This window comes from Pelodiscus sinensis, chromosome 8 (genome assembly GCF_049634645.1).
Source record: "Pelodiscus sinensis isolate JC-2024 chromosome 8, ASM4963464v1, whole genome shotgun sequence".
NCBI lineage: Eukaryota > Metazoa > Chordata > Testudines > Trionychidae > Pelodiscus > Pelodiscus sinensis.
This window is the reverse complement of record NC_134718.1, coordinates 31,364,443-31,508,621: the sequence shown is the minus strand read 5'-3', so window position 1 is coordinate 31,508,621 and position 144,179 is coordinate 31,364,443. Positions and strand designations below refer to the sequence as shown.

At 43.5% G+C, this 144,179-nt stretch overlaps 3 protein-coding genes and 1 long non-coding RNA gene across 8 annotated transcripts; 2 read left to right on the top strand and 2 right to left on the bottom strand.

Annotated features, from left to right (window-relative positions):
* Positions 1-29,583: 29,583 nt before the first annotated feature.
* Positions 29,584-75,621, top strand: SGPL1 (sphingosine-1-phosphate lyase 1). Its single transcript, XM_075934965.1, has 14 exons — positions 29,584-29,741; positions 38,860-39,025; positions 41,286-41,353; positions 43,253-43,400; positions 47,603-47,682; positions 48,847-48,975; positions 62,453-62,541; positions 63,753-63,858; positions 64,504-64,602; positions 65,935-66,084; positions 69,332-69,570; positions 70,067-70,213; positions 72,153-72,273; positions 72,397-75,621. The coding sequence occupies exons 1-14, from the start codon at positions 29,718-29,720 to the stop codon at positions 72,535-72,537; spliced, it is 1,707 nt and encodes a 568-aa protein (XP_075791080.1). The 5' UTR covers positions 29,584-29,717; the 3' UTR covers positions 72,538-75,621.
* PCBD1 (pterin-4 alpha-carbinolamine dehydratase 1) lies at positions 74,387-83,202 on the bottom strand. Of its 2 annotated transcripts, none has more exons than XM_075934966.1 (4): positions 83,064-83,202; positions 78,126-78,257; positions 77,580-77,660; positions 74,387-74,756 (listed from the first exon to the last, which is right to left on the bottom strand). In XM_075934966.1, the coding sequence occupies exons 1-4, from the start codon at positions 83,064-83,066 to the stop codon at positions 74,715-74,717; spliced, it is 258 nt and encodes an 85-aa protein (XP_075791081.1). In that variant the 5' UTR covers positions 83,067-83,202; the 3' UTR covers positions 74,387-74,714. The 2 variants fall into 2 exon arrangements, with proteins under 2 accessions (XP_075791081.1, XP_006111945.1); XM_006111883.4 differs by lacking the exon at positions 74,387-74,756 and adding an exon at positions 76,632-77,343.
* Positions 83,203-102,262: 19,060 nt separating this feature from the next.
* LOC142830399 (uncharacterized) lies at positions 102,263-111,745 on the top strand. Of its 3 annotated transcripts, XR_012905604.1 has the most exons (4): positions 102,263-105,611; positions 105,713-105,933; positions 110,104-110,183; positions 110,288-111,745. XR_012905604.1 is itself a non-coding variant. In XM_075934964.1 (2 exons), exon 1 carries the CDS (start codon positions 105,990-105,992, stop codon positions 107,214-107,216), a length of 1,227 nt encoding a protein of 408 aa, XP_075791079.1. In that variant the 5' UTR covers positions 105,951-105,989; the 3' UTR covers positions 107,217-110,183; positions 110,288-111,745. The 3 variants fall into 3 exon arrangements, 1 of the variants encoding a protein (XP_075791079.1); XR_012905603.1 differs by having other exon boundaries at positions 102,263-105,933; XM_075934964.1 differs by lacking the exons at positions 102,263-105,611; positions 105,713-105,933 and having other exon boundaries at positions 105,951-110,183.
* A 12,393-nt stretch (positions 111,746-124,138) lies between these two features.
* Positions 124,139-134,430, bottom strand: LOC106732339 (uncharacterized). Of its 2 annotated transcripts, none has more exons than XR_001368615.3 (4): positions 133,946-134,430; positions 129,964-130,094; positions 126,353-126,488; positions 124,139-124,264 (listed from the first exon to the last, which is right to left on the bottom strand). It is a non-coding gene; the product is annotated as an uncharacterized LOC106732339 (long non-coding RNA). The 2 variants fall into 2 exon arrangements; XR_012905602.1 differs by having other exon boundaries at positions 126,353-126,483.
* Between the last annotated feature and the right edge of the window lie 9,749 nt (positions 134,431-144,179).

Here is a 144,179-nt window from a genome sequence, read left to right as displayed (position 1 = left end):
CAATCTAAGCATATATTTCTAATCACAGTGTTTGTCTCCAGAATCCTGTGCTTTCATGTCAGTGATATTAATGTCTCCAATACCATCAAGAAGAGAATGTGCTTTTATCAGCAGAAAAAGTTGAAAACTTGGAGTACAACGTAAAGGCTCAAAAATCAGAAGGTAAATAAGAAGATCCCCAACTCTATTATTTGAAAAAAAACTTTGTGATTTTTTGAGGGCTTTACTCATGAATTTTGAATGCTTGGGGTTGACAGTGGTAATATTCTCATCAACTGTATAGCAATATAGTGGAAAAAAACAATGGCAAAGAGACAAGTAAATCTAAACCCAATTCTCTTTCTCCATCATCAATCTACTGCAATTTTCATGGCTCATCAAGGCCTGACATTTCATTAAACAATGCTTGCTGCTGAGCACCATGGACATCTTAAGGTTTTGAACCCTTTTTTCTTCTTCTACCTTCATCTCCGCACTTAATCATTTTGCAAATTTTTAATGTGTGTATTTTAAAATGCTTTGTCAGTGTTTTTCTCCTGTTGTATATTTGCACTTGTCAGATTGTTAAAACCAAAGCCAGAAAACTTCTCTTGAGTAGAGTTATATGTGGCTCTGGGAAACTGAGCAGAGTTTTTTTTTTTAAATCAGGAACTAGACTTATACCTATTTTGTCTTTTTCTGGTACATGGTTATAATCTGTAACCCAACTCAGATCTTAAATTCTGAGGAAATATTAAAATTTATTATGACCTTTTTAATTTCTGGGGACTTTAAATATAAATATTTGATTTAGCTGAATGTTGTATTTCTTTTTCATACATTTTTGGATGAGAGCACTTTGATTGCCTCTTGAGTCCAGAAGGGTGGCAAATGGAGGAAAGCATCAACCTTTTAAAAAACCCATCTGTTGCTGTTTTAATCACTCACCAGATAATGTTACTGAAATAGGTGGAACACAAAGTGTGCTACTACAGAAAATAACTATAATAGTCTGTTTGTTTATTTATAAATCAACCACCAATCAGTTGGAAGATTGTAGTTAAACAGGTTAGGGTAGTGGTGTTAGTCTCTAATTCAGGGTTTCCCAACCTATGGGTCGGGACCCAAATATGGGTCTCCATTACATTTCAAATGGGTCACCAAGTGTCTCCCCAGGTGACTCCTCCCCCTGTTTTTGAATTGCATTGGGTCACAAAGTCTTCCTGACTTGTCAAAATGAGTCCCCATGTGGAAAAGGTTGGGAACCACTGCTCTAACTGAAAAAACTTAAAAAACAACAAATAGTCTTGCAGCACCTTAAAGACTAACAAAAATGTAGATGGTATCTTGAACTTTTGTGGGCTTTTGAAAGTCACCATATTATTTCAAACCAATTTCAAAAGCTGTGACGGGGAAGCTACAGAACTTAATTTCATTTACAGGTTTGATTCCTACAACAGGGCTGTGTCTACACTGCACCCCTTTTCCGGAAAAGGGATGCAGATGAGACAAGTCGAATTTAATATCCTCCGCTTCATTTGTATAAACATGGCTGCCACTTTTTTCCGGCTCGGGGCTTTGCCGGAGAAAAGCGCCAGTCTAGACGGGATCTTTCGGAAAATAAACCCTTTTCCGAAAGATCCCTTATTCCTGATTTTAAGAGGAATAAGGGATCTTTCGGAAAAGGGTTTATTTTCCGAAAGATCCCGTCTAGACTGGCGCTTTTCTCCGGCAAAGCCCCGAGCCGGAAAAAAGCGGCAGCCATGTTTATACAAATGAAGTGGGGGATATTTAAATCCCCCGCTTCATTTGCAATTCCAACTTGTCTCATCTGCATCCCTTTTCCGGAAGAGGGGTGCAGTGTAGACACAGCCCAGAAGTCTGAACAAAGATGTTGGCTGGATGGCCTGATACATTCCACATCCTAATGGCATAAAAAACACCAAAGGGTACTTACAGTGAGTACTAAGTGCTCTTTTCAGTTTCATTTAGCATGGACTTTCTATTGACAATTTCTTTCCCCCTTTTTCCTTCTCTCCCCTAAGCCTCTCTCTGCTACTTATTTGAAAACTGGGTCTCTTAAATTCCATTCATCTGAAGAAGTGGATTGTGCCCACAAAAGCTCATGATACTATCTACATTTTTGTTAGTCTCTAAGGGTACGTCTACACTACAGCGCTAGTTCGAACTAACTTAGTTCGAATTAGTTAATTCGAACTAAGCTAGTTCGAACTAACGCATCTAGAACTAAAAACTAGTTCGAACTAGCGTTTTGCTAGTTCGAACTAGTAAGTCCACATTGAGTGGACTCTGAACAGGGCTTAAGGATGGCCGGAAGCAGTGCCGGCAGGGCATAAAAGGAGGACTTAGAGCATGGAGATGCTGTCTCAGGCTAGCCGAGGGCTGCGCTTAAAGGGTCCCGACCCCCACCCCGGACACACAGTTCTAAGGGGTGCCCCGCTTGCAAAGAAGTTCTGGCTTGGAGTGCCCTGAGTGCCCACACTGGGCACATCACACCACTCGGCCATCAGCCCGGCTGCACTTGCCGCAGGCTGCCATCTGCGGAGAGGGAGTAATTGGGGGGCTGCAGGAGAGCTTCCACCCCCAGAAGCCCGCAGAGCCAGCCCAGTCCTCCCCATCGGGGGCTCGTACCCCATTCCTCCCTCACCTCCTTCCACTTACCCTTCCTTAGCCCCCCTTCTTATTGATGTACAAAATAAAGATAACGTTTCTTCCAACATTGACTCTGTCTTTATTGAAAAAAAACTGGGGGAGACTGGGAAAAGGAGGTGGGAGAGGGGAAGAGAAAGGCTGGGAGAGGGGAGGGCAACTAACATGATCAGGGGTTGGGAACAGGTCCCATATGAAGAGAGGCTACAGAGACTGGGACTTCTCAGCTTAGAAAAGAGGAGACGGAGGGGGGACAGGATAGAGGGCTCTAAAAGCAGGAGTTGGGTGGAGAGGGTGCATACAGAAAAGCTCTTCATTAGTTCCCATAAAGAAGGACTAGAGGACACCAAAGGAAAGGAATGGGTAGCAGGCTTGAAACTAGTAAGAGAAAGTTGTTCTTCTTCAGAAAGCAAATAGTTAACCTGTGGAACTCCTTGCTGCAGGAGGCTGTGAAGGCTACAACTAGAACAGAGTTTAAAGGGAAGTGAGATAAAGTGATGGAGGTTGGGTCCATGGAGTCCTATTAGCCAGAGGGTAGGAGTGGTGTCCCTGCCCAAAGTTTGTGGAAGGCTGGAGAGGGATGGCACGAGACAAATGGCTTGGTCATTGTCTTCGGTCCATCCCCTCCAGGGTCCCTAGGGTTGGCCGCTGTTGGCAGACAGGCTACTGGGCTAGATGGACCTTTGGTCTGACCCAGTACGGCCATTGTAAGCTCAGGGCTCAGGGTCGGGGGTCTCAGTGGACCCCCTTGATTTTCATGCACACCTGGTCCTGGGTGGCCAGGCTGGCAGCTCTCCTGCCCTAGACGGCCACTTTCCTGTGCCTAGTGAGGAGATCGTGGACGAGGTCCACGATGTCCGCACTAGCCCAGGAAGGTGCCCGCCTCTTGCGGTCCAGGGCAAGCTCCCGGGAGCCACCAGCCTGGTCCCGGCAAGAGGGGGTGGGCTGGGGGGCATCGGGTGGGTGGCTCTGTGCCGTGCCAGGTGCAGGGTCTGCTAGCTGGGTGCTGGCAGGCTTGCACCTGGCACGGGCACCGTAGCCAGCCCGTGCCCCTTTAAGGGGTCCGGGGCCGGGAGGGGGGCATAGAGTTTCCCTGGTGTTGGCCAGAGTGGCCACCAGGGAAACCTGGGGAGGGCTAGCCTCCCACTAGTTCGAACTAAAGGGCTACACAGCCCTTAGTTCGAACTAGCTAGTTCGAACTAGGCGTTAGTCCTCGTAAAATGAGGTTTTCCTAGTTCGAACTAAGCGCTCCGCTAGTTCGATTCAAATTCGAACTAGCGGAGCGCTAGTGTAGCGCCTATTAAAGTTAGTTCGAACTAACGTCCGTTAGTTCGAACTAACTTTGTAGTGTAGACATACCCTAAGGTGTTGCAAGTCTATTCATTGTAGTTAAACAGAAGTGCTAGTTGCATTTTTGTGTTAATCCACCACAGAGTTTCATGAGAAACCTTAAGTCATCTTAAATATTTTATTTCTCCAATTAAGAGTTAGTCCTATCTAAACTATGGCCAGGCGTATGCAAAGATTTACACATTTACTTAACTTTATGTACTGCAAGTAATCACTTTTACTTGGCAATACATACAGTTAGGCACAGGCATAATTGTTTGCAAGATCAGGAACTACATTTCCTTGATCTGGGTGTATAACAATTATGTATGTAAGTATTGTTCTTATAACCAATGACTGCTACCTTCTGTCCTCCTCAAAATCACATAATTGCACTAATAAAACAAATAAAATAAATAACAGGAGAACTGCAGTATTTTTTGTGTTAGGTTAGTTGGATTGACTTGATATGGTGAACATTCTATTCTAGATCTTCAGAAACCATTTGCAGTGAACAATTCATTCAATGAGTTATATTCCTTTATTTTTCCTGAATTTGTCACTTTAAATTTAATCTATAACTTGAAAGTATTCAAATGTATGTGAATAATTTTCAGCCTATGAATTATTTACTGACATTATCTACCCAGGTTTTCATTAGTGCTTTGACATAGGCATGGGTAGTAGGTGTGCAGGGGTGCCACAGTGTAGCCAGACAGACTAACCCCATATCATCCATCTTATTTGCCTCTCTGAAGCACAGGGCAGAGAAGGAGCAATAATATCAGCATAGTCTATGCTGGCTCATCTAATCCTGAGGAGCAAAAAAAAAAAAAACAGATATGTGGATAGAGAGCAGTTAAGTCAATAAGCTGGCCTCGAGGCTGCGGCTGGCACCTATGTTGATTCGAACACATACACAGTCCCTGGGAGAGGAATTTCCCACTGAGAAAACAATGTCCCGTACTTCCAATTTAATCATCTCAATTCTCTCTTACAAGTGTAAATTAAGTTCACAACTCCCTTGTAAGAACTGGTCTCACAGCAGACAGACCAGCATCAATTGGCATTACAGACAAGAAAGAGAAATACGTGACCCCATGGGTATATAAGATGGGCCCAGCACACACTCACTTTGAGTGTCATTCTACCCTCTACCTGCTGGTCGGGTTAGGTGTTTGACCTCCCGAGGTTCTATGGGGACGCCCACCTCGTATTTTCGTCTTTCCTAGGAATTGAGGGACCGGCCCTGGCCTGACATGCTGGAGTCGAGAGGCACAGAAGGGGGTAAAAATTGTACCTGGATGTGGTCCTCTGTCTTAAGTGTACACATAGAAAGAGTAAGCTGTTACTTGGTACCATTATTTCTATTTTTCTATCTTTATCTTTTTTGTAACCATTTTTAAGATCTATATTTTGCTAGTAGTTAAGAAATAGAACAATAGCCATTGCAACCATATGATTTATAAGCTTCTTTAATAAACCTGTAACTGTTTAAGTTTTAACCTGACTCCTTCAGTTGCTGTAACAGAACCAGGCACAATTTAAAAGAACTTCAGCCGGTCTTAAGGGACAGATATAGGGAGCCCTGACCGTCGGCTGGCACACAGCATCCCCAGGATTTGGACCAGATGTCTCCACCGCTGGCCCCTCGCCTGGGGGTCCTGGTCACCAGCCTCTCTGCTACCCAGGATCCCTGCTGCCAGCCCTGGGGCTTTGCTGCTGGTCCTACCCATGGGCCTCAGCTGTGACCACAGCCTTGAGATTGAGGGATGCATAGAGGAGTAAAGGGGGAGGCAAAGCTTAACATTCCCACCCTAAAAATTGTTCCAGCGCCACTACATTTTGGTCACATTATATTGTTTTTGTTCCGAATAAGTGAAAATGTTATAAAGGGTATATGTTAGTATCTTAGTATGAGATCTAGGACTTCGATTTTCTCAGGAAAATTAGTGAATGAGGTTTGGAATACCTACAAGCCTCGCCTGAAACAACACTACTAGACAATATATTTTAATACTGGCTCAGGGTAAACTTAAAATTAATGTTTTTTTTGTGGTAATCCAACAAAATAATTGTACGTGGTGTCAATTGTAAAGAGGATGCATGAACTATTTAATTGCATCTGTGCCAGGGTTTTAGCATGATCATAGTTCTGAAGGATGTAATTACATACTCTTGCCTTCTCCTTTAAATATTAGTGTAAGAGAGTTAGCCAACACAGGGACTCCTTGGAGTCTGCAATTTTACAGCTTCTTTGTGCTACCAGAGAAGCTCACAGAAGCTGTAGCTGGGTGGATCAGGCCCACAGCCACAAACACTATAATTTTAGTCAATCAGTATGGAGTAAATTAAAAGGAAATGACATCACTGTGATATACAACACATATATAAGGTATTTTTAACAGCCAACATATTAAAGGTTGCAATTCCTGTTTGTAGTCACATTGTGGAGCTATGTTTTACATTGGAAACACAGGCTTAGGGAGTATGCATTATGTTTTGAGAATTGTGCTTGGATTTTGTTTATTGAGGCTTAATTGTTGGTTCCCATTTTAATGAGTTGGTATTAGGCTTAGGTTAGTAAACTTAACTTTGTGCAGTCCTGTTTTTTGACTTTGACCAACATTTGTTTCTACTTGTAGCCTGAATCATTTGATGTATGACTGATGTATTTCTAATAGGGATTTAAAATCCTGTTTAATTGGTTCACTGGTCAATCAGAGAAGCCCTGTCTGCAATGTGGCCTGTCCTGCTGCAGACAGAGACTGCTCTGGATGACCAGAGCAGCTCCTGTCTGCGGTGGGCTCCGTGATGCTGGAGCAGCACCCTGCCTGCTCCAGTCCCCACTGGTTAACTGGAACTGGTAAGCATCAGCCATTAAGGGTGATGCTTACCAGTTAACCTTTCACCTCCCTAATTTTCAGTAGCCTTGTTGTGACACCTGTTGCCTTGCTGCAAAGAGCTTTCAATCCATAGAGATGAGACGTCGAAAAGGTAGTGGAGAATCAGACACAGAGAAATGAAGTGATCTGCTCAAAGTCAGTGGCAGAGCCAGGAACAGAACTGGGATCTCCTGATTCCCAGTCCAGAGCTCTTTCTACTCCACAGCGTCTTTTTTTTTTGAAGATCCATCCTACATTGAACTTCTGGTTGACATTTCCACTTCCTTTTTTTCTCTTATAAATTTATTAGAGTGAACAGGTTACCTCTGATATGGGACCTTGATGTCATCTTTATGATGTTCTTCAGCAAACTAAGCCCTACATACAGTCTTCAGCTAGGTAGCACTAAAGTTTTGAACACTCTTATTACCGGCTTTGTGTTGAAGAGATTGCCGACAAAATAACAGGCAAGAGGCTGGCTTACTCTTTTTAGTTTACCGAAAGTATTTTTATGTAGGTGTTGCAACCCTGAACAGCCATTTTTCTCACTGGTTTAGAAATTGCAAAGAAAATACATTAACCAAGAGATGGTAGAAAGATCAAGTGCTACTGACATTTCCACTTTCAAAATCTTTCTTCTAAACATTTCTTCTTACAACAGCATGTTAAAAAGGGGGGGGGGGGTATTGTGATCTAGGAACATGTTGATGCCAACTGGCAGGAGGCCCAGAGGGCACAAGGTTTTTAGAAGGCTCTTTTGGGTTAGATATATGCATAATAGTTCACCAAAGATTAGCAGGTGGGGTCTCTGACAGTCAAGAGCCCATTGGTTGTCATTATCATAATTGGTTGTCATAATCATAGTATGTTTGAGTAATACTTAAGGAGTTATATATCTAAACTAAAAATTACATTCTTAAGGTTAGGAGTTAAGACAGTTCACCAAGAAGTGACACACTTTGGGCAAGTTCCTTTCAGACAGGAAGCAACAGATCCTTATCTCTGTGCCTGGTCATGAGAGTACTATGTATTGTCTGCCTCACAATGGATGCTTATTTGCATATTGACCCAAATACCAGTTGAAAGATTGCAAAATCCACAAATGAAAATTTACATGAAAACACAATCAGAAGGGACGTGTTCTATTTATGACTAAAATTAAAGGATTCGTCTGGAGTATCAGGGAATGTAAAGAAATGCAGGATCCTTCACCCAAGAAGGCACATAGACAGCATGTTGTTTCTCATGAAATTGGGGTCACAGCCAAACCTGGCTGTATAGTGCTTGTGAGGAAAACTGTATGAGTCATGAGAGTATCTTGTTAGCATGCATTCTGAGCCTAGACTTAATTATGATTTTATTATACACGTAGCCATTTGTTTCGATAAATTTACTTGCTATTGCTTTGAATATCTGTTTTGTTAAAGAAACCTATTTTTGATTTCACTATTGTCATAATCAGGAGTGCTGACCAGCACCCGATGACTAAGGGGTTAACTTATGTACCTAGCCAATCACAATGCATGTAGGAAATTCAAACCGGAAAAGAGGGGTTTTTCTCTCTTTCTTCTTTGTTTGAGATTCAGAGCAGTTTCTCCCAGGGATTGAGGGAGATGGGAAACACTTCTCTCTCCAAGAACAGACTTCTTAAAATGTGTAAGCAGGGAAAAGTTTTAGATAGTCCATCAGGGTTTATTGTTTTCCTTGTTTGGAGTTTTGGAAATAATGTCTGAGCTTGCTAATTGTTTTTTTTCTCTTTTGTAACTAAGCCCTCAGCCCAGGGCCGTTCCCTGAGCATCTATATCAATGGTGGCTCTTTCCATCTAGCCAAATTACTATGCTTGCAACTGTAGTTTTGTTTTGATAATAAAATATTGTTTTGGTTTTTTAATGAACTGGTATTGGTGGATTGTTGTGTCCTTACGACTTAATGCCTAGATACAATGGCAGAGTCCATTGTTGTCTGTGGATTCCCTCTGGTTTTTCCCACTCCAAGCAAAACAGATGTTGGGGCAGGGTGGAGAGCTTTACCTTAGGGAGGGGATTTCCTAAGTGATCTCTTCCCTGATGCTCTTGGAATTACTTGGGTGGTGACAGAGGGTCCTCCAAAATCTGAGTATTAGGATTTTGTGGGGGGAAGTTTTTATACCAGAGCCTCTAGAGGCAAGGTTTTGGAGTGCTCTTGTGGGCCCCCAACTTCTGCATTCGCCGTACCAGAGTGGGGAACAGCTTTGACAACCATAAGCATCTGAGTTGGAATTTGTAAGCTGGGATGTGCTGTTTCTTTGGAAGCAGTAGATCTATGAACAGTGTAAGTGTCCAATGAAACAGAGAATGGAAACTCCAGAGAGATGTTCAGGTCTTGGAGGTTGGAATGTGCCTATTGTTAACTTGAAGAGAGATGGCAGAGCTTCTGCAGGCCTAATCAGGAGTGCTTATGCTGCCTGTGTCCAGTGGAGTTGGGGAGCTGATCCATCAAAGGCATAGACAAGGCTGTATTGCCAGATGGGCAGGTGGTAATAAGAATCCTAAACCCTGGAGTCCTCCTGGAATTGTCCCAGATCAGGCCCCTGGAATTGTCCCAGATCAGGCCCGCACACAGGAATTTCTGTGGGGGTGTATGCTTTTTTTGTAAATGTGGACCACAAGGATGTGAATGCACCCTCCATGGTCCCTCAAGTAAACAGGAAAATCAGCCCCAGTCTTTCCCTGGCTGGTCAGAGCATGGCGGAGGGAGGCTCGGGCAGTGCGCTGCTCCCACCTTCCCATTGCCGACAGAGCATGCTTACTTGAGGGACCATAGAGGTGCTTTCGCACCCTCCCCCTGAGTATGGGCCTGCAGATATAATAGGGCAAGCACATAACAAGAGTGTTATAGTTCAAGCCATCCAATTCCTTGCTGCGGCTGGGATAACATGATCTCCTAATAGTAGTTCTAGCTACATGAATTGGTGAAGGAACATGCTGGTGGTGTAATTTTCTTTCAGTGGTTGAGCAACGGAGATAAAATAAAGTAGAGATGAAAGGACGAATCAATTTAGGTCACATAAGAACTGCATCATTCCAACCCCCCTCCTAAACCTAAATGTGTGGTTTTTCTCCCCTTTTTGAAGGTGAGGGTGAAATCCTTTGTACTTTTAAGGCCTATCCATGACTAGAATTAAAGTGCTGAAATACCACCCAAGACCCTCATCCTGCAATCAGATTAATGTGGGTTCAGATTCATTTATGCAGAACTCATAGCAGGCTCTGGGCCCAAGTGTCTCTGCTTTGCCCCATCTCAAATCTCTTTCTTCCTGTTAGCTCTGCAGGGGTGTGGAAACAGACAGGAAAGGGCTAAAAGGTGTGGAACATGTGCATGTTCTACCAGACTCAAGTGCTTGGCACAAAAGAAGGAAGTAAGCCGTGGAAGTCTGGGTGGGGATTGACTACTAGGCTAATATAAAGAAAGAGAGAAGACTGGCCTCCCACTTGCACCCTAAAAAGAACAACTTTTATTTGAAGGATGGCGGATAAAGTTTGAGGAGGATACTAGGGTATGTCTACACAACAGCGCTAATTCGAACTAACGCATCCAGACTAAAAAACTAGTTCGAATTAGCGTTTTGCTAATTCGAACTAGCATGTCCACATTAAGTGGACCCTGAACCGGGGTTAAGGATGGCCGGAAGCAATGCCGGCAGGGCATCAGATGAGGACTTAGAGTGTGGAGCTGCTGTCTCAGACTAGCCGAGGGCTGTGCTTAAAGGGACCCGACCCCCACCCCGGACAGACAGTTCTCAGGGGTGCCCTGCTTGCAAAGCAGTCCTGGCTTGGAGTGCTCTGAGTGCCCACACTCGGCACATCACAGCACTCGGCCATCAGCCCGGCTGCACTTGCCGCAGGCTGCCATCTGGGGAGAGAGGGCAATTGGGGGGCTGCAGGAGAGGTTCCACCCCCAGAAGCACGCAGAGCCAGCCCAGTCCTCCCCATCGGGGGCTCGTACCCCATTCCTCCCTCACCTCCTTCCACTTACCACTCCATAGCCCCCCTTCCTGATGTACAAAATAAAGGACAATTGTGTTCAAAAATAGAATCTCTCTTTATTGAACAAAACTGGGGGAGACTGGGAAAAGGAGGTGGGAGAGGGGAAGAGAGAGGATGGGAGAGGGGAGGGCAACTACAATGATCAGAGGTTTGGAACAGGTCCCATATGAAGAGAGGCTAAAGAGACTGGGACTTCTCAGTTTAGAAAAGAGGAGACTGAGGGGGGACACGATAGAGGTCTATAAAAGCATGAATGAGGTGGAGAGGGTGCATACAGAAAAGTTCTTCATTAGTTCCCATAATAGAAGGGCTAGAGGACACCAAAGGAAAGGAATGGGTAGCAGGCTTCAAACTAGTAACAGAAAGTTGTTCTTCACAAAGCAAAGAGTCAACCTGTGGAACTCCTTGCTGCAGGAGGCTGTGAAGGCTAGAACTAGAACAGAGTTTAAAGAGAAGTGAGATAATGTGATGCAGGTTGGGTCCATGGAGTGCTATTAGCCAGGGGGTAAGAGTGGTGTCCCTGCCCAAAGTTTGTGGAAGGCTGGAGAGGGATGGCACGAGACAAATGGCTTGGTCACTGTCTTCGGTCCATCCCCTCCAGGGTCCCTAGGGTTGGCCGCTGTCGGCAGACAGGCTACTGGGCTAGATGGACCTTTGGTCTGACCCAGGACGGCCATTGTAAGCTCAGGGCTCAGGGTCGGGGGTCTCAGTGGACCCCCTTGATTTTCATGCACACCTGCTCCTGGGTGGCCAGGCTGGCAGCTCTCATGCCCTAGACGGCCACTTTCCTGTGCCTAGTGCGGAGGTCGTGGACGAGGTCCATGATGTCCGCACTAGACCAGGCGGGTGCCCGCCTTTTGCGGTCCCGGACAAGCTCCCGGGAGCCACCAGCCTGGTCCTGGGAAGAGGGGGAGGGCTGGGGGGCATTGGGTGGCTGGCTCGAGCCGTTCCAGGTGCAGGGTCTGCTAGCTGGGTGCTGGCAGGCTTTCACCTGGCACGGGCACCGTAGCCAGTCCGTGCCCCTTTAAGGGGCCCGGGGCCGGGAGGAGGGCATACGAGTTTCCCTGGTGTTGGACAGAGTGGCCACCAGGGAAAGCTGGGGAGGGCTAGCCTCCCACTAGTTCGAATTAAGGGGCTACACACCCCTTAATTCGAACTAGTAAGTTCGAACTAGGCTTAGTCCTCGTAGAATGAGGTTTACCTAGTTCGAACTAAGCACTCCGCTAGTTCGAATTAAATTCGAACTAGTGGAGCGCTTGTGTAGTGCCTATCAAAGTTAATTCGAACTAACGTCCGTTAGTTCGAATTAACTTTTTAGTGTAGACATACCCCTATAGTTATCTCATATCATAAGCCCCTGCTGACGGTATGGCTGTTTCTTTGTCAGGCTAGTCTATTGCAAACAACTGAGGGCTAGTTTGTTTTCATTTGGGCGTAGTCTGCTCACACCTTGTCAGCCAAAATGGTCAGGGCAGTTTGTGCGTGTGTGTTACACCCAAGTCTTCAACTGCTGAGACGCAAAGTCTCGTTGCAGTGGGCAGCCTAGGAAAATAGTTTAACGTCTGTGACTTTACTGCTAGGACTGGGGTCCCATCGCAGAGGGCAGCCAACAAGCTATCAGATGCCCCGAGTTTATAGGAAGAGCTTATTACACCTCAGATTTTAGCTGCTAGGATACAGAAATCCCTTCGCAGCGGGCAGCCTGGGGAGGCTGAGAGGTGCCCCAACGGATCTGTCCCCGGAAGCAACACGATCCAAAATGCCCAAGCTCTTCCTATACCTGTCCCTTTTGACCGGCTGAAGTTCTTTTGTTTGTGTTCGGTTTGGGTACAGCAGCACGGGTTCAAGTCAGAAGCTTGACACGCACTGGCTTGTTTATAGGAGAAAGAAAGAGAAAAGACATAAAGAAACTTGGTTCAGTATATATATATTTATAAGTGAATGAGGGCACCCCACTTATTCCCAAAGTTTATAGCTAAATCACCTTAACAAAGGCAGTTTACAATAGAAATGAAGCAGCTTGACTTAAGAAAACTATAATAAAGTAACTAAACTTACAACAGAGTGACAATTAAAGTGTACACATAAAGAAAACACATTGCAGGTACAATTCTCACCCCTGCGTTCCAGACTTGGCGTGGCCAGTGTCTTTCTCTCAATCCCTCGGGAAGAAGTAGGGCGAGGTTGGGCGTCCCACGGACCTTGGGAGACAATCAATACCTGCCAGCAGGTGTAGGTGATTGGAGCTCAAAGGGGGTGGGCTACTAAACCCCTCTTTATACCCCTTGGGTCACGTAGGCTTCTTCCTGGTCTCAAGTGGCCAATTAGGAAAAATGGCTTTGAATGCCAAGTTTCCCACGAAAGGTGCAAAGCATAATTCACACCTGGGAAAATGCAGACAATGGACACCTCTGGTATGTGATGGGCGAAGATTCCTCTCCTGAGACAGTGCAGGCGTGTCAATTACTGATACTAGCCATCATGGTGATGGGAGGCCTCCCAGTCGTCAGCTAGCCCATTTACTGTCTGGTTTCTGTTTATAGTAGAGTCAGGGACAGGCACCACACCTGCGTTCCCAGGGCATCGAAGGCTGACTGCCTTTCTCTTGCTCTCTGGGGGGGGGGGGGAGGGAAACAAGATGGGGTTCATGTCTGGCTACACACCTCCAACATGTCTAGTGTCCACCCAGATACCTGCTCAGTTAAAACACTCTCACCTCACCTTCCACTCATGTATTTTGTTTTAATACACCCACTCTAAGAACATTCCTAACCCAGTCTCCTAATTCTAAATAGAAGATGGAATTTTTCTGCAGCAATGTCATCCCTAACGAACTATTCCATGGTGCCATACAGCATGGGGTCAGAATGGAGGAACTTTATTTTTGAAACATAATTTAATGAATATGTATAAAGGGTTTTGAGGTTCATTTCCTGTTTCACAGCTCTGCCATTATTACAACACTACACTTTTAGGTCACTGTCGACATGCCGGTCTTCAGGCTGGTGTAATCCTGTAGCTTCTTTTTGTGCCATGAAATGATGTCTGAAAAAGGTAATGAAAAGATAATGTCATTAGAGGAGGCTTTGGAAAAAATTGATAAATTAACAGCAATAAGTCACCAGGACCAGGTGATATCTGAAGGAACTCAAATATTAGGGATGTTAGCTATCATGTATTTGAATAGTTGTGTAACCATATGAAATTTTATCAATTACATGACTATTTGATAGACCCCAGGGGCAGGGCTCTACTCCTGGGGAGCCCCCTGCCACCCTGTATTGCTGCGCCTCTATCAGAGGCAGCAGCATAGGGTGGCAGGCAGGAGCCAGTCTGTGAAGGGAGCCAATTCAAAAACCAGCTCCCCACACAGACCGGCTGCCTGCCACCCTGCACTGCTGCCTCTTATATAGAGGCAGCAGTGCGGGTGGCAGCAGCACCTGTCTGTAGGGTGCAAACAGAGAACAACATTCTTCGCTCTCAAGAACCTAAATTTTTAAAAAGGACACCATAGGTGATCTTGGTAATTATAGGCCAGTAAGCGTGACTTCAAACTAGCTACAGGCATAAAGGGAAACAAGAAGACCTTTTATAAATACATTAGAAGCAAGAGGAAGACCAAGGACAGGGTAGGCCCACTGCTCAGTGAGGAGGGAGAAGCAGTAACAGGAAACTTGGAAATGGCGGAGATGCTCAATGACTTCTTTGTTTCGGTCTTCACCGAGAAGTCTGGAGGTGTGCCTAACGTAGTGAATACAAGCAGAGAGAGGGTAAGTTTAGAAGATAGGATACACAAAGAACAAGTTAAAAATCACTTAGGAAAGTTAGATGTCAGCAAGTCACCAGGTCCTGATGAAATGCATCCCAGGATACTCAAGGAGCTGATAGAGGAGGCATCTGAGCCTTTAGCTATGATCTTTGAAAAATCATGGAAGACAGGGGAGATTCCAGAAGACTGGAAAAGGGCAAATATTGTGCCCATCTATACAAAGGGGAATAAGAACAACCCAGGAAACTACAGACCGGTCAGTTTAACGTCTGTCCCAGGGAAGATAATGGAGCAGGTAATTAAGGAAATCATATGCAAACACTTGGAAGGTAATAAAGTGATAGGGAATAGCCAGCATGGGTTTGTGAAGAACAAGTCATGCCAAACTAATCTGATAGCTTTCTTTGATAGGATAACGAGCCTTGTGGATAAGGGAGAAGCGGTGGATGTCATATACCTAGACTTTAGTAAGGCATTTGATACAGTCTCGCATGATATTCTTATTGACAAACTAGGCAAATATAACTTAGATAGGGTCACGGTAAGGTGGGTGCATAATTGGCTGGATAACCGTAGTCAGAGAGTTGTTGTTAACGCTGCTAAATCCTGCTGGAAAGGGATAACAAGTGGAGTTCCGCAAGGGTCTGTTTTGGGACCCATACTGTTCAATATCTTCATCAATGATGTAGATATTGGGATAGAGAGTACGCTTATTAAGTTTGCAAATGATACGAAACTGGGTGGGGTTGCAACTTCTTGGAGGATAGGGACATAATTCAAAATGACCTTAGCAAGTTAGAGAAATGGTCAGAGGTAAACAGGATGAAGTTTAATAAAGAGAAATGCAAAGTGCTCCACCTAGGAAGGAAAAATCAGTTCCATACATACAAGATGGGAAGCGACTGTCTAGGAAGGAGCATGGCGGAAAGGGATCTAGGGGTCATAGTGGACCACAAGTTGAATATGAGTCAACAGTGTGATGCTGTTGCAAAAAAAGCAAATATGATTCTAGGTTGTATCAACAGGTGTGTTGTAAGCAAAACTCGTGAAGTCATTCTGCCGCTCTACTCTGCACTAGTTAGGCCTCAGCTGGAGTACTGTATCCAGTTCTGGGCGCCACATTTCAAGAAAGATGTGGAGAAATTGGAAAGGTTACAGAGAAGAGCAACAAGAATGATTAAAGGTCTAGAGAACATGACCTATGAAGCCAGGCTTCATGAACTGGGCTTGTTTAGTTTGGAAAAAAGAAGATTAAGGGGGGACATGATAGCGGTTTTCAAATATCTAAAAGGGTGTCACAAGGAGGAAGGAGAAAATTTGTTCCTCTTGGTTTCTGAGGACAGGACAAGGAGTAATGGGCTTAAAGTGCAGCAAGGGAGGTTTAGATTGGACATTAGGAAAAAATTCCTAACTGTCAGGGTGGTCAAATATTGGAATAAATTGCCAAGGGAGGTGGTGGAATCTCCCTCTCTGGAGATATTTAAGAAAAGGTTAGATAGACATCTGTCAGGGATGGTGTAGACGGAGCTTGGTCCTGCCTTGAGGGCGGGGGGGCTGGACTCAATGACCTCTCAAGGTCCCTTCCAGTCCTATGATTCTATGAGCACTAGGCAAACTGGTTGAAATTATAGTAAAGAACGATGTTAGCAGACACATAGATGATCATAATTAGTTTGGAAGAGTCAACATGGCTTTGTAAAGGGCAATCATACCTCGCCAGTTTACTAAAATTCTTTGAGGAGGTCAACATACATGTGGGCAAGGGGAATCCAGTGGATATGGTATACTTAGATTTTCAGAAAGCCTTAGACAAGGTTCCTCATCAAAGGCTCAGCAAAGTAAGCTGTCATGGATTAACAGGGAAAGTCCTCTCATAAACTAATTACTGGTTAAGATAGGAAACAAAGAGTATAAATGAAGTCAAAATGGAGAGAAATAAATAATTGTGTCTCCCAGGGGTAAGTTCTGGGACCAGTCCTATTCAACATTCACAAATGATCTGAAAAAAGGGCTGTGGCAAAATTTACAGTTGATACAAAACTACTCAAAATAGTTAAGTCCCAGGCAAAGAACTAAAAAAGGATCTCTCAGAACTGGGTAATGGAAAGCAAAATGGTAGATGAAATTTAATGTTGATAAATGCAAAGCAATGCACATTGGACAACATCCCAACTCTACATATAAAATAATGAGGTCTAAATTGGCTGTTACATCTCAGGAGAGAGATCTTGGAGTCATTGTGTATAGTTCTCTGAAAACAACCACTCAATGTGTAGCAGCACTCAAAAAAGTGAACAGAATGTTGGCAATCATTAAGAAAGGAATAGATAATAAGACAGACAATTGCATATTGCCTTTACATAAATAATGCATAGTACACCCACATCTTGAATACTGCAGGCAGAAGTCGTTGCTCCATTTAAAAAAAAAATTTGGAATTGGAAAAGATTCAGAAAAGGGCAACAAAAATGATTAGGAGTAGGAATGGCTTCCATATGAGGCGAGATTAATAAGACTTGGTCTTTTCAACTTGGAAAAGAGATAACTAAGGGTATGTCTACACTACCCTCCTAATTCGAAGTAGCAGGGTAATGTAGGCATACCGCACTTGCAAATGAAGCCCGGGATTTGAATTTCCCGGGCTTCATTTGCATGAAGCCGGCCGGCACCATTTTTAAATGCCGGCAGTTCGAACCCCGTGCCGCGCGGCTACACGCGGCACGGAGTAGCTGGTTCGGATTAGGCTTTCTAATCCGAACTAGCTGTACTCCTCATTCCATGAGGAGTACAGCTAGTTTGGATTAGGAAGCCTAATCTGAACCAGCTACTCCGAGCCACGTGTAGCCCCGCGGCACGGGGTTCGAACTGCCGGCATTTAAAAATGGCGCCGGCCGGCTTCATGCAAATGAAGCCCGGGAAATTCAAATCCCGGGCTTCATTTGCAAGTGCGGTATGCCTACATTACCCTCCGACTTCGAATTAGGAGGGTAGTGTAGACATACCCTAAGTGGGGATATGATTGAGGTTGATTCATTCATGACTGGTGTAAATAAAGTAAATAAAGAAAGAAGAGTTATTTATTCCTCATAACACAAGAATTAGGGGTCACTGAATGAAATAGGCAGTAGATCTAAACACAAACATACGGAAGTATTTCTTTGTACAGTCAACCTATGGAACTCTTTTCCAGAGGATGCTATGAAGGCTAAGACTATAACAGGGATCAAAAAGGAAGTAGATAAATTCATGGAGGATAGTTCCAACAGTGGCTGTTAACCAGGAAGAGCGAGGATGATGTTCCTAGCCTCTTTTTGTCAGAAGCTGGAAATGAGAGACGGGGGATGGATCACCTGATGATAGCCTGTTCTGTTTATTCTCCAGGAGGCAGCTGGCACTGGCCACCGTTGGAAGACAGGATACTACTGGGCTAGATTGACCTTTGGTCTGACCCTATATGGTCATTCTTACGTAAATGATTTGAGTGAAAAGCTCACTGTAGGCACTGGCTGCAGTGACTACTGACACAGCCTCGCAGAAGAATGAGTGCTGAGAATGACTTCATGATTCTGAATGCTAACGCTGACTATTTCCCTCCCCCCCCCCGATAGTGAAGCAATAATATCCAGAGAAAGGAAATTGCTTTTGTAATGGGTTAACCAGTTGAGATCCTTATTCCATCCTGAGTTGATAGTGTTGAATTTGCAAATGAATTCCAGTTCAGCTGTCTCCTTTTGTAACCAGTTTTTAAAATTCATTTATAAATTCTTTGTAAAAGGATCCTAAAGATTTAAAATGCTGTGAATGATCCACTTCTACCGTGACTTGATTAGCTTCATTAACACAAGCAACTTCTCCCTTATATATACTCCTGTTTCTGTAACTTCCACTCTGATTCATCTGATGAAATGGGTCTTACCCATGAAAGCTTATGCCCTAATAAATCTGTTAGTCTCTAAGGTGCCACAGGACTCCTTGTTGTTTTTGCAGATAGAAACTAACACAGACGTCCCTCTGAGGCTTAGCATCATTACATTAGCTTGCTGTGTCTTAGACTTCACTGGGTTGGGACTCTGCCATCTTCCTCATCTTCCTCTCTCTCCAAGGATTTTACTTCCACGGCCTTTCCCCATCTAGACCATTAATACAGAGAAAGCCGATCTTTTCCATCCATTGTTCCACGTTTGCCCCATCCCTCCACTAGTGAATATAAAGGTGAAACTGATCTTTCTGAAGATTGGTTTCTCTCTACTTCAGACACACCTTTATCTCCTTCATATTCTGGTTTTATTAACTGTTCAGACAGTACGCTGTCATTTATCAATGTCATGTGTTGTTCATTTTTGTAGCTTGTGTGTTTTGTGTACATAATTATTTTAGAAGTGTAATTTGGAATATTCCCTTACTGTATGCTCCATCAAGCTTACTGTCTTGGGGCTGTGCTCTGCTGCTATAAACACGAACTTTTCCTACAGCAGCAGGCAAAAGGGTTGTAGTGTGTGATAGCCTGGGGACTGTCAGATGAAATAGTATCCAGAGGAGATTAAACAGGGCTAATATTTGGGGATTGGAGCTGAAGAATGAGCATGTAGGCTAGTTATAAGCCTGATTGCCAGTACATGTATTCTAAAACTGAAAATCCAGTCTTTCTGAAGGCAGCCATTAGTAGTTGAATGTTGTTCTGTTGTCCTCAAGAGTATGTGAAAGTAAGTTAATGCCTTCTTCCATATTTAAGGTAAATCTAGCAGTTAGCACACTTGTTTGACATTGAATGGGATGGCTGGTTAATTTACTGCCCCTTAACTGCAAGTTTTACAATGTTCTAGAAAGAGTGTTTCTGACAGTGAAAATGCTCTGCCTTTAGTACAGTGACTCCCTGAGGTAGAGTGGGGATGGAGCACTGTATGCAGAAAATAAAGCGCTCAGAGTTATGTGTGTACGCATGCAAAAGCACTTGCAAGAAGTTTGTACAGCATTTAGAGCAGGTTGAAGGTTGTGGAAAAGGGATGTCTGAGAGGGAGTGTGTGACTTTCAAATACCTAAATGATTTAGGAGTACATGGCACTTAGGAATGTTGGAAAATCTGATCCACTCTCAAAAATGCATTGATCAGCAGCTGTTCTGCTTATACTGAACATATATCAGAGTATTTTGTGGTAGCAATGTTCTGGGTGTGCATTGAAATAACTAGCTACATGACCAAACGTCATCTTGAACAGGTTACTATACTCTTATTCTATAGGACCTTTTTCGGAAGGTCCAGAGAAGGTGGAACAAAAAATGTTACAGTGGCCCTACATGTTTGTTGTCTTTTCATTCCCTCTCTTTGTCTTGTGATCTGGTGGCTGGATCTTCACGGCTACCTACAAGGGGAACATGAGCTGTGATTTCTATTTACTATTAGAATTTCAGAGAAGTAATGTCTGGTGTTGCCTATATATCCATGTGTAGTATATGGGCTATCTCACATTACATTGAGGAAACTTTGCAATAGCCAGGGCTGATGCACAAGTCTGTCATGTGCAAGAGGTCAGCTGACAAACAGAATCTAGTTTTCCTTTAGCCACAAGTGAGGAAGCAAGTAACTTCACCAGTTAGGCTGCATTTGAATTGGGATAACTTGCTATGTGCAGCATATTAATTATAGGTTGACACACGGTCTGATTTTCTTCAAGCTTGTAATACATGGACTTTCTTCCACAGAAATGCAGAACAGAATTTACCTGTCAAATGTTATTTTTTTATGAATGACGTAAACACTCCACAGTATGGTCACGGTGTCCTTGTGTTCCAGAAGCCATACTTTATGATTGATGCCTGCTTTGATCTTAGTCTTTTTCTCAAAGACTGCCTTGAGAGTATCTTGTCTTGCTCTTGATGACCTAAGGAAGCAGCATAGGTCCTTTCTATACTACATAATAGAGATGTTAGCAAGTAGCTATTTACATGAGTAACCCGTAAGCCTGGGCACACTGGTTAATCGTGAGGGTTATATGGTATCAGTGGCAGCAAGTGGGGGTGGGGTAGGGAAGGCAGGAGTTGGTGCTGGTGCTGGTGCTGGTAGGGAGCTGACTTTTAAGTTAGTTCCCCACGTGTGCTAGCTCCTGCAGAGCTGCCTGCCCCCACCTCCCACAGAAGTTAAGCTGACTCCCTGTGAGCACTGACTCTCACTTGCCCACCACCCCTGCATGGTTTTTAAAGGTGTAATCGCTAAAAAAATCCGGTGGTTACACGTTTAATACACAGCTTTTGTTGATAAAACAGTGGAGGTGTACAGTGCTCCTTTTGTTTATGAAACTTTCCTGCTTGGCTGACAAAATAAAGCCATTTCAACAGGAGGCATAAAGCTTTTTTGTGGCTGCCTTTTATCTACAAAGTGCCGGTGTAGATGCTATACTTGGTTTTGTTGCTGAAAACGGTCTCCACAGAGTGTCCCACAATGCGTATCCTGACCACTCTTGTTAGCAATTTGAACTGCCCTGCAGCTATAACCATCCACCTCTCCCTCTTTAAAGGCCTGGGGATTTTTGAAATGTTGCTTGTGTGGAGAGCTCAAATTGCATTTTCCCAGGTCTCCTGCTTAGACCACTGTGGAGCTTTTGAATCTGAGAATACAGGACAAGAAGCTTTCCAGTTCCAGCTCCGCTTCAGCCATAGGAATTTTGATATTTATGAATACCCCTGCAGCACATTAGAGACTGCCTAACAAAAAATGTAGATGGTATCATGAGCTTTCATGGGCACAACCCATTTCTTTAGATTGCAAAATAAATAGCAGAGAAAGAGAGGAATGGGGAGAGAACGAGAAGGGGAAAAAATGGGGGAAAATGGTCAGTGTCCATGCTAAATGAAACTGATATAAACTACTTTTTATTTGATTCTTGTGTCCTGGAAGGTAAGAAGAAGTCTGTATGTAACAGAAGCTTTGTGTGTGTCTGCCTAGCCTTGGAGATCAGCTGTCAGAGATACAGTTTGTTTTCCTGTGCTTTTTGCTGCTTTTTTCAAGCTCTCTTGTAGCAAAAGAGCTTGGGGTACTACGGAGAAGGAATTTAAGAGTTCCTTCCTGTTTTTTTCAGGGTTAAATCACTTGATGGTGGTAGCTTCCCCCCAAAGTTGGTAAATCTATGACTCTGGGTTTTTTTTTTTAAATAGAGCCTATAGAGGCAAGGTATTTAAGATACCTTGCAGGCCCCTATCTTCTGCACTTGGCGTGCCAGAGTGGGTATCAGTCCTGACACAGCACAGGTCTCATCCTTTTCACACAGGGATGGCAGGTGCACAGTAAACAGGACCATTGACAAAATGCTGCAAAAAAAGAGTGTAGTGTGAACATGCAATAGTGATGTAATTGTGACACTTTGATAGTCAACCTAAATTTTCTTGAGAAATCTCTGTAGTGCAGAAAAGGCCTTGTCATCTCAGCTATTACAGGGTGAAAACAGGGATTCTCACAGAATTATTTTGTTCCTTACCTTGTCCTGGAACTAAAATTAATTACCTTGTTTTGGAAAACTTTTAGAATGTAATTTCTTTGAATTCTAATCTGAGTTGTTCCCATCTCTTTGTAAATAATAGTGTGTTCAAACTATTTTAATTCTTCTCCCTTCTTTTAAGAGATTAAAGAAACTAAAAATGGCAGCTCTTTGTGTAGACTAAATGCTTGAATGGTCTTTCTATTGCTTTTGTATTAAATAGGCTCCTTCAAAGAACTATGAGCAACACTTTTATGCTTTCTTCAGATTCATAATGAAGTCTGTGGAGCAGGAATGCCTCAATTTCAGTTCTTCAAAATTGGCTGGCTTTTTTGAGAGCAGCATTTGGCCTGGCCTGGTGTTGGCAGCTAACATCAGGTGGCAAGGTGGGGTGTTTCCTTAAAAAAATGAAATCCTTATTTCATAAAATGTGCACACAAATATAAACCAAAACTTTGGCCTTTTGAGCCTGTGCCCCTTCAAGCTGACCAAGAAAGATCCATGTATACAAGATGTCAATAAAAGCATATGCTCTATTTTGAGAGCTATTGCAAAACCTTTTGTTGTTATTACAGTGTTGGTATTTAGAGATTGGAAGTCTTCTGTTATGATTGTAGCAGAGAAGGTGGATCCCTGATGTGTAATAGTTTCATTCAATTAGTGAGTAAACAAATGGTCTTGTGAAATGATTGCATGACTCTACCATAGAACCTTAGAGTTACAAACACCAGAGTTGCAAAGTAATTAGTCAACCACACACCTCATTTAAAACCAGAAGTATACAATCAGGCAGCAGCAGACTAAAGCTAGTGCAGTACTTCGTTAAATGTAAATTACTGAAAAAATCAAGGGAAGCAACATTTTTATGCATAGTAAATTTCAAAGCTGTCTTACATCAACATTCAGTTATGAAAGAATAATCATGTTTTGTTCAGTTACAACCTCCATTTCTGAGGTTTGTAACTCTGAGAGTCTTCTACATGGGTAAATTGTGCCAGGCATTGTGTTAGAATTAATCAAAAAAGCACAATTACTGTACTCTAGTCTGCTTAATAAAATTGCCTACTACTAGATGTCAAATATCTGTAGTGCTGCTGATACCTTGGCATGGTGCTGCAGTAATGGTAGAATTTGTGCTTTCGAGAGGCATGGGAAAGTCTGTTATTTACAACACAGCAAGCAAACTATATCAGTCAACTAATTTCTATAGAAAAGTCATAGAAAACAAAACTGAATGTATTGGTATTTTGTATCCAAAGAGCTTTCAAGTCTTTGCTCTTCTATGAATTGGGAGAATGGGTTCACTTTAGGAATCTAGAGCAGGAATCGGCAACCTATGGTTAGTGAGCCAAATGTAGCTCGCTAGGGAGGCAGATGTGGCTCTTCTGGAGCCCCAACTCAGCCCCCCCAACAAGGAACCCATGTGGGTGCTACAGCCTTACAGCCCCTCCCCCCCCCCCGCAATATTGGAACATGAGTGCCGGCATGGGACTGCAGGGGGACTAGGGAGAGAAAGGCCTGAGCCACCCCGCTGGATCAAGTGTGCAGGGAACAAGTGGAACTAAAATTGATTCCATGTACTCTGCCATTTTCCCTCTCCTGGGACTCTTCTTCCGGGACACACTTCCTGGAGGCTTCCCCTGTGAATCCTCCCTGGAGGCTTCCTCCCGGTGACTGGGAGCAGGGGGATGCTGTAATGCAGCGTGAAAACAAGTAAGTGCTCCCCCACCCCCTCATGCCCAGACCCCACACCTTAACTTCCTCAATCACCCTCCCTCCCTCCCCCGGCCAGACAGCCTGCCCCTCCCCTGCATCCAGACACCTTACTCCCAGCCTGCTCCTGCACCCTACCTCCCATCCTGAGCTGAGGGGGACTTACAGAATCCACTAACCTTGGAACCTCTGAAAAGGAAATCTGGCCTGAGGCCTTGAACCTCAGTCCTCCCTGTATCTCCCACCATGGGGCTGGAGCACCTGGGAAGTGAGGTGTTTCAGTTGGGGGGGCCACATCAGTGAGGGTTGTGGGTTTGGGGTTACCCCCTCACTTGTATGGTTCCTGACTGATTTTTTGTTCTGTGGGTCAATGACCCCTGACTCAAAAAAGGTTCCCCGCTTCTGCCATAAAGACAATGTTGAAATCTTTTGTGTTGAACATAATATTTTACTTTATTTAAAAATGAAGCCTGGCCAACAAGTCCCCATCTGGCTGTAGCATCATAACACTCCTGAACCCTCCTCCCCACACCAACTATGAGCCCATCATACACTTGAACCCCCTGCCCTTAGTCCCTAATACCCGCCAAATCCTCAAACTCCTGCATCCTCACATCCAGTGCCTTTTTTGTGACGGTACTGCCTGGTACGCAGTACCAGCACCTTCAGTCAGAGCTCAACAATTTTTCCCCTGGAGTACTGGCATCTTTTTTTTTTAAACAAAAAAAGCACTGCTCACATCCCCAGTCCCCTACCATAACACTCCTGCACCCCCTACACACTCCAAATCCCATCACAGTTTCCTGCATCCTCACATCCCTGGGCCCCTACCATAAGATTGACAGAAGACAGCCTGAATGCCTGCATGAAGCTGGATTTGACCAGTTATAATGTAAACATCAAAGAAATGTGTGAAAAGATGCAGTAACTGAAGTCCCATTAAATAAAGTCTGTATGTTTCATTTATGCTATTATTAATCATTGTGTCAATTATCAATAATATTAAGTTGTATGTTTTCAGTTTTCAGTCATGCAAATGGGCATTGTTATACTGGCGCTTTGTTGACCACTTATTCTGAATTTTGATGTAGTTTGGCTCTTTGTTTTGTAAAGGTTGCCAACCCCTGATCTAGAGGTAAAATCAATAGCTCTTAAGTCAGTCAAGAGGGTTAGTTTCATATTGGTAAGATCTGCTGCCTAGAAACACATTAATTTTTTTTAAAGACTTGGGATAAAATTTTCATAACTGCACAATGGATGCTGCTCCCTTGTCCCATTTCCCAAAGTTAATTAGGAGTTATTAAAATGCTACCAAGTCTTTTGAATGAAGATGTGGAATAACTGGTCTATTTTAAGAATGGAGAGAGGTGAAGAGTAGTGTCTCATCAGTGTCTGTACTGGGACCAGTCTTGTTCAAGATATTCACATGATCTGGAGAAAGGGGTAAACAAAACTTGCAAGTGATCCAAAACTGATCAAGATAGTTAAGTCCACAGCAGACTGCAAAGAACTTCATAAGGATCTCACAAAACTGCGTGAGTGGGGAAAATGGCAGATGGAATTCAGTATTGATAAATGCAAAGTAATGAAGATTGGAAACCATAATCTCATCATTTTACAATTGAGATCTAAATTAGCTGTTACTGCTGAATATAGAGAACTTGGAGTCATTGTGGATAGTTTTCTGAAAACATCCACTCAATGTGTAGCAGCAGTTAAAAAAGCGAGCAGAATATTGGGAATGATTAAGAAAGCGATACAGAAGACAGAAAGTATCATATTGCCTCTGTACAAATGCATGGTGTGCCCACATCTTAAATACTGCATGCAGATGAGGTTGCCTCATCTAAAAAAAAAGATGTACTGGAACTAGAAAAGGTTAAAAAAAGGGCAACAAAAGTGATTAGGGGTATGGAAAGGCTGCCATATGAGGAGAGCTTAATAAGATTGGGACTTTCCATCTTGGCAACAGTGTTCCCTCTAATCTTTTCCATCCACGTGCAGATTTTTTCCATCATTGTGCAGAATAAATTTTGTGTGTACTGAGGCATGTGTAAATGTTCACCACCCAGAGAAACACAAACTTAGCTGTGGGAACTCTGCTAATCAGCTGGGCGGCACTAGAATCTTTCCTGAGCAGTTACACAAGCAGCCAGCTTACAGGGAACTCTGCTTGGGAAAGAGATCATTTAGGAGGGTAATGTAAGAGAGGTCTATAAAATCATGACTAGTGAGGAGAAGGTAAATAAGAAAGTCTTGTTTACTTTTCATAACACAAAAGTTAGGTGTCACCAAATGAAATTAATAAGCAGCTATTTTAAAACAATTAAAAGGAAGTATTTCTTCACACAGTGCAGTCAACCTGTGGAATTCTTTGCCAGAAGATGTTGTGAAGGTCAAGATTATAAAAGGGTTCAAAAAAAGAGCTAGATAAATTCATGGAGTATAGGTCCATCAATGGCTATTAGCCAGGATGGATAAGTATGGTGTCCCTAGCCTGTTTGTCAGGGATGGAAATGGGCCAGGATGGGTAGGAATGGTGCTCAGAGCCTGTCTGTCAGAAGCTGGGAATGGGTGACAGGGGAGGGATCACTTGATAATTACCTTTTCTATTAATTCTCTCAGAAGCATCTTGTATTAGCCACTGACTGAAAGAATACTGGTCTAGATGGACCTTTAGTCTGACCCAGTCTGGCTGTTCTTGTGTGCCACCTAGAAACTCACCTATTAACATAAAGCTGAATCATATTTTCACAAGTGACTTGGTCTTTGTCTCTTGGGTACCTTTGAAAACTTTACCTCTGAGAAATGTATGTATTTGTAAATGGAGTTTAGTAAATTTGGCATATGCAGCATTTTGCCTGCAATTCAGAGTAAATGGTGTTGCTTTGCAATTGGAGAGCATTTGTTTATCACTGGCAATCAGTATTTAACTTTCTAGCTGGGACAACTGTTAAGGGCAGGCAGCTTTCTGGAGTTTGACTTCGTGATCAAAATCTTTGGTTTGCATGTGAAGTCTTGATCCGATCTTTATTTTGCCCTTGGGTTCCCTTGGGCACTTCATATAATTACATTCTTTAGGACTTGCTTAACATAGGCCCGTCTGTCTCACTTTTAATGTTTTTTCCCCTTTGTAAAGGAGAACTTGGAATTCTTCTGTTTTATTCTTACTGCTCTGTTTATTCAACCTCCAATATATTTTTATGCTAGACCTATAATAAGCCTTTGCATAGCTAGTCATCCTGATTTGTTGGAGCTCTTGGTATTTATGGGTAGTCTATCAGTTTCTGTCCTTATCTCCACTTCATATATAATCTTTGTGGCTGGGAAACTTTCTTTCTAAATGATAACTTTTTATACTCATTTCACTGTAGTTTAATTTATTCCCAAAAGTACACATTCACATAAGTGAATAAGTGTCAGTCATACAATTTAAAATCAGAAGGGACCACCAGATCTCCTAGGCTGATTTGTGTATCACAAAAATACCAATGCCACCCAGCATCTACACACTAAATCCAACAATGAAAATAAGACTAAAGTCTTACAACACATAAGAGGAGAGAACAGTCAGAGGCAGAGAACAAGAGAGACTAAGGTGCACCATTGCTTCAGTCTCCCACAATAGCAGGGAAATGAGTGAGAGAGACACCCAGGTAATTCTGCCAAGTAACCTGCACTAACATACTTTAGAGCAGAGGTCAGCAACCCCTGGCATATGTGCCACAAGCTGCATGTGAGCTGATTTCCCATGACACACGGGACGGGAGCTCAGCTCTGCCCCTCCCCTCGGGGCAGCCAGGAGCTCATGCTGAGGCTCTAGCCTCAGCCATGTAGCTGCAGACTGGAACACTAGCTCCAGCTTCCTGCTGGGAGGGAGGGATGGGAGAGGCACATGTGTGTGTCCTCCTGGGGTTGCCCCTGTCCAGCCTGGGTGTGCAGCTCCTGGGAGTTCAGGGATTAACCCCTGCTCCTGCGTTACAGGCTTCCTGCTTCGGGAAGGAGCGGGGCTGGGCAGCCACCCACATGTTGTGCATGGGGGCCTGGGCTGCTCCCCGCAGTCAGTGTGCTGGGGCAGGAAGCCCCTTCCCCAGTGATCTGCTGCCCGTGGCTGGGCTAAGGCCAGCCCAGGCCAGCCCTGGAGCTGCAGGCAAAGGGCTGTTTTGGGCAGAAGAGATTGTGCTCCCCCACCTCTCTGCGCCCCAGTGCTGCTGCCCTGCTGAGTGCGCTGGGGACACAAGGATGTGGGGGTAGGGTTGCTAGATGGTTTCAACAAAAATACCGGACACACTTGACATTACATCACAATCTACATTACATCTTATTAGAAAATACCGGACATTTATATTTTCTTGATTTGTTTCCTGAACAGAAAGCTCAAATACTGGACTGTCTGGTTCAAAATCAGACACCTGGCAACCCTATGTGGGGGCGGGAGAGGGGTGAAGGATGATGTGGGGGCAGGTTAGGAGGGGTTGCAACTGAAGAGGATGGGCAATGCAGGGGATCAGATTGGAGGCATCATGGGGCTGAGGGGAATGAGGCTAGAGCAGAGAGATGTGAGGGGGATACAATTTTACTTTGCAGAAGCTGCACTTTTCTTTATTCTCCTCTTCTTTGCCTCCCTCCCCAACTAGCTATTTTGGCTGCATTCTCACCCTCTCACCTTTTCTGCATTACTCCCCCAGCCCCCTTCCGCTCCCAAACTTCCTCTCATACCCACACCCTCTTCTGCCGCCAAACTCCCTTCTAGACTCTGTCCTGCACCCCACCTCCCACCCAGATCCTACATCTCTATTCTACTCACTGGCAGCCTTGTCCCACACATTGAACCCCTCATTTTAGTTCCCACCTCAGAGGCTAAGATGGTTTACAAAATCCACTAACTCTGGAACCCCAGAAAAGTAAATCTGGCCTATGAGATGACCAGAACCTAAGTCCTTCCTGTCCCTTCCCCTCACCCTGCGTGGCTGGAACGCAGAGGAGTGAGGTGTTTCAGTTGGGAGGCCACATCAGTGAAGGTTGGGGTTTTTTGGAGATTTTCACATCTCACTTGTGTGATCCCCAGCTGATTTCTCTGTGGGTCAGTGACCCCCAACCCAAAAAAGGTTTCCCACCCCCTGCCATAAAGAAAACTTTGAAACCTTTTGTACTGGGCATATTTTACTTATGTTTATTTAAAATGAAGTTTGATAAACTGAGAAAGTTAAAATGCTTGATCTGTTTAATAATTTAAATTAAACAGTTCTCCCTAACTGCAGCCCTAGCAAAATGGCTCAAGTGTAATTATGTAATTAACAGTGAGTTTCCATTAGCAAGTGGTAAGTCAGCTCAAAGATTTGCATTGAGCCAGGGTGTTCACAGGGGGCCAGGTGGAGAGAGCTCTTCCCCGGAGAGCAGCACCACCGAGGCAGAAGAGTTAAATCTTAGCAAGCTTCTTCGGAAAGGCTGCTGATCCCTGCTTTAGAGGAAGGTGAACTATTTCTCAAGGTCACTCAGGTTGACCTGGGGACAATTCCTTCCCCACACCAGGCAGAGGGATGAGTGAGCAGGAACCAGCCTAGCAAGCCCTAGAGCAGGCATGCGAACTGGCGTTTGGCGCGCCGCCAGCGCATTTTTATACAGGAATAAAGCGCGGCCCCATGGCCGCTCGGAGCACGTGCCGACTGCAAATCACAGTCGGCCGGGCCGCGCTCCGCCCAGTGTCTGCTCACGTTCGGATGGGCCGCTGGGCGCTCTGCGCACGCGCTCACAGCCGGCCGGGCCGCTCAGCGCTGGGCGTTCTGCGCACGCGCTCACATCCAGCCCGGCCACTCTGAGCACAGCGCTCACAGCTGCTTGCTGAGCTCGCGCCGCCCCAGCGCGCCTGAGGAGGAAATGAGCGGCGACTCCGGGACCCAGGTACTAGGTGTGGGGTGGGGGTGCCTGGCTCTGGGGGAGGGGGGAGGTATTGGGGTGGGGGTGCCTGGCTCTGGGGGAGGTATTGGGGTGGGGGTGCCTGGCTCTGGGGGAGGGGGAGGTATTGGGGTGGGGGTGCCTGGCTCTGGGGGAGGGGGGAGGTATTGGGGTGGGGGTGCCTGGCTCTGGGGGAGGGGGGAGGTATTGGGGTGGGGGTGCCTGGCTCTGGGGGAGGGGGAGGTATTGGGGTGGGGGTGCCTGGCTCTGGGGGAGGGGGCAGGTATTGGGGTGGGGGTGCCTGGCTCTGGGGGAGGGGGCAGGTATTGGGGTGGGGGTGCCTGGCTCTGGGGGAGGTATTGGGGTGGGGGTGCCTGGCTCTGGGGGAGGGGGCAGGTATTGGGGTGGGGGTGCCTGGCTCTGGGGGAGGGGGGAGGTATTGGGGTGGGGGTGCCTGGCTCTGGCCAGCATCTGGTCCCCTCACCTTTGCCCGGTATCACCAATCTAGTCCCTTGGTGCAAGCTTCATGTTGGGGGGAGGGGAGCACTGTCCTCCCCAATTGCCTACTATGGGCACAGCCACTGGGGCTGGCAATTGGAGGAGGGCTGGAGCTGGGCTCTGACAGGCCACTCTCTGCCAAACCTGCAGTGACAAGGGCAGCTGGAGATGGGAGGTACCACAGTGGAGGGAGGATAGGATAGTGGGAGACCCTCAGTAGGGAGAGGTGTGTATATATACTCACAATTGTGAGGAGTAAGGGAAACCAATGGGAGCGTTTGCTCCCATTGGCCTTTTGCTATGAGGATGGAGCCAAGCTTGGTGTAAGATAAGTTGACTCCTGCTACGAACTTTACATAACTGGAGTTGTATACCTTAACCCAACCTTCCGGCTCTAGTGTAGACCTGGCCTTAATCGACCATAGTAATCTGATCGACCCACACAACCAGAGGAGACAGGTCGGGGGGAGGAGGAGGAGGATCCTGTGGGCTACTGGTTATGTGACACTCTCCACCCCAAGGAAGGACTGAGACATACCTGTCTGTTCCCTGCCCTTGCTCTGTCCCCATTCCACTTCTTCCCCAAACCCAGGCTAGTGGAGCTGGCAGCAGGGGTCTGTCTGCCCCACCCCACAGTGGCAGAGGAAGTGGAGCAAAGCTCTTACTCCCTGCTCCCCCCTTGCTGCCTCTGACACAGTAGTAGATTAAATAAGGCTAGGCTTGTCGGTTAATCAACTAATGATTACTTGTTCACATCCCTAGTCTGGACCATGGATATTGCTGGATCAGAGTGCTCTGGTGGTTGGGAACATGGCTTTGACCTCCTCGGGTCTGGCAGACTCCCTGGTTTGGGACTGCTCAGGTCCCAAGGATACTGGACCAGGGAAGTCCAACCTGTACTTCACTGGCAAAGCATTCCTACTATGGATGCTGCTTATACAATACAACTTGAATCAATTTGGAGTGCAATGTTTAACAAGCATACAACATTCACTAGATAAAAATGAGTGCAGGCTAAGTAAAGTTTGTGTTAGCCATAATGTCTATTGACACATTGAAAAATGGAACTGAGTATTTGAACACTTTCTTCAATATTTTGAGGTATTGAATTATAAATGGGTGCTAAGATGAGACAACTGAAGTATTTTGTATACACCAATCCAGAAAATGTGCTGAAATGGTCATTCTAACAATCTCCTTGTGCTGTCACGTGCTTTTAGATGTAGATAGCTGTATACAATTTGGTCTCTAGAAATAGATCTAAACATACCCTTAATTACATAATGAGCATAAGATTTCTTTTGGTACTTAAAAAAAATCTATACTGCCATTAAAACGTCGTCTTAGTCTTCACATGATTTTGTGATCCTCCTGGGGGAATTCTTTTTCCTTAAGAGATCTTATTTTTAGCTCTTCCTATAAGTCAATTTAATGCTAGTGAATGTTGCCGTTTTGATCATGGAGACTTGCATTTTAGTTATGCACTCTGGCAGCAAATCAAGATTCTTCATATTAGCAATTGTATGGTCTGTTAATTTGCTGTGCAGGGACCCACTAAAGTTTTAAACTTCATTGCCAGGATAGTAATTTTCTGGCATAACAACCATGTCCACTTTGGTTAGTGTGTGTGTGTGTGTGTGTGTGTGTGTGTGTGTGTGTGTGTGTGTGTGTGTGTGTGTGTGTGTGTATATATATATATATAAATATGGTGATGGACTTTTGCTGTGTCTCACTGTAAGATGGTAACAATTGTTCCATGTTTGTAAAGGTAGGACTGCTATACCTAGAACGAATTAAATCAACTAATGGATTTAAAATATAAAGTCATCAGGAGATTGTCCCAGTTTTTATTGATAAAAGCACTGCAGTTGCCCAGGCTTCTGAATAAATACATAAATAAAAATAATGCAAGTACTGAAGATGTAAATATTTGAATGTTTATTTCCAATATTTGTGTCATTCTTAGCATAGTACTTTGCGAATTTGTCATCCTGCCCCACCTCTCAGCCAACCAGCACTAGACAGGGGCAGAGATTCCTCCAGAGTGGAGGAGCTGTTTGCTATGCAGTGGGAGGGCCACATGGAGCTCTGCACTGCAGCCTTAGAGCAGCCATGACCTGGACAGCAGAGCTCAGCTGGTGGCTGGGAGGCAACGCAGGGCTAGATGAGGAAGGCGGAGCAGGCACTGGGGGACTCTGGGAGTGGGACTATCAATGGGGAGCGCTAAGGTGCGGGGAACTCTTAGAGGCAGGGGGTTGACAATAAAATGTTACTGGTCTGCCAGAAGTTTGTGAATGGGCTTGCTGGACTGCAGTATAAAAAAGGTTGGGAACCACTGGCTTAGGGAATTGTTTCAATCAATTAGAAACATGAGCACACTGATAAGGTCTTAGGAGTTTTTTTGCCTTAAGTCAAAGTCCCTCAATCACAGAAGCTGATTCATGCCATCTTGTGTTTCTCCCATAACATACAAATCAGGGTGAAATAGGTTTGTATTTTTTTCCACAAGGTTTTGTAGGTACATAAATGTTGATTTAATTTCTCTTCAGGCCACTGAGCTTGCCCCTCCTTTAAAGTGAGTGATGGAGGAGAAGAAAAGAAGGTCGATTGACTTCTGTAATGCTAAAAATATCTTCCCTTTAAGCATGTGTGGTCAATAGTTCCATTGCTGAGTCTTGCTGAAAGAAGCAGCAGAAATAAAATAAATGCGACCTGTCTGAAAAAGATTACAATGGAGAAAGGATGTTAAATATCGATTAATTGAATAGTCGAGTAACCTCATGAATATTGGTTAGTCGACTATTCTGTAGTTTCCGGGGACGGGACCAGCAGCCAGTGTACTCTGACCTCGCTCCTGAGGAGACCCCTGTCACCCTGCACTGTTGCCTCTGCATCAGAGGCAGCAGCTCAGGGGGGCAGCAGCCACTGTCTGGGGGAGGGGTGTCTGAGCTCCTTGACCTGGCACAAGCTAGTACTGAGCGGGGCTGCCTGTCCACCCGGCTCCTAATACACTTTAAATGCAGAGCTGCAGTAAGGGTAGGTCCTGGACCCATCGCAAGCCAAGACTGAGCCAGGCTGCTGGCCATCCTGCTAAAAATTTACTGGGGGCAGGGAGGGAGGGAAATGCATGTAGTCTAGAGCATTAACCTATAAGGTTTCGCTTATCGGTTAATTGACTACACTATTACATCCCTACAATGGAGAGGATTGTTATCTCTTGTATTTGGGCAGAGGACTGTGGTTTGTAGGATTTAATCAGTGCATCTCTGTGCTAGTGTCCTGAAAATAGCAAATGGTGCAGTTGTATCTGAAGTATGAGCCTGAATAAAATTAGAATTCGACTTACGGGCAAGGATACGATTTAGTCATGTATTCCATAACTTTACCAGACCTTTGTGACTTCTTTTGGCATCTGCTGTGAGCAGCTGGAGCTGTGCACACCTTGCACTCTGCTCTTTGGCTTTGGTAGAGGCCTTGCACACTCTCCTACTCCCCCTTGTGGCTGAGGCTGGTGGAGAAAGGGCTGTGGCCGTCCCCTTCCTCTCATGACTGTGGAGCTCTAGCTATCAGCCTCTTTCCCCCTCCTCCCACGTTATATTTAGTGAAGTCTTAGACAGGTCAGCAGCTTCTGTGAATTTTTATCTGTTGCTGGTGACCTGTCTATGATGTGTGCTAAAAATAACCATGACAAAATGTTAATCTTAGTTTTTTGTGTACGATGGAATGAAAAACACACAGAATCATTGTTCAGGACTTGTGCCAACTGCCTCCTTGATATAGCTCTATTCAGAAGAAAGTGAGAAGTGTGTGTGACTCATTAAGTGCTGCAGACTGCAAAGAGTTAAATGAGCTGTATGGATCAAGCTATTCAGATTTGTTAGGAAAGGGTGTAGAACTATGGTAAGCTTGAAAACAGTATCGTTATACTGATTCAAACAATCCATTCCAATTGGAATGAATTAGTATGGACTCTCTTTTTTATATTGTTTTGGTTTTATCCTATTAAACTCTAAAATGAGAGATGCATTCTAATTTACTGATTACTTTTGAGCAGGGAAATTCAATCTTTGTGTATATTTTAAAAAGCTTGTGTCTGCCCAGCCATCTATGGGTCTGTTTGTTCGAGAACTCCTTCTAAATGGTAAGAGCTAGGACCACCAAATGTGATATGCAGCTTTCTCTTCTTTTAGCTTAAAGCAAGGTCAGGATTTGATTGTGCCAGGAGTATGGGATGTACCTGGACTGGGATTGTTTTCCATAACATGGAAAGGGAGGGTCTGATAGAAGGGACAGTTATATTGCAGTGACCCCAGGGGGTGGCCGATGGAAGAGAGCAGCCAGCTGGGGCCAGGACTCTCCTTGTTGCTGGCAACTGGCCTAAGTAAGTGGGCCCCCTGTCCTAATTGCCTCCCCACCCAAACTCTGGGCCACAGCACCAGGAGAGGGAGCCCTGCTAGCCAGCAACACCATCATCCTAGAGAAGCTGCGGGCCAGGACCAGGCAATGGAATATCCCTGTCCCCAGACAAGCTGGAGGCCAGAGCCAGCCAGTGCAGACTCCCTGCCCCCTCCCAAAGGAGTTCCATTGGGGGTGAGCTGCATAGTCCCTCCCCCCAAGCACTGCTTGGGCTAGGGCCAAGTGATGCAACCCTCCCCTTGCCCACCCCGAGGATCATGGCCATGGCCAGCTCATGTAGCTCCAGTCCCCTTTCCAGATGAACACTATCCACTTCTCATCCCCACCCCCTTGGAGAAGCACTGCGGAGGCTGGACACTGCAGCCTCCCTCCTCCAGAGGAGCTGGGGAGGGGGCGGCTGCTCCAACACTGTTCTCATGGCCAGTGGGCAGCCCTGATGAGCCTCCCAGCCCTCTGCCCTGATTCCTGCACCTCCACCCCCTACGCAGAAGGAGCCAAGTAACACCAGGTACATTTTCTAGTGTACTGTCAATTGACATGTTTAAAATGCCCAACACTTTACCATCCAAGAAACTCCAAATTAATAAATAAGGCATGAATTACTGTTTTACTCCATTCCCTCCCTCCCTCCCCATCCTGATTTCCATCTGTCTTGGTTTTGGTCTCCTTTCACAGTTCCCCTGACTAAACCAGCATTTCCTTCCTGAACTGAAATCACTTTTTAAAAATAGTAAACCCAAGGGCTACGTCTAGACTGGCATGATTTTCCGCAAATGCTTTTAACGGAAAAGTTTTCCATTAAAAGAATTGTGGAAAAGAGCATCTAGATTGGCACGGACGCTTTTCCGCAAAAGCATTTTTTGCAGAAAAGCATCCATGCCAATCACAACGCGCTTTTCCACAAAAAAGCCCCGATTGCCATTTTCGCGATCGGGGCTTTTTTGCGCAAAACAAATCTGAGCTGTCTACACTGGCCCTTTTGTGCAAAAGCTTTTGCCCGAATGGGAGCAGCATAGTATTTCTGCAAGAAGCACTGATTTCAGACAGTAGGAAGTCAGTGTTCTTGCGGAAATTCAAGCAGCCAGTGTAGACAGCTGGCAAGTTTTTCCGCAAAAGCAGCTGATTTTGCGGAAAAACTTACCAGTCTAGACACAGCCAAGGAAAATGGCTGAGGAGTAGGGGAAAATCCTTTTCCACCCTATTCCTTCTGCCCTCCTCTGCTGCTGAATCCTTGCTATCTCACTGTTTTCTGTGCAGAGTGTTTTTGGGCCACTAGTTCTAGAAATGGAAGCAAATCTTGTGTGTGTGAGGATTAATAGCATCAATATTTATTAAGTATTAATAGTTGATAAAAGTAGAACTGGAAGTGTAGCTCTGTAAACACGGTCTTGTAACTACACAGTGGAGTTTCTGCAGCGAAGTACCACACTAGGCATTCAGTTGTTTATAAATTATGTGAAGTACATGGAGAGTTAAACAGTAAGTCAGAGCATGGACATGGCTATGGTAAAGTGGACCAGAGGCCTTTGTAGCATTTGTGTGTATGCTGTAGCTATGCTACCACTGAGAGTGAACTCATTGGTATAGTACCCTTTCAATGCTTAGGGCATATCTTCACTACAGCCGTATGCAACAACCCCTCTAATATTTACCAGGCATGTGCACCACCAATAGAAACACATCCTAGCTATGTGAGGTCTGCTAATCAGCTGGGCAGCATATGAATTTTTCCTGAGTGGCTGCACAAGTACACAATTCACAGGGAACACTGGCCCTAAGTAGATCTTTTATTAAGTTAACTTACAGCCAATGACTGACGTGTGTGGGGAAGATGGTTCTGAGAACCTGGGCTTTAGCTCCTTGCCGGAGCCCACCTGGGTTCCTTGTCTCCCTGAGTGGGAAGCCTTGGAGCAGCAGCCTGTCTGGAGCTGGGGAGCTGGGCTGTAGCTGTTCTGCCTTACCAATTTCATGCTGGAGCCATGAAATTGACAATACAGTTGATGTAAGTGAGTGCCTGTACAAACACTGCATTGCGTTGTTGAAATGAGCCCTATGAAGAAATGGATTGTTGCACTGTTGAAATGAGCCCTACGCTGAAGTGAGCCCTACAACTCTTATGGAGCTAGGAGTTATGATGCTGATGTGGTAGGACACTTACAACTGTGGACTAAGGCTGTAGTATGTACACTGACATAATTAGGTCAACATAAGGCATCTGTGTAACTTGGACTTATTGGTTAATCTTAATGATAGAGAGGCAGCAGTATGGAGGGGAGCAGGTATGTGCAGGAAGCCGGCTTTCAAGATCTATTGGCTCTCGCAGAGTCACTTGGCCCCCGTCAGTGCTTGTGGGGACCTGGCTTAAAAACTGGCTTCTGCCTGCGCCCCACCCCCCCATTGTAAACATGAACTGTTAAAAATATTTAGCGGTTCCATGTTTACAAAATACCATTTGATTAATGTTTTGTTAGTCTATAAAGTGCTACCAGACCATTTGTTGTTTTTTCCCTAATTAACCGTTACCCAGGAACAGCTCCCCCTCCCATTTAATCCGTTAACTGGTTAAACTTAATATTTAACCACTTAACTAATTAAACAGGATTTTATATCCCTAACCTGCACTGGGGCTGCGGTGCTCCGCTTCTTGCTGCCGTGGTGAGGCAGAGTGACTGGGCTGGCCTGGGAGATGGTGGCAGAGCAGAGGCTGCTGCATTGCTCTACATTGCCACAGCTTCTGCTACTGCAGTGACTGGGGGGTAAACTGACTCCCGCTGCCAACCTATTTCACCCTGGTAATCCCCATGGTCATATCCCTTGTGGGAGGAGACTTGAGGGAAGGGGTGGGATGGGGTAGAGCAGGTTCTGAACTTGGGGGAAGGGTACAGATACCCCCACCTTCCCAAGGGCTGCAGGCCAAAGTGTAGGACTGCTTGGGCTACTGATGGCCCACTGGCTGTGAATTTGACACCCCTATTCTAGCACTTGCTTCTCCTGCGCTAATCAGGAGCACAATTGATGGCAACTGACGGCCTGTCCTAATTGTGGGACACATGTAGCTGCATTGCTAACCTCAAATGTTAAACAATCATGAGATGGACTTAAGGGATGTAAAAGCCACTCAGAATAATTAACCAATTAAACAATGTATTTAACCAGTTAAACACAGGCTGCAGGCTGGCAGGGGGCCTTCCGGTTAAGGAGCTAGCTGGCAAGCATGCTGGTAAGGTGTATGCTTGGACTTCAATATCACAAGAGTATGGAAAAATAATAATTTGGTTTTTTTTATTTGCCTTGATTTTGAGCCTTAGGGTGCATTGGGGTCATGTTTTGAAGCTTTCTCTACAGACAGAAGGCTAAAAACTTCCTTTTTCTTTAAGAATGAAGGCTGAAGTCAGAGGCAACTAATGAAGGAGAATGGGGGAGGATCATTGGCCACACCTCCCCCTCCTGCCCAGGGAAGGCCCAGAACAACCCCTCTCCATACCTCAACCCTGTCTTTTCCCCCACTTGAGGCAGACTGGGGGGAATAATAGGGCTGGTGCTAGCAGCAGGAGTCCGCCCTACCCTCCCACCACCTGCACTCACCAGCAGCTCCAGGGAAAGTGGACCAAGGTGGTGCCAGTTCACTTTGCTCCCTTCCTGCTAGTGAGTGCGCAGGTGGTCCCACCCAGCCCCCAGGAGAGACATGGCTGGAGAGTGGTATGAGCAAGGGCCTCCTAGTTCTGCTTCCCGTGCTGCTGCTGTGTGTGTGTAAGAGAACCCCTGCTGCCAGCCCTCCAGCTCCATTAGTCCCACTGCTGGCCTGTTGGCTGGCCCCTCCCACTCCCAACACTTGAATATTTTAAATAGAAAGGTGGGGTAAAAATATTTAAATAAACAAACACTTGAGGTGGGGCGCACAGCCTCTCGTGTCTCCCATTCTTGGCCTTGGCTGAAATAATCATGTATCTCATTGGCCCCAGAAGTTGGGGCTTTAAGGAAAATCATAATTATTGTGAGTTTTATAATAAAATTATGACAGTTGGCAACACTGATTTTAGCTGCAATATACTGGGCTCCTTTCCAATAGGAGCACAGACTAGCTGGCAGTCAGTTTAATGTCTGCTTTAGGCAAGCTCTTTTTGAATGCCCATATTTGCAGTAATTTGAAGAGGTGTGGCTGACCTTTTGTAATGTGATGTTTTTTCTTTCTTTCCCCCTCCTCCCCCAGGATACCTTTGTTCCCTTTAAAGAAATCGTGCTGATGTATTTAGAAAAAGCCAGGAACATCGTGAATGGACAGTTTGCTGGGATTGAACCTTGGCAACTGATTGGCTCAACATTTGCTTCTACTCTGGTGGTGGTGTGGCTGCATGGTATCCTCTTCCAATCAGAGAGTGAGTACCTTGGTGCACATGTCTGGAGTTGGGGTTTTGTGACGGCTGGGCTTTTTTTCATATAAATATTTTTCTGTTTATAAACAGGCTTCTGGCATAAACCAGTGTGTGTCAGTAAAGTATTTGGCTATTATATTTAAGGTCAAGATTTGGCAAAGTTTTAGTAGCTAAACCATTTCATATCATGGAGTGGTGGGACGCCATCTAGAACAGGGATGGACAATAATTTTTGATGGGGGACCACTTCAAGAATTTGGTATGCACTCTTCCATCATTAAAAGAGGAGGTGCAGGGTCTGTGTTGGAGATTGGGTGCAGAAGGGAGCTTGGGGTAGGAGATTAGGGTGCAGGAGGGGCTTGTAATCTGGGACAGGGAATTAGGGTACAGGGTCTGGGATATGGATGCAGAAGAGGAAGGTGGAGGAGGGGGTGCAGAGTCTGTAAGGAGGTTGTGACTTGGGGCAGGGTATTGGGGTGCAGAAGCTGGGCTGAGATGTGTGCATGAATGATGGTGCAGATGATTGGGGATGAGGGGATAAGGTACCTGGTACAGGATCTGGCTGGGAGACGCTTACCTTAGGCAGCTCCTGGCCAGCAGGACAGTCAGTCAGGTAGGTTCCTTGCCTACCATGTCTCCATGTGCTGCTTAAGGTGGTCAACTGCAGGGGCCATATGCTTCTCTGTGCATCGCATGCCTGGGGGGCAGGGAAACTAGGGATGTAAGTGACTAGTTGACTATCCGATAAGCATATCGGATAGTCGACTAGTGATGAGACTAGTCGCTTCACCACCCCCTTCTCCCTCCTGCTTTGCTGCTTCTATCAGACAGAGACAACAAGGGGGGAGCAGGAGCCGGTGCTGGGGGAGCCAGCTTAAAAGCTGGTTTCCCCCCAGCACCGTCTCTGGGGGAGGGTAGGGGAGGTAGAGGCGCAGCAGGAAACAGCACGAATGGGGACTGAAGCAGTCTCTGCTTGTGCAAAAAGAGCCACAGTGGGACTCTTGTACATTTCAGAAGCAGAAGCCCGGCAGCCACCACACAGTCTGTCTGGGCTGTGGTTCTAGAAATAACACTGTAGCCTGGCTCCAGTTCCAGCACACAGGGCAGCTGCCTGCTGCATGGCCCAGCACCTGGGAGCAGCTGGGGTAGCTGCTGGGGCTGGGACTGTGTTACTAAAAATAGCACTGCTGTCCTGGCACATAGAGCATACTGCCCCATGTGCTGGGCCTGGAGCTGGGTCACGGTGCATCTGTTTCCTGGGAGAAAGAGAGCAAGGGGGCAGGTGTTGGGAGGGCAGGGACAGTGAGGGAAGGGGGAGGTACCAGGGCTGTGCAGGGGGTAAGGGAAGGTGTAGATGTCAAGGAGATTGTGAGGGTGAAGCAGAGGGCAGACACGGGAAGGGGAGTAAAGGAGAAGGATGGGCACTAGAGGAGAGAGGCAGTGCAGGTGTGTAGAGGGAAGTGTTAGGGAAGGGGAGGTTGAGGAGGGTGGGCACAGGGGGCAAGGGCAGGTGCAGGGGTCAGAGAGGATGGGGAGGTGCGGTAAGACCCAGGAGGGCTGAGGGAAGTGAGAAGGGTAGGAGCCAGGATAGCAGAGGAGGGTGGGGGGCAGCACTAGGCACCAGAGTAGTAGATGAGGGGAGAGTGGGAGACATGGCAGCAGAGGGGGAAAGGGAGAGGCTTATAACTTGGGTGGCACAACATCTGAACAAGCGCACGTGATCTCAGTATTGGTGCACAAGACAAAACTCACTTCACTGATGGATGGAAAATCTTAGAGGGACAGCTGCCCTCCAGTATTTAGAACTTTACAAACAGCTGCAAACTGGTGCTATTCATGTATGTTCTCCTCCTGTCTCACTTAAGACATAATGGATGCTTGAGATGAAATTATTCCTCCACTGAAGTCAAGAGGGAAACTCCCATTAACTTCAATAGAACCAGAATTTCACCTCTGGTATTCCTCTTACAGCTTTCCTGTCCAGAATGTCAAATAATGAAAAACTATATGTACATGATGAGTTAGACACATACCTACTAATGACTGACTAAACCATATTCTTAAATCGCTTTTGCTGGTAATCTGGGGCAGATTGAAATTTCATTCTTCAGTGTGTTAAATCTCTGCACATCAATCTCTTCTTCATTGTTTCTTTTAGCCAAGAATTCCTGCCATATACCAGCAGTACTAATCTTTAGGAGTTTTTTGGCTTATTAGATCAGAGCAGGCTGTTTAATTTTGTTTTTTGTTTCTTGTTTCTCAGGTTTAACATCACGAAGCAAAAAATGGTTCTTCAAAGCTCTAAGAAAAATGCCTTTTGTTGGTACAATAGTAAGTATTTGAACAGCTTTCCTTAATATTCAGCCAGCACTGTCTCTCCTATTTGTATTGCAGTAACACCCAGGAGACTTTTGTGCTAGGTGCTGGCAAACCTGTTCTAGATGCTTACAGCCCAAGTAACTTTTCTGTAGCAGTATTGACTTCAGAAAAGGGAGATGACATTTTTGTTACCAGTAATCCCAAGTACCTGAGTTTCTGCAACTCCTTTGTGTATTATCAGACTTTCCCAAAATAGCTTTAGCTGGTGGATAAAGGCCATAGAGTTTACTGTGGGTTATTTTTCTGAGCTAAGTTATCATTCTACTTGTGTTATCCACATCTGGTTATTGGTCTGCAGAAATGTGATAACTGAACCTCGCGTTAAGCAAGATGCAGAGGTTATTCTCCTTGTCTTTGATTGGTTTAGAGTCTGCATTAGGATGGTTTGGACTCTTTAGAGAACAGAAGTGATGTAATAATTAAAACAAGAAATACAATAGAGGTTTGTTTTTTGGTGGGTTTTTTTATTGAAACTTAAACCTGCATATTACAAGATTCAGCAATTCTACTGCCATTCCTTGTAATTATATGTCAGGAATTCTTGGCATCAACAAGGATAGAGCTGCTTTTAAATGTATTTGGTAAATGACAGTACTGTATTTGGTGGCTATGAAATACAGTCTTTGTCCTGAAAACATCAATCACAATAGACAGACTACATAAAATGGGGTATTCAGGTGCCAGGTTGTTTCTATATGTAACAGATGAAAAACAGTAGTTTTCAACCTTTTTCATTTGCAGCCCCCTAAACATTTTTGAATGTTGGTGTGGAGACTTTTAAAAATCTTTAAACATAGTCTGTGACACTCCCTCTTCCCCCATAGGTTGAAAACCACTGGTTTAGCATGATAGAGTGCTTTCTCTCTCAGATCTTCCCTTAGCATTATTACTGATGTATGGAACTAGTTTAAAAACACTATCCAGTTCAGATAAGCTACAAATACCTCCCTTTTTAAAGGGGTTGATGTCCTGACCAATACATTCTACCATCGTTTGACGTGGTAATCATAGCCAGTGAGTTTAGCAGCTGAATTCATAACTCCATATTATATTCCACTTGTCTGTTCTTTGCTTACTGTTAGAGCGCACACACAGTAGTTCTGGACTCTCTACAACTGTTTCTTATTTTTACATGACCCATATTTTCAGGATAGTGCTACTGAGATGTTGGCCCATTTCAGAAGAACAGTTTAGTTTCTCATTTGCTTAGAGCTTCCACTGATGAGTAGAGTCTGACACATAAGCCTGTCATATTGCTTACAAGAGGCCTTGACTCCCAGGCATTCCAATGTTCAAAAGTCTCTGGTACTGATCAATATCTCAACAGCTATTGTAGATAATGCTTCTGGAAGCATTATCTGTGCTGCTATGAGAGCACTGTCTGTGCTGCTATGAGGGCAAATCTGGGCCTTCAAACTGGGGGAGGAGTGAAAGTGTCATAATCTTATCTGTATGTTCAGATATGTTTCATTTGGTATCTCATTGTGCAACAGTGATATTTTTCAGGGTTTCTAAAAGTACAGCTGATTTCTGAAGCAAGATGGTCCAAAAGTTAATCCATTTTGAAACTATATCTGATATAAAATTAGTGATTGTATTATCATGGTCTTGAACACCATAAAAAGCCTGGGGGGACCCCGGGAACTTGTTTTACTACATTTGACAATATTATTTTCAAGGTTACAAATAGGCATTAAGGGATTAAATTAATATACACAGCATTTGACAGTATCTGTTCAAGGAGGTAACACACTTCAGTGTTGAGCTCAGTGTTCCAGTGACTAGCACTGAGTGTTCTGTGCTACATAAAATGTATGGACCCTATTGTTGAAGGCATTTTTTTCTTTGTAGATACAAAAGCAGTTTAACAAGGCCTTGGATGACGTAGCCTCTGGTTTGCCATTCCTGAAGGAAGGAAAAGGTTATATCAAAGCATTGCCAGCACAAGGCCTGAGCCAACCGGCCGTACTCGAGAAGATGAAAGAGTACAGCTCTATGGGTATGGCAGTGAGCTTATACTGGTATATTGCAAGCAGAGACATCATGTTTGTGAATTCCTGGAGGGTGCTTAACCCCCACTCTGCCCCAGACCCTGTGCCTTCCTGGTCTGCTTTTTCCCTCCTCTGATCATGCCCTGCTCTCTCTCTTTGCTTTCTCACTAGGGCCTCCTGCATGCTGTTGAACAGCTGATCTGTGATGGATAGGAGGTGCTAGAAAGGCAGGGAAGAGCTGCTGGGTTTTTTCCCCAGGATGCTCCAGCCCCAGTGTATGCAGGTCTCTGTATGGCACCTGTGTATGCAGGTCTACTTCATAGGCCTAATATTAGAATTATGCTATATGTTTACACACCTATAAAAATAAAATTGACTCTGGTGACTGCTATGAATAGTTTAATTGAATACATGTCTTAGTATTCATCAACTGTTAGTCATTTACAGGACAGTATAAATTAATACCAATCCACATGTTTCTAATTAACTAATACTCAGACATCCCATAAACTCAGGTGGCCAGTATTAACTGGAGGTAATAGAAAAGTAATTTAGTTCCATTTTGTTCACATCGTGGTAGTGAAATATAATCCAGACCATTTGTGTTTGAGGGTAATGTTTTCAAAGGTAATTGGCAAGTTTTTATTGTGTTTCACTGACCTGTTGGAACAGTAACGAGGAAAGGATAAGGAAAGGTTACCTGGGGTGGCAGTGGGCAAATTTGACCAATTCTTGTCTTGGGAACCTTTTTCTAAAACAGATGCATCAATCTTCCCTCCTCTTCCACCTCCAGTTCTAAGGGAAATAAATCAATGGCAGCAGTGTAGCTCTCACAAGCATCCCTGTAGTAACAAATCAGTGAGCATTCAGTGGGAGGGTGGAGCACTAATTGCCATTATTGAAAGAAGGAGATCTCTTTGTAGTTGGGGTGAGGGTTTGAATAGGGGCTCCAGGCTGGGGCAAGTAATTGGGGTGAGGGCTCTGGCAGGAGTTGTGGGCTCTGGAGTGAGGCTGGGAATGAAGGGTTTCAGGTGGAGGAGGGGGCTCCAGGTTGGTGGGTGGGGCCGAGTTATTTGGAATACAGGAGGGGATTATGCGTGGGGTCTAGGAAGGGATGAGGTCTCTGGAGTGTGCCTGGGGATTCAAGGGGGAGTCTAGGGATTCTGGGCTGGGGAGCAGGAGGGGATGTAGGTTCTGGACTGGGAGTGTAGGCTTTGGGACAGGACAGGGGATGAGGGCTTTTGAGTGTAGGAGGTGGCTCTGAGTTGCAGGGGCTCAGAGTGGAGTGGGGCTTGGGTTTAACTGGGTAGTGGTGCTAAGACAAGCTGCTTGCCTATACTTGAGCATAGTGCTGTGCCCTGGAAGTGACCAGCAGGTCCAGCTCCTGGAGCAGGAAGGGGCTTGAGGCACTTGACTCTCGCCTGCAAGTACCACCCCCTGAGTTTCTGTTGGCTTGAAGCTGTCCAATAGGAGAGAGGGTGTGCAGAACTGGTGCTCAGGCCTGGGGCACTCTGCCTATGAGTTTGACCTTCTGCTGGTTACTTCCCTGCTGGTCTGAGCACAGAGCTGTCTTGGCTATGGCAGCTCCATGCTCAGGTGGGGCAGAAGGGCTCCTCTTCTCCAACTGCAGCACTTTGGATCTTGGGTAGAGGCATCTTTCCCAGCTGCATCCCTGAGCCCCCTGTAGGACTTAATGGCCAGTGTGCAGGGATTAATAAGAAGCTGCATGGCCACATAGATGAGGGCAGTTGCAGACTCCTGATACTTTTTGTCCCAGAAAAGCAAGACAAATTTCCTTTTGATTGACACCTGTAACTTGGAAAATATTTGAGTCAGGTCTCATGCTTCAGAACTACTATCCCAGTGTTAGACTCTTGCCAGAAGCATGGTTTGTTTTGTTTTTGTACAGCAAAGTACAAAACACATTGTTTACAGGGATTTCTTGCTTATCTCAGTCACTGACACTTGCAGTGTGCTAGGTGCTAGAGTGTTTCCTTGGCTTAGATCCACATAGACAGCCTCTGAAACGTCACTGCTGAGTTGCTTTTGTAGTCTGAAATTTCTTCTCCAGTTAATTTACCTTCCACATTCTAATAAGAAAATTTAGGAGGATTTACAGCTTCCAAAAGAAGCTGATTAAGAGGACTGATTTAATATTTTTTGACATTGGGACTTTCTTGAAACAGTTTAGCTATCACTAAATCTGAAAAACAATATTGCATGTAGGAAAACTTCTACTGTTTTCTATTCTCCACAATTCTTCTGGAGCTTACTGTGTCCTCTTTTTCTACATCTGTTTTCCCTTACACTAACTTTCTGGTTTCAAAATGCTCTTTCTCCTAGACTCCCTCAAAGGTATTTCTCTCCTCCCTCCCTCCTCCTCCCCCCCATGCCCTGGTCAGTTGTTCACTGCTCCTTTCTCCAAAAGCTATTTGGGAGGGAGGCTGGGACCTGAGTCTTGTATCTGTAAGTGAAGTTGATACCCCTGAATTATGAAAGCTGCTTCTTCCGAATGGACGAAAAGGAACTCTTTTTGAGAGTTTAAGAGGAGGAGGATGGTAAAACAGATAACTGAATCCCATTGAAAAGATTCTCTGAAATGATGCATTTGTTACAGCTTTTCTCTTATTGGTGGAAGATTACCCAGTTAAAATGCTTGGATGATAACATGTTGAGATGCTTCTTGATTATTATTCACCCTAGCACTATCAGACATACGTGCTATGTTCGGAAGCTGCAGTAATTTACATGCACTTTTAGATGCAAACAGTTACTGGAGTTTGCACTGCATATTTTTAACAGTACAGTTTGGTTTGAGCTGTTTTTCAGATACTTTGTAAGATAGTTGAATGTTGTTGGTATAGATTGAACCTCCGAAATCTGTGATTCTCTGGTCCAGCAACATCAGTTGCTGGATCAGAGAGCCCCGGCGCCTGGGGATGCAAACCCTGTCCCTGGGGAGTCCCGGGTAGCTGGGAGAAGTGGAGCTGTGGCAGCAGAGGCGCTCCACCCTGTGGAGCCCTTGCCAGGTGGGGCAGCAGCAGGACTGGCAAGCCTCATCCCCGGAGATTCCAGGCCAGGCTGGGGAGAAGGGGGGCTGTAGAGGCTGGGGAGCTCTCTCCCTGGGAAGCCCCATCTGGGTGGGTAGCAGTGGGACCAGTGAGCCCTGTCCCTGGGGGACCCCTGGCTGGGCGGAGCAGCAAAAACAGGGCAGCTGGCACACTCCGTCCCCAGGGATCCCCGGTTGGGTAGGGGAGAAGCAGGGCCATGGCAGCTGAGGAGCTCTGTCCTGGGGAACCCCAGCAGGCTGGATCCCAGTGGGAGTGGGGCTGGAGCAGAGCCAACTGCAAGGAGGGGGTGCAACCTGGGAGTCCAGTGGCAGGAGACCACTCCATATCTGGCAAATTCCCTCATTTGGGATGGGCCTGGTCCTGAGAGTGCTGGACAAGGAAGATTCAGCCTGTACAGTTACCACCTTCAATGAACAGGATCCGACAGTGTGGCCAGGTTTTGGAATCTTCAGTGGGAATTACTGCACAATTGTTGGTTTGTTGTATGTACTTTGCTGTAGGTACACATTGCTCGACTACTCCATCTGTTCTAGCCATTGCATTTGGTAAAATGTGATGGAGTACTTACGGTTTCTAATTTTTTCTTGTGAAATTTTGTTTATGCTAATCATCCTGATACCAGGGAAGCGGGAAATGTACTGTAGGGAAGAGTTTAGCATTTTACATTATTGAATGCTCTCACCCCAAGTATAGTCTGGAAGTAACACACTAACCATAGTGTTTTTTTCTCTCCAAAGCTCTTTATAATTGACTTACAATGAAGATAACCAAAAGTGTATGGGCGGGGAGGGGGCGGCGGTGGCAACAAAAACGCTTGACCTAACCATCTTCAGAATCTGGGCAAACCTGTTTAGGACTTGTCGGTGCTTAGAAGTTGCAAGTCCATCAGGCACTCCATTTAAGTTTCTTTCTTTGCTCTGATTTTATAAAGTAGAGTTTCTTCATGTAATTCTCAGCTTTATTAATGCTAGAATGGAGAAAATAGTCAGTGCTAATCAGTAACTGAGAAGATCATGCTTGTGGTATGTATTCTTACTAGCATTGATGCCATTTTTTTGTGTGTGCAGTTTTGAGTAGCTTTCATAACAGGATGGCTGGCTATGCGAACTTTTGTTGTTTATGCTTTTTTTATTTTTCAGCTGACGTACATTGGGAGGATGGGAAAGTTTCTGGGACAGTATACAGTGGGGAAGAGAAGCTCACTCACTTGCTAGTGAAGGTAGGTAACTGTTCAAAATTCATCCCATAAAGGTATTTGTATGAATTCCCATAAACGCTTCAATTCCTTATTTATAATTCCTATTTATCTTATCTTGGAATATGGTAGAACAAAGCATTGGTCTGAAGCCAAAGGAAAAGTTTGAGATGGATATGGCTGAGGAAGGAAGAGAGAGCAAACCATTTGCACCATGGAATATCAGTGGTCCCCAACGCGGTGCCCACGGGCGCCATGGCGCCCGCTGGGGCATTTATGTGCACCTGCCTAGTGACCAGGGCCAGCCCAATCCATTCTTGCACCCCAGGCACCCAGCGCATGCACGGTGCCGTCCCCGGGTGCATGGCGCGTGCGCAGCGCATGTGCTGCTCTGCCCCTGCTCACCCGGCAGCCCCAAAAGGTTGGGGACCACTAGAATAGATGCTCAAAGGCTGTGGTTGTCAAAGCTCCATTGCTGTAGATATTCAAGAACATATTAGGTAAAACATTTGGCATGGTAAAGCGAGTTAAACTATAAGAGAATGGGTAAACTGACATTGGTTTTCAGCAGCTTTACCACCACTGGTTCTGTGAAAGCGAGGCACTGATTGGACTACACTGAATCTAGCAAAGCTGCATGACAATAGTGACTGACTACACCTTGAATCTGGCCTGCAGCTACCCATTCCAGGACTAGGCTTTTGTGGAAGTTGTAACTGGGACAGCCTTTTAACCTGGGCTGCTTAGCCAAGGGTAACAAATGGTACAATGTAGCCAAGATTCATACAGTAGTAAAAATCAGATGGCTGTTTTGCTGATATGTCATAGCTAGGAACTTTTCTCCTTAGAAGGATTAAAGTTATAAACAGTCCAAACAAGCAGCCATTTGTTCTCAGCTTACCTCTATTAAAAGAAAACAGGTGTATTTGCATCTTATAACTTATTTAAACAACATATGTTACTGAATGAGGCCAGTCCTTGTGTCATGGTTTATTTTTGTTTTGTTTTGTATTTTTGTTGGTGCCTAGGGGTAATGGGCAACTAAGTCCAGCTGCTTCTCCTTGCCACTGTGGCTGAAAATAGCTATGTTACCACATTTGTTACCCATTACTAATTTGTTAAATCATAATCCAGACCTTTTTCTGCAATATGTCATTGAGAGACAGACATGCTGTTTTCTTTCTGAAGGTTTATGAGGAGTTTGCATGGAGTAATCCTCTTCATCCAGATATATTCCCAGGCTTGAGGAAGATGGAAGCAGAGGTGGTGAGGATTGCCTGCACGCTCTTTAATGGGGGACCTGATTCCTGTGGTGCAGTAAGTAATGTAGAACCTAAATTTGAGTTCCTGCCCCCTTAAACATATGTACTTCCTTAATATTGACTCTGCCTACTTCCTTTTCTACTGACTGTGCTAATTATCCCTGTATGTAGTCTTAGGCTTTTTCTGCAATAGAAAGAATTTGCGGGATACCGCTCCACTGGTAAAGGTTGGTACTGGAGATTCAGTTTATACTGGCAGAATTCTTTTGTCAGTATAGTTTTAGTACAATTCCCTGAAAGAGATATGTTACTCTGGCAAAAGTCTTTTTGCCAATATAGCTACATCTGCACTAGGACTTTGCCTGCATAACTGTATGTGCATGTCCTAACTGGCATAGTCGCATAGCCATGTCTTAATGAACAATTGTCTTCTGATATTGCTATATTGGCAAAATATTGTAAGCATAGACTAGGCCTTAGGTGGAGGAAAGGGGGACTACCTACTATAAAATGTAACTAGGGTTGCCAGGTGTCCAGTATTCGTGCCCTCTGTCTGGTAAAAAAAAAATTCAGAAAATACCAGACACGTGCAATGTCTGGTATTTTCTGTTCTTCCTGCTGGGCGCCAGACGGAAGTCTGACAGGGGCAGGGGAGTGGCTGGGAGGCAGGGCCACGATTGGCGCTGGGAGCCTGTGGTAGTGTGCAAAAGCCTGGCGGGGGCGGGGGGAGTGGCTGGGTGTTCCAGCCACTCCTCCTGCCCCCGCCAGGCTTCTGCATGCAACCAGAGGGAGTCCCAAGCTGGGAGGCAGGGCTGCAGTCTGCGCTGGGAGGCTCTGGTTGTGTACAGAAACGGGGCGGGGGGAGTGGCTGGGAGGCAAGGCGCAATCGGTGCTGGGAGCCCTCAGCTGATTGCGTCTGAGGAGGAGTGACGCCTTGGGGAGGAGGAGAAGCCCTGTCCCTGCTGCTGAGTGCTGGTCAAGCGCGTTGTGGCGCCGTAGTCCAGGAGAGAAGCCCACAGGTGCTTTGTAGTTGCGTTTAGGCGCCTTCCATGGGCTTTCAGCCAAAACTGACTGGAATGGAATTTCTGCTTCTTCCCACTGGGATACCCAAAGACCTGGCTATGGGGGAGTGACCTTCCTACCCATGGGTCACCCTCCCCTGCCCTGCCATTGTGTTGCCCCGGGGTCTGCCTCTCAGCTTTGGGTAGCAGGCAACTGCTTTGCAGAGCAGGCTCTGCTGCTTCCCCCTTTGTTCCCAGCTTGGTGGCTCTTAGTAATAGATGTGTGTTCAGTTTGGGTGGTGGTGTGTGGTGTGTGTGGGTTTTTTTGTTTGTTTGTTTTGCTCATGTGTTCAGTATTTTGGGAGACCATCTGGCAACCCTAAATGTAACTGGCTTGGGATGGTGTGTGTTTATGTGGATGGGGGAGGTAAGCTGTGTTTAGTTTTGCTCTAATCTAGAAATCTATCAGCTTGCCAAAACTAGGATTGCAAACCATTCTGGCTGGTTGGCTTGGTGACTACTGAGAAGCAGTTGCGGGTATTATATGTCTTTGATCACAAGGGTGTGGTACATATTGTTCTTGTCCAACTTCAAAGCTGTCTGAACTAATTTGCTTGCATGGTTTTAAAGCTCACAGGACCTGAAATTAACAATTTGAAATCATTGAATTAGTTACTTGCAAAATGAGTTTTAGTCCATGTCACTGGTCTCATACTTTTCAAAGGTTTATGCTCTTTGTTGTACTATCAAATGGACCCTTCCCATAAGAAAATACATGCTATATTTTTGTGTTTCTCTTGTCTCGGTTGGATTGTTAAGCTTCTCAGCTGGGGCTTTTTTTTTTTTTAGTTTGTGCAATGCTGAGCACAGTGGCACCTTAGTCACTAAGGGTATGTCTACACTACCCTCCACTACTACTAGGAGGGTAATGTAGGCATACCGCACTTGCAAATGAAGCCCGGGATTTGAATTTCCCGGGCTTCATTTGCATAAGCGGGGAGCTGCCATTTTTAAAACCCCGCTGGTTCGAACCCCGTGCAGCGTGGCTACATGGGGCTCGAACTAGGTAGTTCGGACTAGGATTCCTATTCCGAACTACCGGTACACCTCGTTCCACTAGGAATCCTAGTCCGAACTACCTAGTTCGAGCCCCGTGTAGCTGCGCTGCACGGGGTTCGAACCAGCGGGGATTTAAAAATGGCGGCTCCCCGCTTATGCAAATGAAGCCCGGGAAATTCAAATCCCGGGCTTCATTTGCAAGTGCAGTATGCCTACATTACCCCGCTAGTTCGAACTAGCAGGGTAGTGTAGACATACCCTAACTGATGTGTCTCAGGGCTTCTGCAATGTAAGTAAGAAGTATGCTGTGTTTGTAAGTTATGGCAAACTAATTATGTTGTGGACAAATAAGTACTGGTAGTAAATATGAATTTAGTTTTCAGAATCTGCCATGCAGTTGCTATTGGTGATGTGCAGCCCATGTGCTGGTGTACTGTATGGCCAGTTGAAGGGTTTTAAAAAAAAATCTTTATCTCAAAGACACTTATTCTGGTCTCTTCTCCCATACTGACTTGCAATTGCATAGAACTTTTAAGTCATCTGGGCAGGGTAGGCTTGATCAGTGTTTCTCAATTAGGAGTACTCAAGAGAAGTCTGGGGGTACATCAACACAAATTAAATTTGGAGAAAACTGAATTTGTTTCAAGTTTTACAATGCTTTATTATATTTGTACACCCAAAAATTTCATTGCCCGCCAGCTATGATTAAGTTGTTAAACAAAAGTGTTGCAATGGTTGAAAAAATTTGTGTGTCTGAAAACTGGGGGTACTTATAAATTTTTTTAAAGGGGCACTTTATAAACAATAGTTGAGAAACTGGACTAGATCACACCAGTCTCTGTCTACAATTGTGATTCTAATTAGTCTCTAATTTAGTAGTTATTCTGTACTTAGCAGAGTTTTGCAACACTCTTGCACGTTTGGAGAACTTTACTCTCAAACTTTCAACACCTCAAACTGTTATTTTCTTTTAATTGTTCATGATAGCTTTAAAAAGTGTCTAGCCTTGGGCCAAATGTTCTTGCCTAAATTTAAAATAAAATGACATGAAGGTTAATGCAAGATTCACTAGTTGCTTCTCTCTTCAGAACTAGAAAATAAATGACATTAACCCTCCCCAAATATCCTTGATTAAAAGTGCCAGCACTTGTTCTCCCCCCTTTCCTAAAGCCTACATAGTTAAATGGGCCTTGCTTCATGCACGAAAGCATGTGGGTTGGATTATAAGGCATAAGGCCTGCTGAGATTCAAGTAGAAGCCTAAGCAAAATAATCAGGGTAGTGTTACATTTGGTGTAGAAGCTACATACTGCCTTGTTGAACAATTACCCAATATGCAAGGCCAGGGGGACAGTTGAAGTGGTTAATCAGAAACTTCTAAAAATGACCTACCCATGTAACTAACATCTTGAAACTAGTCTTGCAGATATTTGAGTTCCTGCAGTGTACAAGTTGGGTGCTTTGAAACCGCAAATATCAAAAATGGAATTAGCAGTTTGTGACCTAAGGACTTCTTAGTGCCTCCGAATGCGGTGGAAGTGTCAGAGAGCTAAAGCAAGGCATTGTCGAGGAGATGTAGAGATGGTAGTGTTTTGAGCACAAAAGTGTGACATGATCTCTAAAGGTCAGAGGTGGGCCTTGATTTCAAAATAATAACTTCTAGGAACAGGGCTGGCCTTACCATGAGGCGAACTGAGGCGGCTGCCTCAGTTGCCAGACTGTGTGGGGGGAGCGCCACTAGGACACAGAGTATAGAAAATTGTGTCTGCTGCTGGTGCATATGTATTCTCTCTGCTCCAGATGCACAGACGGTGGAGTGCCATGAGAGGAGTAGAACAGGAAGAAGGCAGAACTGAGACCTTTCAAAGTTTTGGCCCAAGCAACGGGATATGGGGGCCTCATTTGAACTCCCCACCTCAGGTGCCAAAATGTTGTGGGTCGGCCCTGTCTAGGAAAGATTTTGATCTTAAATATTTCATCAAAATTTCTGATAGCTCAAATAGTCATTCCAGAGAGTTGTGCCAAACAATAAAATAATATTTATTTATAAACTTTTCAGACTTAAATGTGTCCCCCCCCCCTTCTGTTTTTCAAATTAATATGTAAGATCACTGTCTCTCAAGGGGTGGGGGGGGAGGAGGGGGAGAAAAACATTTCTGTTTGTCATGTGGTGAGGTCACAGAAGACCCTTTTGGGAGTGCCTTCCAGAGGGCTGACAAGGCCACAGCCACTGCTACTCACCTTCCTGCTTTCTGGGGCTTTTCACCGCCCTGTCATGCTGTATCAGCTCCCTGGTCTCCCCCAGCCAAGGCTCAAAGCTGAGGTCAGTGCCTCCCTGAGAAGTAGTACAGACACTGAATCTCTTCAGGTCCAAGGAAAATGTAATTTTGGAACCAGCTTCTTGTGATACCACTCACCAAATGGGATCAGAACCCCAAATGAATTATTTAGGAAAGCCCCCTTTAACATGAGTGGGGTAATATATACACTGATTGCTCCCCCAGGTAACAATTATTTACACTGGGCTTGATAGTAAATAAAAGTGATTTTATTAAGTATAAGTAGTAGGATAAGTGGTAATGAGTGAAAATAGGCAAAGCAAAGTAGATTACAAACTCAAAATAACAGAAAACGCTTAGCTAATTCTAACACTAAAACCTCATTATAACTCATTACAAACTCACCCTAAAACTGTTCCTTTTCTAGCTAATCCTTCAAACCAGAGCAGCTCCTTACCCTGGGGTCTTTGGATCACTTTCATGGGAATGCCCCAGCCAAAAAAAAAGACCTGCTAGTTTCCATGGCTAGGTCTACAATAAGAGTTTTCTCGGAAAAAATATGCAAATGAGGGACTCATTTGCATGAGTCACGATCTCATTTGCATATTTTCTGCTGCTCTGTTTTTGCTCTGGCATACTGCAAGATCGGTAAACCTCCTTTTTTGGGGCATAAGGATCTTGCGGGAAAAGGGGGTTTTGCGCAAAAAGAAAACATCCACACTGCTTGTTTTTGCACAAAAATGCAAGAGCAAAAACGGATCGGCAGAAAATATGCAAAAAAGATTGCGACTCATGCAAATGTGTACCTCATTTGCATATTTTTTGAGAGAACTCATTGTGTAGATGTAGCCCTATTGTTTTAAAGATTCCCACTTTTGCATGAGAAGTGATCTGGCCAGTCCCTACCAGTTAGGGAAGTCATATGACTTCCTAAGACCAACTACAGCTAAGACTTCAGGACAAAAAGCAATTTACATATGATTTCCCAGACATTGAGGCATCCCAGCATTGGAAACAGCCTTGATGGCTTTCCTTTGCAAGTTTAATACCATAAACCATTCCATACTCCATACGTCTAATTTTACACACAAGAATGATACGTTCAGCAAAATAAGCTAAATAGATCTAGTGGATTATGACATGAAGATGGATAGGTTACATGAGGCAATTTCTCCAAAGCAGGTTTGAATTATGCATATTTGTGTCTGTAAGTCCATGTCACAAAGCATGGGGAGTACAGGACCTGTCACAATGTTGACCTTGTATGAGGCAATTAGCCTTCTCTCTCTCTCTCTCTCTCTCTCTCATTCTTTCAGACTTCAAAAGTCAAGCATTTTGGTGGGGACAGGGTGAAGTCACAAAATGAGGCTGATCATAGGCAGCTGTAGTGTTTGAATCTACAGTAAACTTCCGATAATCCAGCACCTTTAGGACAAAGGGGGTGCTGGATTATCAGATATGCCGAACGGTCGGAAGGGGGGGCTATGAGGGGTCTGAGGTAGAGTGGGTGGAATGTGCCCCTCGGTGCTGCGGGACCAACTCGGCAGCACCCCAGCTGCTGTGCCCCGGGCTTCCCGGAGTCAGCCGCTGGTCAGTTTCAGCAGTGGCTGACTTGGGGAAGTCTGGGGCAGAGCAGCTGGGGTACTGCCAGGTTAATCCTGCAGCGCCGAGGGGCGGCGCTACGGGACCAACCTGGCAGCACCCCAGCTGCTCTGCCCCAGGCATCCCCAAGTCAGCCGCTGCTGAAACTGACCAGCGGCTGACTTGGGGAAGCCGGAGGCAGAGCAGCTCCAATTGTCTTGCTGCCCGGAGCACTTCCGGGTTCCAGATGGTGCTGGACCATCAGAAGTGCCGGACCATTGGATGCTGGACCACTGGAGTTTTACTGTACTTCAATCTGCTATCCTTTTAAAAAAATCGAGTAGTCTGAAAGTTGTTCCTTTTTAATGCATATAGTTTTATTCCACCTATAGTTTTGTAGTTTAAAATACTCAATGTCTCCGGGAATTGTTGGTCAGAACTGCTGTTTTTGAGACATCTAGGCTGCCCACATCTGGAGACATTACTGTCTGGTTTCTTTTGTTTTGGATCAGGAGTCTGCTGTTACTAATCTGAATTAAGGAATTTGAACTTTTAATACAATTTCAGTGTTGCCCCGTCTGTGGCCTGTTAAGGCCTGTGCACTCTACTGTTTTTGTTTTGTTGCGAGAACTGGTATCCCACAATGCCTGCTGTGATGGCTGTGCTTAGTGATTTGTGATCTCTGCTGCTCTGCATGCATGCGCCCCTCCCCTTTCAAAGCTTCGGGAAGAATCTGACAGCTGAGCGAGCTACTTCATTTGGGAACAAAGAGCAAATCATTGGTATGTTTCTGCCCTGAACTAGCAATACAGTGGCAGGCAGACTGCTGCTCCAGGGGGAGGGCTGGAGAGACCTCTGTGAGGCTTTGACAGCACGGACTGCTCACAGACCTACCAGGAAATCCCAAGAAACGCAAGGATCAGCTCTGTCTTCCCACAACACTGCACAGTGGGATGCTTAACCATGTTGCTTTGCTTTGCTTTGCTAGCAACTCTTACATGTCAACAGCACCTTTGTGGCCAAAACTTCCCAATGTAGACATAGAACTCATGAGAGAAATTCAGGTCTACTCGTGTATGACTGTTTTGAATGATACTGATGCCTTGGATTACTATTTTGTTTTTACACTCAATCATCACTGTTAACTGCTACTGGTTAGCTTTCTTTGATAGGATAACAAACCTTGAGGATAAGGGGAAAGTGGTAGATGTGGTATACCTAGACTTTAGTAAAGCGTTTAGTATACTCACATGACCGTCTTATAAATAAGCTAGGGAAATACAACCTAGGCAGGGTTACCATAAGTTACCTGGATAACTGGCTGGATCAGTGTTTCCCAATTTTATTTGGCCACGGGACCCTTTTAAACTTGAAATAATATTGGAGAACCCCTAATAAGTCTTATATATGAAGCTGAAAAGGTAGACCACAAATAAGTAAGGAGAATAATAAACAAATGGTAAACAAAGTCATGAGATCAACATTTAGTTTAATTACACATATTTAAAAACAAAAATCACATTTAATGTGTACAAAAAATAAAGTTCAAAAACTAATATGCATTATATTGGCAGTTTTTCAGTGCGAAGAATGGTTTTTCTTCTTTTCTTGTCAAATTCTTTTTATATTTGCTTTAATACTGGAAAGTTGAATTCCCATATCTGGTGCAGCATTGTCGATTTCCGTATTTTGTTTTTGTTGCTGTGTAATTTGAGAACCCAGTTTCGCAGAAGTATATGCTGGCGAAGGGTAACAACTCACGAATTGCACATCTTGATAAAGCTGAATATTTTTGACATAAGCTGCCCCAAAATGTATTGAGAGAAACTTCTATAAAATTTTTGTATTAATTGGCTGTCTGAAGCGATTTCGATCAGCTTCAAATTTGTCCGACGTGGCTCTAATATATTTTTATTCAGTCACTCACATGATCCACACTCTCTGAGAGTATGGGAATTTACGATGATATATAACAGGTGTTATATAACAGCACCACTAACTGTGCATGCAGCGCTGAGTAGTGACATCATCATCCCCACACTCTGGCTAAGCTGGCATTACACAGGGACACTTGTCATGGCAAACACAAATGAAAATTGTTTTCAATAAAATTCATAAATGCTTAAATATATTTTTTAAGCCATAAAATGTTATTGTAATGGAATTTTCTCACTGAACCCTTATTTTCACTTTGCTGAACTCCGGGGTTCTGTGGAAAACCATTTGGGAAACACTGGGCTGGATAATTGTTCCCAGAGTAGTTATCAGTGGTTTGCAGACATACTGGAAAGGCATAACATACTGGTTCTGCTTGGATCAGTTTTGAGACCAATTTTGTTCAATATCTTCATCAAGGATTTAGATAATGACATATAAAGTACATTTTATAAAGTTTGCAGATGATACCAAGTTGGTGGCAAAGTGCTTTGGAGGATAAGATTAAAATTCAAAATGACCTGGACAATCTGCAGAAATGTGTCGTGAGAATCACAGGTCCGATGATGCATACCCAAGGGGGGGAAGGACAGAACCAGGTAGACTGTTTTAGCAAATAAAATATATTTATTTATAACAGTGATGAATTTATAGTATTTATTCTAAGATTTTTTAATAGACCGTGTTAATAATGAATTTACAGTATTATATTTATTCTGCGATTTCTAGTTAAACATGTCAGAATTATAAGGATGGGAATGGCAAGGGGAATAGTCTCTATTCTAAAGATATCCAGCTACACTAATTAATAAGAATAATAACTACAAACTATGTGTACTACCAGAAACAACTACAACACTAAGCTTATACAACAAAGAAAATCAAATCATACATACCAACTTACACAGCACACGGAACATTTCAAAAATATCGGTTCGGTTGCGAAGGCCTTGGTTACGCCCGAGAGTTGGGGGAGGTGGCTGGTCGGTTGATCAGGTCGGCAGTGCTTTGGAGTATACAGGAAGGCACACGCATGGTGGTACGTGTGTTGCAAAGACCTCCTCAAGCGAACTGTGCGATGGGTATTTAGCCCCAAATCTGCACATTGCTTTCCCACGCTTGCATATTACCATATACGGCCCAACGGTCACCAAGTGGGGGGGGGGGGGTCTGTGTCCCAGGGGTTGGGCTGAAACTGTGCAGGTTTCATGCGAGCAGGTAAGCCCCACAGTTCTCCTGCCAAGGTGACAGGTGGGAGCGTCTGAGGCTATTTTCCCCTTTTCACACCTTCCCTTTTTCTAAAGGCAATGATACGCAGGAAGGGTGTGGCCAGTTTCTCCCAAGGAGTACTGCAGCCCACTATAGCAAGAGCGGTCTTGCCAAACTTTTTACTGCGGGGCAGGGTTTTTTTCCCCTAACAAAATGGTATAAGGTAAATAGGATGAAATTTGATAAGGACAAATACAAAGTGCTCACAATCAGTTTCACACATACAAAATGGGAAATGGTGGTCTAGGGAGGAGTACAGCAGAAAGAGATTGAGAGGGTCATAGTGGACCATAAGCTAAAAATGAGTCAACAGTGTGACATCGCAAAAAAGGTAATTATCATTTTGGGATGTATTAGCAGGAGTGTTATAAGCAAGATATGAGGAGTAATTCTTCTGCTCTGGTCTGTGCTGATTAGGCCTCAGCTGGTGAAATGTGTCCAGTTCTGGGTGCAACATTTCAGGAAAGATGTGGAAAAATTGGAAAAAGTGTAGAGAGGAGCAACAAAAATGCCTAAAGGCCTACAAAACATGATCTATGAGGGAAGAGTGAAAGAATTAGGTTTGTTTCTTCTGGGAAAGAGAAGACTGAGAGGGGACATGATAACTTTCAAGTACTTTTATAAGTGGTTACAAAGAGGAAGGACAAGGAGTTCTGTGGCACCTTATAGACTAACAGATTTATTGGAGCATAAGCTTTTGTGGGCAAAGACCCTCTTTGTCAGATGCATGTAGTGGAAATTCCAGAGGCAGGTATAAATAAAGAGAAGGGAGGAGAAATTATTCTCCTTAACCTTGGAGGGTAAGACAAGAAGCAATTGTCTTAAATTTGAGTAAGAGAGGTTTAGGTTGGACTATAGGAAAAACTTCCTAGTTGTCAGGGTGATTAAACACTGGAATAAATTGTGTACAAAGGTTATAGAATCTCAATCATTGGAGATTTTTAAGAGCAGGTTACACAAACTCATGTCATGGATGATCTGGATGGTGCTTGAGGACTGGACTCAATGACCTCTTGAGGTTCTTTCTGGTTCTCATATTCGTTCTAGACATGCTCTCGAAATTTCTGGTTTTCACCCCCCCCTTCTTCCCCCCCCCACACATTTTTCAAGATAATGCTCAGCTTTCTGGAAATATTTTCAGCTAGTCTTTTCCAAGAGGAAAATGTTTCAATTTTTTCTTAATTCTCTTTATTGTAGCACTTAATTTTAGGAGGCAGTAATAAGAGAGTCAGGGAATCAGTTTTGAATCCTTTCATGTTCACTTCATAGTCTGGGAGTTTCTTTCTCTTGTGATCTGGGGTTGGAGTCTCAAAGGCAAGCTTTCTCTCTTTGTAGAAGTCCTTCTGAGAGTGCTTGTGGATTTCCCCTATAATTCATGAGAAGAGGGGCTTTTTCCATGTAACTTCGGTTAATGATTTTCCTTTTTTCCTGTTAGGCAGCAAAATCCATGACACATTAAAGACTAACACCAGGTTTCAGTGCTGTGCCAGACAAGAAGGGAGCACTAAAAAAAAAAAAAAACCAGCAGCATTTCCTTCAGTCCGATTTCCCCTCATGCCCACCCTGTCCTCAGCTAGAGATGAGCTGTCAATGTGGAGCTCTTTCACCGACTTCTGTGTGCATATGTTTTTGCTACCATAGAGGCCTGGTGTTTTCTCTTTAAAGCTTTGTGTCTTAAGTTATTTGCCTAAAATTTTTACATGATGCAGAAAGAAGAGAGAAAGATGAGTCACCCATGTGAGGTAGCTAGTTTCACATTGGAAATCAGCTTTTAAAAGTGAAATGTGAGCACTGATCTTGTGGACTTACCTAGGACTTGCCCTTCTGCAGGTCTGTAAAGTTTTATCTACCAGTAGTGAAACTGGAACACATTGGGATGTGTAAATAGGGGGATTGGTGAGAGATTGGCTTGTAGCGGCCTTGTGTGATGCTGTGACCATGGAATAGCTGTGTGCTGATCCGGGTGTACATGCTTTCCCAGCAAACTACAATTTGTTAATATCATTCATAGGGCTAGTACAACCCAGAAAACCTTGAAGACATTTTGTCAGCTTTGCCTCCTGTCTCTAAAGGTTTTGTTTCCTAGTCAACAATTAAGCAAACTCCAGAACTCAGTTTTGCAAAAGGCCTTACGGTAGGAGTCGGATGTATTTCCTTTTAATGAAGGGGTAAATGAAAAAGGATGAACCACCACCTTAAAACCATATTAAGTTGTAAGGACCAATAAGTTTTCCTTTTCTTGATAATGAGACAAAGATAGTCTAACTTTGGTTAAACATCACTTTTACTTTTAAATGCTAACTTCATATGAATAAAGAGGTACTGTACTTGCTTTTGAAGTTCAAAGGGAATGTATAAAGTTACAAATGGCAAACTTTAGAAATGGTAAAGGGATCCTGTTCTTCCTTTACCCTCCGTGTCCCAAAACATTCTCCCGTTCAAGATAGTTTTTGTTTTTGCATGCACTTGGGAAAAACACAAGTGGTATCTGATTTTAGTCTTTTCATACTGGGCAACTTCTGTTGTTGTAGACTTTTTTTTTCTTTTGAAGGGAGCAGAAGGAAATATCTAACAAGGCTGTGGGCTGGTGCTGATTCAGCCTGCATTGGCCAATTGCCTAGCTCACCACAGACGCTACAGGAAGAGAGGTCGTGTGACAGTGATTCAGGTCTTATGTACACGAGAAACCGTCTGCCAGTATAGCTATACTAGCAGAAGTACCCAGCGTTGCTCAGGTCTTTAATGGAAGTAAAAAAAAATGTTTAAATAAATGAAAAATGTACAGGCTTTCTTCAATTACTATTTTTCTACAGTAAAAGCTGTAATGAGTTCAGAGTGAGGAGGGGTAGGGGATTGGTGACTTAGGGCAGAGGGAGAGAGGTGGGGAAGCTCAGGGCAGGGGGGAAGGGCAGGGGCTCAGGCCAGGGGTTGGGAGTGCTTACTAGGGCTGCCCATGGTAGTGAAGGACCACAGATGTTCCTGGATCAGAGAACCCTGGCAGTCTAGCGGCAAGAGGGCAATCCAGGAGGGGCTGGGCTGAAGCAGTGGGACAGGGCACTGGGACTGGGTTGAGGCAGCCCCCAGCAGCACAGGGCTGGGGCCAGAGCCTGCAGCGGAGCAGAAGTGCAAGCCCACAACAGGGAACTGTAGGCTGCAGGCTGGAACTGGAGCCAGAGCCCTCGGCAGCCCAGGGGGATGGAGCTTGTGGCAGACCATGGCACTGCAGGGGGATGGAGCCTGTGCTAGGCCACAGCAGCGCAGCAGCAGTGGGACCAACAAGCAGCTTGACCAGGGCTGGAAGTAGTGGGGGGCTCCCCTGGAGCTAGCAGAGTAAGCTTCTGGAGGCCATGGCAGGGCACTGTTATATACTGTATCACTCTTTCCACTGGGAGGATTTGCCAATATCTTCTTTTTATTATATTATAGTCAGAGTCTATCTGTGTGTCTACAAGTCTGTTTAAGAACTCCTTCTAAACCTTAAGAACTAGGACCACTGTATTTGGCATGCAGCTTCCTCTCACCCTACCTTAAACAAAAGTCAGGGTTTGGTCGTGCCCAGAAAACACGAAGCACCAAGAATAGGACTTTTTTCTATAGCACAGAAAGGTAGGGCAAAAAGGAAGGATTTGCTACTGCGAGTGGGCACTGAGGCAGCTGCAGCACCAACAACAGGGCTGGGCAAAATATTGTCCACAGGCTGGATTCGGCCCACAGAAGCCTCAGTCTGTTCCCTGCCCCCCTCAACGCTCAAAAAAGCCGGCTGTGGGGCCAGAGAATTCCAGATTTGGGAGGTGCAACCTGTACTTCAATAAATAAGTCATATATTTCATTTAAATACCACCAATTATTAATAAAGGGAAACCGTTCTCTCAGTATTATATTACATTTAAGTAAGGAGGTCTCCGAATGTATCAGCAATTTTTTTTAAAATAGGTAAGGAGCTTGCAGAAGAATTTGGGAATAATTGGTATGACTTACAAACAGCATGTTTATAATTTTTCTGCCACCACCTGCTTGCTTAACAGTAAACACAGCTGTTTTTCCCCCTTCCTCTCTGCCAGTTTGAAGCTCTGTTACCTCAAGCCTTTCAGTTGATGCTTTTTCAAACTATGAAGATCACAATTTGTTTTCAGATCCATGGTGTGGATACTGCCTGAAGCAGCTGTTGCTGCTTGGCACAGAGAGCAGCAGGAATAAATACAGTGGCATTTTTTGTTTCTGTGACCTTTATTCTTGAGATCTGTGTGTTTTTAGTCACTGTTACGCTTTCACACTTAGTTTTGCAGATGAAGCTTTCTATAGGCATAGCAGACCAGCAATACATCTTAAAGCATGAAAATATTGACTATTACCATCCTCCTTTCTGCAAATGTACTTAATGTTTGATTTGTTTTTCCTTTTCACAATAGATGACCTCTGGTGGGACTGAGAGCATTCTGATGGCCTGTAAAGCCTACAGGGATCTGGCCTACGAGAGAGGAATCAAGCATCCAGAAATGTATGTAGCTACCTCCATGGCTTGTGCTTTTTTTTTTTTTTTCTTCCAAAAAAATGTGTGATTTTTATTGCTCCCAAAAAATGATAATCCCTCTGCTCTGGTTTGGGGCAAGCTGTATGTTTACAATAAGAGATAACATTGACATTAACAACATTGTTCGTGATTAATTTTTTCTTTTTTGAATTTGAGCGAATATGTTTGGGGCATAAGTATACTTGACTCTAAAATGGGTGAGAAGCATTTCCATTTCTATCCCCCAAAAGCTTTCCCAACACCTAAATGTTCACTTACAAAACCCAGAACATTTCAGCTTTGGATCTTTCTAGAGCAGAGTTTTTCTCCACTCTGAAGAGTGTTGGAACTTAGGTTTGTTCAAATAAACCTACCAAAATACCTCTTGCATATGACTTAAGGTAGAATTTGAAATGCTGTTGTATTGAACACTACATCATCAAGCCCCAGTGATTTCTTCATGCAGTGCATGTTTTCTTAAAGCTTGTGAAGCAAAGAGTATGCATAAATTGCTTTTGGAGGAAGTATTGTGGATAAGAACAGCATTCCAAATTTCTAAGCCTGGAGGAAGGATCCCTTTTCCTGTATAACAAACTGTTGCCAACTACTAAACAGTTGAAAAGTCTCATGAATTCAAGTGTAGCATCTTGGGTTAATCTTTTTCAGCCTTCGTCACTGCCATCTATTGGGCTTATTATAGGTTGCATGTTACTTTTGTTTGGCTTACTTGCTTCTCCACTCCTTTTGTATTTTGATGTATGTTTGCAGAGCAAACCTCAGTGATATTGCATAATTTTCAACACTTTTTATGACAGGAAGTCATTTTGGAAGACATAAGAGAACTTTATTTGAAAGAACTGGAGAATTATGAGTTTTGTTTTTACTACTTCTAAATCCATATAAACAAAAATAGTCCCCTTGAAGCAGTTTCCTCTAAATGTGTCTTTACAATTTGAGCTGAATGGTGGAATAGTGTGTATTTTTTAATTCAGAAAAGCACAAGCCCTATGTGGTCAAAATAGTCTTTGGCCCATAATTCCTGATTTTTTTTTCTTTAAATCATGCCATTAGGCTGACAATCCTGCCTGCCAGGAATAAGGTTTTAAAATGCCTGATGTATGAATTTTGATGTATACCTGTATAGATATTCAGATGCAACCTAAACATTCCATGGTTGAAGTATGGCCTTTCCTTTTCAGACTGGTTCCAGTGAGTGTTCATGCAGCATTTGATAAAGCAGCTCATTATTTTGGGTTGAAGATTGTGCACATACCATTGACCAAGACTATGCAAGTGGATGTTCAGGTATAGCTCTTGGCACTAAACACCTCTTCTGTGGAAAACTTTCAGTAATGTTCCTGAAATCAGTTTTTTGCTTCAGAGATGGGTTGATAGGTAGGGATAGTAGTGATGAACACTGATTATCATAAAGACCAAATAAAACTGCAGCAAAAATAATTGTTTTTGCAGTTTACATTAGGCCATGCTGTCAGCAATTTAGATCTAAACTGTTCCTTTGATTTCACATATTAATTGAGAATTGAATATATCTTTGAGTCTAGGCAGAAGCACACTTAACTGGGTTTCAGACAAAATACTAGAAAACCTGGGATATGCTCTTACATTTGCTGGGTGTGGGTTAAATGACTTAATTGATCTCTTATGCCTGTAAACAGCACTCCTTCAATAAGTGAGGAGTGTGCTACTTCATTACAACAGCTATAAAAGGGAAGACACAGAATACAGACTGCTATGGTAACAGAGTTACAGTAATTTATAGTTCTTCAGAAGGCAGACCACTTACCTATTGCCTAGGCACAAAGGCCCTCCTATACACTTTATAAGCTCTGTTCATGGGTTTATCTTAAATCTAATAGCATCTAATAGCATTTTGGGGAGGGTGGAAATTAGAAAATGGCATATTTTTATCTTCTCTCTTTAAATCTTCAGGCAATGAGAAGGGCTATTTCTAAGAACACTGCAATGCTGGTCTGTTCGGCTCCCCAGTTCCCCCATGGAGTTATAGACCCAATTGAGGAAGTGGCAAAGGTAGTGTTCCCTTGAAATGTAAGGTTGCAAGGGAAGATGAATTAAATAACATTTGAATATCCTGGGCAACTGCTTTCTTTGTAGAAAATGATGTGAATGCAGAATTGAGGCGTTGCTGAATGAAGAAGGAAGAACAAGCTAGTGGAAACATAGCTGCTCTTTTGAAGCAGATACAGCTGCTAATCAGCAATGAGGTTGGAAAGCAGTTGGGGAGGGTGGGTAGTATAGCATTGTCAGATTTGGGTATAATTTATTACATATTAATTTAAAAGTTGTCTGAAGAATGCAGCATTTAAGCATTTGAAATGACAACTGGATATTGTTGTAGAATCAGCTATTTAAAATGTGAGCTGTTTCATACAATGATATGTCGTGCTGATGAGGATTCTTGCAAAATAGCAAATTTTAAATGCATGCTTCTGTCCTCAAAAGCAGAATAGACTTCCAGTCTCTTATCTTCCGTCTTCTATTGCTGAAGATGCTTTTTGTAATAGTCTGTTTCGTAATTATCAGGCACTAGACTTCACTGCAGGGTCAAGTCTGGGGAGAGCTGGAGTGGAGTGGGGTGTTGGAGGAGAAATGGTTTCATTTAAACAAGCATGGTTAGAAAACTACTTGAGAGAATATCAGGGGTTTAGAAATTCCTTTCAAGTAGGTTCATAAGTAGGGTGGTGGGAAGAAAGACCATTAGATACTTTTTTTTTTATGCAACAAATCATGGGGACTCAGACTTTTAAGATGCGATCTACTGTAGGAGATAGTGTATCAAGGGCACTTATTCCCATTCAAGTCATGCTATGTCCCAGGACAGTAATACATTTTAAACAGTGTCTTAATGCATTTTTTTTATGCCTAGAAGCAAGAAGAGACTACATCAGGAGTGGGCAAAAGGGCCTCTGCGGGCCGGATTCGGCCTGCCAAGTGGGTTGATCCAGCCCACAGAGGTCCTGCCGTTCTCCTCCCCCCAGACCAATCAGAGTTTATGGTCACAAAGTTTATGGTCCGAGGGTGGGGAAGCCCGGAAGCAGCCTGGACCCACTCCTTCCGTTTGAGGCCCTGCCCCTTCCTGTGCAGCCCGGGGCCACTTCAAAAATTTTTGAAAATAAATTATTGCCTTTCCCTGGACTACATCATATAATCAGCCAGGTCTTCTGGATCCCCACCAAGTACTCCAGAATTGACGCAGTGATGCTTTTTAGACCTCTTTGGAGTTCCCAAACACTGTCTTAAATGTGAAATGCAAAATTAATGTGGATCTCCCAAGAACGCTATTAAATGTACCTCTGGTTTAGTTACTTGAGTAACTAACTAAAACTTCTTGTCTGGGTTCAGCTGGCACTGAAGTATAGAATCCCCTTCCATGTGGATGCCTGTCTGGGTGGCTTCCTCATTGCTTTCATGGAGAAGGCAGGATTTCCGCTACAGTGTCCATTTGACTTCCGTGTGGAAGGTGTGACTAGCATTTCTGCAGATACCCACAAGGTGAGAAAGGGAAGCAGTTGGGAGCATCTGTCTAAGTAAATGACATTGCAGAACATTGTAAGAGACTGTCTTTGTTTCAAGTGGAGTAGATATACCTGTCATAATGGACTTTCAAGGAAGAGTTCTAATGTCATACTGTCTTTAGCGTCCCTAATTTACTTTGTATTACTTCCATTGCACTCCACTGGACTTGAGCTGCTAAGTGCAAGATTTGACAGATACACAACAGAAATAGAATTGCATGTGGCTATGAGAACTGCCAGTGCACAGAATGAGCACTTTCGTATGCTCAGATTTTATATTCTTGCTGGCATTATTGGGGGTTGGTGGGCTTTTTTAGGTGTCTGGAGTAACATTTTTCTGCCTGGGAGTGGCTCAATTGTACTGTATTGCAACAATAGGTATTTAAATGTCTCCTTTTTGTTATAAACCTAGGTTCCAAACAAGAAGAACATTGCAGATTCACTGCTGCTGTTCAGAAAAGATGTGCTTCATAATGGGTACAAGAAGTGTGGTTTAGCTCCCTTTTTCAGCCCTGTTTTTAATACAAAAAGAAACCTTTAATGAAAATAAAGGGCAGTCCAATTTGGGGAGAGGTGGGGGGGGGAGAAAATAAACTCTGCTTTATATCGTATTTTATCATTCTGTGCATTTTGTAAAAACTTAAAAAACAACAAATAGATGAGTAGAACCTTTAAGACTAACAAAACATGTAGATGATGGTATGAGCTTTCGTGGCGCAACCTACCTCTTCAAATGAATGGAGTATTAGAAGTTCAGATCCAGGAATAAATAAGGGGGGCGAGGGGAAGGGAAAGGAGAAAAAAATAGAGACAGATAAGTAGATGGTTCAAATAGTTACAACAGGCTCCATTGTTTGGTTGGTTGGTTAAGTCATCAAAAGGTGTAAGATAGTGTGCGAGCCATCCTATTTCCTGGTTCAGACCATTTGCATAAGAATTAAACTTGTAAATGAAGTTAAGTTCAAATCCTTCTCTGTGTGTGTATTTGGCTTGTGAAATTGGCCTGAAACAAAACAGCGACTTAGAGATCCATTAATGAGTGTCCAGGTATATTAAAGTGTTCTCCAACAGGTTTTTGGGTATTGTCTTTTTGGATATCTGATTTGTGTCCATTAAGTCTTTCCCGTAGAGACGGTCCAGTTTGGCCAGTATACATGTCCGTGGTGCATTGTTGTCATTTAAGGGCATCAATCACATTAGTGGATGTGCAGTTAAATGAGCCTCTGATTTGGTGGCTGATGTGGTTGGGTCCAGTGATGAAATCGTTTGTTTAGATGTGTAGGCAGAGTTGGCACTGGGGCTTATTGCAGAGGTGGGTTTCTGGATGATTATGATGGAGGTGTGTGGCTTGGTTATTGGAAAGAATTTGTTTGAAGTGAGGGGGTTGTCTGTAAGTGAGGACTGGCCTTTCCCCCAAAGCCTCTGAGAGTGAGGGGTCATTTTCCAGGATAGATTGTAAATTGTTGATAATGCATTGGAAGGGTTTAAGTTGTGGACTGTAGATAAGTGGAATTCTGTTGTTTTCTCTTTTTCTCCTGTCTTGAAGTAATTCATGTCTGGCTACTTTTTTGGCTCTATCGATCTGTTTTTTCACTTCTCCGAGTGGGTATTTCAGTTTTATGAATGCTCTGTATAGATCCGGTAGGTGTTTGTCTCTCTGTGTGGGATTAGAGCAAATCCATTTGTATCTTGGGACTTGGCTGTATACAATAGATTGAGAAATATGTCTGGGATGGAAGCATGAAGGTAAGTGTAGCAGTCGGTAAGTTTCCAGTATAGGGTGGTAGAAATTTGTCCGTCGTTTTGTACTGTAGTGTCAAAGAAGTGGCTCTCTCGTGTGGACTGATCCAGGTGGAGATTGATGCTGGGGCGGAAGTTGTTGAAGTCCCTGTGAAATTCTTCAAGGGTCTCTTTCCCATGGGTCCATATGATGATGTCATCAGTGTAGTGCAAGTAGAGTAAAGATGCTAGGGGGCGAGAGCTGAGGAAGCATTCAAGGTCAGCCATAAAAACGTTGGCATGTTGTGGTGCCATGTGAGTGCCCATGACTGTGCCACTGACTTGAAGATACAAATTGTTTCTGAATCAGAAGTAGTTGTGGGTGAGGACAAAGTCACAAAGCTCTGTAACCAGGTGTGCAGTGGTGTCATTGGGGATGGTGTTCCTGATAGCCTGTAATCTGGTTTCATGTGGAATGTTGGTATAAAGAGCTTCTACATCCATGGTGGCCAGGATGGTGTTTTCAAGAAGATTACTGATGTTTTGTAGTTTCCTCAGGAAATCAGTGGTGTCTCGAAGATAGCTAGGAGTGCTGTGGTAGCATGGGGTCTGAGGAGAGAGTCAATATAGCCAGATAATCCTGTTGTAAGTGTGCCAATGCTTGAGATGATGGGTCATCTGGGATTTCCAGGTTTGTGTATCTTAGGTAGCAGATAGAAAACTCCTGGTTGGGAATGGGGGGAGATTAGTGTAAATTTGGTCCTGAGCAGCATTAGGGAGCTTCATGAGTAGTTTCAGGTTTTTATAGTACTCTTTAGTGGGATCACAGGAGAGAGGCTTGTAGAATCTGGTGTTGGTGAGTGGTCTGGTCGCCTCCTGTTCATAATCTGATCTGTTCTTGATGACTACAGTGTTCCCTTTGTCAGCCTCTTTGATTATGATGTTAGAATTGTTTTTGAGGCTGTGTATAGCGTTATGTTCTGTGCATTTTGTATTGAAGCTGGATTTTTGAACTCTGTCCTCTCAAATACACTAATTATAGGTACTAGATATATGTATTTTTGTATATTTATCTTCTCATCTTATAAGTTGAACACGTAGAATTAGAATGGACAATTTTATGACCCCATAATAGTACAGCTGTGTACTAAATAAGGGGAAAATACAACATCATGCTTCGGAATATAAGTTGCTTCCTTCCTGCTATAATTGGGCATTTCTGCCCAAGCAGCCTAAGTGATTAGATAATGGCCAAAGCTTGGCAAAATCTTTCTGGTGCCCCCTCTGTACCATAAAGTAGCATTGATGTCCTGAAAGGCATGGGGGAAGCAGTTTTAAAATGAATGATTTCTGTATTTGGATACTTCAGGACATGAGAGAGTAAATGTGAATGTAAACAATGCTTATTTAATGTGACCTTCAATTTGTCTTTTGCCTGTGTACATGCTCATGCATATCCTTTGTCAATTTAATGCTTGGCCTGTCATTGTGTGTGTCTCTTGCAGTATGGCTATGCACCAAAAGGCTCTTCAGTGATATTGTACAGTGACAAGAAGTACAGACACTATCAGTTCTTTGTTGCACCTGATTGGCAAGGGGGCATCTATGCCTCCCCCACCATGGCTGGCTCCAGGCCTGGTGGCATCATCGCAGCTTGCTGGGCAACCATGATGTACATGGGAGAAGACGGTTATGTTGAGGCTACTAAGAGGATCATTAGTACAGCGCGGTTCATTGAATCAGAGTATGTTTTTGGCCTTATTTTTGTCTTTCCTTTTGACCCCTTCTGGACCTTGCACATAGAACCTATCGCAAATTCCCTTAACTTTTGGCAAGTAGTTAAGGGCCACGTTTCTACCGAGGGGGTTTGGGTCTGGGACAGAAGCTTGGTGCAGAAGGGAGTTTGGGATAGGAGACTGGGGTGCAGGAGGCAGTGTGGGGTCTAAGAGGGAGTTTGGGTGAAGGAGGGGGTTGTGATCTGGGGCAGAGGCTTGGGGTGTAGAGTCCAGGAGGGAGCATGGGTGCAGGAGAGGATTCTGGCCTGAGGGGAGGGGCTCTAGTTACATACTGACTCTCTGAACTGACACCCATTCCCAAGGGATTGTGGTGCCAAGGGGACTGTCTGTATCTTTCACTCAATGGCTCTAGAGCTGTGGAATTTCCCTCCTTTTGGACCTGAGGAGGCCCACAACACAGTTGTCTTTCTGTTGAAAAAATAAATCGCTTCTACCTGTTTCAAGGTTGCGGAAAATTGATAACATCCTAATCTTTGGGAAACCTGAGGTGTCTGTCATCTCTATCGGATCAGACATGTTTGACATCTATCGGCTGTCCAATTTGTTAAGCATGAGAGGATGGAACTTAAATATCCTGCAGTTCCCATCAAGGTAAGTTGACTGCCAAAAGGGAATTATTAATTTAGATGAGAGGTTCTCAAGCCTTATTGCCATACAACCCCCTACTGACAGTAAAATTTGTATAGGATGCTGGGGATAGAGGGTCAAAGCATGAGCCCTGCTACCCCTGGTGTGAGGGAGAGGGGGCCAGAGCCCTTTCATGCTGGGTGGGGATGGAGCATGGGCTTTAGCTTCAGCCCTGGATTTCAGGAAGTCTAATGCTGCTCCTGCTGACCCCATTACAATGGGGCCATGACCCACTTTGGGGTTCCGACCAATATTCTCTGGAAGCTATGCATTCCTAAGGCTGCTCAGGAAAGATTCCATTGGCACTCAGCTGATTAGCAGACCGTCCACACAGCTAGGTTTGTGTTTCTCCTGATATATGCACTGAAGCATGTGCACTAACAAAATTTATACTGTGTATGAATGGAAAAGATTAGCGGGAACACTCGTCCTCCCAACATTCCTATGCAGGAAATAGGTAAGTAGCATCCTCGCTTTACAGATGGAGGGTTATATGACTCCCAAGGCTACTGTGTCAATAGCTGTCTGAATTAGAATTTCAGAGTTCCTGAAATCGGTCACTTGTATGTATGTCTATACCCGTGGACTGTCTCTCTCTAGATCTCTGATTTTCAGGAGATTGTAGTTGTCTGTGGTCCTTAGCCAAGCATCTCTGAAAACTGATTTCTAAAATGTGTTAAGAAAAAAACAGGCACAACCATGTCACCCACACAACACTGGGAGAGGGGGGAACATTGCAGTGCAAAACTAGAAGGTAATCTAAATTATGCTGGCATCCCAGAGTTTTCTTGGAAGCCCAGAAAGTTGCAAGCTTTGTAAATTTCTATAATACTCTCATTTAGTTTACTGTATTTGGCCTATTTGCATATCTCGACTTTAAAAAAAAAATTACTTTGTGTGGCCTGTTTACTCTTTCTTTATCAAGAATTGGTTATGCACGTCTGTTAACGACATGTATTTGGCCTTTGTCTTCACTGATCATCAAAGCATGGCAATTAAAATCCTAAGAAAGACAAGGCAGTTCATAGCTCGAACATGAGTTAGATAAAGGTAAACTTTAACTCTTTACTTCTGCCTGCTAATGTGTGAAAACCACAAACTTCTTTCTTTGCTAGTATTCTATCTCATGTTAGCTAATATGTTAGCTTAACACAAGGTTAGTGAAAATGCACACTAATTACAGAGCATTTGAGGGAGCTTGTTAGGAGTAGATCACATACAACAATCTGCTAGAACTAGGTATTTCCCAAAGGGTGGGGCATGTGAAGTGGCACCTGTGGGGGAGGTGAGGACGGAGCTCTCATATGTTCTTCAGAGTCTCATTTTGCAATTTTTAAAAGAATGTGCAGTGGTGGCAAAGAAAACCTTCAAAACGTGAGGGTAAAGTAAAGGGAGTTCATAGAGCTGCTTAAACAATAGCTTTAAGGTGGGAACTGCCCTAATTCGTTTCAAGAGATGCTAATTCAGAGGGGGGAGTATGTGTGTGCGTTGAGGGGGAGGATGTGAAAGAAAGGTGGGATGTCATGTATTAAGTTATGTGCGTCTTTAACATGTGGTGAAGCTGCAGAGGGAGTGTGACTGTCATTTCTGTGGCGGAAGAAAGTCCCGGCCTTCAAAAGTTTGGGAAACACTGCTGTGAATTTGTATTTTCCCTGGATTTATTGTATTTAAATGGGTGAGAGCAGTGCGTGAGATGCTTTCACTTTTTGAAAATCAACCTGATTATTCCTTAGAACGCCTGGTTGAATCCAACACATTCCTTAAGTTTTCAAAGGGGTCTCAACTCCTCAATCGGAAGAACGGTGTGACTTAAACCCTCATCCTTAGGTTTTCAGAGTAACAAATAGTTTTCTGCCCTTTCTATTGTGAAATAGCTTATCTTTCCTCTCACCTTTGCCTGCAGCATTCATCTCTGCATTACGCTGTTGCACACACAAGCTGGGATTGCAGAACAATTCTTGACGGATGTCCGAGACTGTGTCTCAGAGATCATGAAGGACCCTAAAGCCAAGACTACTGGCATGGTAAGGAGACCGTGGACAACAAGTGTGATTTAAATCTCTAAATTCACACATCCCTGTTGGGATGAAGTTCTCCTGTGTAATACGTTTTTCTTCTTCTTCTTCTTTTTTTTTTTTAAATCATAGGGTGCCATCTATGGAATGGCGCAATCCATCCCAGACAGGAACATGGTAGCAGAGATTTCTCATGCATATTTGGACTGCCTCTATTGCACAGACATCCCTTCTAGTGACAAACACATGAATGGTTCTCCTGGACACCCTTGAATGTAGTAACTGGTACTTAACCAGACAGCTCTGGGGGTGGTGTTCCTGGAGAGAAGAGATTACACTAAGCGACTGTCTTGATCCTGCAAATGCAGGTCTAGTGGCAGTTTTGTCTACAGAGCTTTCCTCCCCTCTCTTTCTTATCCCTCTACTTCCTGAAATCAACTTTTGAGTAATTTCCACTGTCTTTGCCATTCTCAATTGTTGGTTTCGTTTTAATTGTTCTATTTTATCACCTTAGCTGCTAAGACTAGTCCTAAAAGTCTTGGATGGAATGGCATTTTTCTGGCAATTGAGTGCCCGTTCCACAACCTCCTAACTCCTCAGGTATTTTGCCTCTGTTTATTCTGTACTATTTCTTTTTCTGGGAGAAAAGCTGTGGATCCTTTATTTAGTGAATGCTCCACTAGGATCTGGATTCTCTGTAGTTATCTGAAACAGAGGCACTGTAGCAGCCTCAGAATTTGGAGACAGAAGTGAACTGAACACAGTGTAGTATTTAGAGACTCCAACTGTACTGCTAACTACTCTAGGAAACTGCATTTAACAAGTTGTTTAATGGGATTATACAATGCTAACTCTGTACATGATTATCTTTCTTTTATTGATTTACCAGTCCAGTCTTTGAATTGTCTACATGTGGAGATCCAGTTAGGTACAGTTCTCAGTTTATAGTTAGCGATTTCTTTGGATGGAATTGTTAATGTAAGCAATTCTTCCTGGGCTTTGCAAAAATTGCAATATAAAAACAAAATGTGTTTTAAACCAAATTGTTAGAATAGGGGAAAAAGTCTGAAGGTACTCCTCAAGAACCTCTCTTATACAGTCTCATTGCTTTCCTGCCTCTTTTTCTAGAACTTTTACATTACCACCCATAATGCTATTGTATCTTGCACAACTCTGGAGGAGAGAGAACTGATTATTTCATTGTATGTAACTTGAAGATTTTGCACTATCCTAAAATGCTGCAGTGAAGTCAGTTGAGCCCTGCTCTGTGTAATGGCTGGGGATTTATGTGCAAACATATGGCACCAAAGTTAACTTTTTTTACACCATCTTTAGTATGAAGTGGTGACTTTTGTAAAAGAAAGAAATGGTTTCTATCTGCTCTTTGCACTGTCTCTTTTAAGGCACATTTTCAAAGGGCATTCACCATTGTGCCTTGACCCCGCTCCAGCTTTTCCTTAGACTTTAGGAAGTGTCTGATGGATCAGCTACTGACTGTGATGTTGCTATGGTCATTTCATTATGGTACTCTATTGAAAATAAGCACCGTGGCAAATTGGACTCAGGTACAGTACACTCCACCCTCAATGTAATAGTCCTATTGAGCCTAGTGTTTTCATTGTTTATAAAGGTGTTGATACAGTGCTGAGGGTGAGGTGGTATGATGGCATCTAATTAATATTAAAGGTAAGGTTCTATGGAGGAAGAAGAAAGGAAGGAGTCTCTTAAAAATGAGTTCCACCGTGCCTACTTTTTTGGCATAATTTTGTCTGTTATGCATTGAGTAGGCTTGTAAAATGGTTGCAGTCCCCTAAACAAACAAGAAAAGTTTTTTATGCTAATCAGTGCTGGGGTTACCCCTGCAGAGCTTTATAATTAGGGTGGAATGCATTTTCTACTACTCATTCTTTTGATCCGTTTCTGCATACTACTAGCTACTTCAAATGCAAATAGCTCTCACAAGAGTTGGTTGCACTATGCAGTGCTTTCTGGGGGTAGAGGTGCTGAAAATCTTAAAGGAGGCCCCCTCAACCTCAGTACTAGATTTGCTTGCATACAAAATGCTCCAGAGTGGCTCAACATGTCTGAAGTGCACACTTGTGTGGTAGCTGTGCAAATGAAAGTGACTTACTAGGCATTGCTAACACAAATTTAATGTTGGGTTCAAAGTCTGTGGGCAAGGATACCTTTTTTAATATACATCTACCATTCTGTACTCTGAATCTATTCAGATTACGCTACTTATAGATATCAGTAAGATATGGCAGGCATGTGCCTAGTCAGAATTCTTTTAGGCCCTCTTCTTGAAACATTTCATTCAAATTGCTGGATACTTCATTTTTATCTTGCTGACTTAGTCAATATGTATTGGACCTAATATGTCTATTAGCATCCTTCCATCTGAGGATCACTCCATTTCATAGTATATTGTGCTTTGGAAAGAGGGTCATCTAAGTAGCCAGCAGTTTTGATGTCTGACTTCCAACCCAGACCTAAAAAAACAGAAACATGGTTTTAAAAAAAATCCTTCCCAATTCTCCTCGTTCTCTTTCCCAGGAATTACATGGGACTAACAGATCAGTGTTGCAATTCACACTTTTTAAATGTATTTGAAGAGGTATTTCTTTCTCTCTCTCTCTCTCTCTCTCTCTCTCTACTCCATTCTGTGTTTCACATACTGTTAATGACTGTGACTCTTTTTGATTGTTTTATGTACATTTGATCAATATTGTAAATGTAGTCTGTTCTGGATACTGTATTTTACTAATAGGCAGTCTTTATTTGCCTTTGTCATTTAATATAGAATCTGTATCTGATTCATCATGCATACTGTTTTTAGAAAAATGGGGGACTTAATACATTATGTACTGGGTTTTAAAATCTTCTGAGTTGGTTATAATCTGAAACTTGATGGTACTTTTTAGGGACAAGGAGGTTCCCAAAATATCAAATTCTACCTTTCTGTAAGAGTTTTTCAAACCAAGTTTTAAACATGGGCATTCTTTCAGTGTAGAGAGGAATTAATGTACATATGAAGTGCTCACAAGGAAAGTAGCTGCTCGCAGATGTTAGTCTTCCATTTGATAAATAAAGGTCACTCTCCTGTGTACAGTGAGAGGGTGCAGTGGATACTGAGCCATTGAATCCATCTGTGCTTTGATGCTTTCAAAAAGATTAAAATGCATATAATGAGACTATTGCACACATTAAAAATATACCCATTGCTTTTAAGGGGCTTGAAGGGCAGGATTTGCTCTGGTGGTGATATTCTGTAACATTCATTCTAGCTTATTACTGTTTAAAAATGCTGTAGTGGAGGGCTCATTTTGTATTAAAGTGGTTCACTTAATTATCCAAGCCCACTGTGTTTGTGTTTTATTTAAGAAAGGTTTTCTGAACTACTAGCCTGCATCCTTGATGATCCAGCTCTGCTTTTGTAAGGAATGGTATCTTTTCAGTGTTGATGCACAAGTCAGGAGTAGTGATCTAGACTATATATTAGTGTGGTTTCCTGTTAATTAATGTGAATTACAGCTTTTCATCTGCTTTTCTTTCTGCTGCCCAGATTAGGGCACCAACTGACTCTTTTTTTTTTTTTTTTTTTTTTTAAATGTGGTATTAAGGGGAGATTGTAATAAGGAGCTGTTGAATTCTGAGGTTAGACAAATATTCAGCGGCTGAATCTGGAGCCAGTTCCGACTTACATACAGATTCAACTTAAGAACAAACCTACAGTCCCTATCTTGTACGTAACCCGGGGACTGCCTGTACAAACTAAAATTTCATACAGTGATTTGTTTATATCCATATACTCTATATTGAAATGTATTTATTCCAATTTATGTATTTTATAATTGTATGGTACAAATGAGAAAGTAAGCACTTTTTCAATAATAGTGTGCTGTGACACTTCTGTATTTCTATGTCTGATTTAGTGAGCAAGTAGTTTTTAAGTGAGGTGAAACTTGGGGGTCCAGTAGCCCAGAAAAATTGAGATCCACTGGCCTGCCACACCTCCAGTATAATCTTGAATACTGACTCTTCAATCCCTCTTACCCAAGGACACCTTTCCCTGTTAAGAATTATTTGGTGTTTTTTACTACTGGTTTTATCAGCTCCATTTCGCTGGAGATATCCTCCTTCTAGACCTTGTTATTTCTTGGTTTGTTTGTTTTTGTAGTGCCATTCCACCTTGAGGTACTAATGTGTAAAAGCATATGCAGTTTCTCCAGAAGGTATTTATGCAATGACATGGAGATTTGTGGAGTAGATAGGGGAATGGGAAGAGAAAATAAATTGAAAAAACTACGCAAAGTCATTCATAGTTCAATCAAAACTACACAATGAATGATCCCTTCAAATTGACAACTTGTATATTATGAGAACTTTATTGTAAACATTAGATATTTTCAGCAGACTTTCTTGGCTCCCATCTCTGTATTATGGCCAGTTACAACACAGGTAACCCCACAAACCTGATATAATACTATTTGAACAAAGCTTACAAATGTAACCAAACTGCACATCACAGATACTGGTCTGCTAACAGAAGAGACCAGGCAACATAAGCTTTGCCATGGACAAAACAGCATAATTGTAAAGTTGGAAGCAAGTAAAAATAAACTCCAACTGCATGCACAGACAGTTAAGCAATACTGTTCTCTTCTGCTAAATGCCATATATGCCAAAAGTGCTAGAGGTCAAGTAATTTTACACGGTGGTCACTGTACCAAAAGTGGAAGCAAACCATTTAAAAGAGGCAGCTTTCCTCCTGGTGACTGGTAAGTAGAAAGTATATTTACGCTAACATAGCTCATTCCCGTGGAAACTTTGAGCTGTGGTGGAAGTAGAGCTGGGCATAGTATCATCTTCTGCTGGATCAGTAACTGCTTTGGAACTAGCAAATGTGTTAAGTTTTAAGAATGAAAGAGGAGATGGTAGCTGTTCAGTCAATTCAGGCTTATGTACTTCCAGCCTTGTTCAAGCCAGAGAAGCTGCAACTTGCTCTATGAAACTGGCCAAATTGATATCCCGCTCAGATAAGCCAGCACACTCATGTGTGCTCAGGATAATGTGAACCTAAGAAAATAAAAAAAAACAACCTGCAGTTGGTGGAAGGAACAGCCATATTCTAAGCTTCTCCCAACATTATAAATGGTTGTCTATCTGAAGTAGTGAAAGTATTTCCATTACTTTTTCCTCAATAATACCCATAAAAACTCTAATAGGTAGGACAGCAGAAACAAGACTTCATGTTGTTAAACCTGAAGTACCATCTATGTTATGAGATCTAATTGCTTGCTTCCATCCTTTACCTTGCTGTAAACGTTGAACCATTCGGGGTGGTGGTCCAGTTTTTCTGCCTGCAAAGCTACTCTGGTCATGAACCCAAATGCCTTTCCAGGATGAAAAAAATACAAGTTAGCTGTGAGTTAGCTAGTGGTGGCTCATAATTTCATCAAGAATGTGTCAACCATAAATAATTAACTTCCTTTCCTTTTTGGGAATCCAGGCAAACACAAAACTTGCCTATGCTTAGGATTTCCACAATTGACCACCTGTTTGTGTGGAAATTTCTGCAAAAACCAATCATTGCCTGGTTGATCAGTTGAATGCTTCAATAATCGATGCTATAGCTCAATCAGAAGAAGCTTATGAATGGGGTGCAGGAATTACTGGGGGAGATTCTATGGCCTGTTATGCAAGCATTCAGAGCAGAGGAGAAGGATCCCTCCCAGTCTAAACCATCTATGAATAGAGGGAAACAATTTAAATAAAATAAACACAAACTTCCTTGTTGGGATGCCTGAACTGAAATGCAGACCACTTGCAGTATGGGATGAAAGAGTCCATGTCTGTACCCGATTGAAGTCCTTGAAATGGAATTCTTTGAAGATGGCATCTCTCCCTTCCACCTCATTCCACCCTACCGCTTTCAGGTTTGGCAACAGCTGCTCCCTCTCCTCAGTGCTTAGCTGGTGGGCTTTTCCTGCCTAGGAGAGGAAAAAGGAGAAGACTAGACCAAGACGACCAAGGCTGTTGACATTTGCTTGAGCAGAGGTAACTCCCCTCTGTCCTCCTTAATCGTTGGGTAGTTACACTAGTATTTATTTTGTGAATCATCTGTACAAAGAAATAGAATGATGGTTTTCTCTGGCTCCAATAGTTTGAGGGGATGCAGAGCCCCAAAGGCACTGAGCAGCTACTGTTTCTCTAGTGTGGGTTTCTGTTTTTGTGTGCTCCATAAGTATGAAAACTACTTGTATGCCCACTTTTAAGCTCGCTGGGCTATAATTATGCAAGAAAAACTTAAACAACAAATAGTCTTTAAGGTGCTATTAGACTAACAAAACATGTAGATGGTGGTATGAGCTTTCATGGATAAAACCCACTTCTTCAGATAACCAGAGTATAATACGTCCAGATTCAAGAATAAATAAGGGAAGAAGGCAGGGGGAGGAAAAAGGGGAGAAGACGAAAAAGGGAGACAGCGAGTAGATAGTTCAAATAGTTACAAGAGGCTGGAAGAACCCTTAGCACAGGGGTGTCCAAACTTTTTTCAAAGAGGGCCAGATTTGATGAAGTGAACATGCGTGAGGGCCGACCATTTTGCCTGACATTCTTTGAACCATTAAAATTAAACGCAAATTAACTATTTTATGCAAAGTTTATTGCAAACGGCATACTTTTCATTTCGTCACATGGATGACAAATCTAAACAGGTGTTAAATCACTCTGCCTTTCATATCTGAAGGCCAGATGAAAAAAAAACAAAACAGGAAGCTGAAATATATGTCAGGAACATTGTAAAGTACATTACATATTATTGGTAATAAAGGTTGTCTGTCAACTTTTAAGTTCAAAAAATATGAACAGGAACATAACACCAAGTATACATGTTGTGTCCAAATATATTTATAACTGATTTAGACCAACTGACATTAACTGAGATTTTACAATGTATTCATCTCAATACATATGGATTCGTTGGGGGCCATAAAAGATAGATATTGCCAAATTACCTGTGGGGCCGTATTAAACCGGAACACGGGCCGCAATTGGCCCGCGGGCCGGACTTTGGACATGCCTGCCTTAGCACCTCCATTGTTTGGTTCATTGGTTAAGTCATTAAAAGGTGGAAGATAGTGTGTGAGCCATCCTATATCCTGGTTCAGACCATTTGCATAAGAATTAAATTTATGAATGAAGTTAAGTTCCAATCGTTCTCTGTGTATGTGGCTTGTGGAATTGCTCTGAAACAAAACAGCAACTTGGAATCCATTAATAAGTGTCCAGGAAGATTAAAATGTTCTCCAACAGGTTTTTGTATGTTGTCTTTTCAGATATCTGATTTGTGTCCATTAATTCTTTCTCATAGAGATTGTCCAGTTTGGCCAATATACATTGCAGTGGGGCATTGCTGGCATTTGATGGTGTAGATTACATTTGTGGATGTGCAGTTAAATGAGCCTTTGATTTGGTGGCTGATGTCATTGGGTCTCGTGTTAAAATCGCTGGTATAGATGTGTGGGCAGAGTTGGCACCGGGGCTCATTGCAGGGGTGGATTCCTGGATGATTATGATGGAGGTGTGTTATGCATGTAGACAAAGGCACACTATGTTTTTCTGCTACATCAGGATTTCTCATAAATGTACCTAGTAATTCAGTAATGATGATATACAGGTAAGTGTGCCTATGCTGTCGCTAGTAACACCCAATGGGCTACAGAGAAACTGTACTGGAGAAAGTGTAAGATGAAACAATAGGTTAAATGTGACACTATTGAATTTATTTCAGAACTTCAGGTATATAATATGCGAGATTCATTAAAAGTGCATTTTGAGAAAAGATTCCTTGTGCCGGCCTGCCAGCAACCTAATTATAAGCACCATTCTCTGCCCAGCCTGCCACTTCCCTTGCAGAAGCATTACTTTTAATGGTATCCCTGTTTCTATTACTGACTTCAGTCCTGTCCCCCATCCAGCTGCTTTGTTGTGTGATCCGAGGCAGAGATTTTTTATTTATTGAAAATGCAGCGTAAACACTGCTCAGCACAGCAAAACCTCAGCCATTGCCCTTTGTGTGATCTCTAGATAAGCTTATTCTACGTATCTTAGCAACCAGAATAAAGTGGGGATGGAAGCTGACTTACCATAACGCCATCAGAACCAGACACTTTCTCCTGTGCTGCAGAGACACTAGCTAGAAGGGAATAGCTGTTACAAACATACAGCATATGGTATGTGTTGTGTGTGTGTGAGGCAGGGGCTGGGTGTGCAGGGGAGAATCACTTAACATTTCAGTGTTGAAATAACCTTTCTGGCTGCCTGGTAATCTAGAGGTTAGTGCTCCAGGCTCAATCTGCCTTGCAAGAGCAGAGGAAGAGAAGTCTGGCTGGAGTCTGGCTCTGCTATTTCTATTGCTTTGCTCTTTGTTTGCTATAAAATGGCCAGAAATGCCTGAACAGCTGCGAACTGGTTAATAGTCTAGCCACACTGTCACTGTGGAAGTGCGTCAGACTTCTGTGCAAGCATTACAGTGGGGAGGGACTGTGATGAAAGCAAGATAAGCTAGTGATGACTAAGCAGAGGACAGGTGTACTTTCCCCTTTAATAGGAGAACATAACAGCTATGGTCTCCTCACCTGTACTCCGCCCCTCCCCCCCCTGCAACTGTCTCTTACAAAACGGCAGCTGTTGTAACACACTGCATGGCTATAAAATACACTGTGGGTGTCTCTAGGATGACAGGTCCTCAGTGCTGCACATATGTTCAAGCTGACTGCTGAAATCAACAACGTTCCAACCGGATGGCTGATTTTCCCATGGTCTACTAGACCCGGTCTGCACTGGGGAAAAAATTGATACATGTGACTCAACTCCAACTATAAGAATTGTGTAGCTGGAGTCAGCATAACTTGAATTGAATTTCTGGGACAGCCCCACTGTGAGAGGTCAGGAGAAACTCTCCCATTGACTTCCCTTACTCCTTGTGACCCTGTGGAGTACTGGGGTCGACGGGGCTGCCCTCAGCATTCATTTTAGTGGGTCCTTAATAGACATGCTAAATCGAACCCTGGAAGATCAATCTCTGCATAAGTATAGACAAGGCATGCCAGCCTGACAGTTCTTTGTATGGTATTCCCTCCATCTTCCACCTGTGACCTTGGGCCCAGCTGCTTCTGCACTAAGCTTTACTTGCCTATTGAATTGAGGGTATGATGATGCTATGAGATTTTCTAAATCCTAACTTTGCAGTTGGGCTACTGCAAACACAAATATATGTTTGAGTTGCTCAAAGTCAGGATGAGGTGCCATGGCACGGTTGAGTAAAGGGGCAAAATGGTAAAGCCAGACTCTCTCATCAAGGCTAGAACATGCTATAAGAAGGTAGAGGCTTTTGTAGGCCCTAGTCATCTTTAGCTTCTCAAGCCTCTGGCTCTCTCTTCTCCTGACAGGTGAGCAAACTTGCCCTCCTCCCAATTACCAAAGCTGCCTGAGTTCTCTAAACCCAAATGCTTCTATGCAAGCTCCTCTGCTCTCTTCACAGTATTAGAAGTGTCCTAGTTTTTCTGTCCTGAATTCTGGCCACAGTGGACTGCTGCTTCGTCACAATTGCCAGCTAATGCCTTCCACATGCTCTTGTTTGTTAAAACATGTTTCCCATTACAGCAAATTTAATAAATCTTAAAATGTTTTGCTGGAGTTCCCAGCAGCCATATTGTTTGTTCCTGTCTGAAACGCAGCAGATTTGCACACAATATATTTAGCCTGGACACTCTAATTGACAATATTTTCCCCCATTTTTTCCTTCTCTTTCCCTCCCCATCCCCTCTCTTGCTCTGCTGTTTTTGTATCCTGGACCCCTTAACTCTGTTCATCTAAAGAAGAGGGTTGTGCCCACAAAAGCTCACAATACCATCTACCTTATTGTTAGTCTCTAAGATGCCACATAGTCTCTAAGATGCCATTCATTGTTTTTTTTAATTTTTTTCAGTTACAGACTAACCCAGTTACAGACTGAAACTATCAGTCTTTGTAACTTTAACCTTAACAAAAGTTCCAGTAATTTCCTTTTAGAGTTTGCTTGGTGATTATGAAGTGAGAAGCCAATATTACTGGCTAGAGGTAGATATACTGCAAGCAGGACTGCAAATGACCAAGCAGTGCATCTCAAACCTGACATACAGCATCTTCTGCTCTTATAGTGCTGGGCCCCCAACACATATCTGCCCATTCACCTTAGCTCTGATCAGCAATTTCTGTTGTTCTAACCCTAGGATCCCTTGAAGCTGTTAATAAGATACAAGTCCAACTTGTAGCATCCTTGCTTTAGCTGTACCAGAGCTCTGGCCCTAAGCATCTGTGGAGGGGGGGAGGGGGGAAGCAAAGGTTTTCTATGCAAAAGTTAATGGAACCGTATATAAGAGAACCAAACAGTGTTGCAAATCTGTACCGATGTGATTCACAAGATAAAGTGATTGCAGTGGAAGTTGTATCTTTGGAGTGTTAGTGGGGACTAGTCATATTTGTAACTCCTTTTTGCAGAAAGGGAAAGCCTAACAAGCCCCCCTCCCACCAGTCCCTGAAAAGAGACTCCCACTGGTGAATACCCACTACGTACTGGAGTAGCTGCCTATAGGTTTGCCTGGGCTAGTCATTACTGAATAATAAAGCTTTGTTCTTTCTTTTCTCCCTACTCTTTTACAATAGAGCAGCTGGTTTAAACTTTCTGCCTTTCCAAATTAGCATAGCTGTCACTTACAAAGCAAAGGCTGGCTGTCGAAGCCATGACTTACCATGGTTGTTGATTGCCTGGGGACTCAGTGACTGGTATTCAGATGCAGCAAATGCATGTGTATGTGAAAGACTAGATGAGCAACAGGCAAAGGCACAGCTTGTGTCAGAGCGCTCCTTGCAGATAGTAAGGGAGGGAGGAGAGGAGGCGTGGCAAGTGTGTTTAATCCACCCACTACAAACAGCTGCATCTGCTGCCCAGGTCCTAATGATTTACCAATTGCAGAATCAAAGGGCAAAGCTTATCTGTTTCCTGTAGTGCTCTTTCATGTACATAGCAGGACTGGTTGGCTATCTTTTGAGACATACTAAAATTGCCCTGTGTGTTCATTTGTTTTATGTAGTGACACAAGCTGTGTGCATCCATCTTTCCTTTCTCAGATGGAGACCAACCATTTCTGCTATCACAGGTGCCTTGTTGAAACAAGAACAGGATAATGATTAAAACAAAAAGGTTTTCTGTACAGTTGATGGTGGAAATACATTTGATTACATAATCAGGTTGTTTGACTAATCCTGAGAGGTTGTGATAATCTTATTTACCCTTCACTCATTAGATTGCACAATACGGTTTCTGAAAAATAATGCAAATGAAAATTTTAGTGGGGACTATTCAGATTAGCATTTCGATGTTATCTACCCAAAGTCTTTAGATGCATGTAAATAAGTTAGGGGAAGAGATGCAGTGTCAATAACCCCTCTGTAAGTCATTCACTTCTATCACTAGAAGAGACTGAAATTACATGCACTCAAGTTCATCCAGCTCATGATCTCAACAGATCCTTCATGACAACATAAAATACTCTTGTTTCAGCAGATCCACCACACACAGGATTCTCAGTCTGTTCAATTGGAAAGTTATTCTGACTCTGTATTACTGAAATAATTGAGACTCTAGTGCAATACAAATAACACACCAAGACTTATTTTTATGATGTACAGCTCTGTGTGTACACGCTGTGCAGTTTCTTAAACAAAATGCTTGGACAACTTAAAGCTTCTCCCATAAACTGTAAACTTTGTGTGTGCACGTGCTGAAAAAAATAGAGCTAAATTAATCATTACTTTGCCACTACTGAAATTGTCATTTCTGATGTATAATGCTGCAAGTATTTGATGGAACAAAGTGGTGTTGTATGATGTAGGCAGAAAGTAAAGAATACAATATCCTGTTGAAATGGTAGATGGAATGTAGAAAAGCAGAATGGAATTGTTCACACTTAAATTTGCCCTTGGCTAAAATCTGGCTCTTGTGAAAAATGCAAAGGAATTTCTGACACAGACCAGTTGGGGCCTGTGTGGATGTGTCAGGGTTAGTGAGACTCAAGTCTGCCGACTGATTTTTTTTTTTTTTTTTTTTTAAGTCCAGAGCTGGAGCATCTGCATTCATTAATGACCAAAGGTTTACAGTTTTGCAGCTGGGTCTAGAAACTTGGGCTCCAGCATTCACACAGCAGTTCACAGCCAAATCAAACCACCATATCCCAGGCTTCCTAATGCTCTTCCCAACTGCAGACATAGGAGTCCTTGGCTTGTGGTGCAGACATCACTTCCCTCAGCTCCCATTGGCCAGGAACAGCAATCTGGCTAACGGGAACTGCAAGTGGCTGTACCTGCGGATCTGCATGTAAATAAAGCATCTGGCAGGCTGCCAGACAATAACCCTGAAGAACCATGTCTGGGCTGCTTATTCCCCACCCCAATCTGCCTGGAGGCTACATGCAAATATAATATAGACTGTCAAGGAACACACAGTTGTTCCCCCTCCCCTAGCACGTTTCTAGACTACATACTTCCTACAGCCTTCCTACAGCCAATAATTCTGGCCTACGTTTAATGTTCTTCTCTTCCAATCCCCACCATATCTCTACACAATTTATTGTTTAAAGGAGGCTCATTAATTTGTGACCTTGCCAATTTGTACTGCATGGTGCACTAAAAGAGAAGACCGTATAAAGTTCTTACTTTTTACACCCTGGTGCATCTTTTTAACATTGAACAAGTTTCTTGTTTAAAAAAGAAAATTTTGTTTCAGCGGTGTTTACATGTCTTGGCCTCCACTTTGAATTCCTGGAGGAGAGGGGGGGATGCTAAGATACTGGACAGCAAATTCATGCCGCTTTCTATGAGTTGTAATACAATTTGTAGTGGGCCATCCATTAGAAATCCTTCCTATATGAATAGCCAGTGTGGAACCAGAGACTTATAAAGAATAAGGTTCACTCTGCTTGTATCTCAGTGGTCAGAATAAAATGGAAGGGTGAAAGTCAGACAGCAGCTGCCCTTGAGTCAGTGAACTACTTTCTTTTCTTGGGAATCACTTGGCCAGCGTAGGAGGAGAAAGGCCACTGTCCCATGGGATTGAGAGAGAGTGCTGACGGACACTCAGAATCAGGCCTAGTGATCCTGGCCCTAGCCATGTCCATACTGCAAAATGATGAAATTTGGGTCTGAGATATGCAGGATTCAGCTTCAGCCTCCACCCTGCAGAGTCCTGCAGCACAGGCCCAGAAGGCTTGGTGGCCTAAGCCAGATGGTCTTGAGTCTAAGCCTGTGTTACACTGCTGTGTGGATGTGCCCTGTACCACATCTTGCCCAAATGACAGCACGTCTGCTACCAACAGCACTCTACAGATGGGAGATCTGGGAAATATACTTAATCAAATATACCACTTCCTGCTCTACTCTAGGCTTTCCTTGAGGGTTTCTTGGCCAGCACTGGATAGGGATGATCCTGCTTACCCTGTCGAAGCTATTAGGAAATAGGGAAACCTAATTCACATATATCACAGCTCGTTAAGGTGAACTTTTTGTCGGCTGAGCAGTTATTCCCAAGTAGAGCAATGTGAACACAGCAAGTCATTATGTTACGTCTAGTGCTTTCAGTTAATGATGGTTTCCTTCTAATGCCACTTTCCCTTCATTACTGCTTTGTTATAATTTAACACTTTTCCATTTATCCGTTGGTGGTTGACAAGCATGTCTCAAATCACAGTGTTTACATGTATATAAAATCACAACACGAATGACTGCTCAGGCACAAGAGTGGGTTTTTTTTATACTTTTTTTAATAGATTTCAAAGTACAAGGATACATTTGTATTTAAAAAGTGTCAGTGATGGAGTGATCACTGTGACCCTAAAGAAGTTATTCTGATGGGGTGCATCTACACAGCAGGGCTTACCTCGAAATAAGCTATGCAAATTGAGCTACGTCAATTGCGTAGCTTATTTCAAAATAGGGAGTGTCTACACAGCACTTATTTCGAAATAGAGCACTCTTCCTCTGACTTCCCTTACTCCTCGTAAAATGAGGGTTAAAGGAGTCAGAGTAAGAAGTCCTCCAGTTTGACAGTATTTTGACATTATTTTGAAATAACTGCCTGCTGTGTAGATGTGGACTAAGTTATTTCAGAATAACGCTAGTTATTTTGAAATAATGCTGCTGTGTAGATGTACCCATGGTTCATTACCTTCACTGTTTTTTTTTTTTTTTAAAGGAATGTATGCCTTATTTGTATTCTGAATTTGTCTAGCTTTGACTTCCAGGTAGTGGATCTCATTGTACTATTTCTGCTATACAGTAATTACGCGTTTAACACATTTTTGCAATAGCACGATTTTTGGGGGGGGGACATTTTTCAAATAACATGACCGTCCCCAAAATAACACGAAAATAATCAAGTGGCGGACTACTTTGTGAGGCAGTATAAGTTGGTGAAAACAGTGGTAATACGCATGAGCGGATGAATACACGTGGTCACAGCGCTCCACTCACTCACTCACTCACTCACTCACTCACTCACTCACGTGTTTATCTTTGTGTTTTAACAAACTGCAGTGACTTGTGTTGCTAGATATCTAATGTTGATGCTGACGACCCAGCACCAACAAAAAATTGACTTTGCCACCACCACCTGAAACACAACCCCCTCCTTTTCCATGATTTTTAATGGGAAAATTGACCCCGTATAGCACATTTTTGCTTAGTACGAACGTTTTCAGAAACGTATCTATAGTGCTAAATGAGGAATTACTGTACTGAAGAACCAAATTTCTGGCCTCTATATAACTGTGTAGACTGAGAGCAATTCACTCTTACCCTTCCTTTGTAAAGCTACAGTTATTGAGCTCCTAGAGTTGATTGCTATAAGGCATGTTTCCCCAACATCTTTAGCCATTCTGGTGCTATGACTCTGAACCCTCTTCAATTTTATCAACATCATTCTCAAATGTTGGGTACTAGAACTGGATGCAGGAGCACTGGAAGTTCCTAGCAGTGGGAGCCATGCCCAAAGTGGGGCCTGGCTGCACCACTCTGCCCCTTCCTCCTAAGGTCTTATCCCTGCTGTACCCTTTCCCATAGGTCCTGAGCCCACTCCACTGCTTCCCCCTGAGGTCCTGTCCCCACCACTCCTCTCTATACCCTTCCTCCCATTGCTGGCTGTTAAGGCAAGTAAAAAGTGCCTGAGCCATGGCTCCCTGCCTCCACCCCACCCAGTCCAGCATGCCTGACTGGACACAGCTATATTCCAGTAGTGACCACAGTTGTGATAAATACTGAGCTTAAAATAACCTTCCAATGCAAAGTTCCCCTGCTCATACACCCAGGCTCATAGTATCATGTTGAGAAGCTAAGTTGGCAAGACTTATTTACTATAAACCCATATTATAATTAATTCTGAATGGCATTAATTAGCCACCTTTAATTATTGAGCCTGTGATGAGGTGTCCAGACCGACACTAAAAGGGTTAAGGGGAGCTAGAGTGCTCAGGGTGGTTGGTGGTAACTACAGGGCACGTCAGGCTTAACTAAGAATGAGGCCCAACTGGAGAAGAGCCAGGCAGCTAAGATAAAGAGCTTCAAGGCAGAAAGGAGGAGGAAGCTTGGGGATAATAGGGTTCAAGGTGCTCTCCCAAGAGCAGAGCTTTGGTAAAAGTTTAGAAGACACACTAAGCTACAGGGGTAGAGTAAGGTCCTGGAGTGAACATTGATAGAAAGTCAAGAACTGGCTCTCCAGGGAAAAAATCTGGGCCAATAGTGTCTACAAAGGGTCTGAGGAAAAGGGCCAGGAGATAAGGCTAGGTAGGGAATAGACCAGCAAAGAGTCTCAGGAAACAGATCTTAGCTACTTGCTACAGGTCCCTGGGCTGGGAACTTGAGCATAGGGAAGGCTTGGCTTTCTCTAATGACCACTGAGGAAGGTGGTGTAGTATGTCATGATACAAAGCGTAAGGACTATTGAAAGCCCAGAGACAAAGCATGTCAGGATGATTGGGCCAAGAGGTAGGAGGCTAATGACCCGGTGTAAGATCACTGGATCATGATTTAGGGGACTCTCGCCTCAGAAGGATGGGAATGAATGTGACCTGGATGGAGGGCTGTGTCATGAGACCACTAGAGGGGTGTAATGTAACAGGTCATCTGGGTGCACCGTTGTAAGGGTCAAATCAGAGCAAACTGCTTAGAACTAGGGCTACTTACAGCCCAAGACTGAGGGTCTTTTTCTATAAGGCACCACACAAGAGACAAAGAACATGTCAGCTGCTCATCTGGCCAGCAAGAAGTCTTCTAAACAATTCCCTTAAACACTCCAGCTTTACTTGTGCCACAACCAGCACCACTCTTTACACAGGTGAGAGGTTCTCAAAATCAATCCCACCAACTCCAAACAGGTTCTACTGATCCCAAAGGACCAGCCGTATTTTCAGGTCAATTTATACCTTAGATCTTACCCAAAAGAGCACACTGTGCCAGTCCTTTAGAATAAAAAAAACTAAAGGTTTATTAATAAAAAGAAGAAAAGGTCAAGAGTAGAACTGTTAAAGAAAGCACATTATGTACATCAATCACCAAGTTTTTGGTGCAGGATCTTAGCAGACATGTAATAAACTGCTAGCTTAAAAGTTTCTGGAGTACATCCTTGTTAGGATGGGTCAATGCTCCTTCCCAGCTCTCTGTTTACCCCAAAGATGCTTCTGAAATGAAGAGCAGGAGTGAAGACAAAAATGGAGGAACCCCTAGGCTCCTTTTATAATCTTGCTCATGGGGAGGGAAATCCATTGTCCTCCAGTGTGGTGGTACCAGTGTGGAGCTGATCGCATGATTAAGTAACTTCTCCGTGTTCTTATTAGGCAAGACATACCTGCTAGTCTGCAGGTTCCCAGCAGAATTCCTCAGGTGTTTATTTGCAACACTTAAGGGTGAGCCATTGTCCATGCAGCATAGCTATTCACTGAGTAACCACCCCCCACAATAGGTGGTTGACACCTGTGGCTGTCTCGCAGACAGAAAACATTTAAAATACAAGTACAGAGCCTATATTCATAACTTCACATGCAAACATACATGTATATGAGCAGTATAAATAGAATCAGCAAAGAACAAGTTTTCAACAGATACTTCACTTGGTCCACTTTGCAATGGGCATACACACACCACTATGTGCAATAATGATCTGCATGCAAACATTAAAATCCAATGTCACAAGGGGCTGCTCGCATCACAGGGGGTCTTGGAAGACCATCTGCTATGCCATTCCCAGCAATGAATGGTTGCACTCGGAGGTAAGCCACGCTCCTATGTACAGAATCTAATATCAGGTCTTCTGTCATCATGCCTGGGGTTGATGTCAGGCTGACAAGTCTATAATTATGTGGGTCAATGCTGCTGTCTTAACCTTTTAAAATACTGGTACAACATTAGCTTTCATCCAGTCCTCTGGAACATCACTGAATTTGTCCAGAGAGCGTCTTGACTAGATTGTTTAAAACTTGTAGAGGAAAGTTATCTGGATTTGCTGTCTCACTCTGGGACTTCTTGCTACTGTTTAAGATCTAAGAGAGTTACTGTTGGACTGGAAAGTATTTAGTCATGTGAGTGGAATACATGTGTCTTTTTCCTGAATACAGAACAGAGATATTTGCCGAGCATGTATGCCTCTCTGGCATTATTACTGACCATTCCACCGTTTCCACCTAGTATCTATCAGTACCTTTATGGCTGGAAAGCCAAAGGACACATTGAGGCACAGAGCCTCCCGGAGCGCCTCCTTGCATCCAACAGGCCTTCCCCTGTCTGACATAACATAGTCCTGAGTGCTGATCACAACAGCAATTTACACTAGTGTCAGCCGACGGTCAGGGCAGTGTGTGTGTGTATGCTTCCGAGAAAAGGTTTAACGTCCGTGTCTTTACTGCTAGGACCGGGGTCCCGTCGCAGAGGGTGGCCAGCAGGCCAACAGACGCCCCGTTATATAGGAAGAGCTTATTACACCTTAGATTTTAACTGCTAGAACACAAAGTTCCTTCACAGCGGGCAGCCTGGGAAAGGCTGGAAAGGTGCCCCAACAGATCTTGTCACCTGGGAGTGACACAGATCCAAACGCCCAAGCTCTCCCTATGTCTGTCCCTTTATGACCGGCTGAAGTTCTTTTAAATTGTGCTTGGTTCTGTTACAGCAACTGGAGGAGTCAGGTTAAAGCTTAAACAGTTACAGGTTTATTAAAAGACTTATAAAAGCATATGGTTACAATGGCTATTGCTCTATTTCTTAAATGCTAGCAAATATATATATGTCTTAAAAATGATCACAGGAAAAAGGTAAAGATAGAAAATAGAAATAATGGTACCAAGTGACAGCTTAATCTTTAAAGAGCTCTAACACTATGTATATATATACTTAAACAAAGGACCACATCCAGGTACAATTTTTACCCCTTTCTGTGCGCCTCAACTCCAGCGTGTCAGGCCAGGGCCGGTCTCTCAATTCCCAGGAAAGACGAATACGAGGTGGGCGTCCCCTTGGAACCTCGGGAGATCAAACACCAAACCCGACCAGCAGATAGATGGTAGATTGACACTCAGAGAAAATGCGCTGCTGGACCTATATTTATACCCCTGGGGGCCCGTATTCTCTTTCTTATCTAAGATGCCGAATTGTACTGGTCCATTTTGTGGCGCCAGTTCTTACAAGCAAGTTTCAAGTTAATTTACACTTGCAAGAGAGATAACTAAATTGTGAATACTAGACATTTTTTTTACTGGGCGAGAGATTCCTCCCCCCGCGGATGGATGTGTGTTCGTATCAATATGGGTTTGAGTCAAGGGCACTCCTTGGCAGCCTCTTGGTCAGCAATTGGCGTATCTCTGTTTACAGCCATTCACGGTCACACAGCCTGGGCCTTCTGCTCTGTGTGCCCTGTATGCTCCAGGCAAGCAAAAATGGATGTTAGAGGGGGGTTCCTGTCTGGCTACAACTAGTTCATATGTAAGTATATACAATTGGTGCTGCTGTTGCTATGTTATAAGGATAGAACTTGTTGCCAGTTTTCCTTGTGATCTCCTCCTCTTATGTTCAAGCATGGTCCATAATCACTGATAATGGCATCTGCTAGACCTGGAGGGATGAGGTGTGAATGAGTTGTTGTGAATGTCAGTATGCCTGAATATTTCACACTGCATTTCAATGCAGCTCTGAACAGAGGAAGGACTGTAGGTTATACTAGTTCAGATCAGCTTCCCATTGTGAAAGCTCCCGAGATAAAGTGTCGTGCACTTTTCACTGTGGGTAAACTGTAAATTGTATTTGAAATCAAATACTTTATAAAAATCGGCATGCCTGGCTCACCTCTTTAGGGTGACCATATTTTTCCAAATAAAAATGGGACAACCCTGGGCTGGCCTGAGATCTCCATCCTCACCCTGCTAATTGTCCCACCCAAGGTTTTTTTTAATTAAAGTAGGTCTATACTCAATTTGCTTTTGTTAACCGATGATCAATTGGCATGAGCAAATGGGACACATGCTCATTTTTGTCAAAAGTCAGGAATGTCCAGGACAGTGCCAAAAAAATGGGACTGTCCTAGCAAAAACAGGACCTATGGCTACCTTATTCTTCCTGGAAAATAACATTATTTGTGACTCCCTCGGGAAAGAGGTCTCTGTATTTAAGATTATCAGTTACCCACTTTCCATCTGTAATCCTGGTTTAAAAATCACATGGAGATCTTTGCTGTTCAAATTTGAATAAACTATTCTTGTTTGAACAGTATCCTTATTTTCCTAGTAGATGGTGTTTGACTACTGAAAGAGCCCAAATTTGCACAGTAAAGCAGTTCTCTTTCTCACTTTGATTCATAGCACACCTCTCACTCACTGGCACATCTGTCATGCTGGTGTCTTACCAGAACCCTCTTCAAGTTCTCTTCATTTTGTGAGGTGGAATAACAATCACTCTTTGTTTCTATCACAGACCTTCAGCTAGCAGACACTGTGAGGGCAGTGGGACTATTTTCCATGCACAAAGAGGGAGCATCTTTTGGGGGTGGGAGGGGCAAAAGAGTTGGTGTTTGGGATTCTATTCTGCTTTTTAAAAAGTCAGAATAGAAAGTGGTAGCCGTGTTAGTCTGTAACTTTAAAAAACAATGTATTTATTTATGTATTATCTATATCGATATAGATAAAATCATGAGCTTTTATGGGCAAAACTCACTTCTTTAGATGATTCATATATATATTTTTGTTAGTCGCTAAGGGTATGTCTACACAGCAGTGTTATTTCAGAATAACTGATGTTATTCCAAAATAGCAAAGTGCATGTCTACACTACAAGCCTTTATTTTGGAATAATCTGAAGCTGGAGGACTTCTTACTCTGACTCTTAAAACCCTCATTTCATGAGGAGTAAGGGAAGTCAAAGGAAGAGCGCACTTTTATAGCTGAATTACGCTATTTCAACTTAAGCTACGCCATCGACATAGCTGAAGTTGCGTAGTTTCATTTGACTTTAACCCTGCTGTGTAGATGTACCCTAACGTGCTACAGGACTACTCGGTATTCTGCCTTTAGTTCATCCATTCGAGGAGACTGCAGCTCCCATGTTGAGGAGAAAAGTGGGACAAACAACCTCTATTAGTCTCAAGACCTCTGTGTGCATGCGTTTTCAAAATCTAAATCCAGAGTGAAAATAACTTAAATTTCTTACAGATACTCTCCTATTGCAACCCGGTTTCCTGCTAACTCCTTAAATAGATCCCTGCTGGGTTTTGCCACTGCTTAGCCAGCTCTTGCCAGAGTTGCAAGCCAGGCTGCATCTGCCTACTTTCACCTCTGCCTAAATTTACATTAGAATCTTTGATTATTCAATGTCAGTATAACAGAGTTAAGGCACAGCATAGGCAGGAAAGATTCAAGCTTCCTCGGACTAGCCCCCTAACATACTTCAATGCTGATTTGGAGGGGCTATTATTAGAGGGGCGTGGGTAGTTTAGTGTCCGGATGCAATTATCTTTGACCCCTCTGCTTGTATTTATAACGTTACTATTGGGATATAATAGGTTTAATTGGAGGATTTCTTTGGCTTTGGGGATTTATGGAATTTGTGACTACTTTACATTGACCAAGGGCCCAGATAAATAGAAATGAATTGTTAATTGTCCCAGTGAAACACTGTTTTGTCAAGTCACTTTACCAATGTCGTTGAGGACTTTGGATTCATGTCATCATAATGAATAAAACAGGTTGGAGGCCCATAAAAACTGGGACTTCTCTAGCCAACTCACACAATGTGCGTGTTAATTTCAGATAGGGGTCTTGGCAATGTAGAGGATCAGAGTACCAGACTGTCTTCTGCTTGGGAAAACTAGATTTAATAGATTGTGTTAAAGGGAAATACAGCTGAAAGGTGTCGAGGACATTAACACCAAGGGTGGAGAGGAATTGATCAGGGCTGCAAAGGGGATATAATAAAGAGGAAGGAGATGAAATGAAGCCAAGGAATCTAGACTGAACATTGAGAGGGTGAAGGGGGAAGCTGCTTTTGGTGGTGGAGTAGTTTACCAGAGGAAGTGGTGGAAGCACAATTCCAGCACACCTGAGACTATATTGGAAGGACCATTCCTACCCTGGTAGGGCATGGATTACATGTTCCAATGGGGCTTTTATAGAACTCCCATATTTTCATGATTTGGAGAGAGAGAATGAGTCTGGTGTCCTCAATTCAGGTTTTGTGGCCAATGAAATGTCACTCACACTTTTATATATTTGCTGTTTTGTACAAAAGATATTTGTAAAATCAGATAGTATATTAGGTGGTGAGCTTTTGTGGGGCAGACCCACTCCTTGTTAGTCTTGAAAGTGCTACATGACTACTTTTCTTGTTTTACCAAGATAAGACTAACATGGCTACCTGTCTGTAAAATCAGGGCTCATCTAGACTACACTGAAGTTTCGAAAGAGGATATGCAAATTCCGTGGGAATTTGTGTATCTTCTTCCGATCTCTTGAAATTAGTCGGGGCGCAGTTTTTTTGGCAACCCCGCCTCTTTCGAAAAGAGGTATAAAATTCATTTTTTTGAGGAAGAGTGGCTTTTCGAAAAAGGGAAAAGGTTGCCAAAAAAAAAAAAAGAATCGCTCTGATTTAGTCCAGTTGGCAATAGTCTGCATAGCTAGTGTACTTCACGCTCTGGTCACACATCCCCATAATTGGCATGCCACATGCACCGCTGGCTGTGGGCAGGAGCCATATAAATGGGATATGCTGGCTCTGTGTTCACTGGGGACTCCCCCATGCTAGGAGAATTTCCAGATGAAGGAATGTAGCAGGAAGATTTTGCTTTCTTTGCGCCATCGAGTGGCCGAAAGGCAACAGGCAGTGTCTGGGGTTGACTCCTGACTGCATTTTCAAGAAACAGGAAGAACTAAAGTGTCTTCTGTGTTAAAACTTTGCCAAGTTATGTGCTAGAGCATACTTAGGAGTTACTAATCTAATGTAACTGTTTAGCCATACAATCCCTGCATATGTGACATATATGGAGCAAAGAAGCTGTTAGATGTATGTGGCACATTCTCTCCCTTAGGCTAGGTCTATGCTACAGCTTTCTCCAATTTTTTTTTTGGAAGAGGCTTTTCTGAAATTTGGCCTGTCTATACTGGGCCAAATTTTGGAAAATCCCCTTTTTTCAGAAGATCCCTTCTTCCTCATCGAATTAAGAAGACTGGGCTTTTGAAAGAGTGCGTTTGCACTTCTGCAGGAAAAAAGCAGAAGAGCAAACGTGTTTCCTGGATGTGCTGGAGTTTTTCTGGGATACCATCTCGGAAAAACTCCGTACCCTTCATTACTGTCTGCTTTTGTGAAGTAGCTAGCCTCCAGTGATCCTGTGGTATTCATTTTTACCCTATCCTGGTGAGTTTGTGCTGCAATTTTACAAACTCAGTTTGTATATCGATCACACTGCCTCCATTGTTTGTCCAAAGCAGGATAAAAGTACATTGGATAATAATGCTAAGAACCATAATACCAGTGTGACTTTCCTATAAGGGGTTATAAAGTAAATAAATAGTGACCTATTTCAGATTTGGGGGAGCAGGGGGGAGGAAAGGCCTTTCTACAGATCTGAAAAAAAGAGATGAATTAGAAAGTTGTACTCCAGACTTCTTACACCTGCCCAGTGGCAACAGAGGAATCGAAGTATTAATTCTCTGGATGGACTGGGACACGTACCTACTCTCTACAGCACAATGGTGTTGTGCTCATTTCTAGCACTTTAACTTACTCCTTCGTCTCCTGTTACCGTGGTATCTAAGTGAGTCACAGTTTTTAATGCATTTCTTGTCCACACCCCAGTGAGGCCAGGAAATACGATCCTCTCCACGTTACAGGTGGGAAACTGAAGCACACAAGGAGCCTTGCCCAGAGTCAGACAGGAAAACTGTGACAATGCAGGTAACTGAACTCACTTCCCTGGAGTCCTACACCAGAGCCCCAACTACTGGTCAATTCTGAGGCGTGAGCATCAGTAGAGACTAGAGATTGTCAGGGCCTGTAAATATATATGAATCTCTGGTTAGACTACTGTATGTGGTGTTTACTGTAGCATGAATTAATAGCAAAAAGAGTTATTTTGGACAGCTTAGATTTAGACCCTTATGAAGTTAAACTATTCAGAAGGGTGGTGGTTGCTGGCCCGTGCTACATTTGATGGTAAGAATTATCTCAGGAGTTAGCTAGGTGGCGCTAGAGCATCCCATATTGTGTGTCTGTACTAATATGATTTTGGAAGTATAATCTTTGTGACTGGCTTGAATGACCTGCTGTAAAGAAGTAGTTTTTGCTGTATGTTACTGCAGCTTTTTGCATAGACAATACAAGCCAAAACACTGGGGAAAAGTGCTAGAAGCCATAGTTCTGAGAAATAGTGTCTCAGCAGGCCTGGGGAAAGGAATCTTCTACCACAGCGTGAAAAGGGCAGCTGTACAGCTGAGGCATGATTAAATAATAGAATCCGAACCCACTCCGTAACAAGAGCCTTGCTTCATTTTGGAAAGCACCAGCCCTTCTGTAAGAAGAACAAAGGGGTGACTCCATGGGTGGTTTGCTCAATGCTGAAGGTGAAATTCCAAGGGCACTTTGGAATAGCAACTGACCAAGGGATACAGGGATAATAGTATTTTTGTGAGGAGAATTTTCTTAACCTCTAAGGTTTTTTCCTGTGGCTTTCTACCCTGGCAGGCCCACAGGTTGTGCAGCGTGGCTAACCAGGGGGGCCTGCTGAGCCCCTGGGCAAAGTGGGGAGGCATGCTACCATAAGGGGAGTGGCCTCCGGCAGAAGAGGTGGTATTAGGGCAGGCAGCCCTCAGAGCTATCTGGAGCATGCTGTGCACAGTGGCACCATTTATGGGGGTTATGGGGGTCATTAGCCCTCCTAAAATTTAACCCCCTGGATTTCATACTTGAGGTCTAGTTAAAGTCCATGCCCTAGCTCCAGAGGCAGTTCTCAGCTACAACAGTTTGTGCTGCTTCCAGCTTTGCCTCTGAGGCAGGGAGTTTGTTTATAAACAGATAGAGGCAGGGTGATAAAGATTTAAAAAAGGGCTTGTCATTCAAGTAATTGAAGGATCAATAGAGCAGCATGAAAGCATTGTTGGGTTCTCCTTTTAAAAGGGGGGGGGGCGCACAAAATAGGGATCAGTAGTGGTATGGTTCAGGGATCTGCATATGGACCCCTACTGTTCAACTTTTCGTTAATGTTCTTGAAAATAGGGTAAACAGTGACAAGGCAACATTTACAGGGGATACAAAATTACACAAAATAATTAAGTCCAGAGCTGACTGCAAAGAGTTATAAAAGGCTCTCACAAAACTGGGTGATTGGGCAATACAAGGGCAGATGGAATTCAGTGTTGAGAAATGCAAAATATTGCTCATGGAAAAATGTAATCCCCATTACCCATACAAAAACGATGGGGTCTAAAATAGCTGTTACCACTTGTGAAAGAGTGGGGTAACCTTTCACTCCACCAGGGCCACGGTCGGGCCCTCGACCTTACCCCACTTGGGGGTTTCCCAGTCTATTCTGCCTCTCCAGCAGTTCACGTAACCCTTAGGTTGTCCAATGGTCTTTCTATTGTACCCGCTTTTGGCAGGTGGTGTAAGGGGACCTGGACCCACCCTCTCTCATGGGTTCCAGCCCAGGGCCCTGAAGACAAGTTCAAACACACCCTTGTCTGCCTGATGGGGACTCCTGCTGCAACTCGTCAGTCCGCGGGCTCAGGCAGGGAACCCCGCCCTGGGCTACTTCCTACCCCAGTTCTACCCGGAGAACTCTGAGTGTCCTCTCAGTAGTCTCCTCAGCGTACATGGGCTGTACGCAGAGGCCACCAAACCTCCCCATGACGGAGGGAAAATCTATCCCCTGCTTGCTCACTCAACTCCCCCCCCCAGCTCTCTCCCGCCCCTTTTGTATCTCCTGCCCCGCTCCCACTGCTCACCCCTCCCTCCATGATGCCTCGCCGACGTACTCTGGAGCTCCGACTCCTCTTCCCTTATGTCACCAGCGACAGGGCCACACCGCGGCCACAATGCCCCGCCCCAGGGCTGGGGTGCCATGCCGCTCAGCTGAGCCATGGCCTGCGAACAGTTGGCACAAGTGGTGGGCCATGCCCCGCGCTCCCCATACAGTGCGGGTGCCAGGGCATTCTGAGTGCGGGGCGACGGTGCCCCGTCACACCATTCAAGAAAAATCTTGGAATCATTGTGCACAGTTCCCTGAAACATCTGCTCATTGTGCAGTGGCGATCTAAAAATCTAACAGAATATTGGGAATCATTAGGACAGGAATAGATAATAAGACAGAAAATACCATATTGCCTCTGTATAAAGTCATGGAATGCCCACTTCTTGAATTCTGCATACAGATTTGATCACTCTATTAAAAAAAAAATATTGGATTTGGAAAACGTACACAAAGGATAGGTCCATCAGTGTCCACTAGCCAGGATGGGGAAGGATGGTGTCTGTAGCTTTTGCCAGAAGCTGGGAAAGGGCGATAGGGGATGGATCACTTGATGATTGCGATTGCCTCTTCTGTTCATACCTTCTGAAGCATCAGGCATTGGTCACTGTTGGAAGACAGGATCTTGGGCTATATGGAGCATTGGTCTGACCCAGTGTGGCCATTCTGATGTTCTTATATAGAGCCCAAATGTATCTGCCCCCTTGCTGTAACCCACTAGACCCCCACTCCTCTCCCAGGCTATGTCTACACTGCAAGGCTTTTCCGCAAGAGGTAATGCAAATGGAGTGCTCATTTGCATAAGTCATGCTCATATTTGCATTTCCTCTTCGGATCCCTTTTGCGCATGAGGTTTTTGCACAAAAAGAGCTGCATAGACAGCTCCATTTGCATTTCCTCTTGTGGAAAGCCTTCCAGTATGGATGAAGCCCTAGAGCTGAGAGATCACCCAGAAATCCTGACCGTGGCTCTCTCCCCTCCCCCCACTCACTCCCCACAGAGTTAGTAACAAAGTTAGGAAATATATTAAAATTTTAAGGCTAACCAGTGTCCCTTAAGTGACTTTCCACAAGATGCCAGAATATATCAGTATTAGAGCTGAGTGGGTCTCATATTTATTTAATTTTCTTTCTTTTACATAGGAATTGGCCCGTCAGCTTATTGCTTAGTTATCTGCCAAAAGCCCCTAGTTTTCCAGTGCCTTGGTAGCCCTGGGAAAGAGGTGATGTGTGTATGTGTGTGTGGAGGGGGTGGGGGGCAGATGGGTCAGACCCCCCAATTTGCTGCTTGGCTTGTACTGAACATGCTCAGTGACACTGCTGAAGTTGCTGTCCTCGATCTGCCCCTTCATGCTCTCACTTTCCCCCGCCCACAAGCATGGCATTCACAGGTCAGTCCTCCCCCCACCAAAATCTGAAATGGCACCACTGTCTGCACGGTGCTCTAATGGTGATATAAAGGGGTTGAGGCTATAGCTGCCACTGCTCTTGTGGGAGCAGCTGGGAGCCCCAGATGCATTTGAAGTGCTGGGCCCCAGGCAACTGCTATCTTTCCCCTTCTGCCCCTCTCAGCAGGTGTGGGTCCAACCAGGTTATTGGACAGCTTTGGAAGTCATGGATTGAGGAATTAGTGCTTGAAAGGGGAGAAGGCTGGTACCAAAGTTTTTCCACTGCTGACAGCAGCAAAGAAGTGGAATCACATCCTTGCTGACTTTCGAACCCCTCCCCCCCAAAACCCATAAGCAGATGAGAAATATGGTCAACTCTGTCAAACACAGGGTATGTCTACATTACAAAGCTATTTCAACCTTAAGTTCTGGCAATGTACAGCCACTGCAGTAATTAAACTGCTTTTGCATGTCTGCACTGTGCTCCTTGATTCTGGGGTGCATGTCCCCACCAACCAGTAGCTGCCAGTGCGGGGCATTCTTGGATAGCTTCTGAAAGGCAGCGACAGTTGATGCAAGCAGAGCAGCGTCTTCTCTGACACTAGCTACATCAATTTGACTCTGCCTCTCATGGAGGTGGCATTAACTCAGTGCAGCGAGCGATTTACATCAACAGGACTGACAGTTCAGCATAGATGCTTACAGAGTTATGTTGCCATAAGCTTCCTTACATCCATCTAATTCTGTCGTGTAGACCAGGCCACAGACTGCCAACATCCTTAGAGAGGCACAAGACTTAGTCCTGACAGGTTGTGAAAGAAAGGGGGTGTATTTGTGTCTCATGCAACTTCACTTACTCTTCTCTACATGGGAGTCAGCACTGGGACCAAAAAGTCAAAGGAAAGCATGCCTTGGAAGTGGGTTTAATGAAGCCTTTGGGTGAGGCAGATCTGAGATATTGGCAAAGAAAGGAAGGATCACTATGCTATAAGAAGCTTCAGGGGGTAGCCATGTTAGTCTGTTAGGGTATGTCTACACTGCCACCCTAGTTCGAACTACGGATGCAAATGCAGGCATTCGAAATTGTTAATGAAGTGGGGATTTAAATACCCCGCGCTTCATTAGCATGATCTCGCCGGCATGCTAGTTTGAATCACAGCTGATTGGAACAAGGAAGTGCGCGCCAGGACGCGTTAGTTTGAACCAAACCCCTTGGTTCGAACAGACGTTACTCCTCGAAAAATGAGGAGTAACATTAGTTCGAACCAAGGGGTTTTGTTCGAACTAATGCGTCCTGGCGTGCACTTCCTGGTTTGAATCAGCTGTGATTCAAAATAGCGCACCGGCGAGATCGCGCTAATGAAGCGCGGGATATTTAAATCCCCACATCATTAGCAATTTCGAATGCCTGCATTTGCATCCCTAGTTCGAAGTAGGGTGCAAGTGTAGACATACCCTTTACAGAAAAAAACAACAAATGGTCTGGTAGCACTTTATTGTGCTACCAGACCGTTTGTTTGGGGTTTTTTATGCTATAAGAGTGGGGCCTGAAAGAGAGTACAGCCACCAGCACAGACCTAGAAAGCAGCAAGTCCAGGACTGAGATGCTGGGACACTAGCTATTCCAGGCTATCTGAAGCAATAGTAATGGCATTTCTGAGCAAGTGCTTCACATTTTAGATGTGTTAGTGATGTCTCTGTTTTGTCATCGTTCACTAAACAGCGTGAAAGCTCCCACTCCTGTCTGGAGTATCTGTCTTCCGTAAGTAGCTATTGATTGATAATCTACAATAGATCTCTAGAAAAAGTAAATATAAATATATATTGATGAGCTGTCTGTCTGCACCCATCTATCTATGTCTGTACAACATGTGATCAGGCTGGTAACATAGGTTTCAGTTTAGAATGATAACTACAATTGACATTTTAAGTAAATAATTAGTGGCCCCATGGATCTTCAGCTCCTTTGAGACAGGACCTCAGTTTTGAGGCTGAAATTGCTCTCTGTGTGCCCTGAAGCTCAAACTTGACCCAAGGTTCATGTGTTCTATAAGCAGCAGCTCCATTTGTGTTAAGTGGGAAGTAGCTTTTTAAAAGTTTATTCTTGACATACAGACTGTAGCAGAAAACTAGCATTGATCCATCAAAGTGCCTTGAGCTAGGTAAAGAGATGCTGTGGAATTTCACATCCCTTTTGTTCTTTGGAACAAATGTCAAATTGGGAAAAAATGCAATAAGTTTTTATGAAATGTATCATTGACATTTTCAGGATGCAGGTAAGTTCAGCAGATTCCATGCTGTCTGGAAAAATGGATGGCAAATATGGGATCCTTCAGGGAGGTACAGGGACTGTCATTCCCACAGTGTAAGAACTGATGCAGAGTAAAGTCTGGGATCAAAATGGTTTCTCTCGGATTCTTCATCTAAGACTAGTCCTTAACAAAACGGACTGTTTTGCCAAATTGTTTCTTGACCTCTGAAGTATAGGCGACATTGAATTTATTAAAATCAATTTTAATTCCTACAATGAGAATATTAAAACTTTGAAAAGCTTTTATTAGTGCCATAAAGGTTAGATATATGTGACTTAGTACCATAAGGGTTAGATACGTCAATGGGCCGCATGTTATATGCAAATTGTTGAAACAAAAGGATTCCTAGGAAGGATGAATTTGTTTTGCCTCAGTGGTGGTCTCTCTCAGTGAAATCTGAGAGGATGTTTCAGTTCTGTCTTCATGCAGCTACTCAATTAAATTAAGAGGCGGAAATCCGTAGGCTGTGTCTAGACTGGCAAGTTTTTCCGCAAAATCAAATGATTTTGCGGAAAAACTTGCCAGCTGTCTACACTGGCCGCTTGAATTTCCGGAAAAGCACTGATGATCTAATGTAAAATCATCAGTGCTTTTCCGGAAATACTATGCTGCTCCCGTTCGGGCAAAAGTCTTTTTCCGAAAGACTTTTGCCTGAAAGGGCTGGTGTAGACAGGATAGTAGTGTTTTCCCAAAAAAAGCCCCGATCGCGAAAATGGCGATCGCGGCTTTTTTGCGGAAAACCGCGTCTAGATTGGCCACGGACGCTTTTCCGCAAAAAGTGCTTTTGCGGAAAAGCATCCTGCCAATCTAGATGTGCTTTTCCGAAAATGCTTTTAATGGAAAACTTTGCCGTTAAAAGCATTTTCGGAAATTCATGCCAGTCTAGATGTAGCCATAGTGTAGTTGAAAGGAAAACTGGTATACTGTTTATCATTTCTTATTTGAGGAAGAAGGTATTTAGTTTGCCTAATAGCTGACAAGCCGCCATTGCTAGAAATAAGCATAGTGTGCCAGTGGAATCCTGAGGATACCATTTTTTGTTGGCCTGTTTCTCTGAATTCTGGCCTAGACATCAATGAGAGATCAGATCTTGAATCTGATGGGTCCAGTCCATCAGACATCCTAGTTGGTTTTAGTACTGGTGTAGGATTAAAACCAGCAAGTCCTAAATCTTGGACTAATAAAATTTTCAGTTCTCATAAATAACCCAGTAATATTTCTTACTGGTGTGCAGGTTCTTGACTTCCCATCTTTTCCTGTTCTAGGCTTTGTACATACACCCACACAATGTTCCTGCCCCAAAGAGCTTGTAATCTAAATAGACAAATCAGAGTAGAAAACAGGAAGTGTCAGTTGTCCAAACTTTACAGTTATAGAGCAGGTATCCTCATCCCCAGCCTTAGCCACAAGACCGCTCCCCCTCAAGCTTTTATTTTGCTTTTATCCAATTAACCAGAAAAGATGAAAAAAATAGAATGCTTAAACCTCGAACATCCAGGGATGCCTCTAGCATTGGAACTTGGCTACCAGTCTCTTCCTCTAAGCCAGGGGTGTCCAAACTTTTTTCAAAGAGGGCCAGATTTGATGAAGTGAACATGCGTGAGGGCCGACCATTTTGCCTGACATTCTTTGAACCATTAAAATTAAACACAAATTAACTATTTTATGCAAAGTTTATTGCAAACGGCATACTTTTCATTTCGTCACATGGATGACAAATCTAAACAGGTGTTAAATCACTCTGCCTTTCATATCTGAAGGCCAGATTAAAAAAAAATCCAGGAAGCTGAAATATATGTCAGGAACATTGTAAAGTACATTACGTATTATTGGTAATAGAGGTTGTCTGTCAACTTTTAAGTTCAAAAAATATGAACAGGAACATAACACCAAGTATACATGTTGTGTCCAAATATATTTATAACTGATTTAGACCAACTGACATTAACTGAGATTTTACAATGTATTCATCTCAATACATATGGATTCATTGGGGGCCATAAAAGATAGATATTGCCAAATTACCTGTGGGGCCGTATTAAACCGGAACACGGGCCGCAATTGGCCCGCGGGCCGGACTTTGGACATGCCTGCTCTAAGCACTTTACCATATAGATTCTCAGATCCAAACTCTGCTTTAATCACAATTAAGTGGGCTGCAGCAATTTATCCTGGGCACATCACTTTAAAACAGGAGGTCAGAGATATAAACAAGCCTTTGTTACTTGCAGTGAAGATGAGCTGTGATCCTACAGTTACACCCTCCTCATCATTATAGCTATGTTGTTAGTAGCTGAGATGCCATTAGAGTCTGTCTCCTCCCTGCCTTTGCTAATTAATCACCTCTCAAAGGGACAGCTTTTGACAATTAAATACTTTTCTTTAGTATCCAGGGCCCAACAGCATGGAGGAGTCCAGTCCCTCTCTTGTCATTACATTTGAGTTCAGCACCAGGAAGTGACATCAGCAGGCCAGCCTATTCCCTACTCGCCTCCTGCTTCATGTTTCTTTCTTAATGATCACTGGCCATTCTGGGTGTGTGTGTGTGTGTGTGTGTTGTTGTATGTTGCTTTTTAGGAGGATACACAGGGTAAGTAACTCCACCTTCTCTCTTTCCCAAGGGGACTTCAGTATAGAGCCTTAAGAAAAAAAAGAACAGCATCCTTTTTAAAGGTAGATAAATAATGCATAATTACTCTAATTTTGTCAGTAACCTAAGAATGGTTGTCCAGGTCAAGAAAGAAGAAAGGACGATCAATATTTATTGATGTCTGAATTATGTTCCTCCAGACTGAAAAATTAACTTCTGCTGCTGCTTATCAGAATCCACCCTGTAAGTTGACAGATCCTGGTGCGCATTGCCAACCAGGGAAGGAGCAGTTGGATTTCTTGGACAATGTGACTACATTCAGCCAATGAGTAGAGAGAACAGATTGGCATGTATTTGTGACAATATAGTGCAGGAGGACATCAGTGGCCACCCACACCATTGTTAGGTAGAGCAAGCACTCAGTTAGGGTATGTCTACACAGCAAAGTTATTTTGAAATAACTGTTATTTCGAAATAACTTTCCTAGCATCTACACAAGCCACCTGCTATTTCGAAATTAAATCGAAATATTAGAGGGCTTATTTCAAAATTGGTAAACCTCATTCCATGAGGAATAACACCACTTTCAAAATGGCTATTTCGAAATAAGTGCTGTGTAGACACATATTTCGATATAGGGGGCCTTCAGCTTTCCCAGGATGCCCTGGTGGCCACTCCAGCCTCAACCAAGAAACTCCTCTCCCTTCCCCCCCTCCCTGGAGCCCTTAAAGGGGTTGACTCTGGTCACAGTGCCTGTGCCAGCTCCAAGCCTGCCAGCCCAGAGCCAGCAGTCACTGCCCCAACCTGTTCTTAAATGTATTATATCAAGTGCCTGACTGCTCACTGTAGCTTGTTCATTGATTGACACTGTAAAAAGGAAAACGACAGTGATTACCTGAAGTGAAACTGAATTTTAAATTGTCATCCGGTGCCTGCAAAACCCTCTTGCCCATTTGTAAGTCTACACAGCAGGGATAACGTCGAATTAAGCTACGCAACTTCAGCTACGTCAATTGCATAGCTGAAGTTGAAATAGCTTAACTCGGCTTTTGGTGCTGTGGAGGCGGTGGTGCAGGGTGAGCACTGGCAGCTGGTTACTTCTGGAAGCAGGCAGTGTTCCACCCCTGCTCCTAACCCTCCCACTGTGTTGTTACATAACCGTTACACTTTACTTTCTGCAGGAGACAAGGAGTCACCCCCCACAGTGGAGGAGACCAGGCCTTGCACCACCAAGGTTGAGCAGTCTCCTGCCACCACTGCGAGGAAGAAACGTAGGGTAGTGGTGGTTGGAGACTCTCTTCTGAGGGGAATGGAGGCACCCATCTGTCGCCCTGACAGTTCATCTCGAGAGGTATGCTGTCTGCCAGGGGCCTGTATCCGAGATGTTACGGAGGCATTGTCAAGGATTATCCGGCCCTCTGACTACTACCCCATGCTACTCATCCACGTGGGCACAAATGATACTGCCAGGTGTGACACTGAGCGGATCAAGTGTGACTACAGGGCTTTGGGAGTACGGGTGAAGGAGTTTGGAGCGCAGGTGGTATTCTCTTCGATCCTTCCTGTCAAAGGTAGGGGCCCGGGCAGAGAGAGGTGCATCCTGGAGGTGAATGCCTGGCTACGAAGATGGTGTCGCCAGGAGGGATTCGGCTTCCTTGATCACGGGGTGCTCTTCCAGGAAGGACTGCTTGGCGGAGATGGAGTTCACCTTTCCAGGAGCGGGAAGGCCTTGTTTGGACACAGACTGGCTAACCTTGTGAGGAGGGCTTTAAACTAGGTTCGACAGGGACAGGTGAGCCAAAGCCCACAGGTAATGCTGAATGTGCGGGACTGGGAGATGGGTTGGAAATGGGGGGGACTACGGCCTATAATGGCAAGGAGAAAGGAGGGTCAGGGCACAACAGGGAGGCAAGATCAAATCAGTATCTTAGATACCTATATACAAATGCAAGAAGTATGGGTAATAAGCAGGAAGAACTGGAATTGCTAACCAATAAATACAACTATGATATCATTGGTATTACAGAAACCTGGTGGGATGGGACGCATGATTGGAATGTTGGTATGGAAGGGTACGGCTTGCTCAGGAAGGACAGACGGGGAAAAAAGGGAGGAGGGGTTGCCTTGTATATTAAAAATGTACACACTTGGACTGACGAGATGAACGTAGGAGATAGCTGTGTAGAGAGTCTCTGGGTTAAGCTAAAAGGGGTAAAAAACGAGGGTGATATCATGCTAGGAGTCTATTACAGGCCACCTAGCCAGGTGGAAGAGGTGGATGAGGCCTTTTTTAAACAATTAACAAAACTATCCAAAGCCCAAGATTTGGTGGTGATGGGGGACTTCAACTATCCAGACATATGTTGGGAAACTAACACAGCGGGGCACAGGCTATCCAATAAGTTTCTGGACTGCATTGGAGACAACTTTCTGTTTCAGAAGGTTGAAAAAGCTACCAGAGGAGAAGCTGTTCTGGATTTGGTTTTAACAAAGAGGGAGGAACTAGTTGAGAACTTGAAAGTGGAAGACAGTATAGGGGACAGTGATCATGAAATAATAGAGTTCATGATCTTAAGGAAAGGTAGAAGGGAGACCAGCACAATTGAGGTAATGGATTTCAGGAAGGCAGATTTTGATAAGCTCAGAGAACTTGTAGGTAAGGTCCCATGGGAAGCAAGACTGAAGGGAAAAACAACTGAGGAGAGTTGGAAGTATTTCAAAGGGACGTTGTTAAGGGCCCAAAAGCAAACAATTCCGCTGTGTAGAAAATATGGCAAAAGACCAGCTTGGCTTAACAAGGAGATCTTGCATGATCTCAAAATAAAAAAGGAGTCATATAAAAAATGGAAACTAGGACAAATAACAAAGGATGAATATAGACAAGCAACACGGGAATGCAGGGGCAAGATTAGAAAGGCAAAGGCACAAAATGAGATCAAACTAGCTACAGGCATAAAGGGAAACAAGAAGACCTTTTATAAATACATTAAAAGCAAGAGGAAGACCAAGGACAGGGTAGGCCTACTGCTTAGTGAGGAGGGAGAAGCAGTAACAGGAAACTTGGAAATGGCATAGATGCTCAATGACTTCTTTGTTTCGGTCGTCACCGAGAAGTCTGGAGGTGTGCCTAACGTAGTGAATACAAGCAGAGAGAGGGTAAGTTTAGAAGATAGGATACACAAAGAACAAGTTAAAAATCACTTAGGAAAGTTAGATGTCAGCAACTCACCAGGTCCTGATGAAATGCATCCCAGGATACTCAAGGAGCTGATAGAGGAGGTATCTGAGCCTTTAGCTATGATTTTTGAAAAATCATGGCAGACATGGGAGATTCCAGAAGACTGGAAAAGGGCAAATATTGTGCCCATCTATAAAAAGGGGAATAAGAACAACCCAGGAAACTACAGACCGGTCAGTTTAACGTCTGTCCCAGGGAAGATAATGGAGCAGGTAATTAAGGAAATCATATGCAAACACTTGGAAGGTAATAAAGTGATAGGGAATAGCCAGCATGGGTTTGTGAAGAACAAGTCATGCCAAACTAATCTGATAGCTTTCTTTGATAGGATAACGAGTCTTGTGGATAAGGGAGAAGCAGTGGATGTCATATACCTAGACTTTAGTAAGGCATTTGATACGGTCTCGCATAATATTCTTATTGATAAACTAGGCAAATATAACTTAGATAGGGCCACGATAAGGTGGGTGCATAATTGGCTGGATAACCGTAGTCAGAGAGTTGTTGTTAACGGTGCTAAATCCTGCTCGAAAGGGATAACAAGTGGAGTTCCTCAAGGGTCTGTTTTGGGACCCGTACTGTTCAATATCTTCAGCAATGATGTAGATATTGGGATAGAGAGTACGCTCATTAAGTTTGCAGATGATACCAAACTGGGTGGGGTTGCAACTTCTTGGAGGATAGGGACATAATTCAAAATGACCTTAGCAAGTTAGAGAAATGGTCAGAGGTAAACAGGATGAGGTTTAATAGAGAAATGCAAAGTGCTCCACTTAGGAAGGAACAATCAGTTCCATACAAACAAGATGGGAAGCCACTGTCTAGGAAGGAGCATGGTGGAAAGGGATCTAGGGGTCATAGTGGACCACAAGTTGAATATGAGTCAACAGTGTGATGCTGTTGCAAAAAAAGCAAATATGATTCTAGGTTGTATCAACAGGTGTGTTGTAAGCAAAACTCGTGAAGTCATTCTGCCGCTCTACTCTGCACTAGTTAGGCCTCAGCTGGAGTACTGTGTCCAGTTCTGGGCGCCACATTTCAAGAAAGATGTGGAGAAATTGGAAAGGGTACAGAGAAGAGCAACAAGAATGATTAAAGGTTTAGAGAACATGACCTATGAAGCCAGGCTTCATGAACTGGGCTTGTTTAGTTTGGAAAAAAGAAGATTAAGGGGGGACATGATAGCGGTTTTCAAATATCTAAAAGGGTGTCACAAGGAGGAAGGAGAAAATTTGTTCCTCTTGGTTACTGAGGACAGGACAAGGAGTAATGGGCTTAAAGTACAGCAGGGGAGGTTTAGATTGGACATTAGGAAAAAATTCCTAACTGTCAGGGTGGTCAAATATTGGAATAAATAGCCAAGGGAGGTGGTGGAATCTCCCTCTCTGGAGATATTTAAGAACAGGTTAGATAGACATCTGTCAGGGATGGTGTAGATGGAGCTTGGGCCTGCCTTGAGGGCGGGGGGCTGGACTCGATGACCTCTCGAGGTCCCTTCCAGTCCTATTATTCTATGATTCTATAGTTCCAGTAGCTAAATGTTGCCTCCTCTCCTTTGCTAAAAAAGAATTGGTGCAACTTTCCTGTGGCTGTCTCTCAACTGGTCTCTTCTAACTTAAAATCTACCTCTGTGCCAGTGTAGGGATTAGCACACTTCCACCAGCCCACTTACCTCATCGTTCCACTCAGGTGCTTTACGTTAGTCTTCTCCTGGGTTGAAGCAGGAAGTTTCTACTTGACTCCGTACCACTGCTGGGTGCCCTGACTACATAATTCTATACCTCTTTACTCAGCATTCCATGATATGGCACAGGGCAAGCAAGTAGTTTGTTTTCTTCTCTAGCACAGTGTCCCTGGAGGATGCACCATGCAACGGAGAATATGCTGCCTGTAAAGTTCAGAGCAAAGGACTGTTTCTGAATATATTGCATTTAATTCAGCCCCACTCCTTCACTTGTTTTACAAAGAAAAAAACCAATCACTCAGCTCGTGTATTAGTGAGTAAGTTCTGAGAAGGTGTTATTCAGTTGTAGTAAATCATAGAATGGAACCATGCATTCATAAAACATTTTATGCATCCATACATCAATATTTCAACATGGAACACAGACATCAACATTTCATTTTAACTACATTGCAAATTTCCCTGTCAGGGAAGAAATTTGAAATATTCAATCCAGCCCAAGATGGTCTCTAACTCCCACTTTCCCAAGGGGTCATGATGACTTCATATTTGCAGTGCCATCATATATGAGACACCAGGCCTGATTCTAGCCTAGTAAATCTCCATTGCAGCCCATGCAGTTACACAGGAAAAACCCGACCCATTTTTGCCCTTGTTAGACTTCTCTTTTCACAGGATAAAGGGAGATCTAAAAGCCATGGATGAAAATATATATACGGGGGAAATGTTGCTATCAAAATTTCCAGAGTACTGTGTCGGTGGGAGATGCTCTTCTATCGATTTACCTTATCCTTCTCGGTGAGATGGAGAATTGGAATTGACCAGAGAGTGCTTTGCCCTCAAATTAGTGGGTCTACATTAGCCTCACTAAGTTGACACCTGCTGCATCAATTGCAGCCATGTGGATCTTCCCAGTATTGAAGACAAGCCCTCACAGTTGTTAAATATTAACTTGGCTCAGTGATACAATTAGATGGTGGACACTTTGGTAATCACTTCAACAGAATTTAACAAAATCCTCTTCAAATATCTCTTTTAAGCACAAAGCTCCGAAAGGGATGGAAGGGATTCTGAACAATCCAGGAATCATTATAGAACCAGCTAACCAAACACAAGAAAAGTAAGAGTGAATCGTGTGTGACCCCTACTGGGAAAAATATGAAAGGTTTAGGTCATCTGCAAGTTTTTCAACTGATTTCTTCTTTCATGCCTATCATACCACAGGTTCTGGGATTTGCATTCACAAGGACAAGGTAATGAAAGGTCAAGACAAAGTTGGCTTCCTTCTGCTGTTTCCATAAAGTAAGATGTCTACATGGCTGTCAGACAAAACTATTCTCCCTGAATGTTGAAGAAGCTGAAATATTGATCTGTGAAGATACACAGAGAGAACTCAAGTTACTGAGAATGTACTGATCTAGGATCTTTTCCCCTTTACCTGGCAGCTACTACTGAGTATATGTGAAAACATTTTCTTCCCCTAGAATTGCCAGACCTCATTAAGGCATGGAGGTCTTCGAAAGAGAACACATTAGAAATCAGTGAGAATCTCCTAGGAATTTTTATGCAGACAGTGGAGTAGAATAAAACTTGGTTTTTAAAGGCACTGTGTCTTTGTGATATCTTGAGTTTGAAAGTACTTTACGAACCATGAGTACTAATAGGCAATAACTAGTCAGTGAGTATAGTGGCTACTGTGTTCTCAGCAATAGCCCCCACAGAAGGGTGGGAATGCGGGAAATTGTCCAACACACTGAACTGATCATTTGTTTTCTACGAGCATGCCGAGGTCTTACCTTGATACAGTTTCTTTAGTTCTAACACTCTTCCAAATCTGTACAGCAGTAACAGCATTTGAGTATGATTCCACCTTGTGACATGGGACTTTGAACTATGATTTGCCCCACCCACAAGAAATCTGTCCAGGGAGACTGATGGTAGCACATAAACCACCTTGGATTTCTGGACCTGGAGGAGGCTTGTGTGTCTTTGTTTTGATATATTCTCAGAGTCCTGTCTCAATTCTTTAAGTGTATTTCCCATTGATACAACCCTTAAAGTAGAATTATAGGCATTACATTTCCTGCATAGGTTAAAAAAGACAGCATGTGTGTAACCTTTGAGATCTATATTAAATAGTAATGGTATCTGTCCCTCACCATAATTTCTAGGTAAAGACTAGTTGTAACTCAAGACTAGGAGTGTGATAGTCTCTATAGAGTTGGTAATGATCATCCTGTCCTGAAAAAAGAGAATGTGTAGTGTGAGAAGCACCTGCCCCACACAAAGAAATGGGAACTGACTGGGGGGAAAGAAAGCGCTCTTTCCTTGTTAGCGCATCAAAATGTGGATATGTGAAGATATGAAACCTAATGGCTCTGGCTCAGGAAAATGTTCTTAAAAGCATGTAATCAAATTAAGACAATACATATCAAATAATTTGATATTACTGTATATGCATTGGCTGCAAATTCAACAGTTCCTCCAGACAGGCATTTTAAAGACATTAGCAAGCCACTTGTCCATTTGGGTGGTGAAGTAAATTTTTCTTTCTTAGTGGTAGCACCATAGCGCAGCTGCAGGAGCCAGGAGGTTGAGAGATCATGTCAGCTAGGGGAAAATCCCTCTCATAATTAGAGGGCTTGAGAAGAGAGCTCCTTCTTGGATGAAAGCATTAGCACCTCTATGTATGTTGTGGTTTTAAGAATTCAAATCTACTCGATAACAAAGAAAGGGTATGTCTGCACTACCACCCTAGTTCGAACTAGGGTGGTAATGTAGGCAACCGGAGTTGCAAATGAAGCCCGGGATTTGAATTTCCCGGGCTTCATTTGCATCTTGCTGGGCGCCGCCATTTTTAAATGTCCGCTAGTGCGGACTCCGTGCCGCGCGGCTACACACGGCACGGACTAGGTAGTTCGGACTAGGCTTCCTATTCTGAACTACCGTTACTCCTCGTGAAACGGAATAGGACGCCTACTCCAAACTACCTAGTCCGTGCCTCAAATTCCGGGCTTCATTTGCAGCTCCGGTTGCCTACATTACCACCCTAGTTCGAACTAGGGTGGTATTGTAGACATACCCAAAAAGAGAGGCCGTTGTTTTTGTGTCTAGCACTAGGGTGGGCAAGACAGCATCCATGGGCCAGATCTGGCCCACAGCTGCCCTGCTGCTCCCCCACCCCCCAGGCCAATTGAGACTCCTGGCCTGGGGGCAGGGGAGCATGTGAAGTCTCCTCCCACTGTGGTACCTAGAGTGAACTTCCAGCTGTTTTAAAAGAGCTGGTGCTTCTCTCTAGGCGGGGGGGGGGGGGGGGGGGGGGGGCGGCGGGGGAAGGGGGAGAGGGCAAGGGAGGGGTAAAGTCTTCATGCGCTCCCCCACCTCCAGGACAATCAGGGTCTGTAGGTGGGGAGGATGAGAAGTCTCCTGGCCCTGCCTCTTCTGCCTGAGACCCTGCTGTTACCCGCACATATTTCTCTATCCCTTCCACACTTTAGGGACATACACCTTTACCCAGTTCCTAGGGCTCAAGGTGCAACCCTGATAATTTAAATACTCACCCTTACCCAGTTCCTTGGCTCAGGCGTAACTTGCTGTGGATTTGCAGGATCTTTTGCCACTGAAAGAGCCTTACACAGTAATATTCTTATTCTCTATTTATTGACAATTCGAGCAAGCAGAATACACATGCTAAGTACACAGTGTCATGCTCATCAATCCTGATAAAGGCAGGCAGCCTTCCCCTGTTGGCCAGGCAAGGCCAGTCTCTCTGGATGTTAGCTGCTGCACATCATGGTTGTGCAGAGGAATCCTGGTAGCTCTGGTCTTAGGCTGTGTCTTGGAGGTGAGTTCTTCCAGGTCTTCCCTCCTCCTTCTTGGTCTTCTCTTCTCTTCTCTTCTCTTCTCTTCTCTTCTCTTCTCTTCTCTTCTCTTCTCTTCTCTTTTCCTTCTCTTCTCTTCTCTTTTCCTTCTCTTTTCCTTCTCCTTCTTTTGCTTTTTGGACCCCAGTTTATATAGTGAAACTTGAGTTCCGCTTAGCTACACCGTAACCAATTATTTTAGTATAATTTTACTAAATTATACAGCAGACAGAAACAGTTACAAACCAGACAGAGATCACACAGACGAACAATAGGAAAGTGAGGACAATAATCATAGAATACGGATTCCACAATCTCAACTATTGATAAGCAGTTTCTTGCCAGACAAAATGCTCTTAACTAAGTTTTCTCTACCCATCTTGATAGCTATGTGTCTTTATCTGGTGACAGTGGGTGCTATTAGGACAAAGTTTCCTTCTCAGCCTGGTGTGACACTATTTTAATGCAATTTAGATGGAATGTGAGTATGTGACTCCAGGCTTTATAGCTAATGGCTTCTGCTCTTCAGTCTGGCTGCAGAAGAAGGCTTCCAATACAGAAAAAACATATTGTTACACTGCCCCTTCCAGGGTGGTCTGGAGACACTTCAGAAGTTTGTGAAGTGGCCTCCTTTTAAAAATGATTGTCCACTCCGGTCTAGTACCTTGTTTTATTTGCCCTGAATGCTGCAATTCTGGATTCCATAATGGAGCGTTAGACTTCAAACCACAGGAGAATGCAGATAGAACTGGATTTTATTCAGCACCTAATGCTGAACCTCCTCAGAGAGAGTGAATGCTGAACCTGGAGCTGAAACAGTGAATTTCCCCCCCTAAGATCAGTAGCAATTCTCAGATTATGCAGAACAACAATAAATCACTGGAAACATGCTAAAATAGTGAGAGCCACGGGATAATGTCTGTCTTCATGCTTAATTGCTATACTCATATATCATTAAATGTACGGGTTATATGAAGTTTCACACTGTCCACACAAGTATACAGAATATACACAGGATCAGGTCCAATACCTGTTGAAGGCAAAGGAAAGGCTCCTTTTGTTTTGTGGATTTGGAATTAGTCCCTATATATAAGGAATTATGGCAGGTGTATTGGAAAACATCACAATCTTTATTTTGCATCTGTGCTGCACCCATCTGCTCTAACCTATGTACTTTTTTTTTGTGGGGTGGTGGATGGGCATTAGAGTTTAAACTCTGTATGGTAGCACCTGGCACTATGGGATTCTGAATCCTGACTCAGGCCTCTGATATCTATTGCAATAAAAATAAAAGTAATTAGTGTTAGAAGTGAAAAGCTGGGTTCTTACTACATTTAAAGTTCACAGCATAGTGGTCCTGGGGTGGAGTGAGCCAGGACTGTTCAGCTGCCCCTGAGAGCTAACCTGCTGCAACTCTGTACTTTAAATGTAGTAAAAGCCCAGCAGCCACAGTGCCCCTCCTTATTGACTAATCGCGTAGCCAATGGAAATTCCATCGACTACATGATTAATTAACTGATACTTAACATTCCTAATCAGAAGACTAAATGGCAGGTGAAGAGCCTCCGGGGAGGAAGCCCTGGTGGTGATGCTCCATCCCAGAGCAGGAACCTTCACATGTAAGCTCACCAGCTAGGGTGCTGAGATAGGCCCTTTGGTTCGATTGAGGACCAGGGCCCTATGAGAGCTACAGAACACTCCTGAGGGCTTTGAGATAGGCCTCGTTGGACAGTGTACCCTGGAAGGGGGGATAATGTAGGTGGCTCAGCCAGAAGATTGAGTCACTGAAGATCCACCAAGAGAGCCATTGGCTGGAGGGTGGTGCTTGTGAGAGGTGGGTGTTGTCCTGATGAAAAGAGCTTAGCGATTGCAGGTACTATTAGTCAGAGAAAAGTGCCATGTGTGAGTGGCAAGTGCTGACCTGTTAGAGGTTGATCATTTATAATTGTGTTGGGTTTAATCAGGGGTGCCATGTAGGGGGGCTCTCGGTGCTCCTGAATTTTGTACTTGGGATCTACTCCAGGGGTGGCCAACCCATGGCTCTCAAGCTGCATACAGCTCTTTGCTTAAAGAAATGCAGCTCTTGCTAATTCTGAGCCGTGTGCCTGGACTGCTCATGGCTGGCTGCTCTGTGCACGCGCCCCAGTGCCTGGAGGGAGAAGCGCATGGCGATGGCGGCAGCTTCAGGACCAGGCATTGGGTTAGAGTGAAGGGGGGCTGGGCTCTGGGGGAGAGTAAGGGGATTGGATTAGAGGGGGAAGGGATGGGAATGTCTGGCTCTGTGGAAGAGAGATGGCATTGGGTTAGAGCAGGGGGCCTGCGAGTGCCTGGCTCAGGGGGACAGGAGGAGGATTGGGTTAGAGCGGAGGGATGGGATTGCCTGACTCTGGGGAAGGGGTGGGGCATTAGCTTAGAGCGGGGGACTGGGGGTGCCTGGCTCTGGGAAGAGAGAAGGGAGATTGGGTTAGAGTGCAGGCAGGGGGCTGAAGCATCTTAAACTCAAAGTCTTCATGGATGCAGAATAAGGCAGCCAACACAGATGTCATATTTAAATTCCAGGGCAAAAAAAGAATCAGCATGTACCTGGTTTACACTGTTTTTTTAAAGAAAATTCAAAGGCTATTGTTTGCCAAGCTGAAGCAATTATTCTGAGATATGAGTCTCTCCCTTACTGTTTTTGAACCTCTTGTATTTGCAGTCTGGGACAGACCTGAATTTTTAGAACTATAAAAAAGCCATAATCTTCATAAGTAAAAAAATGAGGAAACCATACCGGAAATCAACAAGCTGGAGTAAAGCAGGCACTTCAAATTGTGCTAATTTACATCTTAGTTCTGTTTAATTTTAAAAAGCTCACAGGACGTAATAGGGCAGTAGTGTTAAATTTAAAATACATGCTGAGGATGGTTTTTTTTAGGGTGAGAATATTACGGTGTTTTTAAAGGTTTGGGGTGTTTTTAATTGATGTTTGTTCTTTGTCAAGTTCTCTGAAGATCTATGGACTGGCCATGATTTTTTTAAGTGACTAGAGATTTTTATATTGTTTTTTGTCCGAAATGTCCTGTAATGTTATTTTTATCACTACATTTTGTGTACTATAGCTATCTGTTTATTGATCGATTGATTGATATATAAAATAAATATATAATACCTGGCTCTTTGCACTCTATCCACAGCTGTTTTGGCTCTTCATCTCTAACTGATTGGCCACCCCTGGTCTACTCACTCTAGCCCCAGGCAGAGCTCTTAACTACTATACGGCCTGAGTGTGATCTGTGACGAATTTGGAGGCTGGGCATAGCAGGGCTTTTGGGGAAGAGAATTTGTTTATAAAAAGAGACAGTGTGATAAAGTTTGCCATTTAATGATCCTTAATTTACTTTAATGATCCTGAAAGCATTGTCAGGCACTCCAGTTAAAAGGCAGGAAACAAAGGATGGGAATAAATGGTGAGAAGTAAATTGTGTCCCCCCAGGGGTCTGTTGTGCTAGTCAACATAATCATAAATTATCTAGAAAAAAAGGGTAAACAGTGAGTTGGCAAAATTTGCAGATGATACAAAATGTATTCAAGATAACTATGTCCAAAGCAGACTGCAAAGAGCTACAAAGGGATTTCACAAAACAGGGTGACTGGGGAACAAAATGGTAGATGTGGCTAGATCATCAGAAAGGGATAGATAATAAGACAGAGAATATCATTGCCCCTATATAAATCCATGATATGCCGACATATTGAATTCTGTATGCAGGCTTCGTCACCCCATCTTAAAAATATATATATTGCATTTGGAAAAGATACAGAGAAGGAAGCATTTCTTCAGTTAACCTGCGGAACTCCTTGTCAGAGGATGTGGTGAAGGCCAAGACTTTAACAGAGTTCAAAAAAGAACTAGATACATTAATGAAGAATAGCTCAATGGCTATTATCCAGCATGGTCATATATCTTTTGCAAGGTCTCATCATCTGTTTGCCAGAAGCTGGGAATGTGTGATGGAATGAATCATCCAATGATTACCTGTTGTGTTCATTGCCTTTGACACACTTGGCATTTGCTATTGTCAGAGGATAGGATACTGGGCTAGATGGACCTTTGGTCTGAACCATTCTGGCCATTCTGTTGTTCTTACATACAAGAACCCAGATGTATCTGCCCTTGCTGTAACACACTAAACCCTACTTTCTTCCCAGGGCTGAGGCAGAACCCAGGAATTCTGATGGGCTTTTTCTCTCCTTCCACAGAGTTAGTAAAAAAGTAAGAATCTATATTAAAATTGTATACCTAACTGTATCCCTTACGTGACTTGCCACAAGATCTTAGAACATTTTGTTAGAGCTGAGTGGGTCTATCCTCCTCCTGTTCTGCAATGTGATTTGTCCTTTTCATATTTGTTCATTTTTTTTAATTGTATCCTTTGGTATATATGGTTGTGACTATTTTCTTCCACTATTTGATCTGAGGAAGTGGGTCTGGCCCACGAAAGCTCATCATCTAATAAACCATCTTGTTAGTCTTTAAAGTGCTACATTGTCCTGCATTTTGCTTCAGCTACCCCAGACTAACACGGCTACATCTCTATCATATTTATTTGTCTTTGTTTTATATAGGAATTAGATGCAGGGCTCCTGTCAGCAACTGCTAAATTATCTGCCAGAAAACTAGAGCGTTCAAGTGCCTAACTAGCCCCTGGAATTATGCTTAAAACTGTCCCCTTCCAACCAAACCTGAAATGATGCCCCTGGGTTTAATGTATCTTAAGCCAAGTTATGTATCTCATAGCTCATTGTACCTGGCAAGAGGAACTCTTAGAAAGAGAATGGAGAGAACTTGCAGATCAAAGCTGAGACTGAACTTTCTAGGAAGGTTCAGCTTTGTGACGATACATTGACTGGTCCCTCTTTATATCTAATCAACAGATTGCATACCTGTAATATTCGAATTAAAGCTAGGTTTGAGATTAAAGCACCACTCTGTCTCACTCTCCTACACAGGGCCTGGTCACTGGATCTGTCTGCACTGTACTTGCCACAGTGTATGTGTATGTGTGGAAAGAAGAGGTGCTTTAAGGCATATTTCTGCCAGTTGGAACAACTAGAGGACTGAAATACTCTAAGCCAACTGAAAGCTCATCACCTAATAAACCATCTTGTTAGTCTTTAAAGTGCTACATAGTCCTGGCTTTTGTTTCAGCTGTGCTAAAGCACAGTTAAGGACCACTCCACTTCCTAGATATCGCTGGAGTTCATTGGTGACTGGCTCCCCTCTTTCCACCAGTCCCTCTCCCCACCCAAGCAGGCAGCCTACGTCAGACAGGAGAGGCAAGCGGTGGGCGGCTGGTTAAAATAGTTTAACATTGTTAGAAGAATCGCCATGGCAGGAGAGCATGCCATCTTTCCAGAGTGACAAAATGGGAATGGAATTTGGAGCCAACATCAGGAGGTTTGTAACCCTGAGCTCTCACTAAACTAGAAAGGAAAGAATGCAAAATAAAGTCCAGTTCAAGCCAAAGTCCTGGCTCTAAGGGTATGTCTACACTAGCCCCCTAGTTCGAACTAGGGTAGCCAATGTAGGCATTCAAACTTGCAAATGAAGCCCAGGATTTAAATATCCCGGGCTTCATTTGCATGTTCCCAGGTGGATGCCATTTTTAAATCCCCCTTAGTTCGAACTGACTGCCTGCGGCTACACGCAACAGTCAGAAGTTAATCCGAACTAGGTTCTTAGTTTGGAATAACTGTTACTTCTCCTGCAATGAGGTGTAACAGTTAATCCGAACTAAGGATTTAGTTCGGATTAACTTTAAACTGCCGTGTGTAGCCGCGGGCAGTTCGTTCGAACTAAGGGGGATTAAAAAATGGCGGCCGGACCGGAACATGCACATAAAACCTGGGATATTTAAATCCCGGGTTTCATTTGCAACTCTGCTTGCCTTATTTGCCTACCTAGCTCAAATTAACGAGCTAGTGTAGACTTACCCAAACACGACCCATGTTAGGCTTCTCTCTTCAGTCATGGTGATTTGTGTTGCAGCCCAACCTCCCCTTGTATTTTGTCTATGTAGGCCATGAACGCTTTGTGGGAGGGCTCTGTATCCTTATATTCTATAATAAGCCTACTATCCTGGGCATAAATAAATTATAATAGCAATAGCTTAGCATGGAGGGAGAAAGGGGGAGAAAAAAGACCTGTGTTTCCTTCTGCAATAAGTGAATCTATTTATATGGCTACAGAGCTGTTCTGTCCCTATCCTATACAACACCCTGAATCCCAGAGCACATTTGAAATAAATCAGGGAGTCATTTGTCTAAAGGGTGTTGCTACAACCACACAGTGGGAAGAGTCCCTGGGTTTGCCTTCTCTGGCACATATCACATTTCATTACTTTGATGAGACCAAGCAAATTCTTCCAGTTGTGTTAATTTGCCCCCAAGCCAGTTTGTGTCATGTTTGCAAGAAGCCTGTGTGACACTTTTTAGCCTTCTCGGTTCCTCCTGGTTTTGAGACCTAAAATAATAATTACAGCACATTTCAGTGTATCATTTCTGAAGTGGAAGAAGGCTTGGCATGTGGCGAACAAGGCCCTCTGTTGTAGTGGAACAAAACTTGTAGCTGTGGCAACCTAGAAGGACCCTGAAGAGATTTTTCCTCTGGTCACATAGGACACCAAATGTGTTCACCAGTGGAATGAGTGAGCAGCAACACACTAAGCCAGAGTGCATGGCTCTTTCCTCTCCAGGCTGAGTCTGCTGAGTGGCATATTTCTCATTCTTGACAGAAGGGTCACTATGTAAAGAGAGCCTTTTGGGAAATGGCAATTGGAGGGTGAATCTTTGAATGATTTTGATCTCTCCAGCCAGCAGACCAGGCAGTGGAATAATTTTGTTTGTGTGTATGTGTGTGTATGGCGGGGGGAGGATTCTTCTATCTTCCCTGGCAAAGTGTACCGTTCTCATGCTGCCCACTACTATGACATGCGTGATTCCTGCATGAATATGTACTGATGAGAGGCTATTAATGGATTTGTTACAACTTCCTTGGTGCTCTGGATCAGTGGCTCTTAACCTTTCAAGACTACGGTACCCCCTGCGAGAGTCAGATTCTCTTGTGTAACCCAAGTTGCACCTCATTTAAAAATGACTTGCTTAAAAATCAGACATAAAAATACAAACGTGCCAAGTATGCTATAACTGCAAAAGTACTTACTTTCTCATTTTAGCATACAAATATAAAATACATTTATTGGAATAAAAATATTGCATTTAATTTCAGTGTAGGGCATACAGAGCTGTATAAACAAGGCATTGTATGAAATTTTTATTTGTAGTGATTTTGCTAGTGCTTTTTATTTGGCCTGTTGTAAAACTAGGCAAATAACCAGATGAGTTGATTTACTCTATAGAAGGTTGTTGGGGGTGTATACGGGTTAAATAAGGGGTCTTGGTAAATGCGACCATGGTAATGGGGAACAGCACAGGCAGACCTTGATTTTATTGATTTACAGGGTTGTTTTGATTCCTCCTTCCCTGCGTGCTTGGGATAGATAAGCACCTAATTGTACCCAGGATGTAACTTTTCATGAACAGTCTATGATGTGTTAATCATGCTATCCTCCTTACCCTCCGTCATGAACAGGGGGAGTGCTGACAAGCACCCAGTAACTATAGCTACATCTAGACTACAATTTGTGTATCTTTTTCTGCTTTTCTTTCGAAAGAGGCTTTTCCAAAATTTGACACGTCTACACGGCACCAAATTTTGGAAAAACCTGCTCTTTTGAGCCATCACTTCTTCCTTGTAAAATAAGGTTTACAGGGATGTCGAAAGAATGTGTCCACTCTGAATTTTTTTTCTGGAAAAACAAACATGTTCCTTGGATGCAGCATTGCTTTTCCGGGGTACCTCTGCTATCCTGGAAAAGCACTGCAGTCTAGACGTAGCCAAAGGGATTAATTTATGTACCTAGCAAAGGTGTCAGCCAAGGGGCTGGGAGAGTCAATCGAGACAGAGGCTTGAAATTTGAATTGGATATAGATTCCCTGGCTGCTTTTTTGTGTGTGGGAGAGTTAATACCAGGAGTTGAGAGACACCGAGGCTGCGTCTAGATTGGCATGATTTTCTGGAAATGCTTTTACCGGAAAAGTTTTCTGTTAAAAGCATTTTTGGAACAGAGCATCTAGATTGGCTTGGACGCTTTTCCGCAAAAGCACTTTTTGCGGAAAAGCATCCATGCCAATCTAGACATGCTTTTCCACAAAAATGCCCTGATTGCCATTTTTGCGATTGGGGCTTTTTTGCGGAAAACAAATCTGAGCTGTCTACACTGGCCCTTTTGCGCAAAAGCTTTGCGCAAAAGGGACTTTTGCCTGAACGGGAGCAGAATAGTATTTCCGCAAGAAGCACTGATTTCTTACAGTAGGAAGTCAGTGCTTTTGTGGAAATTTAAGCGGCCAGTGTAGACAGCTGGCAAGTTTTTCTAGAAAAGCGTCTGATTTTCCAGAAAAACTGGCCAGTCTAGACACAGCCCGAATGATTTAAACCCAGGCAGGACTACCATGTCGCCCCCCCCCCCCCGCCCCCCCCAGCAGAATTCAGGGCCTGAGAGTAGGCTGAACAAAGAGAAAAATTAGAAGTGAGTACCAGGGAAATGTGAGCCCAATCGCATTCAGGGTAATTTTTCTTTATTTTGTGGTTTGGTTTAAGTGCTCTGTGTGTATCTATGCTTCCCCTCTCCCCTTACCATGTAAGCATTGTGCCAGTTTTTTTTCTCTGTTTTTTAAATTTCTATTTCTTGGTTGCCCTGTAACATCTAGCAATTAAGTATGCTTTATCAAGTTTATCTTTTGTTTTGTAATAAAAATAACTTCTTTTAAGGGGGTGATTTGATTCTTATGTCTTGGAAGTTCTGTCTATGTATATCTACATGCCTCTATGAGGGGTCAGCTACCAGAGACTGCAGCTTGTTTTTCTCTTTTCTTTTTCAAGTTCCTTTGGGCAAAAGAGCTTGAGTACCCCTGGTTTCAAGTGTTCACCCCTGTTTTTTAGAGATCAAAAAGCACTTGATGGTGGCAGTGAAATTCCCAAAAACCTGTGTATTGTGATTCTGGAAGGAAGTTTTTGTAATCAGAGCCTGTAGAGGCAAGGTTTTGAAGCTCTCTTTCAGGCCCCCACCTTCTGCATTTGTAGTGCCAAAGTGGAGAATAGCCTTGACACCCCGTTATCTGTTCCCATTCACGCTGAAGTATACATTCAGGGTCATGTAGCCTTTCCCCCTTCTATGTTGCTGATACAAGGAGTTTTGGGCTGTGAGAACTACTGACATCAACTAAAAGCTGTAAACAGTAAACAGGGATGGGTATAATTATATTCATCACATGGTTATGATTATGCATTATATGAGTATTCACATTACTAACTTAGGGCTTAAAAGTGATGTAATTGATAAGTGTATTTACATATTAACTAGGATAAAAAGGTGTACTTGGGGTTAATTTGTTGCTCATTCACATCCCAGGTAGGGGGGATCTGAGACAGAACAGGTATCAGCAGTAAAGGTGCCCTTCTACCTCATCTGCCTCTGGGCAGCCTTTTCTTTTTTTTTCTAACAAAGGTCTTGGTGTACCCCTGGTTGAAAGTCACTGCCGTAGGTGCGTGGTTTGTGAAGCACAATGGGATACCTAGAGAAGATGCTAAATGTGAAAGGTTCTTCTGTCTGTGCGGACAGTCACTGACCAAATGCGCCCAATTTCATGTTCATGACATGTTTCATAGTGCATATGAAACCAAAACTGAATTACTACATTGAGCTAACAGTAAACATCACTTAAATGAGGAAGAGCTTAAAAATAAAAGGATGGGTTTAGATGAGAAGTAGTGCTTTTTATCTTGAACCTGAAGCATTCCCTCCTTTTCTCCTCCTGCAGCTTAAGTTTCATAGTTTATATTTCTGACTCCATGGGTTATGGGTGAGACTCAGAACTGTTTTGCAAAATTTTAGTACCATGCCATTATGTAGGATGTACTTTCACCTATATTATTAATATTTTATTAAAGTTTTAAAAAATAATCATAATCCTGCTTTTCTTCAATCAGAATTTTTGCAAAGGAAAAAATAAATTTGGCTATTGAAAAACTGGTTTTAGTTGTTGCATCCCACTCTTTAACAAATTTTTTTGTACTAGGGCGAGGTGTGAATAGCACAAGGACTCAAACTAGGCATGGTTGGGGAGAGAAAATTAAACACTGATTATTTTTAGGAGACATGAAAATGTACTTTCAAAATACTTCTACCATGAAGATCATTGTGAGGGAAAAAATATCCTAGGAAAGAAAGCCAACAGGATTTGAGAGCATTGGGAAGACTTATCATCTTCATTGAAATGTGCCTTTTCTATAAAGATTGCTTTCCCCATTTATATACCGGGAGAGATATGGCTCAAACATAATTTTGAACATAGGGAAATGTTTCAGACTCAACACAAAAGTGCCTTGATTGCACACAGGGGAGTCTTAACATTGAACATAGAAAAATCTTAAAGTGATTGAGGAAGTACCTCAAGCTAAGCATGAAGAGGACTTAAAATGAACTTAGATGTATCACAGACTGATTGGAGTGGAGGGGTGTGTGTCTTAAACAAAGCACAGATAGCCTTTGACTAGACATAAATGTGTGTGAAATCAAACATGAGATGTCATTGCTTGAACATATGCAGATCTCATAAGTAGTGGATTAGAAAAATCATCATGTAGAAATTCTGAGGCAGGAGGAAAGATAAATTGTAACTTAAGGCTTTGAAATTTGTTAGCTTAAGTGCTTTACACTTACATCACATGAAGTAACTATTTTTATATGTACCTTAGCTCAGTCATACTTGTACAGATGAGAATTTAACTGTGTACTGCAGATCTGTGTACTCTTACAAAAGAATATTTTGGAATCAGATGAGACAATGGCTACAATTATGCGGCCTAACATTCCTGATCCTCCTTTTACTCCTCCTTCATGGTGCATAAGCAAAACCTTTGACATTTCCAAGAAATCTAGCACCTAAGTGTAAACACAAGACTCTCCTCGAAACCAATCGCAATGAACTTGAAATATTTATATTATTCTTTATGAATATAGTCCAGGCCGCTGTGTGTTTCTGATAGGTTACTTGGTATGGAGTTAGATCAAAAGGGGTTGTTAGAGGAAAAGCAAAACAATGACACAGGTAAGAGTGGGAAAGCTGTTTACTGGGAAGTACACTCTATTGGGCTCCTTCTAGGATGGAATGGTTTATTCTTCCCAAAAGTCAGGCTAGGATCAAAGGAGAGTCTGCACCATTGCACCATGAAAGGATCCTAGAAAAGGGAAGGGGTCAGAGTGAATTTTGAGAGGCTTATCAGAGCGTGCTATGACAGCTGACAGGCATGCAAGGAGACCCAGACTACATCTACATTGCAATCTCTGGGGGTGATAGAGCTCATATACACATACCCAACCTAGCTAGCACTGGTAACGCAGTAGTGGAGCTGCAGCAGCACATGCCCAGAACCTGTGTAGAACTAGTCTACAGTGATGTGCTGCTGCAGCTTCCCTCCTCTGTACCTGAGCTAGCTAAATTAAAACTAACTTGGGTATCTCTACATGAGCTACACTTGCAATTGCCATGTAGACATACCCACAGAAAGATAGTGAGATAGCAAAAGGGCACCATTTGCTTCTCCTAGCTCAGTTGGTAGCGGGAGATCTTTGTACCCTTTGCTGTAAATGCTTATACCTTAGAGAGAATTAATAAATAATGCCTGGTTGTGGTGGGGCAGCTGCCCTACAATATCTGGGCGTGGGCTAAATCACAGTGCTGGCCAATCATGAGAGGCTTTTTTGTAGCCTAGCAGAAGGCAGCTTGCTGGGGGAGCTCTGCATATAAGGAGCTGCCCAACAGAGAGAGCCATTGGTCCTGCACCCACCAACTGGTTCTGCACCCACCCTCACCAGGGAGGGTACAGGACCAGTTCCCTAAAACGCATGTTAGAGCAGGGCTGGGCAGACTCAGGGGAACTAGAGACGGGGCTCTAGCCTGATACAAGGGTCAATGAGATGCAAGAGTAATGCGTGTAGAGGCCCATAGAACAGGAGAGAGTAAAGAGGGCAGGATGAGGCTGCTGCCAGAAGGTCCCTGGGCTCAGAGCCAGAGTAGTGGGATAGTAGTGAATTCCTCCTCTTTCCCCTTTATGCCACACCTTGCCACAAAGAATAGTGGCCTGTACAAACTGTGGCTTGCCCCTGAGACAATAGGGCTACATGTTAGGGTCATGGTTAGCTACAGTGGCAGGTGAAACTGGGAACTGCTGATAACCTCCCACCTCAGGAGGGGGTGTGGCCCATACAGACAGTGGCTTGCCCTGAAGCAGAGCCATTAGGCTTTGGGGCTACAGTTGCCACAGAACCAGGTGAAACTGAGTTCTGCTGATACCCCTGGAAGGGGGACAAGAGACCACTGGGGAGGGCACTGCCAGAGGGCAATATGCTGAAAAGGACGCTGTGGTCTGGGAGCGACATGGGTCCAGAATGTGAGGGTACGTCTAGACTACCAGGTTTTGTCGACAGAAGTTTTGTCGACGGTACCTGTCGACAAAACTTCTGTCGACAAAGAGCGTCCAGACACATTGAATTCTGTCGACAAAGCAAGCTGCTTTGCCGACAGAACCCTGTAGTCTAGACGCAACCCTACAGGCAATAACACCTGCTGTCGACAGAACTCTGTCGACAGAAGGTGTTATGCCTCGTAAAATGAGGTATACCAGCGTCGACAAAACTGCTGAGTTCTGTCGACGTTATGTCGACAGAACTCAGTGGTAGTGTAGACGCTGGTATAGTTTTGTCGACAAAAGTTCACTTTTGTCGACAAAACTCAGTAGTCTAGACACACCAGCCAGAAGGAGGACCCCTGCCGATGATCGAACTAATTCCCTGGAGCTGCCAGCAGGAGGTGCCACAGTAGTGAGTCCTGTCCCGGGACACTTGTTTTGAAGACACTGCCTTTGAGTCACTTCAAACAACTCACTGGTCACAGTACCCTAGAGGGGCCTTATAAATGCTAACTGAGCTGGGCCTGCCATGATAACATAGGTGGGAGATTATGGCTGGATCTATGGGAGGCAGCCCCTGAGGGGTAGAATCACATGATTTTGCCAAGGGAGGGACTAAAAAGGATCTACAGGGCAGTTTGCTCAATAACCATGACACTAGTACATATGCAATCAATACATAGCCGGGGTTGGAAGGCATGAATCCCAGTTTGAACCTCATGGATGCAACTTATCTCTAAACTTTCTAATCCTGAAGAGAAACTGCTGCTGTGAAGAAGAGCTTGTTAAATAAGCATGATTCAGTTTTGCTTAAAATGAAGTTGATGTAATGAATCTGTAGAATGGCCAGGTACTTGCCTTATTTAAGAGTATTGGGGCTTTGGAGGCTGAGTACTAAAGGCATTTCGTTTTTATTTGAGCTGTTAATTGAAAATCAGTTGATTTGCGCTGTTCATTCGGCAGCTCCTCTCCTCCTTGTCTCTTCTTGCCTGGCCTCCCCCACACAGATACAATAACAGCTGTTAATGCTACATCTTGAACAACATGTTAGTAAAAATGTGGCATGTGGCCAGACTTTCAACTTGTGGTTTATTGATTTAATTAACCATGGTCTTGCAAGTACTCTGGAAGTATGATATCTTTGGTAAAGTGGAGATGAGTGAGAATCTAACGTCTCATGGGCTGGATCCTCAGGCAGTCTTTATGCAGCAGCAGTAAAACAAGGGTCATATGATTAACTTCAGCTAAAGAGAATCTTGTTTTGGAGTCATGTGATCAGCCACCTTGTGAGTCACCTTTTTTTTTGTGGCACCATATAGTCTAACAGATTTATTGGAGCATAAGCTTTCATGGGCAAAGACCATGCATCTAATGAAGTGGATCTTTGCCCATGAAAGCTTATGCTCCAATAAATCTGTTAGTCTATAAGGTGCCACAGGACTCCTCGTTGCTTTTGCAGATTCATACTAACATGGCTACCCCTCTGATACTTCTTTTTTTCTGTTTTTTAATTTCTTTTCTCTCTGCCTTGCAATAGCAGACTGAAGCTGATGAACTAGGGAACAGGCTTATAAAATAGCTACTGATCGCTCACGGAAAAACTTTTTATTTAGAAAGAATTTTCCTTCCACATTGCATGTTTCCATTGTTCTGTTCTGTCTTTTACATACACAGACATTTGCAGGAAAATAAGATATTGCTTCAAGGTGATCCTAACCTAAGGTAACTTTTTTTTTATTAATTAATTTTATGATGACATGCTGAATGCTCCAAATAACCAAGATAATTGGAGCATTCACTAATAGGTCTTACTTCTAAAACTCTTCCTGTGTGCTGCCTCACAATGTCATCTTGGTAGTGCACATGAGCTGAGCATTATCAGGCTTACTTTATTCTTTGGTGGGATGCTTCCCACAAAAATTAAGGGTGCTGCCAGATTTGGTGTTGGATGACTTACTGTCATCTTCCTTCAGAATCACTCCTGACATGAATGTCCATCATGATGGTAGAGGCACTGTTCTGATGAAGGCATTAGATAGTATTTTGGATGAGACATAAAATAGAAGCCCTGGCCACTTGTGGTTATTAAATATGCTTTGGCATGTATATAAAATAAATCCCATGGTAATTTTCACAGGGAGAGGCAACTGGCTCCAGCATCTGGACAAACTGCTCTATGGGCAGAGATTTTCAAAACTACCTGCATACATCTGGATGCATTAGCTGGTTTTAGAAACCTCATTCCTGTTGTAATCATGTTCCCAAATGCCATTGTGAAAACAGGAAAAACTTAAAAAACAACAAATAGTCTGGTAGCATTTTAAAGACTAACAAAACATGTAGATGGTATCATGAGCTTTCGTGGATACAGCCACTTCTTCAGATAGGAACAGTTTGCCTATGAAAGTTACAGTGAGATTCTTTACAGTTCTCTACCTCTCTTGCTAAACCAGTATCTAATCTCATTCTAAGCGGCAGCCTTCACAGAGATCCTGTAATCTGCCTCGGAGGAGACTGTTTTATTGGTGGGTAAAGTGATTCCTCTGCATAGTTTCCTGGTATCCTTGAAGGTGAAAGGTGGTACACGAATGAATGCCAGATTTCATTGAAGGTTATCATTTTAACTTACCACTTTTTAAGTTCCCCTGATGTCAGAGACTGGCAGCTCCTGTTCCAAGCATTTACTGTTGCATGGAAATTTTATTAAATGTGGAGTTGGTCCTTGGGAGGGTTGGAGGTAAATGCCAGTATTTAGCATAGATTGCAGTTGTTCAATTATATTTAGTTATTATTTTTAAAGCAGTGGCTGACCATGGTATTGCAGGTTCATTTCTGACAACTCCAGAGAAGAGTGGCCAATACATTGGTTATTCCATTGGTGGTCTGGTAAAACACAGCTAATGTGTTTTTCCCATGGCCATGAGTAATGTGATCCCTCCAAGTCAATGAGTAAATGGGAAAGGAGGGAGGATGGAGCAACCATGATGGAAGGCCAGTTCTGATCCTGACTATGATACAAAGCATGGTTGAAATCTTAATCAGTGGCTGTGAAGGAAGTGAAAAAAGTTTTTTTTTCTCTCTCCCCTACCACAATGTCTTGAAATTTCAAGTCTGCAGATTTGCCTGGACAGTTAAGGGACCTTCGCTAATTGGGCTGTTATATTAGTAAGAGGGCCTGATCCAGACGTGTCTGAATCTGAATCAAATCTAAGTTAGAGTAAATTACATCACTTCTGCCTATCCACTCACATCCTCTACATATATGATGCCCCTTGATTGGCTCACTCAGATTCATTCCCACCTGCTGCTAGTATTTTGGACCTAGCTTTCCATCTCCAGAGCAATAGACCCATATTTAGGGAACAAGCATAGCTTTCTCTTCTTAAGTTTCATCCATGGCTATCATTAAAGTTCGGAGATACTGACTTGTGATTCAGTGAGGAAATATAAGCTACCATATCTAAGATGCTCATCTGACAATAATGCTCATCTCATCAAGTTGATGGAGCTGAATAATTGGATGAGGATAAGCCAGTTGAGACTCGGTACAGACCTGACTGAAATAATAATAATAATAAAAATAATAATAATAAACCAAAGAATTGGATATCTTTGTTGGGGGTTTGCATGACATATGGGAAAGAAGGCATGGCTACCAAGTAATAGCCTTTTTTTAAAAAAATGTGGATCATGTCATAGTCATCCCAAGATTAGATTATTGGTGTGCACAGCACTCTAAATGAGACTATATATGAAACTATATCTTATCCTCTAATCATAACTCTGGTCATCTGAAGAAGTGGCTGTGCCCACGAAAGCTCATGATACCAACTACATGTTTTGTTAGTCTATAAAGTGCTACCAGACCATTTGCTTGCTGTATTTTTTCTGTAACAGACTAACTCAGCTACCCCCTGAAGCTCCTGAGCATCAGTTAGAAACTTCAGCCACTATAACATTTTGCAGCTCATTTGTAGGGCAATCTTTTCTGAATGAAGTACATTGAAACAATGTTGAAACAGTAGTGCATTGAACAGCATTGTGAGCTGCATTGTCAGTTTATTTCCAGGTGCAATTTAAGATACTGAATTTGACAAAGTCCTAAATAGTTTGGGACCTAGCAATCCAACAATTCAGATCAGCCAAGGTATCTGAGTTGCCACTGCCAGTACACTAGTTTAAACACAGGGCAATCATGGGAAAAGGCATTCTATAAGTACACCTGGTTTGGAACTTGCTTTCCCTTCTCAGACCAGTAGAAGTCGAATCTAGTAATTTCAGCCATACAGCACATTCAAGCTATTTTTTTTCAAGTTTCTGAGGAAAGGGAAAGTACAAGAAGTCATCTTTGTGTAGGATATACGAATAAAGATTGATTATTTACTAATAATAAGTGTAAGACTTATTACTCTTTTTACGGTGTATGCAGATGAGGAAGGATATGTTTTTAGAATCTCAAATAAACAAACCATTAAAAAGGTCTCTTGCCGTTTCCTTAATAAAACAGCTTCTTGGCACCACGGAGTCATAATGACATCAGATTAATGCATCCAGGAGCATCATTCTGAATAGCGTCTGGAGATCTAGACAGTTACGAAACCTAACATGAAAAGAAAATGTTTGTAATCAGTTATGTGCTGCATTCTCCTCTTAATACAGCAACCTGGAATATTCAACATATAACAATAACTAAATTAAAAATATATTGCAAGTCACCCATAAAAAACCCTTAAGATGCTATTTTCATGCAAATGTTCCTGTATACTAAAGTGAGTTTAAGAATCACAGTAAGCACACTACATGTGAGGAAAATACTTTCTAAATGTAAAAAGTTTCCCAAGAGATGTCAGAAACTCTAAAAAGTGTATTTCCCAATTCTTTCAGCAGCTTCTCTTTGCGATTGCCAGGGAAAAAACAACATTTACCAAAACGGAAAAGATTCTTAGTACTGTAGTTGTTGCACTGAAGAAACAACTCTGGAGAGATGATAATGGAACAATGACATTCTACCATGCTCCTTTTGGGTTTTGATGATAATCAAGATGACAACAATATCAGAACTATTTTTTCTGGCTTCAAAATGAGACCAACCTCTCCCCCTCCTCTGTCAAATGGAATGTTTCATGTTTTAAAACCAGAGCAAGCCACTTCTCCAAACCACACAGAATGCTCACATGATACCTTTTTCTAACAGGAAATTGAGTTTTAAATGTAGGTGGTTTATTCGTTGGAACCAGAGATGGTCAATATTTTTTTTAGTTTCAAAATTTCTAAGACATATTGAAATTAGTAAAAATAAACAGGAATATATTCTGGGAATTTTGCCATTTACTTTAGTCCACTGGAAATCCTTTTAGAATTACAATTTTCTTTTCCTAAAATTTCTTAGAAAACCTGAGCACTGAAAGCTCACCTACAGTGGAACATCTGACGAGTGCTATTAACATACCCTCAAGTGTGTCCATGATGAAGAACCTTCCAAAACAGGTGTGACATTCATCATTGTTAGCCATTTTACCACATGAATTCCTATTCCTTAGGATACAAACTTGGATCTGCTGAGATGACATTGGAACACTTAAAGCTGCCTCTTTTCCCAGCAGCATGAGATCTATATTTTTATGTGGAAAATCTATTTAGTCCTCTGATGGATGAAGTAAGAAGCTCAGGTGAGCTTCATTCTACCGAAGGATTCTCAGCTTGCCATTAACAATATTACATCAGCTGTAACTGTGCTTTATTAAAAGTTACAATCAGAGTGCTATAAATGGGTAATTCAGCATATATTCTAGTATAATGTAATGCTTGTCCCTGGCACTAGCTTCTTTGACTCTGTTGCGGTGTGTGCAGCCCAGCAATCCCACAGTCACTACTGTGGTGGAAAACACACAGTCCCTCACTTAAATAATACATCCCCTCCTGCTCTAGCTCAGCTTTGGTTCAAAGACAGCCCCTTTAAAATTTAATCAGTAGCTTTATCATTGCCTGCAGGCAAACGGTACCCTGCAAAAATGACTTTGGAGCCGAGAAAACTGACATCTAATGGAATTGTACCCTCCCTCCCTTTCCTCTTTTCATTTAATCTTCATAAAAATGATACAAAATAGTACCAAAGAAAGGGAGGGCAATTTGAATGCTATTGTCATTGCTGAGTACTACTTCTCCAGTGAACATATAATACTAGATGTCCCTGCTATCAGTCGCCCCCGGTATAGCACATCAGTTCCTACAAGCATCAAGGACTTTAGTGTGGAATGGATATATAAGTCCTCCCATTCCCTGCTCTTAAGTCACACCACTCCCCTCCCCAATTTGTGCAAATGGAAGTCAGCCATGGGAAAAAAAATTCCCACTTTAAGTTTTTTCGCTATAAGTCCAAGTTTTTTGGAACGTACCTTGGACTTATAGCAAAGACGGCCTGTAGCTGAGTTCTCAGCACTTTTGCGACGAGTACAGTGTGGGTGAAACTCAAGCCCTCTCCCACAGAGCAACTTATGAAGAAACAGGCACTAACTGCTCTTTGCCCCAGAAATGGGTGACTGAACATGTACCCTGTGGATGTGCATGTACATTTTTTATCACTAGCACAAACCATTTCTGAAATTTCAAAATGGTATTTAAAAAAAAAAACATGAAGATATTCCTGGAAGATAGCCAGCTGTAGGTGTGTTTGTGGGAAAGATTAGAAGCAAAAGTTGGGAGGTGGAAATTTAATTAACAGTTTTCTGTTGGGACTCGTGTACTTTATTCAAAAGCCCACTGTTACTTTTTCTTGGAGAAGAATTTAGCCACAGACACGGGAATGTAATCAAACATATCATGAATATAAGAGTGGTGGGAAACGTGGTTGGGTGTGGGTCACAGCACAGAAGAACCCGGACTAAAATTATTGGAAGAAATTGGGATGGGATGAGAAAAGAGTTAATTTCCAGAAGTGGTGTTTGGCCTAGAGTTTGCCCTCCTGTTCAAAGGCTGTAGTTCATTCTTCCTTCTTGAATGAAACATTACCTTTTAGGAAGAAAGTAGTCTCTAAGTTCATCTTCTTAGGTTCCTTTCTGATATCTAGTCACATGGACATAGACAGGTACATAGTCGTTTGGTGCAGAACTTGTATATGTGGCTTAGCATGTAGGCATTTACTAAGTATCTAAAAGAAACTGAAATCTTTATGGTCCTGTTACAATACAGTATTATCTTGAGGAGGTTGTTCATCTTTTTTTACGTCACAAGTAGGCCATTGACTGAGGCCTAGTTTTCCTCAGACTGGCTTAGGGACTATTTGAACCATGCTGTGATGTCTCCTATCTCATACAGATTCAGTTTAGCCTCATTGCAACTGCAGGGTTTTCTCTTGTGCTCTGTAATGTGAGAATGCATTCCCTCACTGCTGCTGCTAATATGAAAAGCTTCTGTGGTTGTGCAGGTTTGAAGATGTAACAGCCTTTTAAAAAATCCTGTTATGTCAGATATACTGTCAGCTTTTATAATAAGTGTGTCTAAAATGTTTGCAATGGCCTGCAGTCTCAGAAAATGTGCATATGACCCACTTGCCCACACCTGCAGGAGACAGGGTTGCCAGATGGTTTCAACAAAAATACCGAACACACTTGACATTACATCACAATCTACATTACATCTTATTTAGAAAATACCAGACATTTATATTTTCTCAATTTGATTCCTGAACAGAAAGCTCAAATACTGGACTGTCCGGTTCAAAACTGGACACGAGGCAACCCTAGCAGGAAAGTTTGGGGCTATTTGCTACAATGATGAAATCCTTGGTTATTTCATTGGAGTTTTCTGGCGAGGAGGTAACAAGATGTATCTGCCCAAAGCTGTGGTTATGGTTCTCTGAATTCCCATATTTGTGCTGCAACCTCTATTTCAGCAGGATTCCTAGAGATCATAGAACATAGAACCATAGAGCTGGAAGAGACCTTAGAAGGTCATCAAGTCCAGCCCCCTGCTCTAGGCAGGACCAATCCCACTAAATCAACCTGTTTGAAATACAGGCAGTTCCCGGGTTACGTACAAGATAGGGACTGTAGGTTTGTTCTTAAGTTGAATTTGTATGTAAGTCAGAACTGGTACATATTGTAGGGGAAACTCTAGCCAAACATTTCTCCAGAGCTCAGTTTTATTCTCCCACACCTCACTTCCCTCAGTCCTTTATTCTCAAACTGAGGTGTCTGCTGAGAAAAGCCGCTCCGCATCTCCCTGGTCTGCTGGGGGGAAGCAGCTAGTGCGGGGTTGCCTCACCCCATTTGTAAGTAGGGATCCGATGTAAGTCGGATCCATGTAACCCAGGGACTGCCTGTAAACTTGTTTGAGATACAAAACACTTGTGTTAAGCGTGACTGGTGGATTTGTCTCTTTTTGGTCTAAACAGACAGACTAAAATAATGATTAAAAAAATTAACTGAATCTTTTTCCAGCTCCCCCCTGTACCTCTGATGAAGCTTGAAGATCCTTCCATAGTTGCTCTCACTTTACCTCTGAACCTCCATGGCCCCAATTGCATCTGTCATTCTTCCAGCCACAAAATAAGTGATGGGTCTCTCTTCAGCTCCTGTTAACATTGCTCAGAACAAATTTAAAATAGTTCTTCTTTCCTTCAGCCCAGTGGCTGACAGGGACACTATTTAAGGCAAGCTGGGGGGGACTTACCCCTTCCCCCGGTTCCTATTCTAGCAGGACACTTTCTCCTGCCTCCCCTCTAGCCAGGAGCAAGAGCAATGCAGGCAGCTTCCTTTGTTTACTCCTCTCCCCTTCCCTCACTGGAATGAAAGGACTGCAGGCTCATCAAGTACTACAAAAGCTTCTGAGATACTGGTTCCATCTTGTCAAAAACAACTGCAGCAGCAAAGGCAAAACACAAAGGTGAACAGCCACACAGCTTGCTGGCTTGTCTTGGCTTGCTCTTCTCCCCTCCCCTCCCCACCCAGCCAAAAGCTACCTATGCTGCTGTTCCTCTCCAGGCCTTCCCCCCTTCTCCACCTTACTGATTGAAAAGCTAGTTAGTTCACTTTTCTCTTCCTGGCCTCTCCTCCTGGCTGGCTCTTTGCTCTACTACCAGGAAGGCAGGGCTGTATCTGGCAGATCCAATAGCTGGGCTGGGAGCTTCTGCAGCACTTCTAAAAAAATTCATTGAGACAATCAGGCTCAGGGAGTGGTGGGTGCTCAGAACAGGATTGCTGCAGATTTCATCATGGTCTGCCCTCATCCTCCCAGGCTGCTATGTTACAAAGGCTGGGAGGAATAAGCCACTTGTGACACCAGTAGACATAGGGCTGCTCAGGCAGGGGAGAGGGTGGCTGTCCCATCCACATTAAAGTTAGTCAGCTTTGGATGCTTTAGCGTTTCATTGCAGGCACAGCTGAGCTAAAGAATGACCCCCGGGGATCTTTCCCTGTTGTCAGGAAACAGACATGAGGTCATACCACAAACATTGTTTAAATTACACTTAAATCTTCCCCTCTTTCCAGCTCTCCAATTTTTGGAGGGAATGGCAATCCCCCAAGGTGGCCACCTTTTCTTCCATTTAGTCCCATTTGTCTGTGGGAGTCTTTTCTTTGATGACAATGGGCTTTGGGTCCAGTTACTAGGTAGAACCATACAGGCTGTTACACACAAATGTTGGTTCCTCAGCAGGGTTACAATTGCACTTTTTAATCCTAGGACTTTTTCCCAAAACAATTTTTTAAGGAGCTGCTGATTTTTTACATGGGCAGATACAAACAAATGCTGCCCTAAGCAGCCAGACATTTTATAGCGGTGTGTCTGCTGTTCTGTACATCCTTCTCTTCCAACTGGCATGATAAGTCTTCTTAGCTCCTGTTTACGTACTCTTTAATATTTCTGAGGGTGGCAGCATCTCAAATACTCACAAATCCTCTGAGCAACACACAAGGAACCCCCTTTCAATCTGGAATGTGGTTTGTTTTTCAGTAATTTATTTATTTTTAAAGATTCTCGGAAGAAATTCACTATCTTTTTCTCCTCATCACAATTTGGACCATAAGACATTTAAAAATAGCAATAATTGCAAGGCTAAGCAGATTTTATTTCTACTAAAGATAGTATACAAAGTATCGAACTTGTGTTATGGTTCCAAAATTGACACCTCGAGATTTGGGATTGGAAGTATCTTGTTGCTGATCTAAATGTAGCGCCCCCTCTCCACCCAGTTACCTTCTTTAATGCCAGTCTGCTTACAGGTTTTGATGGACAAGTCTGGGTTCTTCTGGATCGCGCCACCCACTCAGCAGGGTGTATCCTCTTTATTTTTCCCCATGCATTTATTTGGCGGTGGCTCCATCCCCCTCACTCCTTCCTGGCAGGGTCACCAGGGCAGCTTGGGAGGAAAATTCTAACCACAGGGTAATCCCTCCTTACTTGCCAGATAGTTGGAGACTTCCAAGAAATAACACACACACACATACAATATATTCAACACAATAATTATATTAAACAGGAGACAAATATAACATAACAGTGTAAAACACTGTTTTTAGGTTCATTGGTGCCCATGCTGCTAATACCTGTGACTTGCCCCAGTCATGTGACTTGATGTAGCAAATGTAAGATTAGTGTCCCGTTGGTACGTGTACTTTGTTGGGCCCTTGATGACCTATGACCACAAAATTCTTCTTTAGCAGTGGGGCTGACTGGGTTCAGTACAGCCCAAAGGACTCAGAATCGGGAGAAGGTGGTAAGTCCCTCCACAGATTTAATATGCAGCAGGTTATAAAATCCCCAAACCCTTACTCCCTGATTTGAGGACACAGTTCAGGGAGTAGGGGGTTCCCAAAACAAATTTCCTGACTGACTGACTAAAAGATGGTGCGCTCACAAACTCTATGAATGATCCTCAGGTTCAGAGATGACTCTGGACTCCTCAGTCATTGCAGAGGCTGATCTCTACTAGAAGCAGGGGCGGCCCATGAGCCAAAGCAGACGAGGTGGTCGCCTAGGGTGCCACCAGCACGGGGCACCCGATGATTACATTACAGCCATTGATGGCTGTGCAGGCGGGGGCGCTGATCGCACCTTCCGCTTGGGGCGCCAGCTGCCGCAGCCGGCCTCAGGCTGGCCTGGCTAGCAGGGATCCTCTTCAGGCAGGAATCAGGGTGCTTCGGTCCCAGGATTTCCCCTCACCACTAACGGGTGCAGGGCTCAAGGTGCAGATTACACAACTGTACTAAAATCCAAACTGTAGTCTCCTAGCCCAGCGCCCAGACACACACACAGCAGGCAGCAGCCCTGAACTAGCAGACAGAGCAGAGCTCTCACCTAGGGAGCTGGAGGGCTAACTCAGCCTGGCTGGGGAAGTTTCCCAGCAAACTCTACAAACTGGGAATCAAGAGTGGAGAAAGGAAAAGCCCAGCTGAGGGATCTTGCTTTCGGGTCCGTAAAGGCCAGTTCTCAGGGGGAACCCTGCATGTAGGCCTGGGGCTTACCAGCTCCCCACACAGCCAGCCCTGCCCTTGCCTTGGCTCGCTCCAGGCTCCACCAAAAACAAAATGGCTTCTCCCCCCTCCTGAACTCCCTGGGAGGGTATCTCACTCCCTGATGGTTGCCAGGCAGACTCTAAGTTTGCCTTGGTTCCCCATACCTACCAGGGACAGTGTGCCTCTCCCTGAACTGCCAGCATACAGAGCCCCAGGAATCTAGCTAATCTCCTTGGGGTTATATAAATTTACAACTAAACTTAATATGTGGCTTTACTTGGTATTTGTTATATTTTTTCTTTATAAGAATTAGGAACACTGCTCCTGTCAGTTAATTTCTAAGTTATCTCCTGCATACAAACAACAAGCAAACAACAACAAAACCCAGGAGTTTTCAGGTGCTTAAATGCCTGGAACAGAATTATGGCTCAAATTACCCCACCTACCACAATCTAAAATGGTGCCCCTGCTGGCTGAGCTGCTCTCAAAATTGTTCAAGGGCCCACCGGGCAGCCCATGGTCAGAAAGGCACATAGGTGACTTAATTAGCTACCCCTCCCACGAGGCTGTTCATCCTCTGCATTTTTCATATTCAGAGTGGAAGCCTTTTTTTGTTATAAAGAGCAGAATCTGCTGCTCTACCATGGAGATTGCTTTTTCATGTCATTGCAGGGACAGAAATTGCCTTCCTCTCTGTGCTGCCGCTGCATTGCCACAGTCTGTTCTACATGAGCACAGAATTCCAGTTCAGACCTTGCCTTCTCTCAAGAATTGTATCCAAAGTCAATTCCTGATTAGCACACAGTTACATTCAGAAAGTGATTTTGGGGGAACATTGGCGTGGATGTTAAGCAAATAACTTGTATCTTTAATCTCTTTCTGCAGGGGGGTTTTGCATAACGCAAGCATTATGTCATCAAATGTTTTATTAGTGACTATTTACTGTACATTGCAAATAATTCTAGAGGTGTAGATGGCTTGCCACTTGCTAATTGGGAGTATTAGATATTCAAAACTTGTAGCGTGAAACATTTGTTAGTTTTGGTACGACATACTGACTATGTGTTCCCAGTGGCGGCCCGTCAATACAGGCGACCCACATGGTCGCCTAGGGCACCAAGAAAAACAGCTGTTGAGGGCTTTGGAGACGGGGGCACCGATCGCGCACCGATCGCACGTTTCGCCTAGGGCACCAGTTGCCGGCGGCTTGTCTACGGCCGCTCCTGTGTGTTCCCTGATTTGAGAAGACTAACTTTGTTCGAATCAGGTTTATAGTATGAATACCCATGTTCATAATTCACCCTGTGAAGATACTTCAATTTTTCCTTAAAATTCTCTCTTTCAGCAAATATTCTTTTGCTAGAGTATTCATAGACATTGATCACAAAAGGGATAAAACAGCCAAAGTGAATTAAAAAACCCCTCAAGGCCCCAAAAGGTGTATTTGTAGAAATTGTGGTCAGTATTCACCTGGCTCTGGGGAAGGTGTGGCAGATACCCTGCAATATCCTTAGGAGAGCTTAGAGTATCTTTGTGGTCCCCTGTATTAAATTAATGGCTTATGCATTGTGGCCTGGGATTGTACATAACCTTTTGATGGGGCAGATATGAAACCTGGAGGTTCGAAGGACTACATTAAACCATGTGCCAAACAAGAACGCACTCTTGAAACAAAACACATGAAGTATCTTTCCTTGGAATATCTACCGGGTGGTTAATGCAAATTGTTCCCCCTGACCTTTTGAAGCTATGCTCTGAGGAGTGGGCCCCTGGCTGCTGATCTTCAGAGCAAACCCTAAACTGTCCAAAGGAAGAGACTGAACTATTGCTGGTTGTTCTGGCTGTGAATCTGAGATCATCATGAGCTTGTAAGCATGGGGAAGGAAACCATGTTGTATGTTTAAAGGACTGACTTGTGCCAGAGTTGGAGTCTGGGTGAGGCTCCTTTGAGCTTTTTAGCATTCAAGTATGTTTTATTGTTTTCAGTATGTTTTCGCTGTGATGCTTTTCCTTTGAGGATAAGTGTGGTAACTGATAACTGTTGTGGGCCATTACACAGTGTAAGCAGCAAACTGGAGCTTGGAAAAAGAGGTGAGAGCTGAGGAGTCAGGAGCCTAGGGTAGGCATGACAGAGGAGGGAATACAGGTACAACTGCCCTGACCTGTGACTCCAGGTGCATGGGGCAACCTTGCATATGCCACACACCTGGCATGTCAGGGACTTTTTGTGGGTGGGGTCTGAGGGAAAATCTGAGGAACATGGAAATCCACTTCATTTTCTTCTCTTCTAAGGGCCTATCTACATAGACAAAATGTGAATTTGTTACTGAATTAAGCAACATCTATGTCAGCTGCTTTTGAATTGAGGTAAGTGTCTTCAGAAGAGACTTGCAATTATTTCCCTAATTTGAACTAGTTAAATTGATACAATGTCAACATATCTATCAGCCCAAAGGCTGCTTGATATGGACAAAACTCAACCCAGGCTCCTCTCCTCACTTCTACTGGTCTGAGGGCTCCTTCTCTCTGCCTGACACTAGTTCACACATCCTTATGTACCATTTCACAGATGGCAGTCACCTATAAATCCCGATCTGGAGCTCTGAGCCCTTCTGTTTATTCTGGCTGTGGTGTTAGTTTCTACCAGCAGAGTGCCTCCCACACTGAGAAATAACTGCTCAGCACAAAGTAGCACTGACATGCAGGAACATGATCAGGACACCAAGAAATGGGTTAATGTAGGATTCCAGCGATCAGATAAAAGTGCTGAGTCTTGAGAAAGGTAGATTGGCAATTGGCTGGGGACTGGATAACCTGTACTGACCAAGATATACTGCAAGTTACTCTCCCCACAATCTGCAAGCACAACACTACAGTGTGGCCATTCTGGAAATGTAGTACTAGTTCGCATAGGCCTCGATCCTACAGCTGGATGCACACAAACTGAATCTTATGCTAGCATGCAGTCCTGCTGAAACCACTGGGGCTCACCTGGGCACAGGAATTTGCTTATTTGTGAATTAGATTGCAACATCAGGCCTGTAGTCTCCATTCAGATATGGGGGAAACTCCGGATATGAAGTATGGAGGTTAAACCAGAAACAGGGCTGGATTCTTGTGCCCGTTAGAACTCTGGTCTCTTTCCGCCCCTAGCTAAAGGCATGTTCTGTACAGTACCCGAAGAAGGCTACCCTGTGGACAAAGCAAGTCAAAAGATCTAGGTTTCTTTTCCATCTCTGTCACTTAATCTTCCTGTGCCTTCTCCTCTCCTATTCAATCGGCTACCTGCCTCCGTCAGGGGACTGTGTGAAGTTTTTTCATTAATGGTCGTAGGGTATTCTGAGCTTTTCAGAGGTAAAGTATTATTCAAGGGTATGAATACAATCTAAGATGTAATCCTGACATTGTACCACCTAGCCCATGTGTTTGTGGCTATATTCTGGGCTGTACCTCTTAGTTGAATGGGGCAAAAATGACAGCAGAGTAGCTGGTGGGGATGAAAAGTTGGTTCCAACCATTTTTGTAACTTCCAGATTCTTCCTGTTAGAGGCCAGCAGTTTAGGCATACATTTGAACATCTCTAGGGGCTGCTGTAATTTATGGTGGGTTCCTTGACAGCTGCGTAGGGGTGCTCTATGACACAGGATAGGCATAGTGTATGTAGCCATAATGCTGGGTGGTGGTGATGGCATTTTGGGGGCTGTACACACAGCCCTTGGCTACTCCCACACTTAGGAAATTCACTTTGGGAGCATTTGCAAATTCTATACAGCCCTTGGTTACCAGGAGTATAGGAGCTTGAGCAGTCGCACATGACCATGGGTTGCACTTGGTCCATAGCTTATATAAACAAGAAAGTCTTCCCTTTTGATTTATATAGATGCCACGGCCAGAAGGGAACAATGTCATCTTCTCGTCTGACCTCCTGTATAACACTTCCCCAAAATAACTCCTAGAGCAGATCTTTGAGAGAAATATCCAACCTTGATTTAAAAATCAGCTGTGATGGAGAGTCCACCGGAGGCAATGAGTTGCATCTGTTAATCTTAAAATTTACCTTGGACTCTAATTCTACCCTCCCCATTCTAAGTAATGGAAACTGACAATTACCTGTGCTTTCTCACACAGCTCTGTTCCATTTAAAGTGATTGGAGGAGATGGGCTGAGGCGTGGGGTAGTAGATAAGAGGGGCAGCAGGCAGGTGGGGAGCAGGTGCAGGACAGATATGAAGTGAAAAAAGCTTCAGGGGGTAGCCAAGTTAGTCTGTACAGGATAAACTTAAAAAACAAATAGTCTGGTAGCACTTTATAGAACATGTAGATGGTATCATGAGCTTTTGTGGGCACAGCCCAGCTCTTCAGATGACTGGAGTTTTGAGTTTAGGATGTGCAGACCCAAAATAAATAGGGGAGAAGAGAGAGGAGGGAAGGAAAAAAAATGGAAGGGGGCAGGAAATAAGGAGCAGAGGATATGAAAATATCAAAGGGAAAACCAAATAGGCAGAACTGGAAATCAGTAAGCAGCTAAAGATTGGACAGGATAAACTTAAAAAATAACAAATTGCAGGAGAGACAGTGAGTCTATGCCCCAGCTGCAGATGTAGCAGGTTGGCCCAGGAGAACTTACAAAGGTATAAGTAATATCAATGCATGCAGGCATTCCATTGGTTTTACCCTTTGCCGTATTACAGTCATTGCACCTTTTGTTACAAAGCTGCTGTTTGTGTCCCTGCAAGCGTACACTTTCCCAAGCTCTCAAAGGGAAACCTGTACACATGCCAAAACCAAGTTGGATCTGTGTGATTAACATGTTGGGAACCCAGGGATTTCAAAGATCCAATCTAAGTGGCTGGACTACCTCGTTTTACCCAGAGTACGGTGCAGGAATCTGGGCCTGTCACTGGTGAGATGCTCTCCAGAGGGACTAAAAGGAGTCTAAGGCATGGTCCTCTCTGTGCCAGCAGCAGAACTAATAGATCTAACAAAGTTCCTGTCTCACATCTCTACCCAGGCAGTACATCCCCTATTCTCAGCTGAAATTCTCCATGAATTCCCTTGCCCCTGATGTTCTGAGCTAGGATCATGGGTTTGTTAGTTCAGTAAACATTTTTCAACAGTAAACGACATGAGTAAATCCATTTCCTCCCCTCCAACTAGTTCATTATTTAAGGGGAGCAGATGATTAAATCTAGTACAGCTGTTTTAAATTTTCTGTTAGGCAGGAAGAATGCAGCCGACTGGGATCTGTCAAGGCTCGGTGTTTGTATTCATCAGCATCTTGTGAGAAGCAGAGAGGCCAGCTGCATGGAAACTTTCATCTGTCTTCTATTTCACTTTCCCTATTTTTTATAGCTTTTGTGTTTTTCATTATGGGGGATGGATCGGCTATAGGGAGCTGCTGCTGCTTGCATACAATCCTCAGGGCATAGTCACCCAACAGATCACCTGGGCACCGCCATGGAATGAGGGAGATAGACAGATCTTCTTCAGAAGAATATTGGCCACTCCTGTTTCTGAAGTGAGCTGGTGACCTCTTTTTCTGCGCCCCTCTTTGCTTCCTGTGTGCCAGCACTGCTTGCAAAGAGAGGTTTAATGGTGAGAGCCAAATTCTCTGCTGGTGTCACTCCACTGAAGTCACTAATTACACTAGCAGAGAACATGGCCCAATGAGCTGGTCACTCTGTTGGAGGGGAAAAAAGGTGGGTCCCTGGAGTGATGGTGCGTTCTTGCCCTCAGGTTGTGCCAGGCTTCAGGTTTCCTTTCTCAGTGCCACTCCTTGAGGCTGACTTATAAAATCTTGCACAAAATAGTCTGTGATGAAAGTCCCAGCATGAATTCCATTCCTCGCACCCTAGGTAAATAGTCATTGAGATCACCTGACACCTCAGCCCATGACACACTACATCGCAGACCTGGACTCGACAATTTCCTCTTGTCCCTGGTCTAGCACTCCAGCTCTTCCAGTAGAGGGGACTTCTACTGCCCCTCTGCTAGGAGCTGAAGAGCATCTCTCATTCCCACAGCCCTCTCATGTTTCTCTGGATCTTGTCTCTGGCCCTGGAGAAGTCGGCAGGTATACTCTACCACTCCCCCCTGCCGTCAGCTCTCTTTGGGCCCTGGATCCAGTTCTCTGGCTTAGAGCCAGAGGGTAGCACTTCCACCGCTACCTGGTCCATCCTCTTCTCCTTCCTGCCCCTCTCTTTCCCATTTCCACTGTGGATTTCCCTTCCTCTGGCTGAACTTCCTCCCTATAGATCTTTCTACATTTTCTCAATTTCCTTCCTTCCTCTTCCGTTTTCTGTCATTCTCATTCATTCCCATCTGGCTCAGCATTCTCCCCTTTACCTTGCCAGAGAGTAGCAGGCAAGAAATATGGAGACATTTAACCTGTAACTTTTAAGCAGGATCAAAGTCAGACTCATTGGAAATACTTTGTTATAAATTGTAAACTGCTCTTTTTAAAGCTCAATATCAGGAGGAACTAATTACATGTTTTGGTTTCATATTAATGAGTCTGATATACAGAAAAATCATTTGCATTTTGGCATAATCCAAGACGGTACAAATAGGAAGGTCTGGACTGGTGCAAGCAGGTTCCATTGCCCTCTGTTACTTGTTCTGTTGCTCTGTGATACTTGGACTGAGGCTCAGGAGCTGTAAGTGGCTCGTTAATGTATCTCTTGTGGCTCATTCTGCCACATGATATTAAACCACAGTGTGATTTTTAATTATTAACCATTCAGGGTGCTTTTACTCTGTTATTAACCAATTGTAGTTGATAAAATAACATTTGGTCAGAATAAGTACTTGGCCAAGACACTATACATGTAAAAAATAGCGATTGAAACAATGATTTCACACTACAGAGGCTCTTTGGGGTAGTGTTGATCACTGACTTGGCTCTTGAATGACTGAGGCTATGTCTACTCAACAAAGATAAATCGGAAATAGAAATACAATTTGTGGTATGCAATTTGTGTATCTTTTCCCGATTTACTTCCGAAAGACGCTTTTCCGAAATTTGGCCCGTCTACACGGGGCCAAATTTTGAAAAAAATCCTCTTTCAGAACATCCCTTCTTCCTCATAGAATGAGGTTTACAGGGATGCCAACAAAACATGTCCGCTTTTCCGACATTTTTTTCAGAAAAGTGGATGCATTCCTTAGATACGTCAGAGCTTTTCCGGGATACTGGAGGTACTGGAGGTATCCTGGAAAGACTCTGCAGTCTAG

Coding starts and splice junctions, on each gene's coding strand:
- PCBD1 (XM_006111883.4), bottom strand. Junction 77,661..78,125: donor ATTTCAAGGACTTCAATCGG/GTACAGACATGG, acceptor CATCCTGGAAAG/GCATTTGGGTTCATGACCAG. Junction 77,344..77,579: donor GGTTCAACGTTTACAGCAAG/GTAAAGGATGGA, acceptor TTATTTTCTTAG/GTTCACATTATCCTGAGCAC.
- LOC142830399 (XM_075934964.1), top strand. CDS start 105,990: ATGGGGGGGACTACGGCCTATAATGGCAAGGAGAAAGGAGGGTCAGGG.
- SGPL1 (XM_075934965.1), top strand. CDS start 29,718: ATGAGCGGCGACTCCGGGACCCAG. Junction 39,026..41,285: donor TATCCTCTTCCAATCAGAGA/GTGAGTACCTTG, acceptor CTTGTTTCTCAG/GTTTAACATCACGAAGCAAA. Junction 63,859..64,503: donor CTATGCAAGTGGATGTTCAG/GTATAGCTCTTG, acceptor TTAAATCTTCAG/GCAATGAGAAGGGCTATTTC.